This window comes from Odocoileus virginianus, chromosome 11 (genome assembly GCF_023699985.2).
Source record: "Odocoileus virginianus isolate 20LAN1187 ecotype Illinois chromosome 11, Ovbor_1.2, whole genome shotgun sequence".
Classification (NCBI taxonomy): Eukaryota; Metazoa; Chordata; class Mammalia; order Artiodactyla; family Cervidae; genus Odocoileus; species Odocoileus virginianus.
This window is the reverse complement of record NC_069684.1, coordinates 54,239,395-54,361,290: the sequence shown is the minus strand read 5'-3', so window position 1 is coordinate 54,361,290 and position 121,896 is coordinate 54,239,395. Positions and strand designations below refer to the sequence as shown.

The 121,896-nt window shown below is 43.8% G+C and overlaps 3 protein-coding genes and 1 pseudogene across 5 annotated transcripts in view; all 4 read left to right on the top strand.

Moving 5' to 3' along the window:
- The first annotated feature begins 1,313 nt into the window (after nucleotides 1-1,313).
- Nucleotides 1,314-38,088, top strand: MTARC2 (mitochondrial amidoxime reducing component 2). The gene is made up of 8 exons (XM_070474491.1): nucleotides 1,314-1,630; nucleotides 9,719-9,892; nucleotides 17,422-17,584; nucleotides 18,785-18,925; nucleotides 27,811-27,872; nucleotides 27,961-28,032; nucleotides 29,145-29,283; nucleotides 37,232-38,088. Exons 1-7 carry the CDS (start codon nucleotides 1,359-1,361, stop codon nucleotides 29,269-29,271), a joined length of 1,011 nt encoding a protein of 336 aa, XP_070330592.1. The 5' UTR covers nucleotides 1,314-1,358; the 3' UTR covers nucleotides 29,272-29,283; nucleotides 37,232-38,088.
- Nucleotides 38,089-38,644: 556 nt separating this feature from the next.
- Nucleotides 38,645-61,608, top strand: MTARC1 (mitochondrial amidoxime reducing component 1). 3 transcript variants are annotated; one of them, XM_070474489.1, is made up of 7 exons: nucleotides 38,657-39,629; nucleotides 43,043-43,216; nucleotides 48,198-48,360; nucleotides 49,264-49,404; nucleotides 51,057-51,118; nucleotides 51,206-51,277; nucleotides 60,066-61,608. In XM_070474489.1, exons 1-7 carry the CDS (start codon nucleotides 39,181-39,183, stop codon nucleotides 60,193-60,195), a joined length of 1,191 nt encoding a protein of 396 aa, XP_070330590.1. In that variant the 5' UTR covers nucleotides 38,657-39,180; the 3' UTR covers nucleotides 60,196-61,608. The 3 variants fall into 3 exon arrangements, 2 of the variants coding, with proteins under 2 accessions (XP_070330590.1, XP_020748192.2); XM_020892533.2 differs by having other exon boundaries at nucleotides 39,373-39,742; XR_011490407.1 differs by lacking the exons at nucleotides 51,057-51,118; nucleotides 51,206-51,277; nucleotides 60,066-61,608 and adding an exon at nucleotides 48,492-48,660 and having other exon boundaries at nucleotides 38,645-39,629; nucleotides 49,264-49,351.
- Nucleotides 61,609-72,958: 11,350 nt separating this feature from the next.
- On the top strand, nucleotides 72,959-73,074 carry LOC139037600 (U6atac minor spliceosomal RNA; annotated as a pseudogene).
- A 46,114-nt stretch (nucleotides 73,075-119,188) lies between these two features.
- The window catches only part of HLX (H2.0 like homeobox), a 5,656-nt gene continuing 2,948 nt past the window's right edge, over nucleotides 119,189-121,896 (top strand). The window contains exons 1-2 of the mRNA XM_020881861.2: nucleotides 119,189-120,260; nucleotides 121,051-121,230. Of these exons, the coding sequence (XP_020737520.2) occupies nucleotides 119,669-120,260; nucleotides 121,051-121,230 (772 nt within the window). The 5' untranslated portion in view covers nucleotides 119,189-119,668. The remainder of the gene's footprint in view (nucleotides 120,261-121,050; nucleotides 121,231-121,896) is intronic.

Here is a 121,896-nt window from a genome sequence, read left to right as displayed (position 1 = left end):
TGGTGAAGCCTTTTGAGTAAGGGCTCTGAAAGTGAGACAGGTTGTGACCTGGGACCTTTGCTGCAATGCTTGCTCCTGGACAAAGGTCTCCTGCAGCAACAAAATACAAAGAAACTACAAGGGACTAAAAATAGTTGTGTGCATGTGCAGTGGGGCAAAATTAGGAACAAGAAGATACAAAAAGACCCCAAACCCAGCAAAAGCAGGGGTCTACTTTTGCACCCTGCTTTTGCACTGTTCATGCGCCCTGCACCTAGGACCACCGAAGGGTGGGCAACCCACTTAAGCTACCCCTCCAGCTCTACCCCTGGATCCACCCCTGCCCTCACCCCACATAAGGAGTCAGCAGTCCCCCACTCCCCACCCCCTCAGGGAGCAAGGGAGGGAATCTGTTTCTTGTTTTTGCTTCCTGGTGCTGCAGTTCAAGTTCCAGCATAGCCTTGCCTGAATTTCTTGTCTCCCCGCTGCCTCTACTGGTTTCTACTGATTAAGGAGGCCCAGAGCAAAAGTCTGTAAACAAGGAAAGGAGGTGGGGATCCAGGGGCCAGTCCTCAGATATTGGCAGGAACAGAACACTGAAACCTCTTGGCAGCAGTGAGTTTTCTCAAGTAGGCATTTGAACTAGAAGCTGGGGTCATCCTCGGGGCTCAGCCTTATGCAGCAAGAAGCCATGGTGGAGTTTATCCACAGCATAGACGTTTCCACGGAACGGGTTATGGGCCCAAAGTTCAGCAGTTCTCAGAGCCATCTGCCAGTAGGAGCTTCTAAACGTTTATGTATTTTTTTTTTTCATTTATTTTTATTAGTTGGAGGCTAATTACTTCACAACATTGCAGTGGGTTTTGTCATACATTGACATGAATCAGCCATGGAGTTACAATGCTCCCTTCGACGTCCGCTTTCCCTGTTCGCTGGGCTCCAGTCACGCAGTTACGTGGGCAGTGCAGGAAGCCAAGAGGCCCTGGAGAGCGGGTGGAATGTGGGCGGGTGAGGGGTTGCGTCGCAGGCCACCAGGAAGACGGAGCAATAAAGCGACAGTGACCGGTCAGAGAGAGAGAGTGGGCAGCCAGGCCTCCGGCTTCGGTTTCCTGATCCCTGCTTCCCCCAGGGGCGTCTGAGCATCCCGGCCCGCTCTCTGTCTCCTGTCCCTCGGTTACCGCCGGGTCCTCGGCGCCGCAGTTAGGGGTCCCCTCCTTGCGCACAGCCAGTCCCGCCGCGTCGGCGCGCGAGAGTGCCAGGGCGGGTGACTGGACCAGCTCTGGCTCCGCCCTCTCGCCCGGAGCCCTGAGCGCCCGGCGCCCTCCTCACTCCAACGCTACCCCGTGTGTGCTCAGGCCGCCGCCCGCGATCGCTGGGTCATGGGCGCCGCCGGCTCCTCGGCTCTGGCCCGCCTGGGCCTCCCCGCGCCGCCCGGGCCCCGCTGGCTGGGGGTGGCCGCCCTGGGACTGGCCGCGGTGGCGCTGGGAGCCGTCGCCTGGCGCCGCGCGCGGCCCGGTCGGCGCCGGCGGCTGCAGCAGGTGGGCACGGTGAGCGAGCTGTGGATCTACCCGGTGAAGTCCTGCAAGGGGGTGTCGGTGGACGTGGCCGAGTGCACGGCCCTGGGGCTGCGCAGCGGCCACCTGCGGGACAGGTAGGGCCGGGCGCGGAAACAGCGCGGGACCTACCGGGGAGGGCCGGGGTGGGGGAGCTGGGGCTTGTCCCAGGGAAGGAGAACAGAGGTTTGCCGCGTGGCTTTCCTGGGCTGCTTGTTGGGTCATCTGCCTCTGATCTTGTAGCTGGAAAGGTCAAGTTCTTGTCTGGTTCAGATTTGGAAAGCTAGTGGAGGCAAGCTGTTAGCTGCGAGTTTCTGTGCCTGTAGGGCTCGGTGAGGCCAGACAACCCAAAAGGCTGGAGTTTGGAGCAGAGAAAACTTGATTGCAGGGCCATGCCAGGAGACTGGTGTCACAGACCTCCCCCAAACCTCTCCTGGAAAGGTTTTGACAAAGATTTTTTTTTTTAAATTTATCTTTATTTATTTGTTGGTCTGCACTGGGATCTCTGGCTGTGACCTGTGAACTACTAGTTGCAGCACGTGGGATTCAGCTCCCTGACCAGTGATCAGACCCCGGCCCCTGCACTGGGATCAGAGTCCCAGCCACTGAACCACCAGGGAAGTCCCCTGACAGAGCATTTTTAACGCCAGGTGAGGGGGTGTTGCAGGGTCAGAAATAAGATTCTGCACAATTCTCTAGACTGGCTTACAGTGAAGTATCATGGGAGGGTCACAGGAGTTAATGTTTTCATTCCTCAGGCTCCAGGAGGCCTGGAGCTGTGTACTCATGGTCATCTAGTAGTTAACATCTTCCATTTGGTGAGGGTTTTTATATCTGTAAAACAGCCCAGGAAATATGTATCAAATACTGTTATCTAGGTGTGCTGTAGTCCATGGATTTGCAAAGAGTTTGTACTTAGTCATTGAACAACAGGGTACTTCAGAGAGGACCTAAAGCAGAGATGGGGAGGGAGTGTCCTGGGAAAGCCCCACAAGGTCCTGCTTGCTTACAAAGTCTCTGTCCCTCCCTGGAGGAGAGGCTTTATAAAAACATGGGGTCTGATTGCTTATCTCCAAGGTTGCTGTTCTAAATTTTCTGATTCTTAGTATGAACACAATAGCAGAAAAATAAAATGTTCTTGGCACTCTTGGGTAGACGGGAGCAATGCTGAAACCAATGCTTGTTCAAGCACATTGGCCTTGCCAGGGCTGGTCCCTCACCATTTCCAATCCCCGGCGAAGGTTCCTGAGACATGCTGGAGGTTGGGGCCCTGAGCCATTGTAATACGTAATGAGCAGAGGTCAGTCTTCTGTTGGGGAGAGGAGATGGCAGGTGGACCGTGCGTGTAATACTTGCCACTAAAAGAATAGTGTGTCCCCTCCCCCAGAGGCAGAGTGGTCTTCAGTGAAGAACTTTAGGTAAAGTCCTTACCTACATAGGACCTGACACATCAGAATTTCATCCTCCTGCCTCAGAAAAGGTGCCCTGTCATTTTTCTCCCCCCAGAGATGAGCCTGCAGACATACTTGTGGACACAGAATGGTGCAGCTGAATAAGGGGAAGGCCATCTTGGCAGGTGTCAACTTAAAAAAAAAAATGCACAACATGAGTGTTAAGTTTTACCTGGGGCAAAATGAGGACTGCTGCCCAGGAGCCAGAACCTCAGATAGCTCTGAGAAACTGTTCCAAAGAGACAGGGAGGAAAGGTCAGTATGCATGTGATTTCAGGAAGAGGGAATACATGCAATCAAGCCCATCACCTTCAAGGATTTTAGTGGTTTTCCAAATATGAGGAGATACAAAAATCGGGCTCACAAAATTGGCTCCTGAAAACGCCTAACCATCTGAGGATCTGTCTTCTCAGTTTTTCCCAGAGCACCTCATTTCCGCTCTCCACCCTGAACTCCTTTCAGGAGGTGTTGAAGGTCAGCAGCTGCAGCAGCACATGCTTTAATCCTTGTAGAGGTAGATGGCCATTCCCTTGCCATGTGCCGATTGGTAGTTGAGACAGGGAAGGATTCCAAACCCTAGAAAGAGTGATCAAGGAAGAACAGAACCTTCTTTTTTGCTTCCTTAGGATGAAGATGCTTTGCTCTCTGGCTGGGATGGGTTAGCTGTGGTCCTGTGTCTAGAGGAGGGAGGTTTGCAGATTGGTCACTGTGGGAGCCTTCTAGCGGAGGATGTCTGCTGTCCTGAGTTCATTCCCGGGACGCATGTATTCTCTCTTTGCTGAAGATTGCTCTTCCCTTAAAGAAATGTGGGCTCCCACAGCATGGGAAAACTTCCGGTTGTTTTAGGAAAGTGTTGTGTGAAGTTCACAGGGGATTTTCCACCCCTTTCACCCCAGATTTCTAATCCTGGAGAGTTATTTATTTTTGGCTGTGCTGGGTCTTCATTCCTGCATGCGCTTTCTCTAGTTACGGTGAGCGGGGCTGCCCTTCCTTGCTGTATGTAGGGTTCTTGTTGCGATGCCTTCTCTTGAGGAGCGCAGGCTCTGGGTGTGCAGGCTCAGCAGTTGTGGCACACGGACTTTAGTTACTCCACATCCTGTGGAATCTTCCTGGACCAGGGCTGGAACGAACCCTTGGCCCCTGCACTGGCAGGTGGATTCCTATCCACTGTACCACCAGGGAAGTCCCTGGAGAGTTTTTTAAGACTGTAATATCCTGAGTTTCCCATCCCAGGCCTATGGAGTAGGAGTGAAACAAGCTTGTGTAGTGTGTGTCGACTTAAAAAATAGTCACAACCTACAAGTTGAGTTCTAAGTGGAGTTCTATTTGGCGGGAATTTTTAGGACCTCAAACCCAGGAGATAGCATCTCAAGTGACCCTGAGAGAACTGCTCTGAAGAGGCAGAAGAGAGGAGCCGGGTTATATAGGAGTTTTGCAACAGAGGGCAGGTAGTCAGTCTGATTGTCAAAAGTTTTTTGTAAATTAAAAAAAACTAGATATCCCAAGTTAAGGAATTTAGCGCTTTTCTGTTATGGGAAGATGCAAGAGTCTGAGCTCACTGAAATCATTCCTCTGACATGCACCATACCTATCTGGGGCCAGCATCCTATTTTCACACCCTGAGTTTCTCAGGGCTCACCAGCTTACAATGGAGGGCTGAAATTGCTGCTGGCTGATAAAGAACCTACCTGCCAATACAGGAGATGTAAGAGATACGGGTTCCATTCCTGGGTTGGGAAGATCCCCTAGAAAAGGGCAGACAACCCACTCCAGTATTCTTGGCTGGAGAATCCCATGGACAGAGGAGCCTGGTCTGCTAGAGTCCATAGGGTCACAAAGAGCTGGACACGATTGAAGCGACTTAGCACTCACGTGACATCCTTGTTTGCTGATATGGCAGGAAATACTCCACTTCTCAGGTGTGAAGGTCTCTCTAGGTGATTCTGATGCTATCTTTAGAGGGTTTTCTTTGGGACCATTAAGAAGAATCTGAGCTGATTCTAGTGTGAAGGGTTAGAAAAGCCTCCTGAAAAAAAAAAAGAAAAACCTCCTGATTGCTGGGTGGACTTGAGCCAGAGTGAAGACATAAACTCTCATGCTGCACATCCAGAGAAAAGGCACTGCTGCTCCCTTCTTCTTCACGTGAAGCACTGATGCTATTTCACAGAGATTCAGTGCTTGCCTGTGTGTCCGCTTTTCATCAGGAAGAACTATTGTTTCCCACTGCATGTTGCCACCACTTTGCTGTGACTGGCTTCCATGGAAAGAGAATATTTTTCCTTCGCTTTTCTGCCTCTGTGGACGTCTGAAAGTAGATGGAACTGTATCAGCGTTCCCTTGTTTTGAACAATATATGCTTGAGATGGGATAGCGTGGTGTGGAGACTGGGCTGAGGCAGGGGAAAGCAATGGAATACTTTTATTCGGTGGTTCATACTCAGCAGACACTGAACTAAGACCTTTCAACAGATAATATAATTTAAGCCTCATAGCAATCTTGTGGGCTAGATATTGGGTCCACTTTGCAAATAAAGAAATGGTATCAGAAAGGATGAGTATCTTACCTGAGATCACAGTGGTCTCGGTGAGGTGGCAGTAAAGTGAGATCTTAATTCCCTGCCCAGGAATTGAACCTGGGTAGCCTGAATGAGAATCAAGGATCTTAGCCACCAGGCCAGCAAGGGCTAGAGGCTAGAAGCTATTTTTCCCCTGGATCTTTGCCCCCAGTGAAAAACACACTTATCACAGAGGTAGAAATTACAAAGTTTATTATTAGCAATGTGGAGCAAAAGGGTGTAGGCAGCCCTCTTAATGAGCAGGAGCCCACCTATCTCTTCTCTCAGAAAATGCTAACAGTTTTAAGTATCCAGCCTGAAGCCCACTTCTTTGGGCCCCTGTGAAATGCAAACAGGAGGCCAGTTGTAACTATTTAACCTGGAGCCCATCTATCTCCTACAACAACAAGACCGCTATATGCTGGAGGGATTTGAACTCAGATCTCTGAGGGCAATATTCATGCCCTTGTTGTGAAACCAGTATGTGATTTACAAGGGCAAGGATCACACCAAGTCTCAGGAGACCTCCAGAGAAGTCACTTAACCTCTTCCAAGCCTGTTTTTCATTGGCTAAAGAGGTTGAATTTGATGATCTCCAAGTCCCTGTCTAATCTATATTTTATTTATTAGGCGATAACTGAAACTGGAAAAGAAACTGGAAAGAACTCTGCTATAACGCTATTATTCTCCCAACTTGAGATTTCCATCATGAAACTACAAAGAGTCTACGAAGGCAGGAAAAGGCCGCCTTGATTTATTTCCATTTTGAACTTGTGTCTTTGGAACTGTTCTCAGACACTGAGCGCTTCCTCTATAAGTGCTCTGGGCCTTCAATTTCTAGAGCTGTTCTAGTCAAAGCCTTTAATGTATCTGTGAGCGATGGGCCTGAGTGCCCTGAGCTTTGAGCTGGTTTCTAGACTGTCCAGCAAAACGCTGACACTGGCTGTTTGGCACAGATTCTGAGCTGTCCTCCTTCGCCGTATGTCTCTCCCATTGATAAATCCACTCCAGCCCTTTACAAAGCCAGCCCTTTATTTCTTCTGCACAGACTATCCCCTCTTGTGGTGGGGCTCCTGTTTTCCTACCTTTGCTGGCTCAGCCCTTCCCGCTTCCCAGGCCAGTCTGTCCATTTAGAAATGACACTTTCCATCTGTCTTGCGCTCTGCTCCCTGAACACTGCTGTGGGTCATTCAGGGCATCGCTGTTCCTTTGGAGACTTAGTTCTGGGCTCTGCAATGCTCTTCATGCTACACACTCGTGTTTTCTGTGTAAAACGAAGGTGCTGGCTTTCAGGGTTGCAGGTGAGGAGAAGTGGGTCATGATCAAATCCACACTGCAGACAGATCCTTTCTTGCCCGTCTGGCAGAGCAGAGGTCATTATTCACTCCTGGGCATCATTTGTGTGCCAGAGGTGAAAACTAACATCACTCCGGCTGCAGGGTAACGGGGTGGCTGATGTGTGTTGTCGACAGCACTTGGCATCCTCTGTTGTGATCGTCCTGCCCCAGTGTCAGGCTGCTTGCAAGTTGCCTCTTGCTCCATCCTTTGCAAGTTAGCACAGAACTTCCAGCCACCAGGGAAGTGTTGTTGTTCAGCTGCTAAATGGTGCCCGACTCTTTGCAACCACATGGACTGTAGCACGCCAGGCTTCCCTGTCCTTCACCATCCCCTGGAGTTTGCTCAAACTCATGTCCATTGAGTCATTGATGCCATCCAGTCAGTTCGGTCTCTGTCGCCCCCTTCTCCTCCTGCTCTCAATCTTTCCCAGCATCACAGGGCTGTGACAAGGTAGGCAGGAAAGCCCTGGGTCACAGAACCCACTCTCACCCCGCAGGTGAATGGGCTAGGGAACCCTGAAAGCCAAAGATGCCTGGGGAAAAAAAGGAGGCCTCCTCAGAGGGTTGGGGACCTAGTACTGCCCAGCATCCTCAGCTCCCGGGAGAGTAGCCACAGCAATTCCCAAAATGCCTTTGCTCTGTCACCATCGCCACTGCCACCGCTGTATCCTCGAAGCAGCACGCATGCCAGGGAGCTGGCTCAGGACCCAGCCCAGGTCTGCCGGCTTGGAGGCAGGTTCTCCAGCACTTGGACAGGGATAGGCTGTCTGAAGGGGAGGTTCAAGAGAGGAGACTCCCTGCCAGAGGCAGAGAGGGCAGAGACCTGGCTCACCAGGTTATCTCACCATTCCATCTGGCTCCAGGCATATTTTGAAATGTCTCCCTCATTCCAGCAGGGGCTGTCCTTTTTATCCTGCTCACGTGTGGGAGGCCTCAGCTTTCAGTGGTGGTTCACTCATCAGACTCTGCAGAGATCCTCACCCACTGCTCTTGTTCTGTCTAAAACAGTGACGTTGAAACTCATTTTCCCTAGGGGCGGCACACTTAGTAATCAAATCATATATGTGGTATAACCCAAAATATCAGTATATGCATTCCTATAGATAAGAGCATAACCGGCCTAACATTCCATTCTTCAGCTCACTCTGCACCCCACTCTCTCCCTGGATGTGATACACAGAGTGTGAAAGCTGAGCCCAGAACTGAGGGTGGGGTGGAGGGTGGGGACTGTCTAGAAGGTGAGTTCTTATCTAACACGTGATTTGGGTAAGTCATTTTTTTTCTCCAGCTTTACTGAGATAACTGAAATATAACATTGAGTAAGTTTCAGGTGTCCAATGTGATGATTAGATACACACATATATTGTGAAATGATTGCTGTAATAAGGCTAATGAATACATCCTTCACTGCACATAATTTGCATTTTGTTGCTGTTGTTATCATGAGAGGATTTGAAATTTTCTCTCTTCACAGTTTTCAAGTGTAAATACTGTATTATTAACTGTAGATGTCATAATGTACATTACAGACATCTTTTCCCCTTAGAGCTCAAAGTTTGTAACCTTTGACCACCTGAAGGTGGTCACATATTTCTCCCACCCCCAACCCATGGCAGCCACCAATCTCCTCTCCGTTACTTTCTTTTTAAAATATTTACTTATTTGGCTGCACCAGGTCTTAGCTGCGGCATGTGGGATCTGGTTCCCCTACCAGTGAGCAAACCTGGGCCCCTCACATTGGGAACGTGGAGTCTTAGCCACTGGACTGTCAGGGAAATGCCCTACTTTCTGTTTCGAGCAATTCCCAGCTTATTAGTTTTCACTTACAAGTGAGATTATACAGTATTTATCTTTCTCTGTCTGACTTACTTCACTTACTATTAATACCCTCAAATTTCATAGATGTTGTCAAAAATTGCAGAATTTCTTTCTTTTTATGGCTAAATAATATTCTACCATATAGACATACCACATTTTCTTTCTTTTTAAAAATGGTCCATGGGGGTCTCAAAGAATTGGACACAACTGAGTGACTGAGTACACATGTACAGACACGGCATTGGTTTACAGCGTTATGTAAGTTTTAATGCGTGCATGAAGAAGAAAGGCTGTTTACGGGTTTCCTGATCAAGGTCCACATGTCCCAGCAAGGTAAACCCAGCAGAGGCTGGTTTGCATCCACTGGAGTCACACACATTTAAGACCTTTGTCTAGAGCTTCAGTCCACCTGGACCAGTCGTCATTTGGTCACTGCCCTCTTGTTCCACAGCAGAAAGTCCTGGAAGACCTTTTGCTTTAACCAGGGAAGTCTCTGACCAAAACAAAGTTCCAAAGTGAGCAATGTATGAGCTCTAGTATAGAGGAGGGTCCTACACCAGCCTCACCAGGATTTTGGGGACTGGGGATTTTCATACATTGGCCAGATGCTCTTTTCCAGGGTTCCTTGTACCAAACAAACTCCTTTTGGGGTCAGAGGTAGCACCATCTCTTGGACCGGAAGAATTTGGCTAGACTTGGATATTGTCTAGAAATTGTTGGGTTCTGAGTGGGGGCAGAGGGAGTTTTGTTTTGTTTTTAATGTTCATTTGGTTGCTCCGAGTCTTAGTTGCAGCACCTGGGATCTTTAGTCGCTGCATGCGAACTCTTAGTTGCAGTGTGTGCGATCTAGTTCCCTGACTAGGGATCGAACCCAGGTCTTTTGCATTAGGAGCTTGAAGTCTCAGCCTCTGGACCACCAGGGAAGTCCCAGAGAGGGAGGGTTTCGATGAAATAGAAGGCTAGAGGGGAGCTTTGGAGTGGGTGGCAAAGGCTTTTCTGAGTGTGTCCTTGTTGGTTCCTTGGCAGGTTTTGGCTGGTGATAAAGGAAGACGGACACATGGTGACTGCCCGGCAGGAGCCTCGCCTTGTGTTGGTCTCCATCACCTCTGAGGACGACCGCCTGATCCTCAGGGCTCCAGGCATGGACCAGCTGGTTTTGCCGACCAAGCTGCATTCTTCAAACAAGGTCCATGACTGCAGGTACTCTGCTCTGGGGCTCCGGGGACCTGTGCCAGGACTCATTTCCATCTAGGCTCTCCCTGTGCTCCACCTTGCTGCACTTTGTCCAGTAGATGATGAGACTGGTACAGACATATTTAAGAGAAGTCTAGTCCATTTTGGGATCAAGCCAGTGGTCAAGTGTGAGTGGGTGAAATACAATACTGCATTAAGGATATTTAGATTTGTTTTCATCAGATATGGCAAGACATGCAGACACAGAAATGACTGTCATGAAGAAAGAAGTGTTTTTTTTTTTTAATATTCACACATGCTTAGAAACCAGAGGCCACATAGAAACCATGCAGGACCACATGGGGAAATACCGGAGTCTGCCAGGAGGCAGAGGGGGCAGGGGAACCTCCAAGAGTCTTTATTCTGCTTTCTGCACGATCTGGGAAAATTAGCCCTGCGGCACAGAGGCTGCCCTTTGTTGTCTGGTATCTGACCCTGGTGATTAGAGCAGGGGACTGTGGCCAGAGTGTAAAATGCAATGGGGGAGGTGGTTGGAGTGAGGACTTTGGATTGGCTGGTTTGCATCTGAAAGCCCAGTGTTTTACTATCTCTCTGAATTGGTTAGCCCTGGAAGGGGGCATTCCTTCAGCATCACCAAGTCCCAAGATATCAAAGCATTAAAAATAGAAAAAGTAATACAAATATAGAGAGGATACAGAGAGCCAGTCTTTAGGGTTTGTCTCCTTTTGTTCGCGTAGGACGGACTTCTATTCAGAATTGCCAGGCAGACAAGGGCGTTCATTAGTGGAGATGTTCCCGCCTGTATCTCTGGGTTGAATGATATGGATGCCAAGGCTTTTCCTGCTGACTCCGTGGCCCCTGAGACTGAGACTTAGGCACCTCATCGGGAGGTATGAGATTTGACCTCTGGCCAGACATGCACCTCAAGCCCCGGCTTCCTTTCAGTCTGTGGGACCCTTGCAGGGCCATCCAGTTGCATGACTTTTCAAGGTCTTGGCCTGTGCTAGCAGGGCGTCCTAGAGGCTTAGACACTTGTCATGGGTGCTCCCTTTGTGACCACCTGAGAATTCTCAGCCTGTGGAAATTGGAGAGCCTCAGAATGCCTGCTGTACCCTCATGGTGTGCTTTTATTAGCAGTGTCTGAACTGAAACCCATCACTCCAGGTTCTACAGTTTTGAAATCCTGAAGCAATCATTCACTGACTATAGTATTTCAGTTAATTATCTCAGTAAGTTTATGAGGCAGATATCATTACACTTTACAAATGAGGAGACCAAGCTCAGAAAAAGTGAAGGAGGTTCCTTAACACAGCCATAGAGACAGGGATGCAGTGTCATGGATTTGATTAACTTTCATTGTTACTTTCTTTAACCAGCTTTCCCTATTCACCCCGTGTGGTGTTATTTTATTTTTTAAGAGCGATTGTAGAGCAGTAGGGTTTCTTAATTATCATAAGGATTTATGAACGATTGATGTCTAAAAAGTCTAAATGTATTTTCAGGTAGGAGAAAGAAATGACTTCAAACCTGGACAGTCCAACAGAAGTTTTTTTTTCTTTATAACTGAAGTAATAGTTTCCTTTGAAGAAGAAATTTCTCTAGCTGGGTTTCATTCCGTTATGAGATATATCGACTACTGACAATATGATATAATTAAATATTTGATATGTGAGGAATCTACATAAAGTATGAAAATGAAAGTCGCTCAGTTGTGTCTGACTCTTTGCGACCCCATGGACTATACAGTCCGTGGAATTCTCCAGGCCTGAATGCTGGAGTGGGTAGCCTATCCCTTCTCCAGTGGATCTTCCCGACCCAGAAATCGAACCAGGGTCTCCTCCCTGCATTGCAGGCAGATTCTTCACCAACAGAGCTATCAGGGAAGCCCTACATAAAGCATATGTAAGTTATAAAACACGACATTGAAACAGACACCTGTAGCACCATACCCAACTTAGGAAATACAACATGAATAGATTTATTTCATGTACCTTCATGATGTCCTGCCCCTCAGAGAAACCAGGGTCCCCAATTTCTTTTTTTCCTGGTTCCTGCTACTCTTCTCTTTATATATGGATGTGCTCCTAGATAATATATGGTTAAGTTTTGCTTCAAGTTTATAAAATGTCATTACACAATATGTATTTTTCTGTAGCTGCCTGTTCTTTTCATCGTTGTAAGATTCATCTGTGCCTTGTGGCTGGAAGCTGTAGATGAGTTTTTTCACTGCTGTATAGTTTCCACTATATGACTTTGCTACAACTTCTTTATGTTCTTCTCCATTAACTCATGTCATTTTGCAGTTTTTTTCTAATATGAAAAATGTCCTAAGAACGTTTTTGTACATATCTTTAATTCTTTAGAGCATGAGTTTAGGAATAGAATTACTGAGTCATTGGGTATCTGCATGTTAATTTTGATAAGGAAATGCCTAATTGGTTCCCAAAATTGTACCAATTTACACCTCACCAGAGTAAGGGTTCATTGCCTTGTGTTCTCATCAATTAGATTTGTTACCAGTCCTCATCATCTGGCTTTTCTTATATTTTTAATTCTGCAGGTATCTTTAAAATGAATTAGATGGTAGCTCTTTGTAGTTTTAATTTGCATTCCTAGGCATTTCACTGAAATCTGGAGGCTAAATATTTTTTCTTTATAGTTATTGGTTCCTTGTATTCTTTTAGTCTATGAAATTATTTTTTATGTTTCATGCCCAAGTTTGCCCTATTGATGGGGAGTTCTTTAGGTTGGGTCAGATCTTTGATCAATTATAAGAGATGCAAAATCCTGCTTTGTGATTTATTTTTTTAATCTTTTTTATGGTATCTTCTGAAAAATAGACATTTTACATTTTATGATATTCAAATTAATTAATCTTTTGGGGGGGAATTAGCCCTTTTTTTGTGTCTTAATAAATATACTCCATTCCAAAGTTATAAAAAATTCTCCTACTATTCTTTTTCTAAAACTATTGAAGTTTTGCCTTTTCCACTTATGTTTCTGCATCTAGAGTTTATTTACTTATTTTTTACAGTTTATTTTTGATAGTGATTTGAGGTGGAAATTCAGTTTGATTTTCTTATACGATTATCAAGTGTTCCAATATTTTACTGAACAATCCATTTGTTTCCCAGTGATACATAATGCCACCTGCATCGTGGCATCTTAAGATCTTTGTTGTTGTTGTCCAGGTGCAAAGTAATGTCCAATTCTTGCAACACCATGGACTGCAGCCCGCCAGGCTCCTTTGTCCGTGGGATTTCCCAGGCAAGAATACTGGAGTGGGTTGCCATTTCCATGTCCAGGGGATCTTCCTGACCCAGGGATTGAACCTGCATCTCCTGCTTCTTTACCACTGAGCCACTTGCTTCTTTAGGAAGTATCAGTTATTTTCTGAGCTCTCTGTCCTTTGTATCCATTCTGTATCCATTCCTGATCCTATCCATCACTGTCTTAATTTCTTTAACTTTATGTCTTGATATCGAGTAAGATGAGTCTCCTCATTATTTTATCTTTCAAGTGTCTTGACTATCTTTGGACTTCACATTTTATTTTATTTTTTAATCAATGGGACATTGTTATTGTTTTTATTTTATCTTTTGGGCCTCACTGTGTGGCAGGCAGGATCTTGGTTCTCCAACCAGGGATCAAACCCATTACCACTGCAGTGAAAGTGCAGAGTCCTAACCACTGGACTGCCAAGGAATTTCTTCCTACAAATTTTAGAATCAGCTTGTCAAATTCCATGTAAAATCCTTTTGGGATTTGGATCAGAATTGCATTGAATTTGAGGCTCCATTTAGAGAAAATTGAAATGAATTTATGTATTTATTTAAAGAGTTCCTGATTCATAGCAGGCCCTTAAATAAATGATAGGTCTCACATAGTTATCATCTTTATTGTCGATAGCCTCCCTATCCATGAATGTGTTATCTTTTCTCCCTTATTTGTGTCTTATTTTATTTCTTTAACAAAATTTCATAATTTTCTCTATAATAGAATTGTACATCTCTTGTTAGATTGAGTCCCAGACATCTTATCTCTTTGTCCTATTTTAAATGACAATTAAATTTTTTTCTATTTATATTTGATAGTTTTTATTCTTTGATCATTAGTGAAACTTTCCTGTTAAACTGCCTAGATTTTCTTTGTAAAAGTCCGTTCAAGGTTTTATGTCTCCTCATTTAGTGAGTTGTTTTGCTTTGTGAATTAGTAGATCACTAACTTTGTTGTTGTTCAGTCCCTCGGTCGTGTCTGACTCTTTGTGACCCCATGGACTGCAGCACACCAGGCTTCCCTGTCTTTCACTACCTCCCAGAGTTTGCTCAAACTCATGTCCATTGAGTCGAGGATGCCATCCAACCATCTCATCCTCTGTCGTCCCCTTCTCCTCCTGCCTTCAGTCTTTCCCAGCATCAGGGTCTTTTCCAATGAGTTGGCTCTTTGTATCAACTGACCAAAGTATTGGGGCTTCAGCTTCAGCATCAGTCCTTCCGATGAATATTCAGAGTTGATTTCCTTCAACCCTGAACTAAATTAGATTTCTAACTAATGTAGTTCTGTTATGCTCACTCAGGGAGATGCGGTTCTTTCCTGTGGGGTGTTGATGATAGAACATTTCGTGTAGAAATATGGAAGAAAGTGAACTTTTCATAAAATTTGGAGAGAACTGCAGGAGGTGGAATGACAGAAGGGTAGAGTCTGCAGTAGGGAGGGGAGGGAGGAAGGATTAGTGGAGGAGTAACTTTCAGGGGCACTGGATAATTAGTTTTCCCCTGCCCCACTGGGTGCTCTCTGCTTCTCAAAGAGCCTGCACTAAGCTGACCTGAGTGGGTGGAAGTGTGTGCACTTAAACAGGAGGGCTGTCCTGAAGGGCTTGAAGGAAGCGCTCAGCCCAGGGAGCAGATCTGTATGGAGTAGCAGACTGGTGGAGGAGATTTTAGGGGAAAGGCTGAAAAAAGGCAGTGAGGGAGAGGACCATGAGAGGACCACGGGGTTGGAGCCAGGGATTAGTCAGAGGCTGAACAGTGGCTCCAAGAAGAGGGTTTAGAGAGAAGGCAAAGGGCCAAGAAACTTCAGAACTGCATGGAGATTTGCCAGGAGGTGGGGTGAGTGTAGCCGTCAGACAAGGTCTGTGGGTCTCAGAGAGCATCTCATGGTCCACCTCGGATTCCCTCACATACATCACCCCAGGGGCTTCAGATTGGAGGAGGCACTCACAGGGAAATGCAAACACCTCCCGTGGTAACTGAGGGCTGGGATCCCTTTAAGGGAATCAGTTTCCAGATCCTTGAATCTTATAGGTTCTCTCTCCAGCTGTGATGCTACCTGCAGGGGGCAGGTTCTCTTCTCCACCTCTCCTTGGTACAGATGAAAGGCTTGCCCATCCCTTGTCTTAGTAGAGAGCACTGCCCTGGGAGGGAAAACCCTGCTGGTATTGATACAGGAGAATGTTTCTAATGACGGGGGCAAAGTCATTCTACAAGATGGCGGTTCAAAGTCTGTCTTACACTAAAATGAAAGCACCTCTAGTCAAATTGTTGCTGATAAATTATTAAAAACACTTTTAATGAAAGATTACTAAGTGCCAAAGATCACAGAAGGATTCAAAGGATGAGTGGAATTATTATAAATCGACTTCTTTCATTCCATCTGTGAAGACAGTGAATCCTAAGAGTTCTCAACATAAGAAAAAAGGAACTTAAAAAAATATGAGATGAGGACTGCTAGCTAAACTTGTAATCATTTCACAATACATGTGAGTCAAGTCGTTATGCTTTATACCCTGAACTTAGGCAGTGCTGTGTGTCAATTATGTCTCAATAAAACTAAGAAAACATTTTTTTCCCTCTGGCTGCCCCAGGTGTGAAACTTCCTTAACCAGGGTTGGAACCCATGCCTCCTACAGCAGAAGCATGGCATCTTAACTACTGGACCACTGGGGCAGTCTTAGATTGGAAAAAATTTGAAAATAATTTTTAAAATGTGGGCCATAAAAGAAGTCCCTAACCATGTATTATTAAAAATAGTTTTAAAAAATAGCTATCAAACTACCCTGACATTTGAATTCCATTGCATGCTTTTAAAAGCATAATTTATATGCATTTATAATATTAAGGTATAACACATAAATTATGATATAATTTTACTTTAAATGTTAATATTTACAATCCAATGGAAATTTAATCTTTCATAACAAATTAAACTTATAAAAAATACAGATGGACCTAGAGAAAATCATACTAAATAAAGTCAGACAGTTCAGTTCAGTCGCTCAGTTGTGCCCGACTCTGTGACCCCATGAACCGAAGACAGAGGAAGACAAATATCATATGCTATCACATATATGTGAAATCTAAAAAATGATACAAATGAATCTATATACAAAACAGAAACAGAATCACAGACATAGAAAACAAACTTCTTATTTCCCAAGGGGAAAGTGAGGGAGAGAGGGAAAAATTAAGGGTATGAGAGGAACAGATGTGAACTACAATACATAAAATAGATAAACAGCAAGGATTTGCTGCATAAAATAGGGACACGCACAGTGCATGCCTGCTCAGGCATGTCTGACTCTTTGTGACCCACTGGGCTGTGGCCTGTCAGGCTTCTCTGTCTGTGGGCTTATCCAGATGGCAATATTGAATTGGGTTGCCATTTTCTCCTCCAGGGGATCTTTCTTACCCAGGAATTGAACCCAACTCTCTCTGCATTGGCAGGTGGATTCCTTATGGCTACTTGGGAAGCCCATAAAACAGGGAACTATATTCAATATCTTGTATAACTTGTAGTGGAAAATAACCTGAAAAAGTATATCTGTAACTCAATCACTTATATCTGAAACTAACACAATATTGTTAATCAACTATATTTCAGTTAAAAAAAAAAGAAGAAATCACATGTCAACTTGCAGTTCTGTGAGGGGTACATAGCTTTTTTGGGGGGGTATATAGCTTTTATCTTTTGAGATCACTCAAACACAAAATCCTCAAAGACCACTTCATTATCTGGTGGAGCCTGTGTCCACCTTGTGAAGCAGGTAATATATTACTATTTCCAATTTGTAACTGAGACAGAAGGTCAGAGGAGTTTAATGATTTGCTAAACGTCATAAGATTAGAGATGGCAGAGTTCCAGCTTGAACCAGGTCTACCAGAATCCAAGTTCAGGGTGCCTCTACCACACCATGGTCCCTCTCCCTTTCTGAAGCATCCTAAGTCCCTGCAACTCAGTGTGGTCCGTGGACCAGCAGCCTAGGCATCCCCAAGCTTGTTAGGAATGCAGAGCACCAGGCTTCAGCCCTGCCTCTTGAAACACAATCGGTATTTCAGCTTGTAACTGCATGAGTTATGAGCATCTGCCTAGTTCTTCCCTGCTCCCTCCCGCTCTGCCTCTGCCCAGTTTTGGCCCACGGACCACTCACTGGTCCCCCAGGACAGTCAGACCCCAGCAGCCCAGCTCTTCCACCTTGGCCCCACCACTCTGTGTGTTGATGTATGAATGTAACCCTCTGCTCTCCGTGACCTCTCCAGGGTGTTTGGTCTTGACACCCAGGGCAGGGACTGTGGCGACGAGGCTGCTCAGTGGTTCACCAACTTCTTGAAAACAGATGCTTTCAGGCTGGTTCAGTTTGAAAAGAACATGAAGGGAAGAGCGGCAAATGAAATGTTGCCTTCTTTGGACCAGAATTACCAGGTGAGCTTGCAGGTACCTGCCCTTCCCTTCCGGCTTCCTTCTGGGCCCACAAAGAGCCTCCCTTGGGGCCCCAGTTAGGAAGGACTGATGCTGAAGTTGAAGCTCCAATCCTTTGGCCACCTGATTCGAAGAACTGACTCACTGGAAAAGACCCTGATGCTGGGAAAGATTGAAGGCAGAAGGTGAAGGGGGATGACAAAGGATGAGATGGTTGGATGGCATCACCAACTCGATGGACATGAGTTTGAGCAAGCTCCATGCGTTGGTGATGGACATTGAAGCCTGCCGTGCTGCAGTCCATGGGGTTGCAAGGAGTTGGATACGACTGAGCAACTGAACTGAACAGAACTGAGGGATGACCCAGGGGGTACTGAGGGCGCTACCTGGACAGGTGTCGAGGACAGAGATGATGAGCTGGCAGGCCAAAGTGAGGTTTATGTACTTATGTGCTCAGTCATTCAGTCACGTCCGACTCTTTGTGACCCAATGGACTGTAGCCCATCAGGCTCCTCTGTCCATGAAGTTTTCTAAATCCAAGTCTTCTAAAATCACAGAAGCAGAGTTTATCCAAGTTCACCCTTCCCAACCAGTGGGGTGTGATCATTTCTGGTGTTTAAAAGGCACCTCACCTCCCCTGAGTCAGCTACAGCCCCCAAACCAGAGGTTTTGATTCTGCAGTGAGATGAGGCTCAAAATCCATCTCGGGGTGTCTCTCCCCATGACCTCTGAACTACAAGCTCCCTGAATGCAGGGGGTTTTATCTGCTGTTTTCATGCTATTTCCCCTCCTAGAACAGTGTCTGATGCATAGGTGGTGCTTATTAAATGCACGGGAGTGAATGGCGCAGCTAAAGGAAATCAGGGCTAGAGCAGAGCTGATTGGCAGCAGACCCTTCCCCTGTCTGGTGATGGCGGTGGGGATGCGGCAGGGGACTCACTGCTGGGCGGGCGTGAGGAACGAGAGATGGGGCTGCAGGGTAGCCTTGGCCCCGCTGCTTTCTGTGTGCACAGGGAGCCCCATCTGCGCCCCGGGGTGGGGGCAGGAACTCTCCTCGGGCGCTGACCTGGCCGTTTCCAAGCCCGCGGAGTCACCTCTCCCGCCTGGACACAGCTGTCCCCTTCTGCACTCAGGCGGGCTGGCTGCTGGGCCGAGCCCGTTCCCCGGGCGGCGAGAACTGACGGTGCCGTGTCCCTGGCGCAGGTGGCGTACCCGGACTGCAGCCCGGTCCTGATCCTGTCGGAAGCCTCCCTGGCCGATCTGAATACCAGGATGGAGAAGAAAGTGAAAATGAACAATTTCAGGCCAAATATCGTGGTGACAGGCTGCAATGCTTTTGAGGAGGTAAGCGTCTCTCTGCTTTTATCCATGATGTCTGGATGTGCTCCCGAGTCAGCGCCAAGTCGGACCCTCTGAGGCTGGCCAGGTTGGTGGTTTGAGAGACTCGCCCGCGTCTTGCGTGCAGAGGTTCACTTATTGCTGCCACTATCTCCTCGCTGGCCTCAGGGGGGCGCTGCTCACCCTTTACTGCTCTGGCCCCCGAGCCAGCAATCGGAACTCCCAAATTGTAGCAAGCCTGGGTCTAGACTGGGACATTCCTGGTGGGTCAGCGATAAAGAATTCGCCTGCAACGCAGGAGAGGCAGGGTTCATCTCTGGGTGGGGAAGATCCCCTGGAGAAAAAATTTGCAACTCTCTCTAGTACTCTTGCCTGGGAAATTACTTGGACAGAGAAGACTTGTGGGCTACAGTCCATGGGGTTGCAAAGAGTCAGATTGAGTAACAACAAGAATGGGACTAGGCTAGAGTGTATTTATAATCATAGCTCATAGATAGCTACAGGGAAGAAAAGATGAAGAGAACAGCCCATTTTTGTTCCTGTACCATCCAGGAGCGCTGGAAGATTTGAGACTTCTGAAAGCTCCAGACCCCAGAGTGGAGGCCAGGAGGATACAGGAGATGTACCTGTAAACCCAGACCTGGAAATGTGTCCCTCTGTGGCCTGAATTATCTCCCAGAGGACTCATATGCTCTGCTATGTGGTTGAAACTAGAAATTTTCACCCTCCAAAGACTCAGCTCCTTTTAGCCCTAAAAGGACAACCACATCAGCACCTTGTACCTGCTACCTGTATGTGAAATGTATATAGTTGTATGTTGCTCGGTAATAACAAGTACTAGGAATCTTAGTAAACATTGGGATTATATTATAAAGCTTAACTTAATAAGCACTGGAAATAACAGCAACCATTCATACATTGTTTACTGGGTGCCAGACACAGAATCAATGGATGGCTTCATGCAAATTACTCTATTTGTTCCTTAGAACAGTGCTGTGAAGTCTGTACTATTTTCTCCTTTTTATAAGGGAACAGAAGCTTGCAGGTGTTACATAACTTGTTAGGCATGGAAGTAGTGGCTTTGGATTAGAACCCAGGGCTAATCATGATTCCAATCAAGAGATCCCAAGAAGCTAATTCTTAGAGGATCTAACATACCTTCTCAATTCTTTGCTCCCTTGGGTGACCCCTGCAATCCTTTTGTGTGAGTAAACTGTGGCCCATTTGCTGGTAAATGTTGTTCTTTAGGATAAACCTTTGCATGGAGGCTAGTATAAATCCTTGTATGTGAAGGTACTTCATTTTATTTGATAATGAAAGGAATAACTAGGGTATACAGATGTTATCTACTTGTTGATATTATCCTGTTGTTTGTTATCTAATGTCTTGAATCCCTTTCTACATTTGTTAAAAATTTTTTAAATTGATTTTAATTAAATTTTTTAATTAAAAATGATTTTTAAAAATTGATCATCTATTACAGACTGGCACTGTGGCCCATAATAAGAATCCTGGATACAGAGATGAAAAGATACAGACCCTGCCCTTCAGAATTTCCTGATAGGAGAGGGATGGCCGGGAGGCAATGGCAGGCCAGCATGAGGAGAGCTTTAATGCACATACTTATCAGGGGCCAAGGATGCTTAAAAGTAGAAGTACCTACACCTACTGGAGAGGAGCATGGGGCAGAGAGGGGTCAGATCAAGCTACCCAGGAACTGTGCTGTGAAGTGTGTTGTTATGTGTGCTGGTGAGGGGCATGAGGGTCACGGTGGGTAAAGGAGGCCACCAGTTAGAAGCCCTAAAAGCAGCACAGGCTGTTACATTAAGGGTGTCTGGGATCATTTCAGAATCACAGGGACGCTTCTGGTAAAGGAGAAGCGGCATGAGGTAGCTGGACCTGGAGCTGGTTAGAGGCCACCATGCCGAGGAGGTTGGATTTTGCTTTTTATAAATTAAAAACTCTTTTTTTTTTGGCAGCACTAGATCTTCATTGCGGCAAAGGGCTTTCTCTAGTTGTAGCACACAGGCTTAGTTGCCCTGTAGCATGTGGGTCTTAGTTCCCAGAACCAGAGATTGAACCTGTGTCCTCTGCATCACAAGGTGGACTGTTAACCGCTGGGCTACCAGGGAAGTCCCAGGAGTTTAGATTTTTATATTGTGGATAAGGAAGAGTTGGTAATGATTTTAAATGAAGAAGTAATTATTATTTTCATGCATCCAACAAATATACCAAACTGCATGATACTGCAAGCTGCATGATTTTACCCTGGCAGCTCTCTAGAAAGTGCTTGGAAAGTTAGGGAAACTGAGGCAGAAACTCCGTGCCGTGCTTCGTCCCCAGAGGGAGATCAGCTCGCCTTACCTGAAACTTGTGTCAGAATTACGATCAGGCCTGTGACTATGTTGGCAGCAATACCCTAGGGGACTCTTGTGCAAACAGTGCCCAGGAAAGTGCTGATTTAGGAGGGGTGAAGGGCAAGGGTGACAGAGGGGGTGGAGACATAGGAATTCCTGACGTTCTCTGGGCATCGGCTGCCTGCTGGAAGAGACTTGTTTTTCTCCCCAGGAATAACCCAGATTTGGTGTGACCTGAAGTGGATACACTTTGAGGGGGCTCTTTAAGAGAAGAAAATAACAAAATCAAGATTAAGTGCAAGGCCTCAAAAGGGTCCAGAGCTTGAGGCTCAAGCCTCAGAGACATTTCCCGTAAACCCACCTATTTCTCCCCTGTTCTGATTTTCTGTATTGATGAATAGAGTGTGCAGAAGTTCAGAGTCATTAGTTAGTTGTTAAGCACAGAATGAAATGAGACTCAGTATTAATAATGCTGAAGACTGATCAGAAAGTCCATGAAGCAAAAATTCTTGCACAGGACTCCTGTAAAACTTTGCTGAGACACTTTCTTTTAGGGAATACAATTTTTCTTGATTTGTCTCCACTAAAGATATTAATTTTAGTTTAAGATCTTGAACCAGAGGAAGAAGAAGAAAAGATACTCCCATTCCTGGCTAAAAAATTTTTGCTTTTCTGTAACTTGCCAACTAAGAATTTTTGGCTCACCTCTAACTTGTCAAACTGAACCCACAGCTGATGTAAGCCTAACTATATTTGCTTAGGCAATTTGAGTGGGTGGAGCCTTGTTTTTTCAATTTAACAGATGTTAAGTGACCTTGTACTCCCAAGTCCATTTGTTGTTTTTTTCCTGCATTGTGATAGGCTTACAGAAATAGTACATATGGTATTCTTATTTGAATAGAAGAGTCCTTTGGAAATGCATATTAAAAAAAATCTTTACTATAAAATGATGCTAATGGGGCTGATTTAGTCTCCTTTAAATTAAGAAGCCTAAATATTTCATAGACCAACTAATAATAAACATATGGCAAACCTAAGCATAGTGCAAAAATTCAGGCTGTTATTTATTGCAAAATCGTAGAGCAATAGGAGGATGTATTGCGCAACATTTACTCTTTGGGACCCAAAGCACTTTGTACTTTTTCCGTGTAATTCAGACTATTAAGCAGATTTTTTTTAAGTGGTTTCCTTTGGGCCTGTGTGGTATGCTTGAACTCTGGGAATGTGGAGTGATGAAGTTTAAAAAATAATAAAATTGGGACTTCTCTGGTGATCCAGTGGTTAGGAATCCACCTTGCAATGCAGGCTTGGATCCCTAGTTGGGGAACTAAGATCCTTACATGCCCTGGAACAACTGAGCCCGTATGCCACAACTAGAGCGTCTGTGAGCCGCAACGAAAGATCTCCCACGATACAAAGATCTTGAGTGCTGCAGCTGGGACCCTACACAGTCAAATAAATAAATAAACAAATAAATATTAAAACAAAATGATAAAATTGACCAATGCTTCTTATCTCAGTGACCATTTCCCATCTACTCCTAGCCCCCATATGTAGCCTCCCCTGGTATCAGTATCACTCGCCTGGCATTTTTTAATCAAGGATGAATCTGTACTGACATCATAATCACCCAAAGTCCATAGCTGGCCTTAGGGTTCACTCTTGGTGTTGTATGCATATGGTCGACTATAGGGGCTCCCCTCCTCCCTTTATGACATGCCTTTCAAATAGGGGTCCCTGTTCTCCTCCAGGGAGCTTTTACGACATCCCCACTTTGCTAGGGGACCTCAAAGGACCTCAGGGAAATTAGTCCTGATTTAGAAAGGCCAACATGATGCGCACACGGGAGACGGGAGTTCTGTTTGGAGGGAGCCGTCAGACATTCATATTCCCCAAGAAGCTGTCGATGGTGTCGCTGCCTTTACTCAAGGAGATCTCCCTATACCTTTGCTTTTTTGATTGCATCTCGGCAACTTGACATATTTGCCACAGAGACTTTCAGGGGCTGAGAAAGAGGGGCAGAAGTATGTGAAGCTGGAGCCTCGAGAGCTTCAGCTCCTCGTTTGCTGCGGTGTAGTTACTCAGTCGTGTCCAGTTCTTTGCGACCCCATGGACTGTGGCCCGCCGGGCTCCTCTGTCCATGGGATTTCCCCAGGCGAGCATACTGGAGTGGGTTGCCGTTTCTTTCTCCAGGGGATCTTCCGCATCCAGGGACTAAACCCCTGTCTCCTGTGTCTCTTTACCACTGAGTCACCTGGGAAGCCGGTTAGGAGCAGATTAAATGTCTTGTAAACTAGGAAATCTAACTGAACTTTTCAGGCTTCTCGCTTTATATGATAGTCACGAGGCCGGCTTTACACAGCTATGTGGCTTTGATATATGAAATTCATCAGCACGTGTGAAAAGAAATGGAACGGAGAGGTGCTTGGGAAGCTGAGCGGAGAGCCGGCAGGGTTCTGCCCTGGCTGCCCGATGGGCTGGCATGCCTGTGCCCGCAGCGCCCTCGTGTGGCCAAATGTGTCTAGTCTTGTTAGCTCCTTCCAGGCCCGGGCGCCGGGGACCCGTCACTTCCAGATACGGGAGCTGTATTATTGGTCACACCCCCCTGGGAGGTCACGGTTCTAAAGGGGGCCAGCCAGGCGCTCTGACCGTCTTGCAGTGTTGCACTTGAACATGGCTCATCAAAAGTCCTGGCTAGAATCTAGAGATTCCATTTTACATGACTTGACTTAGAGACTGAACAACAACAAAGGATTTTATATGATGTGGCCTTGCCTTTTACAGGAGTTATTACAAAGTTCATCCCTCAATTAGTTGTTTGAAACTCAGAGTTTATTTCCACTGTTGACTTAAAAAATAGTCACAACCTAGAAGCAGAGAATTATGTTTTATTCGGTGGGAATTTTTAGGACTTCAGACCCTAGAGTCAGCATCTCAAGTGACCCTGAAAGAACTGCTCCTAGGAGGCAGGGGCGGAGGTGTGGGTGGGAGGGGTGTATTCAGGTTGTATAGAAGTTTTCAATAAATGTCAGGTAGTCTGAACATCGAAAAATTACTTTAATTAAGGAAGACTACGTATCTCAGGTGGCCCTAGTGGTAAAGCACCCACCAGCCAGTGCAGGGGACATAAGTGACGTGGGTTTGATCCCTGGGTCGGAAAGATCCCCTGCAGGAGGAAGTGGCAACCCACTCCAGTGTTCTTACCTGGAGAATCCCATGGACGGAGGAACTTGGTGGGCTACAGTCCATGGGGTCGCAAAGAGTCAGACATGACTGAGCGACTAACCACACATACACACACACACACACAGATATCTCGAGTTGAATTTCGTCCTTTTGTGCATATGGGAAGATGCAAGATCTGGGCTCACTGAAATCATTCCTTTCATATGCATCTCAGCTCTCCAGGGTCAGTATCCTGCATTTTTCACCCCCCAGTCTCCTGCCCCAAACCCCTCCCGCTCTCCCCGCCCTCACCTGACTCTTCCCAGCTCCTTAGTGCTGACTGTGGGGAGTGGCTGATGGCTGCCTGATAGCAGGTATTGTTTCTCCTGGGCGCCCTCTGGGCTCAGGAATTCACATTCGGAGGGCTGATGGCTGTGACATCCTTGTTCATTGATATGGCAACTTCCCTTCTTAAATCACAGAGTTTCATAAATGACAGTTGGGAACCCAAGGCATCCACAGAGACCCCCTTACCTCAGTCATATCCCACAGAGATTTCTGAGTTGGGAAGATCCAGTTAGGCACTGGACTTCCTTTAGTGCATTTGCTAAGTTGGCCTGGGGTGGGGCAGGGGTGGTCTAGTGTACCCTGAAAAGAGGTCCCTAGCAGGATCGCAGCCTGGTCATCAACAGGGGAGGGGGGATGTTAGTTGTGAGGTCCCATTCCCCCCTCTGCCCTGCCTCCTTCAGGGATGGACTGGTCTCCTCTCCTGTCCCCAGGGCAGTGAGCCACCAGCTGAGGACTGGATGTCCCACTGCCTCACTGGGAGGCTGATTTCTCACCAAATCCTCAGACCCATGGTCTCCAAAAGCTCACTTGGGTTGAAATCAGGAAACAAATTTTCAAGGCACATTGCACATGGCTCACAGTCTCTCGGGTATTATGGTGAGGGGATTAGTTTCGGGTTATCTTTAGCCAATCATTCTGACTCAGAGTCCTTCCTGGTGGTGCAGCCTTGTTCAGCCAAGATGGATGCCAGTGAGAAGGATTCTGGGAGGTGGTCGGACACGTGGTGTCTCGTTTTGACCTTTTCCCGAGTCTTCCGGTTGGTGGTGGCTTATTAGTTATGTGTTCCTTACCAGGACCTCCTGTTGTAAAACAACTCATGCAAATGATTACTGTGGTGCCTGACCAGGGCGGGCAGTTTCAATCAGCCCCTAACACACCTAGTTATAGAGAAACTGTTGGTGTATGGAGCCTCGAGTGAGGACCTATCCCCTGATGCCTCCCATGTCTCCCTCGGGACCTGAACAAAGGATTGGCTTGTGAAATTCAGGCTTAGAAGATGGCTTTCCTATTAGCAAGAGAGGCCTATAACATATCCTCCTCATGTGTGTGTGTGTGTGTATTGCATATTTGTATGTGTGTGTATATATGTATATATATGTTTATGGGCTTGCCTTGTGGCTCAACTGGTAAAGAATCCGCCTGTAATGCAGGAAACCTGGGTTCGATCCCTGGGTTGGGAAGATTCCCCTGGAGAAGGGAAAGGCTACTCACTCCAGGATTCTGGCCTGGAGAATTCCATGGACTGTTTACAGTCCATGGGGTTGCAAATAGTCAGACACAACTGAGCAACTTTCACTTTCATATATGTATATATACTGTATTAATACAACCTCCATATTTATGTATTTATATGTATGTATGTATACTTGTGTACATGTGTACAGATAGATATATACATGTGTGTGCGTGCCCAGTCGTGTCTGATTCTGAGATCCTATGATCTGTAGTCCGCCAGGCTCCTCTGTCCACGGAAAATTCTCCATGCAGGAATACTGGAGTGGCTAACCATTTTCTACTCTAGGCGGTATCAGTTCAGTTCAGTCGCTCAGTTGTGTCTGACTCTCTGTGACCCCATGAACTGCAGCATGCCAGGCCTCCCTGTCCATCACCAACCCCCAAATATGAATGGCCCAAGGAAAGATACATGCAAAAGAAAAAAAGAAACACAAGCTGACTCCTGTCATAATCATTCCACTCAGTGTGAATCTTCAGTTCAGCTCAGTCACTAAGCTGTGTTCAACTCTTTGCGACCCCATGGACTGCAGCACCCCAGGCTTCCCTGTCCATCACCAATTCCCAGAGTTAACTCAAACTCATGTCCACTGAGTCAGTGATGCCATCCAGCCATCTCATCCGTGGTCGTCCCCTTCTCCTCTGGCCTTCAATCTTTCCCAGCATCAGGGTCTTTTCCAATGAGTCAATTCTTTGCATCAGATGGCCAAAGTATTGGAGTTTCAGCTTCAGCATCAGTCCTTCCAATGAATATTCAGGACTGATTTCCTTTAGGATGGACTGGTTGGATCTCCTAGCAGTCCAAGGGACTCTCAAGAGTCTTCTCCAACACCACAGTTCAAACGCACCAATTTTTCGGTGCTCAGCTTAGTCCATAGTCCATAGTCCCCATAGTCCAACTCTCCCATCCATGCATGACTATGGGAAAAACCATAGCTTTGGCTAGACAGACCTATACCAGGTGGTATAGACATGGGGATAGTTAAAAGCTGGGTGGTTAAAAGCCCTGCTTCAGAATCAGAAAAGTTTTCAAACCTAGCTGCTGTGACCCTGAAAATATTTTGTAAACCTTCTCTGCCTCTTATCTTTGTGTAAACATGGGACCATATTAATTCCTCCCCTAGTCATGAGGTTTGAAGGAAATCCCAAGGCAGACATTGGCCGGACCTACCATGGTTTAAGATCGGGAAAACAAGGCAGGCGGTTGGCTATGGCTGGTCAGGACCAGCGGCGGTGCTGAATGGGTGATTCTTAGAACTTACTTCTCTTGGGCCATGTCCCACTCATCAAAGAACCGTCAGATTGTAACTTGGCTTCCATTGCAGCTTAGCAAAAGGAAAGAGTGGGCAGTCTTGCAAGCTTTCCACTTCTCATTATATATCATTAACTTGACCTGGAATTGCCTGATGGTTCTCATGGCAAACTGGCCCCTGGAGAAGATGTATTTTGTTGTGCTGACAGAGGAAGGCTTCTGAGGCCCAGTCAAGAACTGCGTCCTGGAACTTCCTTGTTGGTCCAGTGGTTAACACCCCAAGCTTCCCGTGCAGGGAGCGAGGGCTTGATCCCTGGTTGGGGAACTAAGATTTTATGTGCTGCGTGATGCAGCCAAAAAAACCCACAAAACTCCGCATCCCACACCCTCCTTCCTTTGAGTCCTTTCTGGGGTACTTTGTGGCATCCGCTTGTACTTTATTCTTCTGCTAGCTTCATAGGACCAGCCGAAGAATAAACTGGAATAAGGATGGATGGAGCCTTAATTTAAAAGATATCTTCTCCTTTTCTCCCTAGGACACTTGGGATGAACTTCTCATTGGCAATGTAGAAATGAAAAAGGTTTTGGCTTGCCCCAGGTAAGGATTCTTGCGAGACTGGACCTCTGGGGCGTGGCAGGGTCACCGGTTCTTAACTGTCCCCTGACTCTTCGTTATTGTGTGACAGGTGCATTATGACCACGGTGGACCCAGATACTGGAGTGATTGACAGGAAGGAGCCGCTCGAAACCCTGAAGAGGTAGAATGTGTCTGGTGTATTTTTATATCATCCCCAGCCTCTAGCCACTTGTGGCTCTAGGTGCTCTGTCTAGGCACCTTTGTACCTTCTGGTTCTGTGTGTTATTAATGTCAGTGAGTATTTGTTGCCTCCTTTTTTGTTTTTTTCTTTCTTTCTAGATGACTCTTGTAGAGTTTTGGACAAATTTTCAATTGTATGATTCCACAGTTTGAAATTTTCATCTCTCTGACTTCAATTTTTAATAAACTTTACACACCTATTTCCAAATTAAGACCTTGTTTGCAACTCTCATTTACTTTTTAGGATCAGTATCAGGAGGATGAGAATAATTGAGTTGTATAATGAAATAGTTGAAAACGGGAATGAAACGAGTTGTCTGAGTTTGTTTATTCAAGAACTTCTTTTGTGTTAGGGTGTTTTGTTACTTAAAGAATTTTGCCCAACTTTCGTTCTCAATATAGAATGTGTTTTTAAACTTAAATTAACTTTTTCTGGAAGTTGTTTTCTGTTCTGTTTCCCTTTCATCTGTTTTTTGTTTGTTTCTAATGGATTTAAGTTCCAGAGGAGATTATTTCTTAAAGCCTTCAGATTTGCAATTCTATTTTGTTTTTTATTTTTAAGAAGTGAAGTGATTATTTTTTCTTTAGACAAGCCTTTAAAAAAAATTAACCTCAGTAACAGTCCAGTCCACCTGCCAACAGCATCTCTGTGTTCAGTTTTGTTTATCAAAGATCCCAGGTTTGGACTTATAACCGTGGAGGGGCAGAAAGTCTGGCATTCAGGGCAGGTCCATTGTGAGACTGTTTGAGCACTTATTTCCCATGTTTGTGAAACTGAAGGTAAGCACGGGAACAAAGTATTTTAAGTGACACATACAAGTTTTTCATTGGGACTTCAAATCAAAGCCACAGAAAAATTGTTTAGACTCTCAGGATATTCTAGAAAAACCAGGTTTATTTGCAGTTTGACTACTTACCCAGACTTCTCTGTCCACATTTTAGAAAAGGTTTGCAGGTTATTTATAGAGAAGCTGAGCATGGAAGCTGAATTCCATTGAGAGCACCTAGATTATTCCCTTCTTATGCCTGAGGGTGAATTTTTGCTTCTTTCAGTTACCGCCTGTGTGATCCTTCTGAGAAGTCAACTTACAAGTCGGCTCCACTGTTTGGAATCTATTATTTGGTGGAAAAAATCGGAAGCCTGAAAGTTGGTGACCCCGTGTACCAGATGGTGCAGTGACAGAACCACCAGGTAACGGGCAGTTTTCCTGGAGTGCAGTGCCTTGAAGCCAGAGCCACATTTTCTTGTATGGAGATGTTTTTCTGTTCTGCTGCTGTAATTCCTGGGAGAATGAGCAGTTTCTGTTCTTATCTTTGGAGGTGGAAAATGTCCTTTATTTATTTGTTTTGAACAACTTTCTTTTTAAAATTATTTATTTATTTATTTATTTGGCTGTACCAGATCTTAGCTGCAGCATTCAGGATCTTCAATCTTTGTTGCAGCTTGCAGGATCTTTAGTTGTGGCATGTGGGATCTAGTTCCCTGACCAGGGATTGAACGCCCGCCCCCTGCACTGGGAGTGTGGAGTCTTAACCACTGGGCCACCAGGGAGGCCCCTGACCTTTATTTTTATTCCCTTCAGCAATCAGTGTTCCTCCTCCCTCCCACTTCCCCAGACAGTTATACAATGTGCATGCAGGAGCCCTGGCAGAAAGACAGGTTTGGGTCCTGGTTTGTTCAGGAATATCATGAAGGAATAAGTAAGTGAACGATTCTCCAGAGTTCTATATTTGTTTTTTCTGTCTCCGATAGAAAAGTGAAGGGGAAATATATAGACTATTCAAAGTCAACTTGGGGGATTTATGTTAAATCAAATGCTTTTTATCATATGTAGTTTAAAAATATGATTTAAAGTTTGAAAAAAGTCAGTGCAACAGGGTAGGGTGCCTGGATTCTGAATCTCAAGGAATAAAATACTGTTCTCACCTTGAGTTCATCAGGTCAAATAAAATTCAGACTCCTGGAGTGAAATGCCTACCCCCTAAATTATAGGAATGGGGAAGTCAGTCGGAAGACCTCAAGTTGAAGTTTATAAGTAAATCTCCTCATAATATCCAGAACCCTGATTTTCAAGTCATTTCATCTCCAAAACTCTTGAGGATCTTTCTAATTCTGGCCTGGCTTTCTCACCTTCTGGCCTGCCTACACTTCAGGACCCATGGCACAGTGGTTTAGACCATCTAGACTGAGCCTTAAATAGATTTGGATGTGTAACCCTAGTAGCCCCCTTTCCCACCTTGGTTGAATTGTTTAAAGCCTCTTAGCCTCAGTGCCCTTATCTGTAAAGTGGGAATAATAATAGTACTCTCGAAAACAACCAATAAAGGTTATTTTTGAGAGTTAATTCGTATGAAATTGCAGCATTGCCTGAAAAGTGGTCCATAAATAAGAGCTATGATCGTTCTTGTCATCATTGCAACAAGTCCTCCATGTAAGGCCAGGTGTCAGATGCCATAGTGAATGTAAAGATGCGATAGGCTGGACAAAAAAGAAACTTCTACTGGTGATGGCCAGGCATGTACATAACCATATTGCATCTTTCATATGACATTATACATACATGTAACATATTTCTTCAGTTCTACAATGCCTGTTTTCCCCACATTTTAAAACCTCTGAGATCATAAAACTTCTTATAACATTTTAAAGTCTTTTATTTTTTTAATATAAAAATTTTATTTGATTGTGCTGGGTCTTAGTTGTGGCATGAGGGATCTTCAATTTTTGTTGTAGCATGCAAACTCTTAGTTATGATATATGTGATCTAATTCCCTAACCAGGGATTGAACCTGGGCCCCCTGCATTGGGAGCTTGGAGTCTTAGCCACTGGATAGCCAGGGAAGATGTCTTTTAGAAAAACCTTAATGTGCACAAAATAATGGTGTTATTTTAGGACTGACGTATTTTGGATTTGATCAATTACAGTAAATACTACAGAAAAACTTGTGAAATTCCCAAGTACCTACCATTTCTAAAAGCATCTGGGAAAAGTGGACTCAAGCCTGAGTCATCTAACTTGACCTGATTCTGTATTCCTGCTGGTCAGGCTACCATTGACTGGACCCGGATTGATGCCTAAGCCATCTTTCACAAGTTGTCTGCATTTGAAGGAACCAGTAGTCTCAGAGGTACCTTAGCAATTAGGGGTCCACTGTGTTCAGTTCAGTCACTTCGTCATGTCCAATTCTTTGCTACCTTGTGGACTGCAGCACCCCAGGCTTCCCTGTCCATCACAAACACTTGGACTTTGCACAAACTCATGCCCATTGAGTCGGTGATGCCATCCAACCATCTCATCCTCTGTTGTCCCCTTCTCCTGCCTTCAGTCTTTCCCAGCATCAGGGTCTTTTCCAATGAGTCAGTTCTTTGCATCAGGTGGCCAAATTATTGGAGTTTCAGCTTCAACATCAGTCCTTCCAATGAATATTCAGGACTGATTTCCTTTAGGATGGACTGGTTGGATCTCCTTGCAGTCCAAGGGACTCTCAAGAGTCTTCTCCAACACCACAGTTCAAAAGCACCAATTCTTTGGCACTCAGCTTTCTTTATAGTCCAACTCTCACCTCCATACATGACTACTGGAAAAAACATACCTTTGACTAGATGGACCTTTGTTGTCTGCTTTTTAATATGCTATCTAGGTTGGTCATAGCTTTTCTTCCAAGGATCAGGCATCTTTAAATTTCATGACTGCAGTCACCATCTGCAGTGATTTTGGAGCCCAAGAAAATAAAGTCTGTCACTATTTTCATTGTTTCCCTATCTATTTGCCATGAAGTGATGGGACCAGATGCCATGATCTTACTTTTTTGAATGTTGAGTTTTAAGCCAGCTTTTTCACTCTCCTCTTTCACTTTCATCAAGAGGCTTTTTTTTAAGCTCGTCTTTCTTCTGCCCTAAGGATGGCATCAACTGCATATCTGGGGTTATTGATATTTCTCCTAGCAATCTTGATTCCAGCTTGGGCTTCATCCAGTCCAGCATTTGGCATGATGTACTCTGCATATAATTTAAATAAGCAAGGTGAAAATACACAGCCTTGACATACTCCTTTCCCAATTTGGAGCCAGTCTGTTGTTCCATGTCTGGTTCTAACTGTTGCTTCTTGACCTGCATACAGATTTCTCAGGAGGCACATAAGATGGTCTGCTATTCCCATCTCTTGAAGAATTTTCCACAGTTTGTTGTGATCCACACAGTCAAAGGCTTTGTCATAGTCAATAAAGCAGAAGTAGATGTTTTTTGGAATTCTCTTGTTTGTTCTATGATCCAATGGATGTTGGCCATTTAATCTCTGGTTCCTCTGCCTTTTCTAAATTCAGCTTGAACATGTGAAAGTTCTCAGTTCACGTACTGTTGAAGCCTGGCTTGGAGAATTTTGAGTATTTGCTAGCGTGTGAGGTGAGTGCAATTGTGTGGTAGTTTGAACATTCTTTGGCATTGCCTTACTTTGAGATTGAAATGAAAACTGACCTTTTCCAATCCTGTGGCCAGGGCTGAGTTTTCCAAATTTGCTGGCATATTAGTGCAGCACTTTCACAGCATCATCTTTTAGGGTTTGCAATAGCTCAGCTAGAATTCCATTACCTCCACTAGCTTTGTTCTTAGTGATGCTTCCTAAGGCCCAGTTGACTTCACACTGCAGGATGTCTGGCTCTAGCTGAGTGATCACACCATCATGGTTATCTAGGTCATTAAAATCTGTTTTGTTCTTCTGTGTATTTAGTTCTTCTGTGTATTCTTGCTACCTCTTCTTAATATGTGACTTCGCTAGTGGCTCAGACAGTAAAGAGTCTGCCTACAATGTGGAAGACCTGGGTTTGATCCCTGGGTTGGGAAGATCCCCTGGAGGTGGAAATGGCAACCCTTTCCAGTATTCTTGCCTGGAGAATCCCATGGATAGAGGAACCTGGCAGGCTGCAGTGCATGGGATTGCAAAGAGTTTTGGACATGACTGAGCAACTTACTGAAAAGTAAGCACTGCATATTTCATAGTATCTTCTGCTTCTGTTAGGTCCATACTGTTTCTGTCCTTTATTGTGCCCACCTTTGCATGAAATGATCCCTTGGTGTCTCTAATTTTCTTGAAGATATCTCTAGTCTTTCCCATTCTATTGTTTTCCTCTGTTTCTTTGCGTTGGTCACTGTGGAAGGCTTTCTTATCTCTCCTTGCTTTTCTTTGGAACTCTGCATTCAAATGGGAATATCTTTCCTTTTCTCCTTTGCGTTTCACTTCTCTTCTTTTCTCAGCTATTTGTAAGCCCTCCTCAGACAACCATTTTGCCTTTTTGCATTTCTTCTTGGGGATGGTTTTGATCACTGCTTCCTATACAATATTATGAACCTCTGTCCATAGTTCTTCAGACATTCTATCAACTCTAATCCCTTGAATCTATTTCTCATTTCCACTGTATAATCGTAAAGGATTTGATTTAGGTCATACCTGAATGGTCTAGTGGTTTTCCGTACTTTCTTCAATTTAAGTCTGCCTTTGGCAATAAGGAGCTCATGATCTGAGCCACAGTCAGCTCTTGGTCTTATTTTTGCTGACTATATAGAGCTTTTCCATCTGTGGCTGCAAAGAATATCATCAATCTGATTTCAGTATTGACCATCTGGTGATGTCCATGTGTAGAGTCTTCTCTTGTGTTGTTGGAAGAGGGTGCTTGCTATGACCAGTGTGTTCTTTTGGCAAAACTCTATTAACCTTTGCCCTGCTTCATCTGTACTCCAAGGCCAAATTTGACTGTTACTCCAGGTGTTTCTTGACTTCCTACTTTTCCAGTCCCCTGTGATGAAAAGTTCATCTTTTTTTTGGTGTTAGTCTAGAACTTGTAGGTCTAGAACAGAACCATTGTAGGTCTGAAGATCTTCACAGAACCATTCAACTTCAGCTTTTTCAGCATTAGTGGTTGGGGTATAGACTTGGATTACTATTGAATGGTTTGCCTTGGAAACAAACAGAGATCATTCTTTCGTTTTTGAGATTGCATCCAAGTACTGCATTTCAGACTCTTTTGTTGGCTGTGAGGGCTACTCCATTTCTTCTAAGGAATTCTTGCCCACAGTAGTAGATATAATGATCATCTGAATTAAATTCGCCCATTCCAGTCCATTTTAGTTCACTGATTCCTAAAATGTCGATGTTCACTCTTGCCATCTCTTGTTTGACCACTTCCAATTTACCTTGATTCATGGACCTAACATTCCAGGTTCCTATGCAATATTGTTCTTTACGGCATCAGACTTCACTTCCATCACGAGTCACATCCACAACTGGGCGTTGTTTCTTCTTTGGCTCAGCTTCTTCATTCTTTATGAATTTATTTCTCTACTGATCTCCAGTAGCATATTGGGCACCTACCGACCAGGGGAGTTCATCTTTCAGTATCCTATCTTTTTGCCTTTTCATACTGTTCATGGGGTTCTCAAGGCAAGAATACTGAAGTGGTTTGCCATTCCGTTCTCCAGTGGACCATGTTTTGTCAGAACTCTACATGGCATGGCTCATAGTTTCTTTGAGTTAGACAAGGCTGTGATCCAACTGGTCAGTTCGGTTAGTTTTCTGTAATTGTGGTTTCCATTCTATCTGCCCTCTGATGAATACTCCACTGTATTGCTCAGTCTCAAATCCCCTCAAAATCAGATCCTTTTTTGTTGCAGTGGTTGGAAGCAAGGAACACCTGTGTTTTGCTCACACCCAGCTGTTTCCAGTTGTCTCCACTCCCAGGAGACCTTGTGTTAGAGAGCCTAAGATAACATGTTGCCTTTTCCAGTTCTTGTAGGGTCTCCATGAGGTAGATGTGATAATCAGCATTTCAAAGGGCAATAAACAAAGACTCTGGTCAACTAAGAGGACCTGTGAAGCCTGTTAAAGGTGCTTAAGGGAATTCCCTGGTGGTCCAGTGGTTAAACATCTGCTGTGCAATGCAGGGGACTCGAGTTCTAACCCTGGTCAGGGAACTAAGATCCCACAAGCTGCAGAGCTGAACTGAGCCCATGTGCCGCAACTATAGACTCCGTGAGCCACAGTGAAAGATCCTGCCTGCTGCAACTAAGACCCGACAACCAAATAAATAATATGTTAAAAAAACAGGGCTTTTGGAAGGTCTTTCTGAGAGCTGTGTGTGGGACGGACTGGAGGCAGGAAAGAGATGAAAGGTCAGGCAGGTGTGACAGCATGTGACTTAAGTGGGGTGGAGGTCACAGGTGCAGAGAGTCAGTGTGGGGAGCCCAGACTGTCAGCATGCCACAGGTGCCATTTGACCTTTGGTCCTAAGTTCCCTTTTAGCTTTTTCATCACCGCTCCCCTGCACAGACCCCGAGTGCTTCCTGATGGCTGTCTCCTGCTTCTTTGCTCTGAACATGCTTCCACTTCATGAGGGTCAAGTGTCAGCCCCTCAGAGTCCCACCTGGGGGACATGGCATCTAGTCATCCCTACTGCCTGCCCCTCAGTGGCACCAGGGGCTTCCTCTCTGGTGGGCATTTCTGTTGGGCTTTAAAAACAATAACCTTGCCCTTTACTTTAATGGTGATCCTACTATGCTTTCTGATTCTGGAGGGTCTCCTTTTTCCAACAGGTTGATTAAAGTCAGTAAAAAAAAATAGCTGTTACTACTTGCACAAGGTTACTTGAGTTGGTTTTTTTGGTCCTTTTAAAATACAATTATATGGAAGCTTGTATGTTCCATTATAAATGCAACTCATGATCATCACAGCAAATGTTGAAGACACCAGAAATGTAGAAGAAAAAATCGCCCATTGTTACTGTTTGTAAATTTTATTTTGGTTGTTTTTTGTTTGTTTGTTTAAGGTAGCCATGATCTATATGATATATCATAATCTGTATGATAGAGTCATATATGTCATATATAATGCAAGTATTTATTGTATATAATTTATATATACAAATATGGATCTGTTGACTAAAGAAAAATGCACAGCCTAAAAGTTGTGAGTGAAGTCTTATTGGAGGATCTTACTGAGGACTATAGCCTAGGAGACAGCCTCTCAGGTAGCTCTGAGGAACTGCTCCAAAGAGGTAAGGGAGGAGTCTGACCCTTGTAGTAGAACATCCAAGGATTACTGGTAATCACAAAGAATAGAAATCTCAAGTTAATGATTGTAGTACTTTTCCGTGTTTGAGAAGATGCAGGAATCTGAGCTCACTGAAATGATTCCTTAGATGTGCCCCTTAACTATCTAGGGCCAGTGTCTAAAGCACAGAATACTCTTTTTCTCCATCCTGAATTGCCCTCAGGGCACACCTTCCTTGGGCAGCTGCAGGGACTGATGGCTTGATTCTTGTAAAACTGGGTTGGTGGGCAACATTTTTTGTTTACTGAAAGGGCAGGCAGCATTTCCTGTCCACATACCATATGTCACACATATACATGTATATCTATGAACTATGAGCTTATAAATATGTATTTAGGAATTGTAAACCATGTATCATAAGCCCTTTCATAGTCCTCCAGCCTGTTCAAAGGTCATTTTTGATGGCTTCCTAACATTACATGACACTTTGTAAAGACCACTTTATACTATTTGACACTCAGGCTATAATCCAATTTTGTTACCAGTAAAATTCTAGTAGACACAGTTGTGGCTTCCCAGGTAGTTCAGTGGTAAAGAATCCACCTGCCAATGCAGGAGACATGGAGATGCAGTTTCAATCCCTGGGTTGGGAAGATCCCCTGGAGAAGGAAATAGCAACCCACTCCAGTATTCTTGTCTGGAGAATCCCATGGACAGAGAAGCCTGGTAGGCTACCGTCCCTGGGGTAGCAAAGAGTCAGATAGGACTGAGTGACTGAGCACATACACATTGTTGTATGCAGAGCATTGTAAGATTGTTTTTCTATAAGTTAGATTTCTAATGTGGAATTATTGACTTGTGGGGTATAGGCATTTTTTCAGCATTTTGACCAATTGCTTTCAAAACGATTCTTCCCACCCGCCCCCAACTTGTTATGTGAGAAAGATCCTTGGCTCTGGCCTTTGCCAGGGTCATTTGGTGCAGGACATATTTTACATCTCCTGCATTTTAACCTTAATAAGTGACTGGTTTGTGCATGTTTGAATTACTTATGACTAGTAAGAGAAAAAAAATAATCAGAGATTCTTACAATTTATTCAGATTTCAGCATCTGAGAGGCACTGATCAGCACTTTTATGACCGCAGCAGCACCACTATCTGGGCAAATCCTTATTACCCAGCCGGTAATTTCATCCTGGAAATGAACCTCTTTTTGGAGTTACAAATGTTCTGAGTTAATACAAGGAAAGTATTAAAGGTGATTTGGGAATAAGAACGCACATAGATTTTAGGTAATGAAGACTTTTAAAATAAATACAATTGTCCATAAAATTATTTGGAATGTGATGGTAGCTATTACACTTCTTCAGTCCCTGACGTTAATACTGATGAGTAAAGAAAGTTGAAAGAATCAACTGATAAGCTACAATTTTCTTCTGAATGTTTATATTTTATTATGTATTGTTGTGTATTTTAGGAAAAATGGGAAACAAAAGATTTCCAGTGTGCCTTAACACGTTAACACACAAATCCCTCTTATTGGGTTTAACGTTGCCACTGAGTCCTGTTGAGTTTTGCTCGTGTGCTTTTGCCCCCATCTTATGGAACTGTGCTGTATTTGAAATGGAAATTATTCTGCAGACTTTGTTTCTTGATTTGATTATGCCTCTGTTAAGCCGTGTAAAAGTAGTTGTAACTGACAGGGACAAACAGTGCAAATTCCAAGTATGATAAAGAAGAGAATGGGGTTTGAAAGCAAAAGGAATTTTGAGAATAACAATAGGAGGAAGGAATCATGAACCTGTTTTTTTTTTAGATGCAAGTAATTTTTGAACTATTCTGGTATAACTAAACAAGAATTCTCACTGATGTAACCTGTGAATAAATGAACTCACCTATAATTTTGTGGTTTCTTGAATATCATTGAATATATTGAATAAATGTGATTCTCAATTGTACTTTTTCTTTGGTATTTCTTTTTAAAAATATTTATCTATTTATTTATTTTTGGCTGCGTTGGGTCTTAGTTTCAGCATACAGGCTCTTCACTGCAATGTGTGGAGTTCTCTGTAGCTGCAGCGCCTGGGCTTAGTTGCCCCTGCTGCATGTGGGATCTTAGTTCCCCTACCATCATCAAACCCATATCCCCTGCACCAGCAGGTGGATTCTCAACCACTGAGCCACCAGGAAAGTCCAAAACATGGCCTGATTTTGTGACAAGAGCCTGACCTCAGTGCCTTACAAGGATTTGTTGTTATTGTTCAGTTGCCAAGTCATGTCCCACTCTTTGTGACCCCATGGACTGCAGCACGCCAGGCATCCTCATCCTTCACCATCTCCCTGAGTTTGCTCAAATTCATGTCCATTGAGTGAGTGATGCCATCCAACCATCTCATCCTCTGCGGCCCCTTCTCCTGCCTTAAATCTTTCCCAGTGAGTCAGCTCTTCCGCATCAGGTGGCCAAAGTATTGGAGCTTCAGCTTCAGCATCAGTCCTTCCAATGAATATTCAGGGTCGATTTCCTTTGGGATTGACTGGCTCGTTCTTGCTGTCCAAGGGACTCTCAAGAGTCTTCGGCACCACAATTCGAAAGGGTTGCCCAGGACATTCCCTGCTGCCTTGAAGAAGCCTCGGGACCTTGTGCTCGTAGCCAGAGTTGCTGGCAAATGCAGCTGCGTCTCTGAGGCTTTGTGTCTGGAGGAGCCAGCCAAGTGTGCAGTCCTATAGAGGGCAGTCTCTGCTCGGCTTTGCTGTTCGGAGCTGCCGGCTGCGGCCCTGAATACCTGGGCTTGCAGGTCCTGAGACCCTAGTCTCGAGTCTCGCCCTCAGATTCCCACCCGCCCAAAGCTCTCCGGCCCCAGCAGCCCGCAGATGAGGAGAGTGGCTGAAGGCAGCCAGGCACCCTGCGAAGGCCACCGGGTGCCCGTTGCTCCTTATTCCCAAGAGAGGGATCTGCCGGCTGCCTGATGCGTCCTGCGAACTCTTAAAAAAATTTTAGGTTAAATAAACAACCCACAAATACGTAAATAAAATGGTCACACTTAGAGATCATGGGGGAGGGTACTTCGCTTTGCAGCCGTAGGCGGCGGAAGTGGAGGAGGCGCTGGGAGGTGCTCCCCCCTCCCACCCGCAGCTCCCCCGGGCCACCCCTCGGGGGAAGGACTCGACCTTCTGATCGGCCGGAAAGGGGTTCAGAAGTCGTCCTTCCTTTGGATTCCTGGCCGAGGGCCGCACCTCCCCCAGCAGCCCCGGGCGGCGGGCGCGCTCCCGTCCGGCTCAGGTTGGCGCGTCCTTGGTGGGCCTCGCCGGAGGCCCCTCCGCCGCCCGCCATCGCTGGGTCATGGGCGCCGCCGGCTCCTCGGCTCTGGCCCGCCCGGGCCTCCCCGCGCCGCCCGGGCCCCGCTGGCTGGGGGTGGCCGCCCTGGGACTGGCCGCGGTGGCGCTGGGAGCCGTCACCTGGCGCCGCGCGCGGTCCAGGCGGCGCGGGCGGCTGCAGCAGGTGGGCACGGTGAGCGAGCTGTGGATCTACCCGGTGAAGTCCTGCAAGGGGGTGTCGGTGGACGCGGCCGAGTGCACGGCCCTGGGGCTGCGCAGCGGCCACCTGCGGGACAGGTAGGGCCGGGCGCGGGAACAGCGCGGGATGCGCTCAGAACGCCAGCGGGAGCGGCGGAGGCCTGCAGGATCCTTCCCTTACAAAATGGGATCTGGCGAGGGGAGGTGGGTGACGGGGGGAGGCAAGGAAAAAGAGAAAAGGGGGCCATCAGCTGCCAACGGCAGACCCAGGGTCCCGACCCGCCTTGGGGATATGGCTGTATTTCCACCTCCCACCGGCTCTCTTACGGCTTGCGCTCCAGAGTAAGTGCGGCACCTTCCCATTTGTCCCCAGGTGTCTGCCGGTGCGCGACCGAACTTCAACTTAGTCTAGCGGGAAACGCGAGCTTCACAGGCTTAGTCCCGGCCACTCTAGTTTTAGCAATTATCTCTTGAGAACTTGGGGACACAAGGAGCTTTGGAGCCCAGCCTTCAAGGAGCACACCAAGGTGGAGCACATAATCGTAATCATAGCAGTTAAAGCTTAAGCTTCTTGCAGCTTAAAAAGTGCTGTTGCTTATGTTATTTTCTCTAATTTTCTCATGCACTCTTTTATGGGTAAAAAAAAAAAAACCAAAAAACCCTGAGGTTGAGAGCCACCCCGTCGTGACTGGAGTCATGGTTCTTGTTTCCTTTAGCATGCTGGTGCTTTGTAAACCCTGGTTTTACTCTACCTGGGTGGTCATGACCTGTGTGAATTCCTGGGGTTCAGCAAAGATTACCAGGGCCCAGAGCAAGGAGCTTTGTCTTCTTCTGGGTCTGGCTTCAGCCTCACTGTAAGGCTGCTCTTCAGACTCCCTCCCAGCCCAGTCCTCAGTTTCTGCAGGGAACAGTTACAGGCAGGTCTGATGCAGGCTGTAAATTTCCCTCTCCTGGCTGCCCAGAGGGTAATTCACGAGGCAGTGGAAAGGTGAGCTGTTTTTGTTATCATCCCATCAGAAAACGTGATAAAGAGAAGCAAACACAGGCTTGCAGTCCTAGATGATAATTGACTCAATGTGACTAGTGCCCGGGAAGCCAGAGGAAGGAGCGGGTGGAAGGACTTCCTAGTTGGCACTGAAAATGTGGTCTGTACACACTGGACTATTATTTACCCAGGAATGAAGTTCTGATCCATGCTACAGCATAGACCTTGAAAACATTATGTTAAGTGAAATAAGCCAGAGGCAAAAGGACAAACACTGTATCATTCCAGTTATATGAAATATCTAGAATAGGCAAATTCATAGAGAGGGAAAGTGAGAGATAGCCAGGGGCAGGGGCCAGATGGGAATGAAATAGGTAATTATTGCTTCATGGATACTGAGTGTCTGTTTGGGATGATGAAAAGGTTCTGGAAATAGATAGTGGTGATGGTTACACAACATTGTGAAATTATTTAATGCCACTGAATTGTGTGCTTAAATATGGTTCAGATCCTATTTTTTTCATGTCCATTCTCTGTTGGAGATTTGCATTGTTTTTGTTTTTGGCATCATGAATAATGCTGCAGTGAACGTTGGTGCGCAAGTACCTATTTGAGTTCCTGCTTTTAGTTCTTCTGGGTATATGCCTAAGAATATGTTGGATATTTTATGCTGTGTGTATCTTACCACAGTGAAAAAATTGAAAAGGAAAAGAAAGGCTGGCATATGTGAGATCACGGATGGTGAGAATGACTGGGAGGGCAGCTGGATTGTAAAGGGTCTTGCAGAAGAGTTAGGGTTTTATTTTAAAAATTTAACTATGGGGGAACTTTGCATGAGGGTGACATGATTAGATTTGTATTTTAGAAATATCAGACTACCACTATTACAAGGAAGAATTAGCAGAAAGAATACTCAAGTGCTGGTACCAGGGATCTGACCCAGGATAGAACTGTGTCTAGGATGAAGAACCAACAAGAGGAAGTTCCTTTAGCACAGGACTTACACTAAGTTTGTTTTTTAGCAGGGCTGAGCAACTCAGCCACCTGCTGGAGGTGGTGATCCTAATTGTCTGCCATATTTTTTACTTATGTCTGTGGATCTCTGGGGAGGGAGAGAGTGGGCCACATGGAGAAAGTAGCATCAATGTATATACACTATCCGGCGTAAGACGGATAGCTGGTGAGAAGTTGCTGTGTAGCATGGGCAGCCCAGTCTGGCGCTCTGTGATGAACTGGAGGGATGGGATGGCGGGAGGGGAGGGAGGCTCTGCAGGGATGGGATGTGTGTATAATTACAGCTGATTTGCATTGTTGTATGACAGAAACCAGCACAACATTATAAAAATTAAGAAAATGAAAAATAAAAAAAAATATGAATGGCCAAAAAAAAGATACACGCAAAAGAAAAAAAGAAACACAAGCTGACTCTTGTCATAATCATTCCACTCAGTTGAATCTTCAGTTCAGTTCAGTCACTCAGTCGTGTCTGACTCTTTGTGACCCCATGGACTGCAGCACACCAGGCCTCCCTGTCCATCCCCAACTCCTGGAGTTGACTCAAACTCATGTCCATTGAGTCGGTGATGCCATCCAACTATCTCATTCTCTGTTGTCCCCTTCTCCTCCTGCCTTCAATCTTTCCCAGCATCAGGGTCTTTCTGTTTAGTATGAATGGAAATGACCAAAATGTTAGTGTGTCTAGCTTCCTGGGTAGCTGAAGCTCCCTCTATGCAAATGCATCATTTTTTTTTTTTTTTTTCCTGGAAACAGTTCAATCTATTGCTCTTCTTTCTCGATTTCTCTTTGTTCTGGGAAGTACCTCTAGACTCTGAGTATTGAGCCAGAAAAGAATATTGTCCACATTAACAATAGCCCTTTTGACAAATTGCAGAAGTCACAGCTCTGATTACTGAAACATTAACTTTTTTGAAAGGTGGGAGTGGATTTGGCGAAGTGTAAGTGGCATTGATTGTTGTTCAGCTCGACTCCACAGTCTGTGGACAATACAGCAGTGTCTTGTTTCCACCAGCAGGAATGCCTCCTGGTGCCAGGCACAAGGCTTCCTTGTCTTTCTCTGAGATATCATCTACTTAGGGCAACTGAGATGAAGATACAACTTCTTTGATTTTTGTGCCATCAAGGAGCTCAGAATGTTTTGCAGATATTTTGTTTGACACATGAGTGATTATTAAACACTGTGAAATGAACTGACAGATTCAGTCTTGCTGGACTGATGAACTGATGTTTAGGACAGACAGACAGACACACACACACACACACACACACACACACACACACAGAAACACCAGGCTTACAGCGAGGAAATCAAAGATGACAGTGCACCCCTGAAGCTCCCCCAGAGACTGGCTCTCTGCCATGGTGGCCATGCATATCTTGTGTTTTGAAAATGGCAGGTTTTGGCTTGTGATCAACAAAGAGGGGAACATGGTCACAGCGCGACAGGAGCCCCGCCTGGTCCTGATCTCCCTGACCTGTGAGGGTGACACGCTGACCCTCAGTGCGGCCTACACCAAGGACCTGCAGCTGCCCATCAAGACGCCCACCACAAATGTGGTGCACAAGTGCAGGTGAGGGAAGGCTAGACCTTAATCTTGACGTGAATATTTCTTCGTACAGTTTTGGCAAGCTGTGGGCTGTGGAGGGAATTCAGAGAAATGTTATCAATAATTAACTATTGATTGCAGATGTACCATATGTAGGGTCAAGTTCTCAACGTGGTGATGATCTAAAAGAAGGTGGGAAAGGGGGCAACTTCAGAAAAAATACGCGCCGATGTGGAGCAGAGAAAGAAAAGTCTTTTGCAGTAAACTATGGGAACAAAGGTATATTGACATAACATCACCAGTGGATAAAGGATGCAAATTGGGGCAGAAGGAGTGGAGAGAGAATCCTAGAAGAGGTGAGGTTAGATCCATGTATTACCTTGGAATCATCTCTGTGTTGCTAGGAAAGACTGGGAACTTTCCAAATCTGAGTTTTGGAAGGAGTCATAAATGGCTATATGACCCATGGTATTTAGTCCTAATGAACTTCCAGAATAGACAAGAATGTCTGCAATCAGAAGAGTGACCTGACCTGCAGATGCCCAGGGAGGAGGCTGCTCTGTACAGAGGCTCTTTCCTTAACATCAGAAGGACAAGGGGGCAATTATTCCAGGAAAAGTGGCTGTGTCTTAAGAAATCATGTCTAGAGTTGGGTTTTTTAGAATCTTTTACGGGAAAGTCAAGATGTGATCTAATTATACTGTTGTAATAATGACTGCCTTTTGAATTAAAATGCAACGTGACTGCTAAATTAGTCCACAGCCTATTATAGAAAATAATATCACATCAAAAAATGTAGCTACTTGATTGGGAAAAAAATGAAGTTACCTAAAAAGCCTAAAGACACCCCAACACTCATAAAATGCAAAATTAATATAATTTCCATAATATCAGAATTGTAAATACAATGTTTTAATTTTAATTTGGGGCTTCCCTTGTGGCTCAGCAGTAAAGAATCTGCCTGCTAATACAGGAGACTCGAGTTCAATCCTTGGGTCAGGAAGATCCTCTGGAGTAGAAAATGCAACCCACTCCAGTATTCTTGCCTGGAAAATCCCATGGATAGAATGAGGCTGGTGGGCTACAATCCATGGGATCGCAAAGAGTCCGACACGACTTAGCGACTTAACAATATTTGCTGGTTTTTCTGATTATAAAAGTTATACATATTCATTGTTTAAAATTGGAAAATACCAAAAACAAAACAAAACAAAACCCTTCTGAGACATCTATAATTCGTATTTTGACATATCTTCTTTCTGTCTCTAATTGCTAATACTTTAAAAACCATTGAAATACTACAGAAGACTGTCTTGAATATGATTCACATACTTAGGTGGACATGTTGAGTATTTTTCAGATTGTTAAAAAAGTCTTCAAACATACCATTTTCATGTTGGTGTGATATTTCATCCCATGAATGTCTTTGAATGCCTTTTGACATGTCCCCAAGATTAAACATTTGGATTGTTTTCAGTTTTTTTCTAGGTATGAAGAAGAATGTGATGAATAACTTGGCATAAATCTCTGTTCATATTGTTTATTATTTCCTTAGGGAAAAAATTTTAGCAGTGGCTTCACCAACAAGAGTATGACTCCTGTAGACTTTTATTTATTTATTTGGCTGTGCTAGGTCTTCGTTGCATGGACTTTATCTAATTACAGCGAGCAGGGCCTACTCTAGTTGTGGTGCGTGGGCTTTTCATTGCGGTGGCTTCTACTGTTGCTGCGCATGGGCTCTAGGGCATGCGGACTTCCGTAGCTGCAGCTCCCAAGCTCTAGAGGGCTAACTCATGGACTTAGTTGCTCCACAGTATATAGGATCTTCCCCGATCTGTGTCTCCTGCATCGTCAGGTGGATTCTTTACCGTTGGGTCACCAGGGAAGCCCTCCTGTAGACATTTGATAAGATATAGCTATATACTATATAGATATATATACATGCATATATATGTATATAGTGCTAAATCATTTTGCAGAGTGGTTATTATACCAGGTGTATATTTACCAGCAGGTTATGTGTCTCATTTCTTTTTGACCATTATATTCAAAAATCTTTTGCCATTTTTGTGAGAAAAAACGGTAATTTCTTACTGATTTAATTTGTATTTTTGATTGCCTGAGGCAGACTTTTCAATATGCTTATTGCAATATGTATTTCATGTTTCTCCATATTCTGGTTCCTGCTTGCCTGCCAGGGTGAGACATTTACCCATAATTTCTTGTGGTTAACAATTTTTCATTTAACTATTGGTTCACTTGGAATTATGTGGAAGCTTTTCCCGGTCCTGTACAGGCTTTTGGTTTATTCCCCCAAAGACGACACAAGGGCATGTTGGGAAATTGCAAAATAAGGAGGCTTAGACATACTATAGATAAAAGATGCCAAAAATCCTTTGAACTTAGATTTCCTTTAGCAACCCAGGCTATTCTCTTGTGAAGGAGCTGTAACTTCAGCTCACTTTCCTAAAGATTTTTGATGCATTTGGAGGGCCAAAACTTTCAAAAGTTCATGATCATAGCCACTACACTTGTTTCACAGCTTTCAGATAGATGTTTTCAGAAGATTTTATGAGCCCAAATTCTCATATCTTCTCATACCTAAAAAAATCAATGAAATCTGCCCCTTGTTTCTTGCAGCAACCTTCTACTAAGATGTGTGCTTGATCGCACAAATGCTCCGTCACCAAAATCACATATGAATAGACCTCCCCCCACCTCTATGGAGCATTTCCTCAGAGCTATCTGAGAGGCTGTCTCCTGGGCCATAGTCCTCAGTAAGTCCCCAAATTAAACTGAACTTGCAGCCCTCATGTTGTGCATTTTTTCAATTGACACCCCCAATTGGCTCCATAGGTACCCCCAACTCTTAGCATGCCTCACCCACATCACCGCCAACTCTGGCTGGCTCCCGGTATGCATTTCCGACAAACTTTGGCAGACAGCACATACAGTGAGCACGTACAGGAAGGTAGCTTAAATCTGCAGGGCCAGGAAAGACCACAAACTTAAGCTTTAGTGCCACTTTTGAAGGGAGAAAGGGAATCTGACAGCCTTTGGCCTGATGGGTTTCAGGATTGAGAGAAAGCAAACAAGCGTAAGAATTCTGCCATTTAAGAGAGCAAGAAGCACAGGGTAGGTGTATCCAGAGAAGGCCTGAGAAAGCCTCAGAATCCCCACCAGGACTGACGCAAGGTGTTTTTCTCTGGAAAACAGTTGGTAAAGACTGGAGGAGGTGAGTGCTACTTCAGATGCAAAGCCAGCACCACAAAACTCTAAGGAATGCAAAAAAATCATGAAAACATTATATCACCAAAGAATCAATAATTTTTCACTAATCTATTTCAAAGACATGGAGATCTGTGATGTGCCCAATTAACTGAAAATAGCTGTTTTAAAGACACTCAGTGATATATAAGAAAACATAGAAAGATAATTTGATTAAATCACGAAAATGATAAGTGGACAAAATGAGAAGTTAAAGAGGTAGAAATCATTAAAAAAAAAAAAAAAAAAGAACCAAACAGAAATTCTGGAGGGGAAGAATAAAATGAATGAAATTAAAAATGCAGTGGAGTGCATCAACAGCTGAATGGATCAAGCGAAGGAAAGAATCTATGAGAATAAACACAGGATCTTTGAAATTATCTAGTCAGAAAAGAACAACAAAAAAGAGTGAATAAAACCTTTGTGGTCTATGGGATATCATTAAAAGAAACAGTTTGTGAATTATTGGAGTTCCTGAAGGAGAAGAGAAATAGAAGGTGGCAGAAAGATTATTTGAAGCTAAGAAATTCCCAAATCTGGGAGAGATTTGCTATCAACCAATGTGATGAAAGGGCTTCCCTGGTTGGCAGAGATTTTTTAGATATGAGAAACACAAACAAGAAAAGCAAAAATAAATAAGTGGGACTCCATCAAACTAAAAAACTTCTGTACAACAAAGAAAACTATCAGTAAAATGAGAAAAAATATTTGTAAAACATGTATCTGGTAAGGGGTTAATAACAGGATAAAAACTCAAACAGTCCAATTAAAAAATGGGCAGAGGAACTAAGTGGACATTTCATATAGAAGACATAGGTCCCTTGACTCTGTCCTCTTTCCCAAACTTCAGCATTTTCAAAACATGATCATGATTTGTGTTGAATTATAAACCACTTACTTACTTACTTGATGTTTTTCTTTAAATTGATTCAACTTTTAAAAAACCTGAAATATGGAAGGAAGGAAGTGTTAGTTGCTCAGTAGTGTCCGACTCCGCGATCCCATGGTCTGTACCCCTCCAGGCTCCTCTGTCCACGAGATTCTCCAGGCAAGAATATTGGAGTGGGTTGTCATTCTTTTCTCCAGGGGATCTTCCCGACCCAGGGATCCAGCCCAGGTCTCCTGCATCTCCTGCATTGGCAGGTGGATTCTTTACCACTGAGCCACCTAGGAAGCCCCTATTACCATTATACCAGCCTTTTAATAAAGATTTCTGTCCAACTGGGTGAACCATATTCTTGCAGCAATTTTATTTTATACTAATACATTAGGGTTCTTCTGGAGAACTCCCTCTCTTTTCAAACACATGATTTCATTTTATTCTGCCTGCATTCCTTTCAGGCAAGGCATCGCAAGGCTGCATCTGCATCTCTGGTTTATAAAATAGATAAGCAACGAGGATTTACTCTATAGCACAGGGAATTACATCCAACATCTTACAATAACCTATAATGGAGTATAATCTGCAAAAAAGCTGAGTCACTAGATTGTGCACCTGAAATTAACCCAATATGGTAAATCAACTATAAAAAAAGCGGAGAAAGGAGGGATTGAAATTCTGTCTTTATTTGGGTTTCCACATGGTTCAGAGTCAGGGCCAGGCTAAAATGACGTCTCCTGGTAATGAAGGAACTGCAGCGATGTCACAGCGAGGTGCAGACTTTCGGATCTGTGCGGGACGTGGCAGGGTGTCCAGGTTGTCAAAGTCATGCCTGTCCTTTGTCCCCACCCCTCACAGAGTGCACGGCTTGGAGATTGAGGGCAGAGACTGTGGCGAGGCCGCGGCCCAGTGGATAACAAACTTCCTGAAGACGCAGCCCTACCGCCTGGTGCACTTTGAACCCCACATGCAACCGAGAAATTCTCACCAAGTGGAAGACGCATTCCGACCCACGGACCAGGTCAGAGGATCGCCCCTTGGTTTTTGGCCTTCACTGTGTGTCCTGTGGAAGGCAGGCTTCCTTGGAAGGGGAGAGCATGGCACATGTCTGCTGAGCTCAGATCTCATCTTTTATCTTTTGTGATCTCTTAGGACAAAAGCTGTTACTTTTGTCACAAGCTATTGGTAAAAAAATAAAGCCCTTCCCTTGGGAGCATCATCTGTGTTTCTTGATTTGGAGGACTCTTGCATTTTTGCCCGAGAGCAAAAATTCCTACTTATAGAAGCTTCTGGTGCCAACATGGCTTCAAAACTCTTCTAGGTCAGTATCTTTCCCAGTCCCTCTGTAATTGCATGAGAAGTCCAGCCTTTTTACACTGGGATTGCCATGTTGTGTCAGATCTCAGTTGGGCAAATGGGTATAGGCATGGAGATCCACAGATTTAAAATGACCAGGCTGGCCCTCAAAGGAATAAGGCTTTAAAAATTCATCCTAAGAGTGAAACATACAATGGTTTGTGGCACCGTTGCCACAGCCATTTTGAATGTTGATTTGCATGTTTCATGAAAAATACATAGCCATGGAATCAGTGACTATTTTTTATCATACCTAATGAGGTCATCAAATCCAACCACCTTATTAAGATCAATCTGTGAGAGTTTGGAGGGTGAGAAAGGGGCAGCTCTAGGATTCTGAGACCCCATTTTCTTCACTCCACCATGCAGTTCCTGTTATCTGCAAGGCTATTGAAAGCTTCTGAATCGCTGTGACTTTGCTATAAAAAGAAATAGAGAAATACTTAGAAAGATTGCGTGGGGAGGTGGGGTGAGGGAGGGGTGGAAGGTTCCAGGAACCAGACCCATGTGACCTCTGAGAAATGCCTTTGTGTGTGTCACGCTCTAACAATTTTTCTTTCCTCATCAGATCCCGTACTCAGATGCCAGTCCCTTCTTGATCCTTTCCGAGGCATCGTTGGCAGATCTCAACTCCAGGCTAGAGAAGAAAGTTAAAACAGCTAACTTCAGGCCCAATATCGTAATTTCAGGCTGTGGTGTCTATGCAGAGGTAACGTTATGCCTCCCTTGCTCCTTTCCTTGGACTTAACTGTTTTTTATTTTTATTTTTTAAGGTGTGAGGGTCTTTGATGCTTGATTACTGAAGGATGCATATTTTTGGGGGGGACCACAGTGCCTCCTGGTGGAGAAATGTACACAGAACAGGCTGGTGCACTCTAACCTGAGGTGCCCAACATTTTGGACTGTTGTGAAACATGTAAGAGACTCATTTTATGATTAAAAAGCAAAAACAAAACTCTGCAGTACACATATGAAGAATAACACACACTATTAGAGTTAAAATTCTGGGTCTGGAACTTTCTCTCTGGCTTGTGATCAATAAAGGACTGGGCCGGTTTAACTCTGGATTCTTATCTTCAGCCCCTTTGTGAGGTGGTCAGGACCACAATCAGATGTCCTTCCTTCTTATTATTGCCTTGCATCCCTCACCCTTTTTTTGTATCTCTCAAAGTTTCCACCCTGGAAGACTCAATTCAGATCCCACCTTTTCCTTAAAACCTCCCTGACCAGAGCAGGGCAGCCTGAAAATCTCTTCTCTACACCACCAGCACCAAGCTTGCTTGCACAGATCAATCAGCACAAGGGTGCTGTCTTACAATGCTTTCTCTCTGTTTTTCTGGACCTTTTAAAAGGAATGCTGATCATTCACGTTTCTTATGTGTATGTGCTGTCTCCCCTGCTGGATTTGAGAGGCACAGTCCATTGATTTGATTTGTCCTTAGAGTAGGCACCAGTGACCCAGGCCATAGACAGATGCCCGAGGACCTTCCTGGGCTGGAGAGCTTTGTATTCATAAATGCTCCTCTGGAGATGCCAAGGGAAGTGAGGTTACCGGCCTGCTCTAGATTTGTTCCTATCCATTCAGGGGAGATACAAGATAAATAGATGCAATGATTAAGGATCTTAATCCATTTTAGGCGAGCAGGAAAGGATATTCTGCAACCTAGAGTAATCCCCCCTCTCCGTTGCTTCCTGCATCAGCCCCTATCCTTGCCTTCCCCACTGCCTCCAGTCAGACAGGGTCAGTCAGGGAGGCTTCCTAGGAGATGAATTTCTTTTTTATTTTTATTTTTAAATTTTTCTTGGAGTATAGTTGCTTTACAATGTTGTGTGAGTTTCTGCTAATTGAATCAGCTATATTTGTACCTATATGACCTCTTTTGGATTTCCTTCCGATATAGGACCATTGAGTAGAGTTCCCTGTATAGGTTCTCATTAGCTATCTATCCTATACGTGGTATCAATAGCGTATATGTGTCTGCCTCCATCTCCCATTTCCTTTCACCCTCTCGTCCCCCTTGGTATCCATGTGTGTTCTCTATGTCAGCATCTCTCTGCTTTGCAATTACGTTTGTACCATTTTTCTAGATTCCACATATGAGTGATACCATCCAGTATTTATTCTTCAGAGATGAGTTTCAATTCTGGTTTTAGAAGTGAGAGGAAGGGGAGCGTTTCATTTCAGGGGAAAGAATTGACAGATCAAAGAAGGAGGGTGGAAACAGGAAGGCATGATGTGAAGTCAGCCATCACTGATGGAAATGACTGCTGAGCTGTCGAACCCCATGACATCCCCCCCACAGGGGTGAGTCAGGGCTGGGGCTCCCAGGTGCTCACCGGACTTCTGTGCTTTGGCCCCAGGACTCATGGAATGGGCTTCTTATTGGTGACGTGGAACTGAAAAGGGTGATGGCTTGCTCCAGGTGAGACGCCCGCGCTGCTGCTCGAGAACGGGAGGAGAAGGGGACTGTCTGCTTTGTCCAGTGTATGATGCCTGTGTGTGTGTCCAGGTGCATTTTAACCACAGTGGACCCGGATACCGGCGTCATGAGCAGGAAGGAGCCACTGGAGACTCTGAAGAGGTAGGACCATGCGATTTAATATCTCTTCGAAGAAGCAGGGAGAAGGGGGTACTAGTGACTGGGTAATTTAGGAACTATTCCTGGGTGCTTTGATCTCGGAATGCCTACTTGCACAACTAATTTTACTTTTCATTTAGAATTCGTGATCCGAGCACACCAGTTAAAAAGCAACAACACATGGTTTAGATATTTTGACCAGCTTTACCATGGACTTCCCATTAGGTGACCTCACAAACTCATTAGGTGTGATAAGGGCTTTCTAGTGCTTTAAGAAATGCCCAACTGTTTTGGAGGAACATGTTGAAGTATGCAGGAGTGAAGTGAGGTGATACCTGGAGTGTGCTGAAATTTTGGCCAAAGCACAGATGGAAAAATATGTCAGTCTTGATAAATAGAATCTGGGTGACAATTGGGTGGGGATTCACTGCACTATTTTTTCTACTTTTTTGTTTATGTTAAAATTTTCGCAGTAAAAATTTTTTAATGAAAGTGACAGGTAAGTTTAAATTGTATAGATCAATATTTATGATAATGTTCATTTTAAAAAGCTGATTACAAAATTGCATATATAGTACTGACTTTTTTGTTATTTTATTTTCCTTTTTAAAATATATAAATTCCCCTGAGTAGCTAAAAGGCTGGAAGTCTATAAACTGAAACATTAATGAAGGTGTTCTTTTGGTAATGGAATTATGGGGAAAATATATATTCTGATAGGTAGCCTCTAAACTTTCTCTAAGCAACCTGCAGTACATTTGCTAAAACAATTCATGATCCATGCCCTTCTGTTTTCTGCAAATCTGGAGCCAGGACATGGTGGAAACCCTCAGAGTGACACTCATCTTCCCTGGTCTTCTGTTTTGAATGCAGGATCACAGGTGGGCTGTCAGGTCTCGTTTCTTCAGCCCCTGAGGCCTTTGGCTTGGGCCCTGACATGCATCCTTGGATGTTACTTGCAGAGGAGGAGAGGGAAGATAGGGGGCGGGGTTTGGTAACTCCTGCTTTAGGCAAAGCCCCAGAAGACTTGAGGAAGGAATGCAGTGGAAGTTTGGCCATCTGACATAAAAGGCATCGTGAAGAGCACATTAAGAGGAGGTTATACTGGGACTTGTGTGACCAAACTTGTTCCCCTGGAATGGGAATCTGTTTCGTTCCATCTTTCATCAAGTTCGTTGGTCCAAGCTCTTTGGACCACCAGTCTCCTTCAATCAGCACTCATCCCTCTCTTGGGCTTCCCTAGTGGCGCAGATGGTGAAGAATCCGCCTGCAATGCAGGAGACCTGGGTTCGACCCCTGGGTCAGGAAGATCACCTGGAGAAGGGAATGGCTACCCACTCCAGTATTCTTGCCTGGCGAATCCTATGGACAGAGGAGCCTGGTTGGCTTCAGCCCGTGGGGTTGCAAAGAGTCAGACACAGCTGAGCATGTACACATACATCGCTCTCTGCTGATCCTGCTATCCCAGAAGCTACTGTCTGGCCCCTCCCTGGCAGGCTGAAGCCTGGGCTGGGGGCTCTGTCCCGGACAGCACATTGCCCCCAGGCATGAAGCCAGCACCTGTGCTCCAAGGAGACCAGCGTCCTGCATCAAGACCAGGCTATAGTGAGGTGGACAGTTGGCATTCCAAGGCCAGGCCACATGGCAGAGAGAGGGAGGTCGGGAGCAGAGTCAAACAAAGTGGGTTGGAGAGAGGTTGGGAGGGGAGATTCTGAATTACTGAGGTGAAGGTCAAATGGCTGCTTTTTCTCTGGATCCCCACCACTGAGTGCGAATTTGCAGAAACATTCAAAGAGGAGGCTACACCTGGATGGGAGGGGAGTGTAGGGGAGAAATCCTGCACGTGTATGTATGGCTGAGTCCCTCTGCTGTACGCCTGAAACTATCACAACATTGTTAATCAGCTGTGTGTGTGGGTGTGTCCCTGTGTGTGTGTGTCTCTGTGTGTGTGTGTATTTCTTTGTGTGTGTCTATGTGTGTGTGTGTGTCTGTGTGTGTGTGTCTGTGTGTGTGTGTCCCTGTGTGTGTGTGTGTCTGTGTGTGTATCTCTGTGTGTGTCCCTGTGTGTGTGTCTCTGTGTGTGTGTGTCTGTGTGTGTGTGTGTCTGTGTGTGTGTGTGTGTCTGTGTCTGTGTGTGTGTCTGTCTGTGTGTCTGTCTGTGTGTGTGTGTGTGTGTGTGTGTGTGTCTGTGTCTGTGTGTGTGTGTGTGTGTCTGTGTCTGTGTGTGTGTGTCTCTGTGTGTGTGTGTGTGTGTGTGTATCTCTGTGTGTGTCTGCCTGTGTCTGTGTGTGTCTGTCTGTGTGTGTGTCCCTGTGTATGTGTCTGTGTGTGTGTCTGTGTGTGTCTCTGTGTGTGTGTGTGTGTGTGTCTGTGTGTGTCTGTGTCTGTGCTGTGTGTGTGTGTCTGTGTGTGTGTCCCTGTGTGTGTCCCTGTGTGTGTCTCTGTGTGTGTGTCTCTGTGTGTGTCTGTGTGTGTGTGTCTCTGTGTGTGTCTGTGTGTGTGTGTGGCTTAGTCGCTCAGTCGTGTCTGACTCTTTGCAGCCCTATGGACTGTAGCCTGCAAGGCTGCTCTGTCCATGGAACTCTTCAGTCAAGAATACTGGACTGTTTTGCATTCCCTTCTCCAGGGGAATCTTCCTGACTCAGGGATCAAACCCGAGTCTCTCGTGTCTCCTGCTTTGCAGGCGGATTCTTTACCCTCTGAGCCACCAGAGAAGTCCCATTAATTGGCTATATTCCAATACAAAATAAAAAGTTTAAAAAAATAGGCTACGAGGATATATTGTACAACATAGGGAGCATAGCCAATATTTTATAATAACTATAAATGGAGTATTATCTTTAAAAATCATGAATCACTTCACTTGTAACATATAATATTGTACATCAACTATGCTTCAATAAAAAAAAGAGAAAAGAAGGAAAAAAAGAGTCGGACAAGACTTAGCAACTGAGCAACCACCAAAAGTTAATAGGTATAGCACTTAAGATTTATACATTTCACTCCTTGTAAATTTTATCACCCCTCAAAAATAGTTATGAAATGTTAACCCTAGGAAATGATATTCCAGATGAACTGTTTCAAGGTGAAATTTGCTGACATCTGTCACTTAATTGGAAATGGAAAAAAATGATGATGGATTGACGGATGGATAAATATATCTGATAGAGGAAATACAATAAAATGTTATGTGTAGGGTCCAAATGACTGGCAATTGAATGTTCTCTGTAAAATTCTTTTAACTCATCTGCCTGTTTGATGATGAAAGTGTTGGTCACTCAGTAGTGTCCGACTCTTTGCAACCCCATGGACTGTAGCTCACCAGGCTTCTCTGTCCATGGAATTCTCCAGGCAAGAATACTGGAGTGGGCAGCCATTCCCTCCTCCAGGGTATCTTCCTGACTTGGGTTGAACCCGGGTCCCTTGCATTGCAGGTGGATTCTTTACCATCCAAGCCACCAGGGAAGCCCAGGAGAGGGATGGGTGCTGATCAAAGGAGACTGGTGGTCTCAAGAGCTTGGACTAACGAGCTTGGTGAAAGATGGAACGAAACAGACTCCCTTTCCTGCATTGCAGACAGATTCTTTACCGTCCAAGCCGCCAGGGAAGCCCCATTTGTTTGAGGATGGTCGTGATGAAATGTTGGAGAAGACTTTATTAGCTGTGACCGGACACTCTGGAGGGGAGCGAGTCTGAGAAGCTGCAGCGAAGGACTGGTGGTTCCTCCAAATGTGCTGGCTCACTCACAATTAGCACAGACTGGAAGTTCCTCCATCTTCCCACTTTCCTGTGGTTGCCGAGGAGCTCTGTGGAGGAGGAAGGCAGGGCAGGTGGGGGACAGCACCCCGCCATGGTGTTAGTAGTCCTGGTTTTGCCAGGTGATCAGCAGGCTCCTCTCTAGCTCAGGCTCTTCCTCCCTGTGAAGTCAGTGGAACAGGACAGACCTCCGTTGGTTCTGTATACAAGCCAGCCAGATGATCTGGAGAATTGACTGCCATCCATTTGTATACATCATCTTGTTCTCTCCTCCCGACAGAGCTTGGTGCCTGGTACCTTTCCTTCTGGATTCAGAAAGTGTCTGTCTTGGGCCAGTCCTCTGAATCTTTGGGGCCCCTCCTTCCCTTGGGATCTTGTGTTTATAGAAGGAGGAAAATTGACCCCTGGGAGCAGCCCAGCCCTCTGAATCTCCTGCTGCCCCTCAGCAGCCCAGCCATTCCACCCTAATTGCTCTTAATACCCCAGGAGACGGGGCAGCCAGCCTAGGTGTCTTCTGTATCTTACTGAGATTTAAATTGCCATAGATGCCATGATTTATGTCCCTCCCAGGACAGATGGCCATAAATCAGGAAGAGAAAGGCCTGGGCTGCCTGACATAAATCACAGAAGCAAAGCAAAGTGGTTTTGGGGGCCTCCCCTCTGCTCCCCGGCTATCCTCCTGGGCAGGGTACCTGGGCACACTGCCTTCCCTCTTCATGGGTCCCCTGTGCCCCAGGGCTATGCTGATCCAGGAAGGCAGGTTCTCAGCCGGGAGACCAGTGCTGAATGGCTGCTGATCGCAGGCCCAGAGGAACCTTTGTGAAGTACTCACAGTGGAGGCCGGTCTGCTGGCAGGAAAATATGAAGAAGGAATGACTCTTTTCTTTCTGGAGGGAGAGTGACTCCCACCCTGATCCCACAGGAGCCGTGCGGGTCTGTCATTGTTCCTTTCAATAGGAAGAATCAGCTCGTTTGTTCTGTCAATACACGTGTTTTGTTAAATGCAGGAGGACTTGGACAGTGACATTTGCTGCTCTCCGCCTGTGTCAGGCTGTGCTGTGCTGAGGTAAAGACAGAAGGATTGGGTGTGGGTGATACTATGGAAGGAGACAGCTGCCTCCCACCTGACCAGGCTCTGTCATCTCCTGCCCCTGTAACTGTGTGACATTGGCAAGTCAGATACATGCTTGATGTTGCAGTTTATTTGCAAAAACTGACCTAATAAGAGGAAGTGGCTTAGTGGTAAGGAATCCACCTGCCAGTGCAGGGCACACGTGAAACCAGGGTTCAGTCCCTGGGTCAGGAAGATCCCCTGGAGGAGGGCATGGCTGCCCACTCCAGTATTCTTGCCTGGAGAATTCCATGGACAGAGAAGCCTGGTGAGCTACAGTCCATGGGGTTGCAAAGAGTCGGACACAGCTGAGAGTGAGCACACACGCATGGACTCATAACACCTCTCCTGGTTTACTCTCCCCCTTGGTTAGAATAAAGCAATAAGTACTACTTTTAAAAATAGATGATAAAATACATAATGACCATGTAGACTGTGGTTATTGATAGGCTCAGCTTATGAGCTTGGCACATTCTGAGAGAAGGAAAATCCTGGAGACACTTCTTTCCATTTTCTGAGGCTGCATTAAAGGCAAGGCAGCCCAACCTGCTTGGCCTTCAGGCCCTCCTGTCTTCACAGTGCTGTTTTATTCCTGACCTGATCATACACATAACCGGTTGGGAGTCCCCAGAAGTGGCCTGTGCCCTCGGTGGGGACCCAGCGGTGATCAGAGACCCTGCCTGCAAACCATGGTCTGGGCATTGATCAATAAGTGAGTAAAGCAAGCAGCTCTCACCAGTCCACAGCACTTTATAGGTAACAGTTTCCACTCACACCACACCCTTAAGGATGGAGACCTCTGTTTAAGTGAAACAAAACGTGTGTCTCCCATTAAAGTGGTAGTGTGTTTCATATTCACTGGAAGAGAAGATTCACTGAGAAAGGCGATTTTATGTATTTTTTGGCTGTGCTGGGTCTTCATTGCTCTGAGGGCTTTATTATGGTGAGCGGGGGCTACCCTTTAGTTGCGGTGCTGGGCTGGCCACTGAGGTGGCTGCTCTTGTCGCAGGGCACAGGCTCCAGGGCGTGCGGGCTTCAGTAGTTGCAGCTCTCGGGCTCTAGAGCACTGGCTCAGTAGTTGTGGTGCATGGGCTTAATTGCTGTGCGGCATGTGGAATCTTCACGGACCAGGGATCAAACCCACGTCTCCTGCATTGGCAGGTGGATTCTTTACCACTGAGCACCAGGGAAGCCCAAGAAAGGTGATTTTTACATGTATTTGTAATTTATTAATCCCACCATCAGGGTTTCCCTGGTGGCTCAGATGGTAAAGAATCTGCCTGCTCTATAGAAGACCTGGTTCCATCCCTGGGTTGGAAAGATCCCCTGGAGAAGGGAATGGCTACCCTCTCCAGTATTCTTGCCTGTAGAATCCCATGGGTAGAGGAGCTTGGTGGGCTGCAGTCCATGGGGTCACAGCACCACAATCCTATCATCAGCCGCAAAAGCAAAATTTGTATATTTGGGAAAAAGAAAATCAAAGAAGATCCATGTATGAGATCATGCCTTGTTTTCAGTCTCTTGAACAAAAAGCTTGGTGTGGATGTGAATTTACAGTGGACAATATTGCCTCAGTCCCACAAGGGGTCACTGTTGATCTCATTTGTCCAGTCTCCCTGCAGCCCAGTGGTAACAATGTCAGCAGGAGCCTAAGTGGGACCCAGCTGGGGGCTTTGGGCAGTGCCGCGCCTACAAACCAGCTCCTTGGCCCAACCCTTGGCAGAGTCCTTCCTTCCTAAGTTACCTGGAGGCGGAGTACCTGTGTGCATGAGTAGTGATGGCAATGGGCAGGGAAACCCGTGCGTGGCTGAACGTTTGTGCAGAATAAATATTAGCCCCCTGACCTCTTCTCATGTGTGCGTGTGTAGTATCCAGGAGGTACAAAGATGACCGGGATCACATCCCTGGTGGGAAAAGTCCCGACTCTGAAATGAGCCAGACCTCAGTTCTGGCCCCAGCCTGACCACTTAGATCCTGGGCAAGTCTGTTACTCCTCTGAGACCTCCCTGTGAAGTGGGGACGATACATATTCCCACATTGGCATGTTTCAGGGATTAACAGATAATCTGTGTGATGTTCTTTGTAAACTGTCAGTGTTTGCACAGAACTGGCTCTCAATCCCCTCACTGAGATAATCAGAGCCTCAGGCTACCCAGCTTGTAAGAAGCAGAAATCCCGAGTCATAAAGTGCCCGATCTGCCTCCATCCTGAAGAAGTCACCCTCCAACAGACACATCTCCAAATGTCCCTGGTATTGCAGGCTGAGAGCGAAGAGGCAGGCTGGGAGACGTGCCTGGTTCCCAGGGTCCAGCGTCATTGCAGAGACCTGACTACAGAGCAGGGGAATGTTGTTGGCCAGGCAGGATCAGCTGGATCAGTGGCTCATGGTTCCCATCCGCTTGTTGATTTATTCGTTGGCTCAACCAACCTCATTCTGAGTGGCTTCAATGTACCAGGTGCTGTACCAGGCTGTTGGCATACAACAATGACCAGAACAGACATAGTGCCTGCAAATGCAGGGAGAGGCTAGAGGTTTTGCCCTCCCCATTTTCTCATTAGCCACCTCTGATTCGCAGAACAAAATTAGGTCTGAGTTGTTGCAATAGTTTTTTTTCTCAGAACACAGTAGAATGAAAAAGTGCTTTCCATCAAAATGATATAAAAATGATTAAATGAGAGACAGAAGGAAAACTTTTTCCTGGTGGAGGTGGAGGACAGGAGAATCTTGCCATGTTATTCACGCACATCCCGTGTACACTTTTCCTGGGGATTCTTGTTTTTTGCCTGACAAAGATGTGAATTTGTTGTTGTTTAGTTGCTCATTCGTGTCTGACTCTTTTGCGACCCCATGGGCTGTAGCCTGCCAGGCTCCTCTGGCCATGGGATTTCCCAGGCAAGAATGCTGGAGGGGGTTGCCATTTCCTCCTCCAGGGGATCTTCCCCACCCAGGGATCCAACCCGAGTCTCCTGCCTTGCAGGCAGATTCTTTGCAGTTGAGCCGCTGCAGAAGCTCCAAAGATAGGAATACTGCTCCTAACAGAGGGTGGGTTTTACTAACACGTTCATTTGTTGAACAAATGTTTGTGGGTCACTGGTGACATATAGGGTCCAGCCTTGGTGTGAGTGATACAAGGGAGTTAGTCACATTTCCTGCTCTCCACAGACTCTCTGTCTTGTAGAACAGACAGACGTGCTCTAATAGTGCAGAACACAGCACGTGTGTGTTCAAGGGGCAGCAGAGATAATCCAGGATGGGGAGACCACTCCTAGCCGGGGGATCCTGAGTTTCTTTCCCAGGACATGTGGCTTTGGAGTTCGGCCTTGAAGAAAAGGTAGAATTCTAGTGCTTGGGGAACTGGGGGAGGGGAGTCCACAGAGGAACCACCAAACCATGGGGGGAAGAAAGAGTTATTAGAGTTGTCTGAGGATGCATGAAGTGAGATTGTGATAGTGGAAGAAAAAGTGAGAAAATTCAAAAGGCGTGGTACATGAAAAACCTCAGGACCTGGCAGCTATGAACACACTGGAAAGTGAGGGAGCCGGTGTAAAGGATGACTCCTGGCCTCTCAGCCTGACGGACTGCTCAGCTGTGGTTCTGATCACTGCTGTGGAGTCAGGAGGAGAGATGCCAAGGGAAGTGATAAAGTAAAGTCTGAGCATATTGAGTCCCTAATTCCTTAATGCCAAAACAGGGAACATTCCAAAGAGAAAAGAGGTGGCCATTGGTTGTACTTTTGTAGTTTGTGCACTGGATACAACTCCAGGAGGCACTATTCTGAACTCTCGAAGGGAACGGCGCTCGCTGGAGCAGGGCAGCATGGAGGCCCTGTGTGGGGTGGACCGTCAGCCGAGAAGAAATCATGTCCGGTTTGAGCTCTTCCTTCTGATTGCCTGTGACTCATTATGGTCTTTTTCCTGTTGCAGTTATCGCCTGTGTGACCCTTCTGAACGAAAGTTATATGGAAAATCACCTCTCTTTGGACAGTATTTTGTTCTGGAAAACCCAGGGACCATCCACGTGGGAGACCCTGTGTACCTGCTCGGCCAGGAATAGGAATCATATGTCCTGGAATAGCAGATGCCTTTCAAAAATGTCTTCAAAACTGATAACACTTGAAACACAGTATTTTGGAATGGGCATTTGACTCCTCAGCGTTTTCTTTAGAACTGTAGTCTCCAAGTTTTCCATCTTTCTCTGGATTTCTTCCTCATGTCCCAGTGCTTCCAGCATCCCAGGGTACAAAGCAAAGGTTTGATAACTTAATAGGACTTCAGTAAGTCACCTAAATGACAAGGCAGGATTCTAAAAATTGCTTTATGTTTAACTATGATTGTGGAATAACTCTTTCTCCTTCTTCTCCATTCACCTACTCATAACCTCCATCATGTCACTGCTATGCCTTAGGGAAAAGGAGAGAAGAGAAAGGGTGGGAGATTGAGAAGAATGTTCTGGAATATTTTCTTACCCCATGCCTCAGCATGCAATGGAAATTAAATAGCACTCCAAATAAGGCTGGACTGTCACTTCACTTTCCCCCCTCAAGTCCTAGACAGGCTTTTAAAAGGGTATAAAGAGCCTGACCTTCAGTAAACACTTAGACGTGCGTCTTCCCTAGATCATTTTGGATCTGGTACTATTACCTCCTCGTGTCCATGGGCATTTGATGGATCCTTCATGGCACATTGTGCCTTGGTTGGCAGGACAGCAGAGATGTCAGGGAAGAAAATCAACTCATGAGAGCAGCACTGCTGTCAGACTCTGATATGGAATAGGAGAAACGGAAGACAAACAAAATCTTCCTTGCCATGAAACAGAGTATCAACTGTATCCCGTTGGTGAGACCAGACTTTTCCCAGTATACAAGAGAGAGCAGTCATGCTAAGTAGGCGAGGCACCCTTGTCTCCTGTTGTCTGGGATGCTATTGGGGTTGCCCTGGGAAACGATGCCCAAAGAAATGGTCAGGAGAGGACAGGATGCCACCTAGTGGCATTGTCACAGCTCAGCCATGCTGTTGAAAAGATGGAAACGTATGGATGGGTTTTAGTTTTCTGTCCTAGAAAAATTTTTTGAAAGAAACTGAGTAAACTCTAGGTATTCTCTGCTTCTCTGCTGTGGGAATTTGGTCCTAAAAGCGTGGCTGTGCTGCCACGGGGTCCTTCTGGATCTTGTTGGTCCCATCAACTCAAGGCTGGTTGCTTCTCCTCAAAACCAGGATGAAAAAGTTGTGAGATCCATGGATGAGAAGAAATGTGATTGTGTGATTTGAAATAAACCACAAAGGAGAAAAGGAAAACATATGTCAATTCACTTAACAACCAGTATCTAATTTTTCTCCTGATCAAATTATATAACTCTAGTATCTGACGATGTTTATCTTTCATTGCCATTTTGCTCTTTGTATTAGGAAGCTAAGTCATGAAAAATGTGTTTCAAAACTAAGTAAATGGAAGCTGCTTTGACTAGTTTCAGGTTGTACTCACTTCTTGGCAAGAAGTCAGACTTTGAAGCTGACAGATGTGAATGGGCAAAACCAATCATTCTGTCACCTCACACACACACACACACACACACACACACACACACACACACAACATCCTCAGGCATGCTTTCGTCTTTGAAGGGCTGTCACGTAAACATACTTTTTAACTTAAAGCCATGTATGTTTCACTTTGGTTTTATAAAAGCCGTTAGTAATGGTTGGAACCTAGCCTAGCTCTGAGGTTAAGTTATAAGGTAACAGGTGCACGTATATATGTTTTCTGGGTGGTGAATTATTGCAATTTGTTTTCCCCACACTTGAAGTGAAGTGGAATTAGAATAATTGATCAGTCATCCTTGGCCCATCACCTTCCCCAATAAATTCACTTTATGTTGAAACTAAAGATAAATTAAAAATACTGGATTGGCCAATACAGTGGAAAAACCCAAGCGAACTTTCTGGCCAACCCAATAAGTGTTCAGCAAGTAGCATTACTAATTGGACCTTGGAAATCCATGGCAGAACGCACACAGGATTTAGGAAACCATATGATTATCAGTTCTGTTGAGAGCAGCCAATACTTAGACAGTGATGAGAAACTCAAGGTTGGTTTGGTGGCTGGCCCTAGATAGTATTCAGAGGCAAGGTGAATGCCTTAGACTGGAACTTCTAACCCCTTGTCAATAGTAACAGCCACTCCCAAGGGACTCAGTCTGTGTCAAAGGCCACACTTATGCAGGCCCTGTCCTGTGCATTGCAGGGCAGCCTTCCAATCGAAGGGGTACCTAACCCCCTCCTCATTTGTGCAGAGTCTCCTGCTCCTCAGAGTGTGAGGAAGATTCCAGTTTTAAGACAGAGGTTCCAGTGACCTCTAGAATCTCAGAGTTGTTGCCAAGCTTTCTGTCAGTGAGATTTAAAAACCATTTACTTGTGTTTATTTTATATTTAATGAGTTGGTTAATGCCAAAGGCAGGACTGAAGTCTGGTTTATTTTGGAGACTGAACCTTTGCACACAATTGCACGTGAAGTAGAGGGTCAGGAATAGAGACCGTCGCAGACCCTCAGCGAGGTCTCTGTAAAGCTGTGGATGATGACTTTGATGGTCAGACAAAAACGGCCACTGTCAGTGTGTGTTTCATTCTGGGTGGCAATGTCTTCTGCAGCCACAGCACAGAATTACAGACCCACAGCTGGAGACCCTGCAAAGGACGATGTGGGAAAAAGCCTAGGCAGGCTGCTTAAAGGGCCGCGTCGCCAGCTATTCCCCAGGAAAGGTCAGATCATCACAAATAGGAGCGAGAAAAAAGAACTTACACACAAGGGCAGAAAGAAATCAGGGTGGGCCTGATGGAAATGAGGCCGGACAATGGGAGAAACTCCTCGTCTCCTGCCTATAGTGGTACAGGGTGAGGAGATGCCTTTGGGGGAGGGCTGCGAGTTTGCTAGAACCGTGTGAAAAGATCAGGCGAGCTTGACTTAGCCAAGTGTGACTTTGGAAAACCATCTGTGAGGCTGTCACCAGCAGTGGTGGTAGGCAGGTACCCCCCAGAACTCTGTGACAAATCAAAGCAATCCATGGCGGCCAAGAACGGACACTGTGGAGTCACTCAAAGATGCCAGAGTGACTCTCAGATCTGTTGATGCCTTAACACCGCACATCACTAAGTTTGCCTGGGTCCGGGATGTTCTGAAAGTTTGCTTGCAGTCTTAGTCACTCAGTTGTGTCCAACTCTCCCATGGACTGCAGCCCTCTAGGCTCCTCTGTCCATGGGATTCTCCAGGCCAGAATACCGGAGTTGGTAGCCATTCACTTCTCCAGGGGATCTTACCGACTCAGAGATCGAACCCAGGCCTCTTGCATTGCAAGCGGATTCTTTACTGTCTGACCTAGCAGGGAAGCTACTAAAAAATGAATTCCCTGGACTAATAACTTTGGGAAGTCTGGCATGCCTCACTCCTCTTCCAAAGGCCCAGCAGCCAGTACAGGGCGCCAGAGAGAACTGCAGTGAAGAATTTTGTTTGGGTTTAACACTGCCCTCCCCAGAGGCCTATTTCTGGTCACCTTTTGGGAAGCTCTGCACTGATCTCTAGAGGGAGAACCAGCCAGAAATGAGCTCCGTGCTGAGCCAGAGAGATTGTTCATGGAAAGAGGGAAGACAATAAAGGCCCCTGCCACATGGAAGAGGCCTCTCTCACTGGACCAGAAGGATAGGACTGGACTAAAAGGTTAAAGGGAGGTGTGGAGAGGGTGTCTTAGGCCAGCTCTCCTGCCAAAGGCCTTAGGAGAAGCAGTTCCTTTCTTTGGGCTCATTTTCCAGACCTGTTTTCGTGGTTAGATGGAGTGGATCAGAGTGAGGGGTGGAAACCCAGGCTCTTCAGTCCCGGTCTTACAGTGGTATGTAACAAGGGCTCCAGCAAGCTTCACGGGCCGGGGAGGCCCCATCCCCTGTCTGCCAGCTACACCTTTCTATGGCAACTTCGCTCAACCAGAGTTGCCTCCCACCACATTAAGCAGAATTACCCCGGGGGCGCTAGTGCCCCCGACGCTACGTACACATTCACTTTATACTATGATCTCATACCAGCAAGAACAGACATTATTTGCTTCTACCGCTTTCTTAGAAATGGACGAGTGAGTTATGATAGCATCTCAAGTTACCCAGTTTCAAGAAAGGGGAAGGATCTGGCACAGTACCACGATGTTCTTAGAATTGGGATAATAAAAATGTACCTGAGGCATTCGTTTGTCTGCATGGACTGCACTGTCTTCAGAGGAGAAGGCTCACGCCACCGCCTTGACTCTGATCCTGCTCTCCCTCAAAACACTGACAGGGAATCGAGGGGCCATGTGGTCTCACGCTCCGCGGTCTAGCTCAGAAAGAGGAGTTGCCTTAATCACATTATTAGTCTTCCTGGACAGACAGTTGGCTGTATTAAGGAAGAAAGGGACCTGAGAAGTGACTTCTCATTTGACTTCTTCCAAGGCTGGTTTTATTAGATGGGTCAAGTTCATTCATATTTGATTATTGATAAGTCTCATCTCTTCACCCTTGGTGGTCCTCTGTCATGCTCCTTTACCTTTAGAGAGCATTTTATTTTATTGTATTTACTTTTAATATTGTACTAGCTTTTAAAATTTTTGTGTTTAATTTAAAAAAATTATTTATTTGGCCACCCTTTGCAACACATGGGATCTTAGTTCCCTGACCGGGGCTCGAACCCATACTCCCTGCAGTGGAAGTGTGGTGTCTTAACCAGTGGATCACCGGGGAAGCCCCCTCCTAGAGCATTTTAAATGGTTCTTCCCTCTGCCTCCCTCATGAGGCCCACAGCCCCTGATTCTTCTTCATCCTTGGAAGCCCCTCTTCTCCCTGCCTGTGTCTTCAATGGTCAAGGTTCTAGTCCATATGGAGCTTGGTGGGATCTAAGTCAAGTTCAAACCCCTATGTGCTTTGCTGGGAGTATTGTAAATAAGGTATTGTTGTCATAATTATTTCTGATTAATATTTTTACACGTAATAAAGTCTCAAAGAGATGGCGTGCACTTGGTCTAGGGGAGGACCATCTTCCAGATGACTTGCCAGCAATTAAAGTGGCTTGTTAGTCGGAGGCCTAGGACGACCGAGGACAGCTGGAGAGCTCTTCTTTGCAAGCAGCTCTGGTTAACATCAACCGGGAAAGCTCTTTGTAAACACATGAATAATTGATCGTCCCGCGCTCACATAGCTACCGAGGATCTGAGCCCGTATGACTCATTTGCGAGCCATTCCTGTCGTCTGGATGCCATAACATTGGAGGAATGATGATCGTTTCTTGGAGATTCTTCTGTGGCCAGAGTTGCCAAGACCAAGGCTGTAATGGTTTGTTATGATGACCTTTGTTATTCCATTAGGCTCAATTGCTTTAAAAAATGATGTGTGCATACTTTCAGAACGTTTTTACCCTTTACGTTGACCTGACATCATAGTTTATATTACAGAATGTATTAATGACAGAGGAGTGTTTTCATGTCCCAAGGACAAATTTTAACAACCATAATCTGCCCTCAGTCATCATAAATATAAATGTATTGGTCAAACAGATCTCGTTAATGTGGCCAAGATAAATGCAAGCCTATATTTTAAGGCAGTTGAAGTTCTAGAGAATATATTTGGGGCCTTTTGTGGGACTCAGAGATCTTGTATACGTGCTATCAGAAGGTTGAGAAAATTAACATGTTTCCCCCTTGGGTTTGGCGTTGGACAGATATTAACGTCTTGGGGATGTCGAATAAGATTGTTCACATAGTTTCTGGACACCATTAATGCCTGGTGGGGTGAATCTTAGTTCTTAAAGCTGTATTCTCATTATGCTCCCGGGGCTTTTAAAAAGAAAGGAGATACAGATCTAAAGTCTCAGTCATGCATTGCTCAACCTTATTTCCCTGTATCAGATTGTTTTAAAGTTTTAATTGTATTAATCTCACTTGCCCCAACATCTTGCTTCCTGTGGGAGGAGGTGCTTTCCCACAGATGCGTGTCTGACGTTTTGCATCATCTCAGTTGGCAACATGTATGTTGGCAGATAATGTTCTGGATGTGAGCTGTCAGAAGGGTCGAATACTTTTCCTCTTTGTTACGCTATGCTCAGAAGTGTGGGTCTTTATTGGTAATATCCACATTTCAAGCTTCTCAGGCAGAAAACAAATACTTATTCTAAGAAGCCCTTTCTCATCATGTTTTTATACTGAACCATGAAAATGTGCTTAAGGCGGTAATGTCTCACATGCTACTCCCTAGAGAGCAGACTGTTTATAGGGGTGAGTTCATCTCCCCCAGATACGGTAAACATGGTGCCATCATTAACCTCTTTGTGGATTACAGTCACCTGGCAATGATTGATGAGCACCTCAAATAAAACCATTTACCCTTCTTCCTTTAAAGGAGTCCTTTGAGAAGAATCTTTCCTTCTCAATTTGCTATAGCCTTTGGCAAAACACACATGGGGCACTTTTTAAAAAATAATTTTTATTGTAGTATAGTTGTTTACCAGGTGGCACTAGTGGTAAAGAAACCACCTGCCACACAGAAGACCTAAGAGACTCGGGTTCAATTCCTGGGTTGGGAAGATCCCCTGGAGGAGGTCATGGCAACCCACTCCAGTATTCCAACCTGGAGAATCCTATGGGCAGAGGAGTGTGGTAGGCTACAGTCCATGGGGTTGCAAAGAGTCGGACACGACTAAAGCGACTTAGCATGCACACACACAGTTGCTTTACAATGTTGTGCTAGCTTCTTCTGCAGAGTAGAATGAATCAGTCATACATATACATATATACATTCCATCCCTTTTGGATTTCCTTCCCATTTAGAACACCCCAGTGCATTGAGTAGAGTTCCCTGTGCTAAACAGAAGTTTCCCATCAATTGTTTATTAGTATAGTATCTATCAGTAGTGTATATGTGTCCATCCAACAACAGAAACTGAGGCAAGTACACCCAAGTTCATAGCAGTAAAGAGTGGAAAACAAATGAAGTGTCCATCGACAGATGTGGATAAACAAATTGTATCCATACAATGGGTATCCATATAATGGAAGGTGATTCAGCCTCAAAAAGGAAAAAAAATCTGACATGTGCTACAACATGGATGAACCTTAAGGACGTTAAGCTAAGTGAAAAAGGCCGGTCACAAAATGACAAATGCTGTATGATTCTACTCTTATGAGGTATCTGGTATAATCAAACGTATAGAAACAGAAGAGTTGTGATTGTCAGGGGCTGGAGGAGAGAGAATGATGGTTATTGTTTAATGGGTGTGGGGCTTCAGGTTTGCAAGATGACAAGAGTTCTAGAGAGGGATGGTGGTGATGGTTACACAACAGTGTGAAAGTACATACTACTACTGAGCTGTACACTTGAAAATGGTTAAGAGTGTAAATTTTATGTGTATTCTACCACAAATAAAAAATAATAATATTAAAGAAAAAAAAAGACACAACAGAGGCTTAGAGTTGAATTAATCCAAACTCTAAGGCCCCTTACTGGAAAGCCAGCTCAGGCTACAGCTGTTGTCAGAGCCCCAACCATTCTCCTCCCCACACCCCAGGACATCAAGAACTTTTCTTTAACTTCAGCTAAAGAGAATAAAAATTTGACATGTAATGTCTTTGAACTTGACTGAGAGTGGGATAATTTAATTTCAGGCTTTAACTTCTTTGGATCTTGTAAGAGGATTAAGTTTTGGTCTTGGGACTCCCTGGCAACTTGATACTGGGAAGGGTAAGTGTAGAGCATCTTATTGTTGGGATACTTTTATGGTGTAAATTAAGATATCTTGGTTTTACTGTGTAACTTCTGAGGGGCTATGTTGGTCAATCTAGCTGGAAATAATTTGAGATAGAAAACTGAAGAACTACATTTTTCATCTTGACTATTGAAAGGCCTTGAGAAACACAATGTACTTTACCTACCCTTCTCAGAAACTTATGGGGGAAAAATCCACACTGCCTGCCCGGGGAAGGTCTCTAGTGGAGCAGTGGCTGGTTTGGTGGTGGTGGTGGGGAGCTGATTCCCTCTCTGTAGGTGCAGTGCCCCTTTTGGTTGACCATTCGTTGTTGTTGTTTAGCACCTAAGTTATGTCTGACTCTTTCATGACCCCATGGATTTTTAAACCCCCTGGATTTTGTGACCCCCTGTAGCCCACCAGGCTCCTCTGTCCATGGGGTTTCCCAGGCAAGAATACTCGAGTGGGTTGCCATTTCCTCCTCCAGGGGATCTTCCTGACCCAGGGATCGAACCAGGATTTCCTGCACTGGCAGGCAGGAATTTGGGGACAGATATAGTAATTTCCCTCAGGCTGCTTGAGTATTCATATTTATTTCTTATGTATCCAATGAAGAGACATTAGTTAGTCTTGGCCCCTCCCCATTTCCTCTCATCCTTATTCTTAAGAGAAAAATGACTGGTAAACTTGGGAGTAGCAACTGAACTCTGCTCCTCCTCCTTCCTCTTTCTTCCTGGGCTCAGCCCACCTTCAAACTGCTGGGAAGTCTCCTTGGTCCAAGTGGTAAACTTGGCAGGAAAACCTTGCCCTAAATGGGAGAGGCCTGTAGTTGTCCAGTGCTTCCTGAGGCTTGGTGGATAAATTTTCTACTGAGATTCTCTATTAGAAATTGTTGTCTACTTACTTCTATATTATATTCCTCAAGCACATCCTCCAGCCTAGCTTTGTTTTTTTTTTTTTTTTTCAGTAATAAAGCAGATATTTGTGGTTCAGTCTCTCATTTGTGTACAACTCTTTTCGACCGCATAGGCTACAGCATGCCAGGCTTCCCTGTCCCTCACTATCTCCTGGAGTTTTCTCAAACTCATGTCCATTGAGTGGATGATGCCATCCAACCATCTCAACATCTGTCACCCCCCTTTTCCCCTGCCCTCAATGTTTTCCAGCATCAGGGTCTTTTCCAGTGAGTCAGGTGGCCAAAGTACTGGAACTTCAGCTTCAGCATCAGTCCTTTCAATGAATATTCAGGGTTGATTCCCTTTAGGATGGACTGATTTATTTGACCTGAAAAAAATCAGATGTTTGATCTAAAACTAAGTCCACACACTAATTGTGCTCTGCCTTTGTCAGGTGCCATGAAGTCTGCAGAACAAGTTCATCCACTGCATGCCACTTGATCCTCCTGATGCTCCAGTGAGGTGGATGGATGGGAAAGCCTTCCGTAAGCCATTTCAGTATTATAATCACACTTGCCCTTAGTTGCATAACTCACGTCAGGGAGGTTTGAAAAGGTTAAGTAACTTGCCCACGTTATAGGTGATGGGCTAGAACAGAACTCAAGGCTTTTGACTTCTGGCAACTTGCTGCTAAAAATCTGTTGGCAGTGTATGTGTATAACTGATTCACTTTGCTATATCCCTGAAACTAACACAACATTGTAAATCAACTATACTCCAATAAAAATTTAAAAAATCTGTTGGCAAGAATTCAAAGTATCTTCAAGTGGAATCTGGTTTAATTCTACATTTGAAACATTCACTTGTGACTTAATGAAGGGAACTTTAAGACTATTGTGCATGGACTGCAGTGTGTTTGTGAATCACCTAACCATTTTTTATCAAAGTGGCTATTCCTGTATCTAACGCCCTGATATCCCCATGTGGTGGGTCTGCAGTAGGACCTAGGAATCCTCCTTTTTAGGAAGGCCTCAAACTGTTCTAAACTCTTACCTCATTCCCTGCAGACTGAGTCCTCTTTCTCCCCACTCTAATGTTGGCATTTTCTCTAATGGTGTGTAAAGAAATGTTAGCTTTCTTTGAGAAATGGAACTCACTAGCATACATTGTGGTTAAACACAGATATGTCCACGTTGGGTGACCGGTTCATGCTGATCCAAACATGCATCTCCCAGCTCTCTGAGGACCCTAGCACCCACATCTGGAGGCAGTAGGAGATCACCTGTGTCCTGAAACAGAGCAGAGCTCTGAAGGCAAAACTTGGACGGACCTCCAGGTAGCTGAGTTAACTCCCATATCATTAACTCACCCTAATCAATTGGGCAGGAAGGGGCAATGCTTGGGGCTGAACAGTTGTGCACAAATTGTGTAACAAATGCCTGTGTGAGAATGTATGCATGAAGAAATAATGAGAAAGAGTGCTTTGTAAGAATATTTGCTTCTTTTTATTTTGCTTATTTTAAATTTATTTTTAATTGAAAGGTAGTTGTGTGGGCCTTAGAGTCAGAATAAAGTAGCAGTGAAAGTGATAGTTGCTCAGTCATGTCCAGCTCTTAGCGACCCCATGGACTATAGCCTGCCAGGCTCCTCTGTCCATTCAATTCTCCAGGCAGGAATACTGGAGCAGGTAGTCATTCCCTTCTCCTGAGGATCTTCCCATCCCAGGAATCAAACCCCGGTCTCCTGCATTGCAGGGAGATTCTTTACTGTCTGAGCCACCAGGAAAGCCCAAATATTGTGGATTAATACATATATTAATACATACATGAAATCTAGAAAAATAGTACTGATGAACCTATTTGCAGAGAAGGAATGGAGAAGCAGACATAGAGAATGGACTTTCAGACTCTGTGGGTGAAGGAGAGGGTAGGATGTTTTGAGAGGGTAGCATTTGCTTCTTTTTTAAAATCAGTTGGTGGGACTTCCCTGGTGGTACAGTGGTTAAGACTCTGCATTTCCACTACAGTTGGCCTAAGTTTGATCCCTGGTCAGGGAACTAAGATCCTACAAGCTGTGTGAACAAAACAAATCAAAGCAAAAATCAGTTGGTGCCTTTTAATGAATCAACAAGTAAGAGGAAGTCCAAAATACAGCATTAACAATATAAAGAACATGGGGGCCATTGGTATGGTTTTTCTGTGTGTTTGTTCACTTTGTATTTATTTTATTTTTCCAGACAAGGTAAGGATTAGGGATGCTGGTGAGAAATTGCTACATTCTCTAAAAGCCCACAGGAGATTCTGTCTGTCAACTGGTTTTCCTCTCTTTCTACCTCCCAGCCAAGCTTCAGAGGAAACTCTTTTCATGTGAACTGGAAAAGATGAATTTCAAGCTTCATTGAGAGCTTGAAAACCTTAAATCCTCCCTGAAAAAAAACTTGCCTCTCCAGAATCTTTGGTCCCAAAGAATTAGAAAGCTTTTTTCTTGGGCTGTGGAATGGTTGCATTATTAACTATGATAACTTAAGTTACTGAATAGAAGGATGTAATAAATCTGAAGGTATTTGTTCTGGTTTGTGACTAAGCAAAATTGTATAATATTAAATCAGATGTTGTTATAAACATATGAAATGGCATGTTTTTTTCCCCAGCTTGGGGCATTGTGGCATGAAGCTTCTGGGAATCTAAAGAAAAAAAAAAATTTTTATATTCTTGCATACCGAGTCTGGTTTCTGCTAGGTTTTCTTCTTTCTGAGCATGAATGCTAAATAAAAGTGCTTATGTTTAGATCTTTGTGTTTTCCCAGTAAGTTAGCAAGGCTGACTAGTGATGTTCTTACCCCTTTGCAGGCTGTTCTATGGGGTAGAAGGAAAGGCCTGGGATCTATGTACGTATGTGTGTGTTTGTGTGTCTGTTGAATGGAAGGGATAACTGGCATCCTACTACCCTGGCATGTCTGGATTGGAGGGATTCTTAGACATGAGCTAGTTCACCAACCTCCTCATGACCCTGGAGAGAGTGGCACAATTGCCTCTGATAAGTGATTATGTTGGCCTTGAGCTTCTACTCCAAAGGGGTGGTAATGCTGCTGTGTGGTGCACAGAACAATGAGAAACAAACTACAAAGAAATCATGACATACAGAGTGCCAAAGAGCGATTATAGTTTTTCTTGTGTTGGTGCTCAGGGGTGATTTTTCTTTCCCTAATTTCCAGGTGTATTATTTTTCATAATGGAGAAAATAAATTGATATTCAAAACATAACTATAGCCTTAAAAAGTTTGAGCATTTAACAATCATCTTTAAGAAAGATGATTTGGGATTTTGATAGCATTCTACAAATTGTTTAGAGCCACATTGTCCAACATGGTAGCCATTAGCCACGTGGGGTTCCTGAAATATGGCTGATCCCCCCCCCCCCCCGAGACGTACAATATGTGAGCGATACACACCCAATTTAAAATACATGGTGCAAATAAAACAGTGCAAGATAGATCAGCAATCATTTTTATAATGATGATGCATTGAAATGGTAAGAAATTGGAAATATTGGATTAAATTAACTATCTTTTAAAATTTATTTTATTGAAGTATAGGTGTTTTATAATGTGTTAATTTCTGCTGTATAGAAAAGTGATTCAATTATACATGTATATGTATACATATATAATCTTTTTCATATGCTAAGTGGCTTATTATGATTATTACAGGATATCGAGAGGCGTTTCCTATTCTATACAGTACGACCTATTGTTTATCCATCTGTATATAGTAGTTTGCATTTGCTAATTCCAAACTCACAAGTCATCCTTCCCCACCCTCTCCCTTTGGCAACCACAAGTCTGTTCTGTATGTCTGTGAGTCTGTTTGTATTTCATAGATACGTTCTTTTGTGTCATATTTTAGATTCTACATATAAGTGATATCATATGATATTATTCTTTCTCTTTCTGACTTACTTCACTTAGTATGATCATCTCTAGGTTCATCCATGTTTCTACAAACAGAAACAACCTAAATGTCCATCAACAGATGAATGGATTAAGAAGATGTATACAATGGACTACTACTCAGCCATAAAAATGGATTAGCTATTAATAAATTAGTATAATTATTTTCACTTTTTTTTTTTACCTTTGTGACACGGCTACCAGAAAATTTAAAATGATGTATATGGATCTTGTATGAAGAGAGAAGATTAGCATTCTTTTTGTCAAGAGTTCAGAGGCCTGGACAACACACATAGAGTTAAGGCATTGCTACCTATTTGGTAACATCTGAACATGGTTTTGAGAAAGAAGAGTGACAGCTTAATAAGTGTGAGGTGTCATTTTAGGATGATACAAAGGTTCTGGATCCAGATAGTGGTGATGGCTGCACAATATTGAGAATGTACTAAATATCACTAATGGTAAATTTTATGTCATGTATTTTATCACACACACATGCACACAATTACATATGTGGTTTATATTATGTATCTGTTTTCATGTACTTAAAGAGGTAGGGGGTATGGCTTTGCTTAAAATAGTGTCTCTAGAAATACAGAGGGCTTCCCTGGTGGCTCAGTGGTAAAGAATCCACTTGCCAATGCCAGAGACATGGGTTGGATCCCTGGCTTGGGAAGATCCCCAGGAGAAGGAAATGGCAACTGACTCTGGTTATCTTGCCTGGGAAATCCCACGACAGGGGGAGCCTGGTGGGCTACAGTCAGTGGGGTTGCAAAGAGTCAGAAATGACTTTGTGACTGAACAACAACAATAAATACAGAAAAAAGTGGAAAGAGGCAAGGATGGACTGAAGATGGTTGGGAGAGTTTAGAACTCTTTTCTCTCTCCCTTTGGTGAAAATGTTAACACTTTTCATGAAGCCCCTGGAGGCCTTGGCTTCACGCAGTCCCTATCTCTTCGCAACGCCTTCGCATCGCAACTTGTCTCATTCCACTTTTCCTTCACACTTGGCATGCTGCCTACTGCAGGGCTTCTCACTAAAGATAACTCCTTCCCTAAAATTCCTCACAGTTATGTGGTGTTAAGGAATTAGGGATCTTGACAGTTGAAAATAAAATAGAACACTCAGATCAGGCTCCACATGCCTCCTGCCTCCCAGATACTGTTGACTGAGAAAAATGAAAGTCTTATCTCTGCATCTCTGGAGTCCAGCTTCTTCAGCGTACACCTCAGGAGGCAAAATGGATCTGCGGTGTCAGGAGTCAGGACAGTGGTCCTGGAGGCTGGAAGTGAGAGGAGGTGGCAGTGCCCAGGTTGGGGCATCGGGAAGGGCTTGTGAGTGTGGCCAATGTTCTCATCTGGGTGCTCCTTCCCTGAGTAAGTGCATGTGGTGAAACCATCGACTTGGCGACCCCATGTGCATTCTTCATCAATACAAAGTTTATGGGAGGTGGATACTTCTTTGAGTGTTGAGCAACCAGCTTAATGAGTGAACGCGGTGTAGTTGGTGCATACCCACTTCCGGTGGGACCTGGATTGACAAGGCCAGTCCAGGAGGAAGAGGTGGAGACTTCCAGAGGCTCCGCCCCAAGACCCTCCGCCTGGAGCTTTGTGAGTGAGCCAAGTCACCTCAGGCGATTCACCTTTGTACTTTCCCTCCTGTCTCTGCATTTGGGGCCCCCCCACACTTGGAGGTCAGGGAAAGAGGGGTGTGAGCATGAGTGACTCTTACCAAGAGGCGGGCTCAGCCACTGGTGTAGGTGAGACCCCCCCTCTCAGGACAGTCACATTCTTGGGAGAGATTGGAATTCTTCCCCTGCTGTAAATAGACCCCCGTGAGGGGAGGGGGGACTGCTCCGGAGCTACCAGGCCCTGCGGTTATCACCTACGGAAATCCTGTGTGGTGGTAAATACAGCCTCAGCAAAGCCTGGAGAAGAGATTACACCGGGCAGCCAAGGGGGCTGCTGAGGAGGCTGCAGTGGGAGGTTGTTAACCAGATAGGGGCGGGAAACCAGAGGCTAGGGGATTTGGGTTGGAGGAACACAGGAGGAAATGAGGGAGGAAAAATAAACAACTGAGATTAGCAAGCTCACTTGCTTCCTCCCCTCCGCCCTATTGTTTTGTGCCTGGAGGAGGTCGCCCCTGAAATCTCCCCTGCTGCAGACAACAGCCTGGAGGCTGGTTTTGTAAACGGGGCCTGGCTCCTGCCTCCTCCCCTCATAGCCAGCTTCTCCCAGTGACCTTGCCCCCCAAAACCAGCCTGCCGCAGGGTTCCTACACGCTACCGCCACCCCCGCCCCCACCTCTGTAAGTTCAAAGTGACCAAGGAGATGTGTCCAGCTGGATCACCAGGGGCACCAAATGCCGTGTCCCTGTCAGGGAGCTGGTTCAGGGGAGGTTCATGACAATGTTGTTGACCCTCGGAGAGGTTTTCCTTTCTTTAGATCACAGCCAGAAATGATCGGATGTGGCCCTACACTCAAGTGCTAACGTTCAGGTCCGCCAGCCTGCTGGAAGTCAACTGGTTCCCTTGGAAAGACTTCAGCCCCATAAGACAGGCGAGAGGGAACGGAAGGTGACCAGAAAAACCGCCTGTCAAGACCTCAGCTCTGGCTGTGCTGGTTCGGTGACCCGAGGCCAGGCTTCCTAACCTCTGTGGGTCTTCATTTAAACAGCCATAAAATAGGAATGAGGATGCTAATGCACCATCCATCATATGATACTACTGAGGCCTCACGTATACACGAGGATCTGATAACAGGTGTGTGAAAGTACTTTGTGAACTGCAGAGCGCCTCCCTGGGAACTTCCTGGCAGGGGTTATCAGAGTGGTGTGCTAGGGTGTGTGGGCAGAAAATTGTTACAGAGAATGCACAGAACTCCTGTTTGTAAATGTTTTACTTTTACTTAGAGAATCTTTAAGGAGAATCAATAGCCTGATAAAATTAGCTAACCCTTAATGCTTGTTACTTAAGAGGAAAGCTGCTTGAGACTTTCCTGGCAATCCAGTGCTTAAGAGTCTATGCTTCCACGGCAGTGGCCATGGGTTTGATCCCTGGCCTCGGAACTAAGATCCAAAATCCTGTGGGGCCATGGCCAATAAATAAATAAATAAATGCGAGATGGGATGGCATTTTGGGGTCACATCTGAAATCACTTTGCTCTCAGTCCACCCCTGGGGCCTTCCTCTCCTGTTCAGACACATTGTCTGCACCAGGGAGCAGATTCCCACCCTCAACTCACCTCTTGCACAGCAGTCAATGCCTTTATAAGTTCTTTTTTTCTTTCTTTTAAAATTAATTTTTATTGGAGTACAGTTGCTTTACAATGTTGTGTTAGTTTCTGCTGCATAGCAAAATGATTCAGCTGTATGTAGATGTTCTTCTTGCATTGTTTGTTTAAGCCCAGTCCAGCCAGCTCCCTGTCTGTGAGGCCTGTCTCTCTAAGCAGTTTGAAAATGTGAAGTGCCAGGGTAGTTATCTGGAGAGAGGGCAGGCTGGGAGCAGTTTATTGAAAGCCTTTCTCCTGCTTAGCTGCCCCCTGAATAGACTCTCTAAAGATGATGAGGTGTTAGAGGCTGGGGAGGGGTCTTTTTTTAAAAAAATTTGGACCATTACATTTTTTTTAAAATTGGAGGATAATTGCTTTATAGTATTGTTTCTGCCATACAACACCATGAATTAGTCATAAGTCTACATATGTCCCCTCCCTCTTGAACCTCCTTCCCACCTCCCACCTCATCCCACCCCTCTAGGTTGTCCCAGACCACTGGGTTGAGCTTCCTGTGGTATACAGTAACTTCCCACTAGCTATCTGTTTTACAGATGATCATGTATATGTTTCAGGGCTACTCTCTCAATTCGTCCCACCCTCTCCACAAGGCTGCTCTCTATGTTTGCGTCTCTATTCTTACCCTGCAAATAGGTTCATCAATACAATTTTTCTAGATTCCATATATATGTGTAAATATATGATATTTGTTTTTCTCTTTCTGACTTACTTCACTTTGTAACAACAGGATCTAGGTTCATCCACCTCACTAGAACTGACTCAAATTCATTCCTTTTATGGGTGAGTAATATTTCATTGTATATATGTACCAGAATTTCTTTATTCAGTCATCTGTCAAAGGACCTCTAGGTTGCGTCTATGTTCTGACTCCTGTAAATAGTGCTGCAATAAACATTGAGGTACAGGTGTCTTTTTTTTTTCCATTTATTTTTATTAGTTGGAGGCTAATTACTTTACAGTATTGTAGTGGTTTTTGCCATACATTGACATGAATCAGCCATGGATTTACATGTGTTCCCCATCCTGATCCCCCCTCCCACCTCCCTCCCCATCTCACATGTGTCTTTTTGTATTTTGGTTTCCTCAGGGTATATGCCCAGTAGTGGGACTGCTGACCCATGTGGTAGTTTTAGTCCTAGTTTTTTACTGTTTTCAATAGTGGTTGCATCAATTTACTGATGTGGACTATTTTAAAGTCTATTGAATTTTTTACAATATTGCTTTTTTTTTTTTCCAATGTTCTGGTTTATTGGCCATGAGGCCTGTGGAACCTTAGCTCCTTGACCAGGGATGGAACACTTACCCCTGCACTGAAAGGTGAAGTCTTAACCACTGGACCACCAGGGAAGTCCCATGGGAGACATCGTAAAGATGTTTATAAAATGCTTATTGAGTGCCTACTATGGGCTCCACACAGTTAGTCATCAGGAAAACAGACACAGCACTGTAGTCATCAATGGAGCTTCCGCTACAGTGGGAAAGCCTGGCATGAAACAGCTAATGACACAAATAACTAATTACAAGCATGACGAACATTACCAAGGGGAAGTTCAGGTCCCAAGAGAACATTTCAGCCTAGCCCTAAACGATAACCGCCTCATGCAATGCAGGGTGTGGTGATGGTTAGGATTAGATGTGGGGAGACACTTTGCCAGCAAAGGGAACCTACGTATGAACATGTTCTTCCCTGGGAAAGACAGGGAAAGACAGCCACAGTTATATGAAAAGACTATTAAAATAATTTCCTCTTTTCTGATTTCATCTATGTGTGTCTATTTTCTTCATATACTTCAATGAAAACAGTATACCACTGTAGACTGAATATAAAAATGAACACCAGCTGTCTTCTGTTAAGCTAAACATAAAGATATTTGCAGAAATATAAAATAATGCCACTTATCACTAAAATTTTGGAGGGGAGATATAATCATTTTTAAAAATATGGTATTCATGCTAACATGTAGTGAGCTGATTATTGCCTTTTAAAAGACTTACTAAATGTATTTTTTAATTTCTCAAAAGAAATCTGCTTTTTCAGGAGGGAAACTGGAGGCATGGTCTCCTTGTCTTCAGCCATCCCCTTGGTGGAGCGCCCACCTTGAGTATCAGGAAGGATTGCCTCCCCTCAGGCCAGCCTGCTCTCTCCAGCTTCACATGCTGCACTTTTGAGAGCCCCTGGAACTCCAGAAATCCTTCCCTGGTTCCCTCGGGTACACCTGCTGTTCCCCACACTGATCTCCAGTTCTGTGGATGTCCAGACTCAGAATGTGAGAGCAGATGTCTGGGTGAGGTGCACAGGTCCACACAGTATGACCAGTGGGGAACATGGCCACCTCAAGGCTTGTGCTCAGTAGGAAAATAGAGGTTCTACCCACCGCCAACCAGCCAGCCATTCTGGAATGAGTGCGAAGTGTTATCAGATATTCTGCTGATTTTTGAAAAGAAGTCAGACATCCATATTTTAAAGCCCAGTGTGGTTCAAGTTTCTAAAAATCACGACATGGGCTAAAACAAAAGTCCGGGTCAGATTTACCTGTGGCTGCTTTGCTACCTGTGTGTGTAGGCAAAGTAGTGGATTCTTTGTATCCTCTACATTTACAAAACCGGAAATACTTATCTATGCATTCATTCATTTGATAATTCTCTTCATCTCTCCTGAGCTGGTACTACACAGGGAGTTAGGTAAAGCAGATAACTAAGATGCAATATATCCGTGCGTAAGGAATGTCAGTGTGACGTGATCTGTGCCCAGCTGGATCAACCTCTCCCCTGATCCCATAGTACCTGTGCACTGAACACATTGGCTGGAAACTCACATTTTGCTGGGCTGTGTCTTCCTAGCTCTGTGACATCCTACTTACCTGCTACCTGAACCATAACTTCAGTTCTGTACCCCCAGCTTCTAACCTGACAGAGGACTTAACACATTGTAGTGGTTTGGGGAAAGCGTAAGGACTGACAGTGAGTAAGCAGCCCACTAATTACATGTTATTCAGGGCAGTGAACACAAAGCAGGGTCTCCCTGTGTCCAACTTCTATTCCCATCTTCAACCCCAGCTTTTGAAACTCTTTTGTCGAGAAAAAAGCAAATGCTAATTGTTCCAAAATAGGCCATAATAAGGGCTTCCCAGGTGGCACTAGTGGCCAAGAACTTGCCTGCTAATCCAGGAGACGCAAGAGCTGTGGTTTCGATCCCTGGGTTGGGAAGATCCCCTGGAAAAGGAAATGGCAACCCACTCCAGTATTCTTGCCTGGACAATCCCATGGGCAGAGGAGCCTGGCAGGCTACAGTCCGTAGGGTCGAAAGCAGTCAGACGCGACTAAGCACACACACAGGCTAAAATAATGTAAAGAAGCAAAAGCATAGAAATCAATAAGAACAAAAGTATTATCTCTGAGAGTTAAAGTCATTCATTCATTCAAAAAATGTCAAGGTGAGTACCATACTCCATTGAAGAGATGAGACCATCAAAGAAAACAGATTTTAAAAATCAGTATTCAGGTGAAGTCTCAGTGTCATGGGAAAACCATTGATTCAGGAGTCAGATCATTTGGCTTCTTGTTCACCTTTCCCACTGCAAGATCTGGAGCAACCTATTGACTGCATCCGAGCCTGTTTCACCCTCCTGTAAATTGAGAGGTGTATTGAAAGAGAGTATTTCCAGTGTGACTTTTGGCTTTCATACAATCTGTGATTCCTGGCAGCCAATTGCCTCTTCTGAGATCACCTAGCCTGGCAGTTAAAAAAAAAAAATAAAGAAATCTGTGAGTCAGCCTATGTCTGCCTCCCTCTCCAAAAGTGATCAGAGCCTTGCTCCCCACAGGACAGAAAAATTAATAATAGTACAGTGGAATTCTCACGTCCTTCCCTCTTCCTTGAGAACTAACGGACTGGCTCAAAAATACTGAGAAATAAACAGACCACTCCAGAGCCTTTCTCGAGGTTTTAACAGCACTTGGATGCTTGGCATATTTATCTGGATTTCAGTATTTGAAGGCTGAAACTCTGCACCTCTCCACTGACCCTGCAGCATTCTCTAACTGGGGCTTTGGAGATATCCATTAAGAAAAAGCTGAAGAATGCTTCCTCGGGGGAAGGGGAAATCAGGCACCATCAAGAATATTCAGTCTATAATATCATTTTCCTCTGGGATTCAAAGTTCGCTTAATGTACTATATTTATCATGCAGTGAGTCTCATTAACTGTCTTATTCAGAACTTCCACTTCCTATAGTTGACTTCTTTTGGCCCATAACTTGTCATATTTCTTATACGGCTAATATATTGAATTTCAACCATTAGCACTTGTTTATTAAAAACAAAACACAAAATTGCAAACAATCAAACAAAACCTGGTAAATAGCAAGCCCATGTTTTCCTCTTAAATTTCTTTAAGATTAGAGAAATGTTTAAAAAAAAGTTGCTAAGGAGATTTCCATATTTTTTAAAGAAATATCTTGGAAGAATCCTAAAATTTGGAATTGCCTAAATAAGTTGACTCTTTTTAAATAATACTTTGGAAGCTTTCCTTTCCACAAAAGATGATCAACTAGTAAAGGGTTCTAGCTTCCATCTAGAGGTCAATCTTAGAGAAGTGAGAGGAAGTTGATGGATGTCAGAAGCTAAGAGAGAAACTGTAGGACAAACAGGATGTGATGACTAATTTTTTGTGTCAACTTGGCAAGCCATGCAGTACCCAGAAATGTGGTCAAACATTATCCTGAATATATCTGTGATGATGTCTCTGAATTAGGTTAGTGTTTGAATTGGTAGACTGAGTAGCAGATTACCCACCCTAATGTGGGTGAGCCGCGTCCAGTTAAAGACCTGAATAGAACAAAAAGGCCAAAAAAGAATTCCTTCTGCCTGACTGCTGAACTGGGACATCAGCCTTTTCCATACTGAAACTGAAACATTAGCTCTTTTGGGGTCTTGAGCCTGCCAGCTTTTGGACTGGGACTTAGACTATTGGTTCTCCAGGTCCTTGGGCCTTTGGGCTTGGGCTAGAACTTAGGTGTAAGTATGAAAAATCTAGTAGTAAAAATAAAGAATTCAGCAGTTGGATTAAAAGTACCTTTTCTCTCTTAATTTAAAATATATATGGGGATTATAAGGTGTAGACTTGTAATATGTATGAAATAATAGCATAAAGGTTGAAGGGGAGTGGATGAATGGAACTATTCTGTTGCAAGAATGTGTTTTTTTATATTTCATGCAATGTTAATTCTAAGTAACTAGTTAAGAATTCCTAAAACAACTACTAAACAAAAACAAAAGCAAAAAAAAAAAGTGCAAGGAGGTAAAGCCAGTAGAAGAATAGAATGGTAAAAAATATTCAATTAACCAAAAGAAGGGCGAGCACAGAGAAATAAACAAATGGGAGATATACATAATGGACTATTACTCAGCTATAAAAAGAACACATTTGAGTCAGTTCTAATGAGGTAGATGAAACTGGAGCCTATTATACTGAGTGAAGTAAGTCAGAAAGAGAAACACCAATATAGTATATTAATACATATATATGGAGTTTAGAAAGACAGTAATGATGACCCAATATGCAAGACAGGAAAGATGACACAGATGTAAAGAGACACAGATGTAAAGAACAGACTCTTGGACTATGTGGGAGAAGGTGAGGTTGGGATGATTTGAGACAATAGCATTGAAATATATGTATTACCATATGTAAAACAGATGACCAGTGCAAGTTCAATGCATGAAGCAGGACACTTAAAGCTGGAGCTCTGGGACAACCCAGAGGGATGGGGTGGGAAGGGAGATGGGAGGGAGGTCCAGGATGGGGGAACACATGTACACCTGTGGCTGATTCATGTTGATATATGGCAAAAAAACACCACAGTATTGTAAAATAATTAGCCTCCAATTAAATAAAGTGAAAGTGAAGTCGCTCAGTCGTGTCCAACTCTTTGCAACCCCGTCGACGGTAGCCCACCAGGCTCCTCTGTCCATGGGATTCTCCAGGCAAGAATACTGGAGTGGGTTGCCATTTCCTTCTTCAGGGGATCTTCCCAATCCGGGGATCAAACCAAGGTCTCCCGCATTGCAGGCAGACGCTTTAACCTCTGAGCCACCAGGGAAGCCCGAAATTGGAAAAAAATACAACAAATGGGAGAAACAGAAAGCAAAGAGCAAATGGTAGACCTCAATCCTACACAACAATAATTAAACTGAATGTAAATAGGCCAACTAAATAGGGAAAATTTGTAAGAGTGGATAAAAAAGCAAGACCAAAAGTATCTGTTATCTTCAAGAGAGGTACCTCAAGTATGAGAAAATAGATGGATTGAAAGTTAAAGAATGGACAATGACATATGAGGCAAACGAAAGTATAAGGAAGTTTGAATGGCTATATTAAAATTAGGCAACATAAACTTCAAAGCAAGACATAGTGTCGGAGATAAGAGAGGCACTTCATAACAATAAAATGGCAAAAGATTTATCAATTTTGTTTATCTTTGCCAAAACCCAGTTTTTTATTTCACTGATCTTTTATAGTTTTTAAAAATTTTCTATTTATTTCCTCTCTGATCTTTATTATTTCTTTCCTTCTATTGACTTTGAACTTTGTGTTTTTTTTTTAAACTACTTTAGATGGTAGATAAGATTGTTTATTGAGGTCGGCCTGTATCACTAAACTTCCTTTTTAGAACTGCTTTTGTTGTCTTCCATAGAGTTGGGGTGCTGTGTTTTCAGTTTTCACTTGTCTTGAGGTATTTTATGATATTCTTTTTGATTTATTTTTTGACCATTGACTTTTTAGTAGATAAATTTAGTGATAGATGGGCTTGATCATATCTGTAACTTACTCTTAAATGATCAAAAAAAGTACACTTATAGATATAGATAAATTGGTAATGAGAAAGCAAATGGGACAAAATGTAATTAGTTGGTAAATTTGGGTAGACTGATGGGAGTTCTGTGCACTATTCTTTTAACCTTTCTTTGTTTCAAATTATATTAAAATTATAAGTTATCAACAAAATAAATGGGAAAATGATTGATTATTACTAAGAGTGATTAAAATCGTGGGGGTTAAAGGCAATCATATATCCATTACTAAGAGAATGGATAAGTGTAAGATGATATACAAAAATAATGGTATATAATGCAGCAGTCAGAATAAAAAACATGTATATACGTATGTGTAGATCTTTAAAAGATACTGTTGCATGACAAGAGTAAGAAATATAATGAGATAACACAGCTAATACTATGTGTAAATTAAACACACACAATAATATCATGATATTTATAAATATGCACATAACGAAGAACATAAATTAGATACTCTGGGGTGGGTGCTTATGGCAGAGAGAAAAATGGGATTCAGGCTGAAGGAACAGAGGAAAGAAAGAATAATAAAGTAGAAGTAAAATAAGAGAGGAGACTTGCGAAGACTGATGATGATGGTGCGCCACGGACAGAGAAATAGGATCAAATATCTGCTACTAGTGTCCAAAACAAAACAAGGGGTTGATGGAGGAAATGCTGAGTCCCTTTCAAGATGCCTCTTAGACTCAGGTTTTTATTCATTGATTCATTCATGCAGCACATAATGACTGAGTATGAAGCACCTTGTTAGATGCTTGGTAAGCAGTTTGAATAAGATAGGGACCTTTCTTGTACTCACTTTACAGTTCAGGACCTGACCTAGAAGAGTGAGTCTTAATCATATGCCACTGGAGAAGGCCATGGGTGGTGTTTGAGATGGAGAAAAGTCCAGAATAACCATTTTTGCTGAGTTTGCGCTATACCTTCTGCTTCTATGAATGGATCACAATAAGCCACTTTATTATCTCCTCTCAATTTATACTTCCTTGCCATTTTCAGTATTCCCTCCTAATTCCTGGTGTCCATAGTGCATTATCAGTTTTGTATTGATTAACTTGATATGTTAAATAGCCCTTTGTAGTGTTAAGCATGGAAATGTGAGGCCTGAACTGGGAATTCAAGTCTAAAATTCACTTGAACTTTACACTCACTGTCCATCCCATTTATCAGGCCCTTGTTACTGTAGTGTCTGGTAGACACGTCAGGCCCTTCTTATGAGAATGAAAGCTCTTTCCACGGTCTTTACCTCTACAGTAATACTACACAATCACATTGAATTAATATTAAGCAAAAATGTGGTAATATTGAATCTGGATAATCTAGTTGCACCATCCTGATCCTTAGCTTCTACTGATGCCCACAATGAGGTCTAATCAATGCTATGGTACACAATTAGAAGCATACTTCTAATTCTTTAAAAAAGAATTTCAAGTATTTTCACAAACTTTAGCATGAATTACTGTGTAGTCATTTTCGCAGTTGTCAGCAGCTCTGGCTCCAACTAAAGAGAAATATATTTTCTCACAGACAATCTAGGATGCAAAACACATTGTTCAAAGTTTTTTTTTTTTTAAGCAAATAATTAAAATAAGATATTGTGAGAGCTTTGAAGTGCCTGGGGCACAATGACAGGTTCCTTTGTTGAACAGCTGAGTTTCCTAATGCCAGTCAGCTAGATCCTTATCACACGTTTCTGAGCAGGAGACAATGAAAAGGGCCCAGCATGAATAAAAGAACAGATGAGAAATGTTCTGTGATAAAGGCTGAAAAGGAGGCCTGGCAAGTGCCCGGATCCTCATAGAAGACAAATAGTGAGGTGGGGAGAGAGGTACGCTTTATCTTCAGCATTCTTTTTATAGCTCGGATCCAGAATTGTTTTCCCTGGAAAATGAATGGAGTGCCGGGGGAAGCTGCTTGGCCCTGTTCTCTGGCCTTTTCATTGCACCCTGCAGCCATTTTAATGAGTTATTTCTCACAGTCGCCCTACCAGTCAGGTCGTCATCAATATCCCTGCTTTAGAGGCACAGCTTAAGTGAGGCTAGAGCTGAGGGGTGACTCAGTAATGGGCTTTAACTATGTGAGGGTCACGTGGCTGAGGATGGGGAACAGCTGTCCTCCGGACCCTCTCCTGAGCTCAGAGTGGAGACTGTGGGCAGAACTTCAGCAAGGAGAGACGGATATTAGAATGAGAGAGAGCTCCCAGTCTAGGGGGATAGTGCATTAGTACTTATTGTACTCCCCAGGGATCGAGCCCCATCTCTTACGTCTCCTGCATTGGCGGGCAGACTCTTTACCACTAGTGCCACTTGCAAAGCCCAGGGGGAGAGTATCAGCTGCCAGATCGGGAAGCTTTTCTGAGAGAAGGAATCTGTCTTCTACTTCTTGACTTGTACCACTGTATCTTCCCTGGTGGCTCAGATGGTAAAGAATCCGCCTGCAGTGTGGGAGACCTGTGTTCGATCCCTGGGTTGGGAAGATCCCCTGGAGGAGGGCATGGCAACCCATTCCAGTATTCTTGCCTGGAAAATCCCCATGGACAGAGGGGCCTGGTGGGCTACAGTCCACGGGGTCACAAAGAGTCAGATACAGCTGAGTGTCTGAGCACCCAGCATCTACTCGATACACACATTCCCAGAAAATTAATGTTCGAGTGATTAGTTAATGAATGATATGGCCAACTCTTTACATAGAGATCTTTCCACCAAAGCTTGAGACATGTTCATCTTGGCTGACTTGATCTCCCAAGCAGGAGGGACCAAATGAGCCTACAAGGTCACTACTTTGCTTGGGTTCTATAATTAGCTCTTATCTAGTATTGGCTCCGTCCAAGTCAATTGAAAATTTGGTCAAGTTAGTACTTTTTAAAAGATTTTTTTGATGTGGACCATTTTTAAAGTCTTTATTGAATTTGTAACAATATTGCTTCTGTTTTATGTTTGTTTTTCTGGCCATGAGGCATGTGGGATCTTAGTTTCCCGACCAGGGATTGAACCCACACTTCTGCATTGAAAGGTGAAGTTTTAACCACCAGAGAAGTCCCAAGTCAATACTTCTTGACCATCTACTATTTGGAAGGCAATAGGCAAGGCTTTGAGTGGCTTACAGAGATGAATTAGTCATGGCTTCTGTCCCCAGAAAGCAAAAGGTAGATTGGGAGAGAAAGAAATACATACAACTTCTTACAATACCCATATCTGAGAATATGAGAAGTGCTATCTTAGAAATCCAATCAAAGCTCATGAGACCATGGAGAAGGAAGTGATGCATTCCAGTTTGGTAAGTGGAAGAGGAATGATAATGAAAAACACTAACATTACTGTGTACCATGCAGGTGATAAGTGGTTTGTTTAGGGATTATTTTATTTATATCCTTACAATAATGTATCCAATAATTACTAATGCTATTTTTGTTTTATTCATGATAACGTGGAAGCAGAGTAAAGTTAAGTACTTGCTAGCAGGCAGCAGAGGCAAAATCAAAGCTAGCTTTCTGGTAGATCTTAAGCTAAGTCTTAAAGAAAATGGACGTATTTAGCACATGCTAGAGTCCAATCTCTGGGCCAAGTGTTTCATATAGGTAATTCATTTACTTCTCATGAAAACTCTGGAAGTTATATTATCATTCCCATTTTAGAAATCTGAGACTCAAAAAAGTGTAAATGTAAATGACTTGATTGAGTTACCTGGCTTAAAACATGTCAAGAGAGGCACTCAAACCCAGGCTAGTATGGTCTCAAAATATGTTATTTTCCCCCAGTGTCCATGATGTTGCCTTAAGAAAAAGAAATGGCCAGTGAATGGTCCCTTAGGGCCTCTGGAACTGCAGGAAGGCAGGCATATCCAACTGAGGGTACTGGGAGATCTCAGGCATGTATCCTGACAAGCCTCCAGACCATTGTAGGGACACACGTATAGATGACCTGCCTGTAGCATTGTTGCCTGTAGCAATAGGGATGTCAGGTAGAGTGTCCAGCATTTCAAAACTGGTCAAGCTGTCTGCAGAGCTTTTGTGTTAGTCATCTATGCTTTCATAGAAAATTACTACAAATTTAGTGGCTTAAACCAACACCATCCCGATCTCACAGTTTTTGTGTGTCAGGAGCTTGGATACAGCTTAGCTGTGTTCTCTGCCCAGGCTTTCACAAGGCCACAATCAGACCGTCAGCCTGCTGCATTCTCCTGTGGAGCTGAAGACACACTTCCAGTCTCATTCAGACTGTTGGGAACATTCGACTCCATGCAGGTGCAGGGCTCCTCAGTGCCTGGACACTGCCCCTCACCACTGGAGCTCACACCAGAGCTTTTTGCTGCTTCAAGGCCAGCAAGAGAATGTCTCCTGGGCAAGGACCCAATCCCCCTTGTAAGTCAGATCCACTCAAGATAATCTCTCTTTCCCTCATAGCTCAGTTGGTGAAGAATCCGCCTGCAATGCAGGAGACCCTGGTTTGATTCCTGGGTCGGGACGATCCTCTGGAGAAGGGATAGGCTACCCACTCCAGTTTTCTTGGGTTTCCCTTGTGGCTCAGCTGGTAAAGAATCTGCCTAGAATGCGGGAGACCTGAGTTTGATCCCTGGAAGATCCCATGGAGAAGGGAAAGGCTACTCACTCCAGTATTCTGGCCTGGAGAATTCCATGGACTCTATAGTCCATGGGGTTGCAAAAAGTCGGACATGACTGAGCGACTTTCACTTTCGCCTGACTTGAGGTCTCAATTACAACAGCAAAGTCTCTCATCTTTTCTATATAAGGGACACTAGTCAAAGAGTGACATCCCACCCCGTTTACAGGTTCTGTCCTTACTCAAGGGGAGGGGATTGCATAGGACATACACACTTGGGGACTGGAATTTGGGGATCGTCTTAGAATTCTACCTGCTGCTTGAAACTCGTTGCTGGTGCCCATGGGTGCACCCACCTCCCTCAGGTGAAATCAAGACCCCGTTGTCTAGGCAGGGCCAGAACTTACTGGCTGCGTGTACTTTGAAATTTTTCTCTCCAGTTCTCCCTCGTGAAGGGCCCATCTGTCACCCCCTCAGTCAGTTTTGGCCATGGGTCAGCATTTCTGATGAAAGACTTCATGGGAAAGGGGTGACATTTACACCAGAAGTTGACTTGGTGATCAGCTTTGGTGAGTATTTTTTAATTAGCTCTGCTTCCCCTCTCTCCCATTGTTGATGGTCAAGATGTTGTTGGACATATTATTTATTAAATGAGTTGAAGAGGAAAAGGTCAAGGTTAAGGCCAAATACTTGAAAGGAAGCAACGTGTCTGAGGACATCTAAATGTCATTTGATGGAATCAGCTCCTAGACTTGAAGATTTTATCTTTAAGCTGTCTTGGGAAGCTGCATTTTAACTCAACCAAGGAACTCTTATAAATGGAGTTGAATTGCTTTTTGAAGAATTGTCTGTTGAAACCCCACCTTAGGTTTTTTTTCCTTTCTTTTGTTTTGTTCTGTTTACGATTTTCACGCACACACACAGCCCCAAAAAGAATTGGACCATCAAAGAAAGCGAAGTGTGTGACACTAAGCAAATTTGTAAGAAAGAAGTTTAGGGATTTCAATCTCATTTAAAAATGTCCAACCTTTAATATCGTTAGACAGTTCACGGCACAGTACTGCCAAAACAGAGACAATTTTTTCTCCAAATTCGACTCTGATGGTGAGCTAGTTTTTTGAGAATGGAAACAAAAATAAAGCCAAACAAAACTCCCTACCATTGTGATCAAAGGTTGATTTTTACAATGTTCTCAAGACTAAAGAGGCATTTATTTCTACTGTCTTCTACTGCTTCAGTGATTAAGTCTGCTCAGAACACAAGCAGTTCAGAAAGGCTCATCTCCTACAGCTGTTGGGTGTGAAAAGTTTTGGCTAGATAGGAGGGCGTTGAGATATTTGGGGGGTCCACATCTGGGGCCAGACTGGGACCAGAGTGAGACTGGAATATTCTTTCAGTTTCCATCTTCTCCTCAGCACCCACCCGTTTCAAATGGCTTCAGCCTTGAAGGCCTTGATGACTTTAAATATCTTCCTGGGTCTGTAATGAAAATGCTTATAAATATTACAAGAGATTTACCACTTCAGTGTGAAATTCTCCGATACCGGCAGGGAGTTTTTAAACACAACTGGGAACAAGAAGCATATGGTCAGAGATTCAAGTTACTGCTTTTTTTTTTTTTTTTTTTATTGTTGTCTGCCAAGGACAATATATTTTTTTCCCTTCTTCAAAATAAACACTGTGTAGGAATGTGCCTCAGCAAATGGCTGGGGTTCTATTATATTTCATGCAGCTTTCTAAACAATTTCCAACCCTGGGCTGGCCTGGTGTCAAACAGAAGGCAACCAACAATAGCAAAATCCCATTAAAGCTGAGAAGGTTCCTTCCTGAGGTGAGCCTGGCCAGAAATAGTCATCTTGGCTCCTTCTCCGGTTTGGCACCAGGGACTAATAATGCACGGTCTTCTAATGGAAATTATCTAATTTCATCCAAGACTCCTCCAGAGAGAGCCGGGCTGACGCACTAACAGTCAATATAACAACATTCTTCTTGAAGTGCTGAACAATGGGTCTTTGGAGAGACTGTGATAAACCACGTCAGACTCCGGACAAACACGAGTGTAAAAATAGGCATCAGAGGCACTGACACAGCCACCTAACTTCTCAGGAGGGGGGCCCACAGAGGAGGGACTGTGCAGAGTGCTTGCTGGGAAGAATTCTTCAGACCTGGCGGGAGAAGGATAGTGGGGTGGGAGAGAGAAAAAGACAGAACAAGATTCAGAAAGGACAGGGGCAGGGTGGGGGAGGGATTAAGAGTGCTAAATGAAAGGGAGAAGCCTTAATTCTCCATCTGTGGCACAAAATATTCAGCAACTGTACATGATTGATTAACATAAATCGTGCTTTGGGTGTGAGTCCCATTACGATCAGGGGACTGTTTTTCAAACACTATGTGTAAGAAATGGCCAGCGGGAAATAATGCTCTATTTAAAGATACAAATGCTCCATGTAAAAATAGTGGTTCTATTTAAAATATAAAGTGCTAATCCCATTTCTTAAATGTTCTTCATTAAAATAAATATATAATATATATATATTTAATATATATAATAAAATATATATAAAATATATATAATAAAATAATATATAAAAATATATAAAAAATAAATCCCCAGTATTAATAAATATTGAAATATATACAAGAAAAAGAAAATTTGAATTTCATATAAGAAAAAAAGATATATCAGAGTTCTGTGAAATAGACATATGTAGAAATAGGCACATATATGAGTTCTATAGCACTATAAATTATGTTATATTACTATATCTATGTCTGTTTCAAGGGCTTTCCTGGTGGTGCAGTGGTAAAGAATCTGCCTGCAGTGTAGGAGATGCAAATGATGTGAGTTTGATCCCTGGGTTGGGAAGATCCCCTGGAAGAAGGAAATGGCTACCTACTTCAATATTCTTGCCTGGAGAATCCTATGGACAGAGGAGCATGGCAGACTGCTGTCCATGGGATCACAAAGAGTTGGATACAACTGAGTGACTGAGCACGCATGCACATGTCTGTCTAGCTTTCTAGTTAGCTGGCTATTCTATAAACTATCCCAAGAGGGCTAAGACCAACAGGATCACCCTGAGGCATACACTTAGTTTTATGTTCTTCGTGTTGTTACTTGTTTCATAAGTATTTTTAGCGCCAGTTAAATTTTAAGCTCCCCAGGGTAAGAACTGGCTGTGTATCTAATGGTTATCCACATTAAGACAAATAAGCATCAACCAACACTGGTGATTGTACATTGTCACTGAGCAAAATAAACCGAAATTGGCTGCTATATTTTATATAATAATTTCTGCAAAAACCCATTCTTTTGGATACTAATATTTGACACGGTTAATTCTTATTAATTGTTGGAATTGTTTATTGTTAATAATGCAAATAGATAATTTTAATTATCCATAAGTAACATTTCACTATTAAAGGTTTGAAATGGATGATAAGCAAACCAATTTGAAATAAAATATGAAACATGTGCCATTGTATTCTAACACTATACACTTTCTTGACAGTTAAATTAAAAAAAATTTTTTTTTGTAGCATGTATTGTATATGTTTATAGTATATGTAGTAAATAAAAATATGGCCAAATGTTTGGCTTGGTGAAAAAAAAAAAGACAAATAAGCATCAGCCAACACTGGTGATTGATTGATCAATCAATTGATTGAATCATATTGTCTTAAAATGTCAGAAGATCTGCATGCATGGGTGTTTCAAGAAATAAAAATTGGGTCTTCCCTGGTGATTCAGTGTTAAGAATCCACCTGCCAGTGCAGGGCACACAGGTTCAATCCCTGGTCCGGGAAGACCCCGCATGCTGTGGGGCGACTAAGCCTGTGCACCACAACTACAGAAGCCCACGTGCTCTAGAGCCTGTGCTCTGCAACAAGAGCAAACACCACGATGAGAAGCTTGAGCGCTGCAACTAGAGAGAATCCCCTGCCAGCTGCAACTAGAGAAAGTCTGCATGTAGCAATGAAGACCCAATGTAGCCAAAAAAATTAAATAATTGAAAACTTCAAGACAGGTTAAATCAAGGCTCAAACCTATGGCAACACTTTTGCACCTGCCACCCTTTTCTCCCACCCGACCAACAAGTATTGAAGAAAATAGTCTAGGGCCAGCAATATGGAAGGGCTTCCCTAACCACAAGGCCCAAAATGAATAGATCACAATATATTCTCTTTGGGCCTCACATGAGGATTTGCAACTCTAGACTGATGCAGCAGAACATATTCTAGCTGCATTCCCCCCGTTAGAACAATATTCAGAGACTGAATCAAGATGGAAGCTGATGTCTCACCAGACTCTCCCCAGATACTGACTTACACTTAACACACTGATAACACTTGTGTCTGGGGAGGGAAATTCTGCAGCTGAGGAAAGTGAGTGAAAAGGCAACTTCTCTGAAAATGGTTTTTTTTTTTCTTTTCAAAGCTGGAATATATAACACTATTCAAAAATTTTGAATTAAATTTAAATAAGATAGTGTTAGAGTATTAGTATGAGACCAAAATGACATTCAGGGCCAAAAGTGTTAAAAAGAAAATGAGACATTAGCATCAACATCTAACAGCATCAAAATATACAAAAAAAAAAAAAATAAAAATTCAAGAAGAAACTGATATAGACAAAAAATTAAGAGGAAAAATATAAAATAAGTAATAATATAGTACCATTTTAAATTACACACATAGTTACTAGATCTCTGTAAAACTTGATATTCAATAGAGAACACATATTATTTTTAAGAATATTAAAAACAACTAGAACATATACTGAGTCCCAGAGAAAATAGAAACAAATTCCAAAGTGAATGAAATCATACCAGTTGCATTCTCTGTGTGCAATGCATTAAAAATAAAAATAATCGGAAATGATTGTCACATTCATGCACAGAAATCTCACTATTTGAAAAAGTTTAAATGTCCTTCTAAGTTCTTGAGTTTGAAAGAAAAGCAAACTTGTAAATAAACCTTAAGAAGGTCAGTTATCAAAACAAATGAGATATGACCAAAGCCCTGAGGGCTCAGTGGGTAAAGAATCCACCTGCAATGCAGGAGCTGCAGAAAATGCAGGTTCGATCCCTGGGTTGGGAAGATTCTCCTGGAGGAGGGCATGGCAACCCACTCTAGTATTCCTGCCTGGAGAATCCCATGGACAGAGAAGCCTGGTGGGCTACTGTTCAAAGGTTCACAAAGAGTTGGACATGACTGAATGACTAAGCAAGCATGCATACTCAGAGGAAATTTTGTAGTTTCAACTTGCATTTATTTTTCAGAAAATGAAAGATTAAAAAATAACCAAAGCATTCAATTCAGTGATAATAGCAATAACAAAAAAGCTAATCAATATAAAAAATAAAAAATAATAAACTAGAAAAATGTTAACGTGCATGCATATTCAACCACTTTAAAAAGAAACTATTGTCTTCTGGGGGGATTTCTTCTATAGAATACATTAAAATGGACATTGTCAAATATCTATTTAAAGAAAGTAGCAGTAAGAATGATTTCTGTTGTATTTTGCTCAAATTATTAGAATTAATGATATAACACAAGTAAAGGATTCAATGCAGAGCCTGGCACCAGAATAAATGTGTGTGGTCAGTTGCATCTGATTATTTGCTGCCCTATGGACAGTCACCCACCAGGCTCCTCTGTCCATGGGATTTCCCAGGCAAGAATACTGGAGTGGGTTACCATTTCATCCTCCAGGGGATCTTTCTGACCCAGGGATCAAACCCATGTCTCCAGGATTGGCAGGCAAATTCTTTACCACTGTGCCACCTGGGAAGCCTTCCAGAATACATACTATTTAGCAACTATTATTACCATTAATTTTATGTGTGCCTGACAGGGAAGTTGCAAAGAAGATCATTTGGAATTTTAAAAAATCTTTTTTTGATTTATTGAACTGAACTTTGCTTTGAGATAATGTTTCTCTCTGGATCTATTAATGACTGCCTCAACTCCCTGTCCCAGTTCCCCCAATCTCAAAACCTAGAATCAATCTACTCTCTTTTATACCAACACTTTTCCAAATATATGGCCAAATAAGACAGGCATCATGCCTGTGCATAGTCCTTGGTTCTCTTATTGGACTCAACATGGCAATTATTTATCTCTTCCTTACGTGAGACAGAATCCTATATTTTACCTTCTATGTTATTCCTTGAGCCCTCCTTTGTTTGCTGTTGCCTTTCTCTTTTTGTAGGAATCTATCTAATGGTTTGGTCAATGCACAGTGAGTTCAGAGAACTACACCTCCACTTAATATTGTAAATGCAATCAGTTTGTTTTGTTAACACTTTTATTTATCATTTCAGTAGCACTTTTGGCCCAGTAAGTCATTGAAAACCATTTACTGAAAAACTACTGTTTGTCAGTCCATGTGCTAGGAGTGGTGCATACAGAATGAATAAGATAGTCCCTGCTCAGAAGGGATCCTGAGCAAAGTGTGAGTGTATAAGGGCAATTGTAATGTGGGGGGACAGGGGCTGTGACCAAGGTAAATGCAAACTGCTTTGGGACTCCAGAGGAAAATCCCCAATATTCATCAAATAATGAATGGAAATGAGGTCAGGGAAGACTTTCAGGAAGAGTCATCTTGTAGGATGAGTTCTGGAGGACAAGCAGCAGTTCTCCAAGAACATGAAGTATGGGGTGGGGGTGAAGAATGTTTTAGAGAGAAAAATAGCATGTGTAAATGCAACAAATTGAGGGGAAACATCTTGTTTTCCAGGGTGTTAAGCAGTTAGCTCACAGAATTTCCTCATATAAACTTCTGCTAAAACAGATTGCCCTAATCTGTAGCTGTGCAAGTGGTTTTTAGAATGAATGCCCTGTCATTCACAAAATTGTGCAGTCATTACCACAATTAGGTTTCTTCCCTTCATTTTATGACTAAATAATACTTCATTGAATGGATATACCACATTTTGACTATCCATTCATCAACTGATGAACATTTGTGCTGTTTCCACTTTTTAGCTATTATGAATAATGTGCTGTGAACACTTATGTAAACCTTTTTGTGTGGGCATATGTTTTCAGTATTCTTGAGTAAATACCTAAGGGTGGAATTGCTAGGTCATATAACTGCTTATAACATTTTGATGACTGTTAAGTTGTTTTCCAAAGTGGCCTTCCCATTGCATAACCCATCAGCAACGTATGAAAGTTGCAATTTCTCCACATCCTCAACAATCCTTGTTATTGTATTTTTAAAAATTTTAGTCATTCTAGTAGATGTGAAGTGATAACTGTGGTTTTGATTTGCACTTCTGAAATGACTAATGATGTTGAATATTTTTTCATATGCTTATTGGCTATATGCTTATCTTAGGAGAAACATCTCATCAAATCCTTTGTTCATTTTAATTGGATTGTTTGTCTTTTATTGTTGATTGTAAGAGCTTTTTGTATATTCTTTTTAAAATGTTTATTTATTTACTTTTGGCTGTTCTGAGTCTTTGTTGCTATGTGGGCTTTTCTCTAGTTTACTCTCTAGTTGAGGTGCACAGATTTCTCAGGCTTATCTTGTGGAGCATGGGCTGTCGGGTGCACACACCAGTAATTGTGGCATGTGGGCTCAGTAATTTGGCTCCCAGGCTCTAGAGCACAGGCTCAATAGTTGTGGCACATGGAATTAGTTACTCCTTGACATGTGGATTCTTCCTGGATCAGGGATCAATCCCTGTCTACTGCATTGGCAGGTGTATTCTTTACCACTGAGCCCTTCATCTGACACATGGTTTGCAAATACGTTCTCCTATTCCACTGGTTGCTTTTACTTTATTGATGCTATCCTTTGAAGCACAATGTCTAAATTTTGATAAAGTCCACTGTGTCTATTATTTCTTCTGTTGAATATATTATGGTGTCACAATAGAAACCATTGCCCAACACAAGATCATCAAGATTTAGCCCGATGTTTTCTTCTAAGAATTTTGTAGTTTTATCTCTTACATTTAGATCTATTTTGAGTTAATTTTTGTATATAGTGTGTGTTAGCTTCATCCGTTCCAAATGATATCCAATTGTCCCACACCCTTTGTTGAAGACTATTCTTTCTCTATTAAATTGACTTGGTACTGTTGTCAAAATCTATTGACCTGTGTAAAGGTTTATTTCTGTACTCTCAGTTGTATTCCATTGGTCTACATGTCTGTCTTTGTGCTGGTGCCACATTGTCTTGATTACTATAGCTTTGTAGTAAGATTTAAAATTAACCTGAAGTGTGAGCCTTCCAAATTTACTCTTTTACAAGGCTATTTTGCCTATTGAGATAATCGCATGCTTTTTCCCTTTACTTTTACTAATGAAGTTTCATTTTTCATATGTTGCACCAACTTTGAATTCCTGAATTCCTCCTGGCCATAGCATTTGATTCTATTTATATGTTGCTGGATTATGTCTGTCAGTATTGTGTTGAGAATTTTTGCACCTATATTCATAAGGGAGATTGCTGTGTACTTTTCTTGAGATGTCTTAGTCCAATTTTGATATAATAAGGTAATATTGATCTCATAGAACAAGTTGAGAAGTGTCACCTCTTTTTTATGTCTTGGAAGAGTTTGTCAAGTGTTGATGTTAATTCTTTAATTTTTTGATAGAATTTATCAATAGCCAACGTCCTCTGGATCATCGAAAAAACAAGAGAGTTCCAGAAAAACATCTATTTCTGCTTTATTGACTATGCCAAAGCCTTTGACTGTGTGGATCACAAGAAACTGTGGAAAATTCTGAAAGAGATGGGAATACCAGACCACCTGACCTGCCTCTTGAGAAACCTGTATGCAGGTCAGGAAGCAACAGTTAGAACTGGACATGGAACAACAGACTGGTTCCAAATAGGAAAAGGAGTACGTCAAGGCTGTATATTGTCACCCTGTTTATTTAACTTATATGCAGAGTACATCATGAGAAATGCTGGGCTGGAAGAAACACAAACTGGAATCAAGATTGCCGGGAGAAATACAAATAACTTTAGATGTGCAGATGACACCACCCTTTTGGCAGAGAGTCGAGAGGAACTAAAGAGCCTCTTGATGAAAGTGAAAGAGGAGAGTGAAAAAGTTGGCTTAAAGCTCAACATTCAGAAAACTAAGATCATGGCATCTGGTCCCATCACCTCATGGGAAATAGATGGGGAAACAGTGGAAACATTGTCAGACTTTATTTTTTGGGCTCTAAAATCACTGCAGATGGTGACTGCAGCCATGAAATTAAAAGATGCTTACTCCTTAGAAGGAAGCTTATGACCAACCTAAATAGCATATTGAAAAGCAGAGACATTACTTTGCCAACAAAGTTCTGTCTAGTCAAGGCTATGGTTTTTCCAGTGGTCAGGTATGGATGTAAGAGTTGGACTGTGAAGAAAGCTGAGCGCCGAAAAATTGATGCTTTTGAACTGTGATGTTGTTGAAGACTCTTGAGAGTCCCTTGGACTGCAAGGAGATCCAACCAGTCCATCCTAAAGGAGATCAGTCCTGGGTGTTCATTGGAAGGACTGATGCTGAAGCTGAAACTCCAATACTTTGGCCACCTCATGCAAAGAGCTGACTCATTGGAAAAGACCCTGATGGTGGGAGGGATTGGGGGCAGGAGGAGAAGGGGACGACAGAGGATGAGATGGCTGGATGGCATCACCGACTTGATGGGCATGAGTTTGAGTAAACTCTGGGATTTGGTGATGGAAAGGGAGGCCTGGTGTGTGCTGTGATTCATAGGGTCGCAAAGGTTGGATACGACTGAGCGACTGAACTGAACTGATCAATTAACCCATCTAAGTCTTTTTGAAAAGTTTCCCTTTTTTTGTGGGAAGATTTTTTTTATTACTAACTCAATCTCTTAACTCATTATATATGTATTGAAAATTTCTGTTTCTTCTTGAGTCAGTTTTGGTAGTTATATCATTGTAGGATGCTAGTTATTTTATCTAATTTGTTGGCATATAATTGTTCATAATATTCCTTTGTATTTTTTATTTCTATAAGGTAAATAATAATGTCACTTATTTCATCCCTGATTTTAGTAATTTGAGACTTTTTTTTTCCTGGTCAGTCTAGCTGAAAGTTGGCAATTTTTATTAATCTTTTCAAAGAGCCAGCTTTTAGTTCAGTGATTTTCTTTATTATTTTCCTAGTCTTTATTTGATTTATTTCTGCTTTAATCTTTATTATTTTCTTCCTTCTGTTAACTTTGGATTTAGTTGTTCTTTTTTTCCTTATAATTAAAGTTTTTTGACTTGAGATCTTACTTTTTTTAAAGAATAGACATTTATAGCTATACATTATAGCTATCTTACTTTTTTTAAAGAATAGACATTTATAGCTATACATTATAGCTATACATTTCCCTCCCACTTTTGCTATACCTTATAAATTTTGGTGGGCTTCGCAGGTGACTCAATGGTAAAGAATCTGCCTCCCAGTGCAAAAGATGCAGGTTTGATCCTTGGTTCAGAAAGATCCCATGGAAGAGAAAATGGCAACTCACTCCATGGTTCTTGCCTGGAGAATCCCCTGGACTGAGGAGACTAGTGGGCTACAGTCCATGGGGCCTCAAAGAATCAAACACAGTTCAATGACTGAGCACGCACACATAAATTTTGATATGTTGTATTTCCATTTCATTTATCTCAAAATATTCTTTATTTTCCCTTGTGATTTATTTTTTAAAAAAATTCATTGGGTATTTAGGAGTGTATTGTTTAATTATCACATGTTAGTGAATCCCCCAAATTTCTTTCTGTCATTGATTTCTAGTTTCATGTGGTTTGAGAACATACTTTTTATGACTTATATCCTTTTAAATGTATTGAGACTTGTTTTATGGCCTATCATTATCTATCTTGGAGAATGTTCCATGTACACTTAAGAAGAATGTATATTCTTCTGTTGTTGGCTTGAGCGTTTTATAGATGTCTGTTAGGCCTGGTTGGTTTATAGTGTTATTCAAGTCTTTAGTTTTCTCAATGATCTTCTGTCTAGTTTTATCCATTGTTGAAAGTGGGTTTGAAGCCCCACCTATTACTGTTAAATTATTTATTTCTTCCTTCAATTCTGCCAGCTTTTGCTTCACATATTTTGGGGCTTTATTGTTAACTGCATATGTGATTATAATTATGTCTTGATAGAGTGATACTTTATCATTGTAAAAAGTCTTTCTTTAGCTCTAGTAATAACTTTTGCCTTAACATCTGTTTTGGCTGATAGGCATTCCATATCATTTTGGTGTTATTCAAATAATGTGTATATTTTTCAACTTTTAAACTTTCAACCTGTTTGTGTCTTTGAATCTTGAATGTGTCTTCTGTAGACAGCATGGGTAAATGATGTTTTTAAAAATCTGTTCTTCCAATTTCTGCCATGTTATTGGAGTATTTAATCCATTTCCATTTAATATAATTACTGTTAAGGCAAGATTTACATCTCCCTTTTGTTTTTGTTTTACGCATAAGTTTTTTCTGTTCGCTATTCCTCCACTGATGCAGTATTTTTCTTTCTTATTTTTTGTTAGACATTTTCTACTACACCATTTAATTCTCTTGTATATACATATGTTTCATATATTTATAGTTGTTCTTTTCTTACTGGTTACCTTCAGGATTACAATTAGCATCTTAATTTATAATAATCTAGTAACCTAATTTGAATTATTACAAACTTAACTTTCAATAATATACCTAAACTTTGATCTTAAATAGCTCTCCTTTGTGGTATCATTGTCATACAAATTACATCTTATACATTGTAAACCTGTAACATAGCTTTCTAATTATTGGTCTATGCAGTTATCTTTTAAATAAGTTAAAGGAAAAAGTTACAAACCGAAATTACACTTATACTGTCTTTTATATTTATTTATGTAGTTGCTTTTCAGAGAAGGCAATGGCAACCCACTCCAGTACTCTTGCCTGGAAAATCCCGTGGATGGAGGAGCCTGGTGGGCTGCAGTCCATGGGGTCGCTAAGAGTCGGACACAACTGAGCGACTTCACTTTCGCTTTTCATTTTCCTGCATTGGAGAAGGAAATGGCAACCCACTCCAGTGTTGTTGCCTGGAGAATCCCAGTGACAGGGGAGCCTGGTGGGCTGCCATCTATGGGGTCGCACAGAGTTGGACACGACTGAAGCGACTTAGCAGCAGCAGCAGCATGTAGTTGCTTTTACCATTGCTCTTTATTTCTTCATGTGCATTTTTAACATACATGAAAAAACTTTCATTTTATTGTGAAGGATCTCCATTAGTACTTTTTGTAAGGCATGATTGATAGCAATGATTCTTTCATGTTTTATGTATCTAGAAATAGCTTAATTTCTACTTAATTTTAAGTGATATTTTTGCTTGACACAGAGTTCTTTCTTGAAAATCTTTTTTGTTTCTACATGATGAATATGGCATCCTACTGGTTTCTGGCTTTCTGAATAAGATGAACCCAAGAGATATGCCAAGACACATTATAATTGAAATGGCAAAAGATAAGGATAAAGAGAGAAACCTAAAAGCAGTAAGAGAAAAAACAAGTGGTTACATATAGGAAAGATCCCATACAGCTATAGCAGATTTTTCAGCAGAAAATTTATATACCGGAAGAGAGAGGCATGACATATTCAAAGTGCTGTGAGGAGAAAGCTTCCAACCAATAATTCTCTACACATTAAGGTTGTTATTCAGAATCCATAAAGAAACTGAGAGTTTCCCAGATAAGCAAAAGCTAAAGGAGTGTACTAACATCAAAATAACCCTACAAGATATATTAAGGGATTTCCTTAACCTGAAAAGAAGTAGCACCAATTTATAATAAAAAATCAACATTTCACTGGATAAGGTAAATATGTAATAAAGATGTGGATCAATCACATTAACCAAATAAACTTAGATTTATATGCAGAACATTCTATCCAAAAAATGGCAGAATGCACATTCTTTTCAAGAGCACATGGAACATTCTCCAGAATAGATCACAAGTTAGGTCACAAAATAAGTCTCAATAAATTTAAGAAGACTGAAATTACATCAAACATCTTTTCCAGCCATGATGTTATGACTAGAAATCAACCACAAGGAAAAAAAGGGAAAACTCATAAAAACATGGAGATTAAACAACATGCTACTGAATAAACAATGTTCCTCAAAGAAACCTAAGGAGAAATCAAAGGCAAGTGAGACCAGAAACATGATGTACCAAAATGTATGGCAAAAGTGGTTCTGAGAGGAAAGTTCATAGCAAACAGCCACATCCCAAGGAGAAAGAAAAATCCCAAATAAGCAATCTAATTTTACACCTAAAAGAACTAGAAAAAACTCCGAGTCCAAAATTAGTAGAAGGAAGGAAATAATAAAGATCAAAGTAAAAAGAAAAAAAAAATCAATGACAGTTTAAAAAAATAGAAAAGATCAATGAAACTGAGTTGTTTTTTGAAAAGAGAAACAAAACTGATAAAAAAAAATAGCTAGGTTAACAAGAGAAAAAACTTGTTAGTAAAAAGCTCAAGTAATTAACATCAAAAGTGAAAGAGAGAAAATTACAACTGAATCCACAGAAATACAAGAAAATCATAAGAGACTAGTACAATTATATGCCAACAAATTGGACAACCTAGAAGAAATGGATAAATTTCTGGAAACATACAATCTCCCAAGACTGAATCATGAAGAAATAGAAAATCTGGATAGGAAACTGAAAATCTGGTTACTAAAGAGGCAATTGCTCATGCTCATTTGTGTCCAACTCTGTGACCTTATGGCCTGTAGTCTGCCAGGCTCCTCTGTCCATAGGATTTTCCAGGCAAGAATACTGGAGTGAATTGCCATTTCCTCCTCCAGGAATAAGAAGATGGGAGCACATCAAAAAACTACCAACAAACAAAAACCCAGGCCTAGATAGCTTCAGTGGCAAATTCTACAAGGCGTTCAAAGAAGATTAAATACCTTCCCTCTTGGCTCAGCTGGTAAAGAATCCACCCGCAGTGCGGGAGACCTGGGTTCGATCCCTGGTTTGGGAAGATCCCCTGGAGAAGGGAGAGGCTACCCACTCCTGTGTTCTGGACTAGAGAATTCCATGGACCATACAGTTCATGGGGTTGCAAAGAGTTGCACATGACTGAGCGACTTTCACCCTTCACTTCTCAAACATAAAAATGAATGAAATACTGCCATTTATGACTATATAGATAGACCTTGAGATTATTATGCTCTGTGAAACAAGTCCGGTGGAGAAAGTAAAATATCATATGATTTCACTCATATGTGGAATCTAAAAAAAAAAAACCCGCAAAGCCAATGAACAAATGAAATAAAACCAAAACATACTCATAGACACAGAAAGCAGATTAGTGGTTACCAGAAGGAAAGGGGGTTAGCGGGTTGACAAAGTGCGTGAAAGGGGTCAAATGTATGATGATAGATGTTAACTAGACTTGTAGTGGTGATCACTCTGTAGTGTATATAGATGAAGAACTATAGTGCTTTACACCTAAAACTTATATAATTTTTTTAAAAGAGAAAATATTAGGGAAAAAAAGATCAGTCCTGTGAGTGGCTGCTGTTGCTGCTAAGTTGCTTCAGTCATGTCTGACTCTGTGCGACCCCACAGACAGCAGTCCACCAGCCTCCCCCATCCCTAGGATTCTCCAGGCAAGAACACTGGAGTGGGTTGCCATTTCCTTCTCCAATGCATGAAAGTGAAAAGTGAAAGTGAAGTCGCTCAGTTGTGTCTGACTCTTAGCAACCCCATGGACCGCAGCCTACCAGGCTCCTCAGTCCACGGGATTTTCCAGGCAAGAGCACTGGAGCGGGGTGCCATTGCCTTCTCCACCTGTGAGTGGAGGTTTCCAGTAAACTGCCAGAGAGGTCAAATAGTGACATTTCTCTGGAGATAGGACTTTGGAGGAAGTCCAAAGTTATTTAACTTAGTCAAATGGCTGCTAGGCTGCTGGTTTTCATCGCAGTATGATTGCGAAGTTATTGGTTTTCATGGCTATTGCATCAATGGGGAGAAGGGGTTCAGAATATGGCAAGGTAAAGTGCCGCAAATCACACTAACAAGATTCAGCTATTTTTCTCAAATATTTCTCAAATTATTGCAAGGTTTTGGTTAATTTCTGAAAATTTTTATTGTGACCATTTTTGCCTGTATTCTTGCTGTTTTTCTAAGGGAGTGAATTTTCAGAGGTCTTATACCATTATTTTGCCCTTTTTTCGGTTTTCTGTTGGTTTTGTTCAATTTTCTTCCTAGTTGCACTGCACATTGATAAAGCTCCTTCTCTATCTCCTTCCAAATCATAGATAGCAGTATTGATCAGGACTGGGCCAGAAATAGTCCGAGGCGTATTCTTCAACCAACCTCTCTTTGTCTGTGTCAACGACTGTGTGGCAGGGTTGGTTGAAAACTTCAAGCAGGAGCATCACATCATTAATCCACACTTCACCATCTTGTCCTAAAATATATTGTTTGAATGTTTTGCTTTTATCAAAATGCAATTCTCCTGTTGGGAAAATCCCCTCGAGAAGGGAACGTCTACCCACTCTGGGTATTCTGGCCTGAAAAATTCCATGGACAGAGGAGCCTGGCAGGCTACAGTCCATGAGGTCGTAAAGACTGAGAAACTTTCACTTTCTTTTATGTTTCACCGCTTACCCAGCTTTATTTTTTTTTTCTCCACAGCATTTATCATCATTAATATATATGACATATCAATTTAGTTTTTACCTGGTACACCAGTAGAATGCATGCTTTTTTTTTTTTTTTGAATGCATGCCTTTTTAAGCAAGGATTTATCTGTTTTGTTCTGCTAGGTTGCCTAGAAGAGTTCCTGGTGTGTAATACCCGGCTCAATAAATATTTGTGAATGAAATGAATGAATTATTCTATCAAGTTAATAACTTTTTAGGGAAAAATGTTATGAGTTTGACATGACTTGTTCTTTTAAAAATCCATATTGTTTCATATGGAATCATGTTTTTCAAAATCAGACAAATTAGTGACTTACCTAGAGAACATCATCATCTTTACCAGTCTACCATTTAAAAATCTTTAAAATTTGGGCTAATTTTGTCTCTAGATTTTGGTACCTCTCCCATTCCTCACAAATTTCCAATGATATAGTTAGCAACTATTTAATATCATATCTGAATGCTTTTTAGCACTTTGTGATATAGTATTTCTAGGCTCAAGAACTGAACTAATTTAAGGTAACTACTTTTTTTAGTAGCTCCAAGGAAGAAGAGATCATAGAAGAGTATATTATATTGGAACTCCAACTTTACATTAGCTATTAAAATATTTGAAAATCATTCTCCCTGAAGATGTGAATAAAATGAGTTGAATAATTCTGATTTCTCTTTGTTATCAGCTGATATCACATGATTTTCACTGATGCCTGGTGCTTTTTCATCCTCTTTAGACACAGACTTAGAAGTCCTATTTTTTTTTTCTTTCTTTCTTAGAAATCTAATTTCACCATGGGCTCTAGCCATTCTGCAACTACATTTAGAAAGTTCCTACCACTCTTTTGGTCTTGATCTTGGTAACTTTAAGCTTTGGTACATGATGTTTTAAAAATTGAAACCTATTGAAGAGCATCCCTCCTCCCCATATACCCATGTTGGCATCTTCCTTTCCTTCACTGGGGTTATGTAAATACTATTGTTAAGTGTGGAGTTTGCTTTGAGAATCTTACATTCCTTTCTTCTGGGATATACTCCCCCTTTTACAGTCTCTGTTCATACGAGTGAAGTTACATTGTTTTCTGTGATATTTCCATAAAACCTACATTTTCTATAGTTATTAGATAATGTCTAAATTAGAAAAGTACTAAGACATTCCAGCTTCAAAGAAACAAGCAGCTCTCATAGTGAAACACTATTGAGAGCATTAAAAAGAATTACTTAAAAATTCAATATACACAAGAATAACATTGTGTTTATTTGTTAACCAATTATTTAATTTGTTAAACAATAATCAAATGTGTTAAACAATTGTACTAAACATATTTCAAGGCCATCTGTAATGAGTTGTGAGCACCAAACTCATCAAATGACTGGCCACAGATTTTTGGCTGGGGATAGATTAAGGGTCACTGTCCCCTCCCCTTGTTTCACATATTTGATGAGTTCAGTTCAGCCTTGAGAGGTTAACTGAGAATAGCTGAATCTGAAACTAAGAAGACTAAAGTCTCAGTCGCCAGGAAACTAGGGCTGCAAGTAGACATAGCAGGCTACTGCTATATACAGATGTAACCTTAGACTACAGGAGGCAGCACAGGAAATCAGACGTCACTGGACAAGTCTGATGAGGAGGAAGAGTGGTTCCCCAAGTGTAGGGAGTGCAGCAGAGGCTGTGAGGACCTTGGACAAGGACCCTTTGGACCCTGGGCTTGTATAGCAAGGTCCCAAGCTCTCATGGAGGTTAAGGGACAGGGATAAAGCAAATTAAGGCAAGCCATATAACTGGGATGAGGGACTATGACAAAAAAGTCATAAGGCATCCTCAATATATAAAAGTTCACAGCTACCAATAGAAAAACATTAAAATGTCATCAGGAAGAAATGAGTGAACATCAAGAAACAACAGTTTAGGTAAAGAAAATGGAAAACAACTGAAAACCATGTGAAAATGTCAAGTCCATGGAAGATCAATTACAGAATTAAAAGAGTGGCCTTGAGAACCTAGGTAGCCTAATAAGAGATGTTTTGTTTTAAACCAATAAATTGGTGGGAATTTGTGATGTCGTGTAGAAAACTAAAACATTGCAAATCAGAGCATTCAAAGCTATAAATACGCTGTTTTGATAGCTACATCTATATTTTCCTTTAAAACTACCTAGTATGTTTCAGCTCCTTGGAATATTTAGAGAAAGAGCACCCCTAGAAAATAGGATGTATAAGACATCTGAAAACGGCGAGGCATCTGAAAAGTGACACATGGGAAAGTGGTGAGGATGGAATCAGAGCTTCTGTAGATTTTTACAAAAGGGACATTGAACAGGTATCATCAGGAGGAACTCATCAAGATGATCTTCACAAGCAAGCTTAGTCTGAATTGTGAAAGAAATGGTGAGTGTAGATTTGGGAGGATGAACGTTTTTCAGTGGAGATGTTAGAATGAGCAAGATACTAAGGTGCACTCCGGTTATCAGTCAACCAACAAAAGTTGTTGAACATATATTATGTGCCTGGTGCATTTTATAAGAGAAACAATGGTGACCCGGCAGATAAAGGCTTATTCTCATGGAGCTTACAGTTGAGTGGAGACAGATAAACAATGAACATGTGTGAAAAACAGTAAAACAGTTCCAGTTGTTTATGAATGGAAAGAAATTTAAAAAAAGAAAAGAAAATAGGATAGTGTGATAGAGAGTAACAAGTGGGCTTCAGGGATGACCTTTTTTTTTTTTTTTTAATTTTTAGGCAACATGATATAGCATGTGGGATCTTAGTTCCCTGACCAGGGATTGAACCCACCCCCCTGCCTTGGAAGCATGGAGTCCTAACCACTGGACCATCAGGGAAATCACAAGGATGCTCTTTTATAAGATAACAGTTGAGTTCAGTTCTGAGCGGCACAAAATGCACAAGTCACGCAAAAGTCAAGGAAGAGTGTCCTAAGCAGAAAGAACAGGAAATGCAAAGTCACTGAGCTTAGCATGTTGTAGGGACAGAAATGGCAGTGAGGCTGAAGCATGGGGATGAAGGATGGTGAAAGGAGATGAAATCCGAGGGCCAGGCAGGAAAAGAGAACACACTTGATTTGGTGAAGGGAATCTGGCTGAATCAATGGAGATGGAGAATTTGAGATACGAAATGCAGGAAAAAGATTTTCTCTTTTTTTGAAACTTAAAACATTTCTATTTATTTATTTGGCTGCCTCGGTCTTAGCTGCAGCACAAGGGACCTTCACTGTGTCATGCGTGTGGACTCTAGTGGTGCACAGACTCTCTAGTTGTGGGACATGGGCTTATTTGCTCCATGACATATGGGATCTTAGTTTCCAAGCGATTAAACCCATGTCCCCTGCATTGGCAGGTGGATTCTTAGCCACTGGACCACCAGGGAAGTCCCCCTTGGAGAGGATTCTTGAGCAGGGGTCAATGGTGGCTGGGAGAGAAATTCCTGACTCATTATCTACAGAAAGAACAAGAAGAAGAAGAAAGTCTGGATAAGAGATGAGAATGGGCCGTAGTGGCCAAAAAGCAAGTTCAAACCCAGGGTACACTACTTTACCTGTGACCTTAGGGAAGTTACTTAAGCGTTTAAAACTCTGCTTCCCCAACACTCGGGACAGCTCCTTCCTGGGCTTGTTTTCTGAATCAAGTGAGAGAACGCCTGTAAGTGCTTGGTTCGTTGTTGGGCACTAGCTCTCACTACTTGTGTCCATCTGACCCAGGGCTGTTGGCAATAGGTTTTGGGCTTCCTGGTAGCTCAGTTGGTAAAGAATCTGCCTGCAATGCAGGAGATCCCGGTTAGATTCCTGGGTCGGGAAGATTCACTGGAGAAGGGACAGGCTACCCACTCCAGTATTCTTGGGCTTCTGTTGTGGCTCAGCTGGTTAAGAAGCCACTTGCAATGCGGAGACCTAGGTTCAATCCTAGGAAGATACTGTGGAGAATGGAAAGGCTACTCACTCCAGTATTCTGGCCTGGAGAATTCCATGGACTGTTGTAGTCCATGGGGTCACAAAGAGTTGGACAGGACTGAGTGGCATTCACTTTCACTTTGTATCATTTTGTGAGAAATTTCAGAAGATTCTCCATGACTTTGATGATTAAATTGGGTAGTTGATGGGAGAATAGAGAGAAGGGCAAAGGAAGAGAGAGGATAGCTGAAACCTTTTTAACTTTCCCACAGACTGGGGTAACTGTCCATGCCATGCCTGGATCGAAGCCTGAGGTTCACTGCCGTCTGAGATGCTGGCTTCTGGGCTCCTGCCGGAGAGTGTCTAAAAACCCACTCCCAGGCTTCCTGGGCTTCTGGGGTTGAACCCAGGTCTCCCGCATTGCAGGTGAATTCGTTATCAGCTGAACCTCCAAGGAAGCCTTTGATCACCTCAGATTGCACTTTTCCTGGGAATTCTCCATCACATGTGGCTGCTGGGAAGAGAAGGGTGGGGTGGAGGGAGGAGGGGTAGATGCTAGAGAGAGAGAGAGAGAGAGAGAGAGAGAGACATTTGAAGCAGAGAGGCATTCCCAGAGTCATCGAGGTGGAGTTGGGGCTCTGCCGGCCACCAAAATAGACTCCACTCTCAAGTTGCAGTGGAAAAAGGTGACCTGGATCTTCAGGCTGAGGGCAGGAGTGGAGGGTGAGATGGTTTGGATCAAGGCCTTCCTAGGCCTGTTTCCAAACCGTACCTAGTTGGTCAAATACTTTAAGTATTCAGGGCGATTCACTTTTAGTAGTGCACTGACACCTGAGTATAAACTGAGGGATTTCATTTCGCTTGTGAATCGGACACAGACTTTTGCCCTCATTGAATTCTGATCATGGGCAGCCTGATACTAAACACAGGAGGCAAGGAAAAGCATGTGCTCTGAATCCTGGAGAGAGAAAGAGGTTTCAGGCTAGTGTAAGGGCTTGTGGAGCTGGGATTCCTCTTGACAAGGGGATGTTGAAAATGGGGTGCTCAAAGAGTTATGTGTTTTTACCAGTTAGAGATGCAATTATTAAAGTTTGTGAACATCTATGGAAGAAGAGAATAGGAGAATTGGGCACCCTCGTGAGAAGTTGGGGTAATGTGAATTGAAATAATAATGAGATATCAATTCATATCTATCAGATCGGCAGAAGTTTAAAAGAACCAAAAATGTCTGTTACTGGCAGGGCTGTGGGGAAGAAAGATAATGTTATAATTAACAGTGGAAATGTGAATTGTTACAACTATTTTAGAAAGCAATCTGACAACATCTACTTAATATGTGTATATATATATTCAGATAAAAATATGTAACAGTATTTAATTATATAAATAACTAATTAAAACATAATTATACATTTATGTCCCCTTTGACCCAGCAAACTTTTTTTTGGGAATCTTTTTTAAAAAAATAGAAATAGAGTAATCAGTATATAAGGACTAACTCACAATGGTGCTTCTTGCAGAATTGATTGTGATCATAGTTGGAGAAACAACTAGAAACCTAGTCAATGCCCATCAATATAGGGATGATATATTGTCACACATTCACATTACAGAATGTTATCCAAATCAAAAGCAATAAAAAATGGAGGATAAATCAAATAAAACCCCATGATTTTCAACAGGAGCAACAAAACCCTGGAAATAGACAGCACGATAGTGTAGTTTGCAAAGGAAGGCCATGAATCCCACCCAGCAGCACACAGAACGTTAGATGCTGACATTCAAGCCTCTGTCTCTCAGTTTTTCTTGGGTTTTCTCTCAGATAGGTTTTATTCTCCTAATGGCAAGCTGGGCATCCAGACATGTATTTTTCTCTGAACTGGTAATTCTGGGGAAAGGGAGAGATCCTGTTTTTCATCATCTCCATCCATCTTGGTAAAGGACTCTGATCGGTCCCACTCTCATAAACTTGTCACACACTTGTCCCGTGCAGGGTCCCATAATTTACAACTCAAACTCTGGGGAAAAAGTTGGGTTGTTTCCAAAAGGGAGCATGCTAGACTGATCAGAAAAGTAACAGATGGGGACTTCCCTGGTGGTTCTGTGTCTAAGACTCTGAGTTCCCATGCAGGGGGTCTGGGTTCGATCCCAGGTCAGGAAGCTAGATTCCACATGCTGCAACAAAGATCCTGTGTGCCACAACTGAGATCTGGTGCGGCCAAACAAGCAAATAAATAAAATTAACAAATAAAAAGATAACAGATATTCATTGTGATACCCACCTATCTTTTCTCTATGCATATGCATGTATTAGTAGAGTTCAGCTCATAATGCTAATAAAAATACTTGAACATGTAGTGCATTTTCCTATACTACTGAAAACTTTTCATAACCTTCAATTTTCTATGAAACTGATTGCAAAGAGAGAAAGGGACTTACTTAACCTCTTGCCTTTCATATTTCTGCAGTCTATTGGTACTGCTGTATAAAGCCAAATATCTTGGGTAAGTGGAAGACCCACGTGTGAGGAAACAGACTCTCCCACTGAGTCAACAGCCCCGTTCAGCAGTAAGAACAAAGGAAAGTGTCAAGTTATGAGTAAAACGAGTGAAGGGAGCATTGCTTCCCACCTCTCTGTCTATTGACTTTGTTTCATACATTGAAAGGGAACAAAGTCAAGAGAATCGGTGGGCGGCAGTAGATGGGAGAGAGTAAGATGAATCAATTGAGATATGGAATCAAGGAGCCAACTCATTATTTCAACCATAAACTTGTCCACAAATGTTTCTTGAACACCTAATATGTATCTGGCACTTTGTTAGGTACATAAACATAGGTCCTGTCCTTGGAGGAGAAGCAGAGGACAGGTGGAAAACAAATGATTAAAAATGTGATGAGGATGGGGAATACGTGTAAATCCATGGCTGATTCATGTCAATGTATGACAAAAACCACTACAATATAAAAAAAAAATGTGATGAGGACCACTTCCAAGAGGTACTTAGACCTATAGGCTGGACCAAAGGAGGAGCAGACCTAATTTAGCTGGGAAATCAGGGGAGGCTTCCTTGAGGAAGCGTCCTTTGTATGGACAGCTGAAAGGTAAATGAGTGGGCTACACAGAGGTTTAGTGAGGAAAATGTCCTGCAAAGACCCCACAGCAGAAAAGGCGTGGTGTGCTCACAGGACCTAGAGAAGGCTAACTCAGCTTCATCCAGAAGGTGAAGATGGTGGAACCAGATGGGGCTGGGCCAGTGACTAGGGCTGTAATCATGCAGAGCATTGGAGGAGATGTGCAAGATTAGAGACTGTATGCCAAGGGCAGCGGAAAGCCACTGTTGGGCTTTGGATAGAGGAGGGATATGGTTAAAAATGAGTAGTTAATAGATCCCTTGTTTTGTGGAATAGACAGCAGACTGAAGGGGGGAGGCTGCAGGAAGGCCAGTAGGAGGCTCCGTGATAGTTTAGGGGAGGATGGATGGTGGCTGGACTGAGGTGGGGGTCAGGGTACAGAGAGAAGTGGAAGGCTTTTTGATATCCTCGAGAGCTGGAAGACTGGTTAAATGTGACGAATGAGCAAAAAAGAGTCCAGGGTGACTATCAGATTTGGATTAAAAAAACAAACAGAGGCTGTGGTGCCTTTACCAAGAACCTCGGAGGCGAAAGAGTTTGTGAAGATAAATAATGAGCTCAGTTTGGGACAGGTCCGGTGTGAGGTACAAGTGCGACAAACAAGTAGAGGGTTTGAGCAGGGGGCTCCATATACACAGAAGAGTCAGAGAATTATTCATGTGAACTCAACGCCAAGCCAATGTTTTAGGAGAGCTTGCACCTGAATTAGGTGGAGAATTGTCAGCCATTCACCCTCTTCCACGTGGGAAGGAAGAGTCAACCCGTGTGTGTCACCTGTGGGGGCCAGCTTCATCTTTGTGTTCATTTTCTGCTTACACGGTTTCCCATTTAGTGATATCGGGGAGCATCTGAAATGTTCGTACTCTTTTCTTTTAAGGAATTAAACAATATTTCTTTATGGTTGCGCTGGGTTTTCATTGCTGCATGAAGCCTTTCTCGAGTTGCAGCCAGCAGGGCTCCTCTCTGTTGTGGGGCGTGGGCTTAGTTGCCCCAGGGCACGTGAGATCTTCCCGGAGCAGGGATCCAACCGACATTCTCTGCGTTGGCAGGCGGATTTTCAACCACTGGACCACCAAAGAGGTCTAAATGTTAGTATTCTTGAAATAAAACTTCTTTCCTTTGTGGATCCTGAAAAAGCACAATGAACAAATAACACAATGGGGCCCATCAAGAGAACTCATGCTCTAAAGTGGCAGTTGGTTCTGTAATGGTTTCTTCTCCATCACCAAGAGACCTCATATATTCTGAGTGTTGGGATTTCTCACTTTACTGGTAAAGCACTGTTAAGGCTAACAACTAAATAATAAGATAAACCTCCTGAAGATTAAATCCTTGGTGGTGGTGGACAGGGAGCACGCAGTTGTGTTCAACTCTTTGCTGCCCCCATAGACTGTGGCCCACCAGGCTCCTCTGACCATGGGATTTTCCAAGCGAGTATACTGGAGTGACTTGCCATGCCTTCCTCCAGGGGATCTTCCCGACCGAGGGATCGAACCCACATCTCCTGCATCTCCTGCATTGGTAGGCAGATTCTTTACCATTGAGCCACCTGGGAAGTCAATATTAATTGTATTCTATTCTCTACAAAATGAGGGTACTGAAATACAATTATGTTACAAACCTTGCCTTCCCCAACAGGCTCATGGCCACCCCAAATTATCAAATTGGGCTTTTGTAAATACTTCTGTTTTGAACCTACCAGCTTATTTATCTGAGTCTGATTACAAACAGAACAGTGAGCCCTGAGTTCAAGAGTATAAATTCAAACACAACTGATCACTTGAAAGAAACATGAAAATTTTGTCAGTGTCTCCCAAGGGAGGAAGCAGCCACACACAAAAAAACAAACCATAAAGCTGAGTGTTAAATTCTCATCAAGCACCCCATCTACGAATTTGTGATTGAATGTGGTTATATCCATGTTCTAATACAGTATGTGCTCCAACAGGGACGGTTTAAATGACATCACTGTCTACTGTCCTGTCTACTCTATCTTCTAAACTTTTTCAATTCATCCTCTCTCCTCAGCTTTCCCTCCATCTACACTTCAGGCCACCCCTATTTCTCTCAGGAACAAAGTTTCTGTAAACAGGCTGAGGTAGGTGGATACTGGTTAGCAGGAAGATCCCATTTCCATTGGGGTCTTTGTGACCCTAGACTTGCCTTTTTACTTCTTTATGATTCTGATTCTCTTTTAAGGCCCATGAAAAGAGTATTCTAGTCACTTTTTAATACCCACGATTCATATAAAAGAACATGAAATAACTAGAATACACCTATACTGCTCTATCTCTGGGATTTAGAAGTGAAAGTTTATCTTTTTTGTGTGTATTTCACTTGGGCATTGAAATCCTGTAGAACTATTTGATGCTGATGGGGGAAAATGAATGGCAGAGCTCTGGGGTTTGAAGTACCCATCTTTGCTTCTTTCTCACTATTTGGAGAACTTGTAGACAGAGGACAGACCCTAGGAGAACTCTAAAATGCCATTTGTAGAGATGTGGATGGACCTAGAGTCTGTCACACAGAGTGAAGCAAGTCAGAAAGAGAAAAGCAGATCTCTAATATTAATGCATATATGTGGGATCTAGAAAACCGGTATAGATGAACCAATTTCTACGGCAAGAATAGAGATGCAGACATAGAGAAAGGACATGTAGACACAGGGGGAGAAGGGAAGGGTGAGATGAATTGAGAGATTAGGGCTGACATATATACACTGCCCTGTGTAAAATAGCTAGCTAGTGGGAAGGTGCTGCAAATCTCATAGTACCATAGCTCAGCCTGGTACTCTGTGATGTCCTAGAAGGGGTGGGATGGGGTGGGGTGTATACATGTATACATGTAGCTGGTTTACTTCATTGTACAGCAGAAACTACACAAAATTGTAAAGCAATTATATGCCAACAAAAATTAAACAGAAATCCATTCTGCAATTTCCTTCTTTAGTTTCCTGCAAGGAGCCCCTGCCCAATGCTCTCACGCTCTTCCCTCTGCTCCACTAAAGCCTGGGCTCTTGTCTGCTTGTCATGTTCACAGTCTCCTTCTCCCCCCCCCCCCCCCACCTCCTGCCCCAGCAAAGGTTCTTTGCCTTCAGATTGGTGCACAATGAAAAGGATCAGATACATGAATTTATAGTACGATGTCTCATCTCCAAAGAGGAAAATTCTCCAAGAGTAGAATTTCAGCTACCTTGAGGAGAAGGGGAGAGAAACAATATGAACCCAGGGTCTTTCAAATACCTGTAATCATAATTTAGTGATGTGATCACCAGTCTTCCTGTTTAACAGTGTTCCTGTGACACCTCCCGTGTTAGACACAATTATACACTATAGGCCCTTTCCTGAAACTGATGCACATTCAGATGGAGGGCAGAGACTTTTTCCTCTGAATTAAACATTTCCCCTAAAGAAATTGGCCAAGGGGCATAGCTCTGGCTGATGAGTCAGAAAATGTAGCCTTTGCTCCCTGCAACACCATTTCCTAACCATGTAACCTTAGACAAGCCACTTAACCTCTCTGAGGAGCAACTTCCTAAACTCACATCAGGATAATAATACCTCCTCTTCATTCTTACAATGGGTTATTTTAGAAAATAAGTAAGATAATAAATGTGAGCTGGCCTTGAGATCTGTAAAATATAAGGTATTAGAACTGAAGGCTGACAACTTCCCTCACCCCGTCTGGTGATTTCAAAGACATCCTACAAGATATTTCCATATTGTCGGCAATATGGAAGGAAGCAGCTGCTGGTCCAAGCCAATTTTAGAAACCTGCATTTTTGCAAAAGGAAGAGTCAGCTCTCATCACAGCAATGTTGCTGGCACAGGACGGGCGCTGCAAGACAACAATGCAGGGATGGCCCAGCAGGTGTCAGTAGAGAACCAACTTTTGGTATGAAGCAGGCTCATTGAGGGATGAGGTGATGCAGGGACTTGAGCTCCAACAGGACTGGCAGAATTCCGCCCTTAAATTCAGAGCTGTCTCAATTCTGGAAGCGCAGAACTGGCACCACTGACATGGGGACAACCCTTGGGCTCTATCTATATTAAACTGAGAATCTTCTCCCTTCAGAGGATTCCTTCTGACTCCCACCTCTTAATCTGGGAGTAATTAAGTCCCTCCTCTGTTCTTAGAACCCATGGTCTAACTTGGGAATATTATCTCAAAGGAAAGGAAAGCTTTGTTTGTCTAGATAAACATTCTTCTGGGAATGCCTTTTCTCTCTCCCTCTCAACAGCAGAGTTGTTTTTTAACATACAATTTTCACCCACACCTGCTTCTCCTACCTTAACATTCAACTCACTCCCTAGAAGTCAAATCTCAGCTATTCAGATTTAATAACTCAAGCAACCAATCCAGCTTCTACAAGGCAAGTGACTAATACGTGGAGGAGAAGTGAGAGTGGTTTCGGCTACCACACAGAAACCTGTTGAATGAAGTACTAAATTGCTTCCATGTTAAGATGGTCTCTCGTAACTTACTCTTACGAGGACATGACTTCACTGCACATATATGTGAATCTATCTTATAAATGCCACATGGAAATGGGTTCTATCATTATGCCTCATGAGGTCTGAGGTCTTTCTTGGCTGAGTGTGGAGAGATGACTTGGAGAGACAGAGATACAGCTTTTTACATCAGCAGAAAACTCCAAACTGCCTGGAGAAAACCTCAAACTGCCTGTGCTGCCCTTCTCCCCAATCTCTAAGATCCTCAGTGATTGGGGTGTGTGTGTGTGTGTGTGTGTGTGTGTGTGTGTGTGTGTAAGAAAGAGAGAGGGAGAGAGAGAGAAAGAGGGAGAGAAGAAGTACATGTATGTGAAGTGGTATATCCTATTCATGGGATAAAAGAAATATGTGAGAAACTCTGTGAGAAGAAAGGCTAAGTGAGACCAGACCCAAAAGGCTGTCTGCAGCTCCAAAACCAGTCCTGTTGCCAAGAGGTCAAGGGCAGAGCTATGGCCACATAAAGAGATGGCCACCTGTGAGTCTGCCTCACCTGGGAAATGAGAAAAGGAATAAATCAAGTGGCTATGGACTTTGTGGTCCCACCACATTGTTATTCACCTTTCCTAACCCCTATCAAAGTCTAACTGTTTTTAAAAACTCAGGAACTATATTAACTTCTGGAATATTAAGGTCTCCAGAACAAGGGCATTATGGCCTATTTAGAATAATCCAAGGGATGTGTGTGTGTTCTCTAGAGTCCTAAACTCTAGTACATAGCCTCCACAAGGAACAGAAGGCCCGCACCCAGTACTAAATGCAAGCACTGGCCCAGCAGTCTGTAAATCTTGGGCTGGCAGAATGACAGGCAGAATATACTCAGATTCCTACCTTGCTGCAAACCTCTCACATCCTGAGAGCTGGGTAAGCTAAGTTTTCTTCTCATTTTGACTGTGAATATTTAATTATGTCCATCCTTTCCTTTGTTTGAAAAAGTATTTAAAATTAAGATTGTGTGTAAGGGGGTCCCAAATCCACAGAGCAATTAACTTGTGTGTTATTCTGCTCAGAGTCCAAAAGCAGGAACAAAAGCAGAAAACACAACTGGACAGCTGAAGCCCTTGAAGAGTTATGTTATGTAAATAAGCAAAGCTCAACATTTACTCTCCTTGAGTTTTTATGCTCAGTGGGTGTGTATCTGTGTCCCCAAGTTTAGGACAAGAATTTGCATTGGTGGTTTAAGGATGGAGACTTGGAATACAGTACAACCGGAGGGCAATAGGGCCCATCTCTTGCTTCAGTCAATGCATAAACCTCTGATTTAGAAGGGAAGGGTCGTATGCATTAAAGAACTGATCCGATGCCATTGTGGCATCTCCGCCTCTAGCGTCCCTCCTCCCCGTCCCCCACCGCCCAAAGTTGTTAAACCTTTTAGTATAAACCACTACCTCTGTTGCTCTATTGTCAATTGTAATTTGCCCGTGTAGCTATGCAAACGTCTTTTCATCTCAGCTTCCTCAAAAGACAGCGCTGCCAAATTTAAGCTCAAGTTAATTTGGCTCAGTCTGGCCCTCTTCACTTCTGCTAGAACCCGGTATCCGCGGCTACCAGGCCCCCGGAGCCCTCGCCTCTGCCCTCAGGTCCTCGGCCTGTCTCAATTGCTCTGGACCGGTTCATTTCGCCACAGCCCGGAGCCGCTCGGAAAGCAAAGATTAAAGGGGAAAGTCGCAGCTGTATATTTATATTTTCATTGCTAGAAGGGAATTGATTTCCGCGCATTTATTTTGGTAGTTGTAATACACAAGGGCGGATTTGCGTCACCCGAGCAACTTGTCGGTGGAGATAAAGTTGCACAAATATTGAAAGGGGAAGTGCTAGGAGTCATTATAGAGTTTTTCTCCGGAAGAAATAAGGATTTCTGCAGTATCCTAAAATACTAAGGCCGCTTCTATTTTGAGCCCAATCTCGCAGGCACATCCGCTCATTTAGCCGGAGTTTGAGCCCATCAAAAAACAGGAGATGACCTGAACTCCGGCGAGTCCAGGGTTTCCTGCTGCTTTCTTGGTTCTGAGGGGGTGGAGGGAGTAGGGAGGAGGAGGAGATTCTGAGCACTCAAAAGAGGGCGAGGGGCTCGCAGAGTTGGAGCCTGGGCCAAAGGCTTGTGGAGGGGAGGCAGAAGGTGGTCCCAAAGGCTTCCTTTTTCGCGTTTCCCTCCGGGAGCTCCGAGGGGGTCTGAGAGGCGCTGATGCGGTTGCAATGAAATCGAGAGCAAGGACGGGCACGCTAGTCCGGTTGCAACTTACAATCAGGCCGTGCGGGCTTGGCGGGCAGAGAGGAGCGGGCGGCAGGGTTAGGAGTTTTCGGGGGAAAATGCGCCCTGGGGCCCCATCCTTGCCCCTGCTACTCCGGGCCTTGAAATGCTGCAGATGCGGGTAGAGGGCGCCGCTGGAAACCCGCAGAGCCGACGTTCCGCCCCGCATGCATCCCGCGCCGGTTCCCGAGGGTCGCGTCTTGTTTACGGGCGGGCTGCCTGGGGTGAGGCCTAAATGCGCCTCTTTTGGAACTGTGAGTTTGTGCTTAGGCCGTGGCTTCAGTGCTCGCAGCGGAATTGGAAGTGACACCAGAAAAAAAGAGAGGAAGAGAGGGCTTCAGGCCGCCCCTACACTCACTGGCGCTAGTGTCTTTCCCCGAGGGCAGCGAAGTTATACAGAGGCCGCGCCCTCCCACTAGAGTCTCCCTGGAATCCTCAGCGTATTCCTTGCAAAGCCTGCACTGGAGCCTTTTAAGGAGGGTCCAACACCTCAAGTGGCTTTATACTCATCTACCTCTTTGTCTCTGGCTAGAAACAAAAGGGCTGGTCTTCCTGCCTTTCTCTTGCCCCAGGTGCCCATGACCTTAGCAGATCACCCCACCCCTACCCCCTTTCAATCCCTGGACAGAACATCTCTTTCCCGGCTCCACTGAGCAGGGCAAGAAACCTCTTGAGTAAGAGAAGGAGGGAGAGACAGAGGACTGGGGTGGGGCGGTGTTGTTCTCAAAGCTGACTGGTCACAAATAATTGATTAGTGATTGTTACTTTCCTGGAGAAAGCCAAAAGCTTAAAATGACAGCATCTGCAATCAGTGACCAGAAACCGCTAGCCCAAACCCCGAACTCGAGATAGGCATGACAAATTCAGTTGTCTTCCTGGATTTCTTTGGTAAAGACCAAAGTTTCACTTTAAAATGCCACAGAAGCTTTATGGCAATGGTACTGAAAGTTTGGGGAGGAAAATGCCACAGAAGCACGGAAGTTCTATTAGCAGATGCTTATTAGCACAATCGAAAACAAAAGATTTCGTGGCTTCATTATTAGTATCATTTTATTTTCTTCCTGAAAATGTGCAAGAAGAACTCATCTGGGTGGCCTGTGGTTTGTTTGGGAGAGGGGTGGGGAAATCCATTCTGACTCTAATTTAAAAGAGAACGAATTCTTAAAATAGAGACATTGATGTTGCAGAAACCCCCCACTACACCGACTCTGTGCTGCAAAGACCCCAATTGCGAATAGTCCGCCCACTGCAGCTTTCCCTGCGACCAGGCCTAAGGGGTTCCCTGGGGAAACAGTCGCAGCAAATGAAAGCAGCATTTAACCCCAAGGAAATCGACTCTTGTGGGCACTTGCAAAACAACGGACGCCACGTGATCGGGGATGTGGCGGAGGAGGGAGGGTGACATTTCCTACAAGGTGCAGCGGAGGAGGGGACGCGCGTGCCGCGCTCCCGGTTTCGGGACGGCGGCCTGTTTGGTTGTCCCTGAGGCTCGGGGCGGAGGGGGCGGGTGGAGTGGGGAGAAGGTTTGGCTGCGTCCAAGAGAGGCGTTCGGAGACATCCGTCTTATTTTGTTTGAAAAGTTACTCGTTCAAGTTGTCAGTGTGTGACAGCTCAGAATAAAGCTCATTTGCGACCGCCCCTCCTCTCTTCCCTGAGGATCTCCGCGGCCGGGAAGCAGAAGAGGCGCTCAGTTGCGGGGGGCGAGGTGGGGGGGGTGGGGCTTAGTGTCGCTGCACTGGCGCGCGACAGCCCAGGGCAGGGCCGCTCGGGGGCCGGGACCCAAGAAAGACTGAGCTTGGTAGAGGACACCTACTCTCGGGGATAGAGGCCGACTGGAGAAAAATCGGGCCCGAGAGAAGTAAAGAGAGGAGGGAAACCTTGGGCGCCGTCAGCGTTCTAGGAGGCCGGCTTTGTACCCTCGAAAATAGGCAGGAGCACCAGTTTCCTTGAAAGAGCGCTCCAGGAGCGCTGTGGCCAACTCTCCGCGCCTGGTGCCGATTCGGAGCCGTAGAAGTTAGTGGGAGGTTAGGACTCCCTGGAACAGCGGTTCGGGCCCCTGCTCTTTGCAGAGTGCGCGCCTAACGCAGCTCAGCCCACGCGGCAGCAGCAAACAGTTTGGCGTGGCCGGGGCGTGGCCGAGGGGGGCAGGCCACGCCCCCTTTCCCAGTTCCCCTCCGTTTCCCACTCCCCATTGGTCGCCAGCGTGGCCAATGAGCGCTCGGATCGAGGTCCTACCCTGGGTCTGACTCGAAAGCTCCTGCCAAAACTTTGGGAGTTTTTAGAGAGGAGTTTTTTTTTTTCCCCTCTCTTATTTTTTTTTTTTTTCCAAACTAACGGATTATTATTGTTGTTATTTTAAATTTAGCTCTTAAGGCTTAGCTGTTTGGGTGTTTCTTTCGGTGCCCGATTCCCGTCTACCCGGCTTCCCTGGCGTTCGTGCAGCCGCGGCCCCCGCCCGCCTAGCCGCTCCAGCGCCCCTGGTTCGCCTTCCAGCCCGCGGGGAGCGCGGGCGCCGCGCCGCCTTTAAAGTGAGGCCAGGGGCCGAGGCTGTGGCCGGCCGGCCTGGATCCGGCCCTAGCCTCCTCCCTCGGTGGCGCTAGGGCTCCCTGGCCTGTCTGCAGTTCGGACGGAGACGAATAAGCGGAGCGTCCCCAGCGGGGCTGCCGCCTCCTCCTGGACTTAGCTCCTCTCCCCGCGCACCCACCCATCCACCCGGCCGAGCCAGGCCGCGGCGGCCTCTCGGCGCACCCCGCCAGGATGTTCGCCGCCGGGCTGGCTCCCTTCTACGCGTCCAACTTCAGCCTCTGGTCGGCCGCCTACTGCTCCTCTGCTGGCCCCGGCGGCTGCTCCTTTCCTCTGGACCCCGCCGCCGTCAAGAAACCCTCCTTCTGCATCGCGGACATCCTGCACGCGGGTGTTGGGGAGCCCGGGGCGACCCCTGAGGGTCTGGCGGGGGCCTCGGCTGCTGCCCTCACCGCGCACTTGGGATCGGCTCACCCGCACGCCTCTTTCCAAGCTGCCGCCAGATCCCCGCTTCGACCCACCCCGGTGGTGGCGCCCTCCGAAGTCCCTGCTGGCTTCCCTCAGCGACTGTCCCCGCTCTCAGCCGCTTACCACCACCATCACCCACAGCAACAACAGCAGCAGCAACAACCGCAGCAGCAACAGCCTCCGCCTCTACCCCGGGCTGGCGCCTTGCAGCCCCCGGCCTCCGGGTCGCGGGTGGTCCCTAATCCCCACCAGAGCGGCTCCGCCCCGGCCCCCTCCAGCAAGGACCTCAAGTTTGGAATTGACCGCATTTTGTCTGCAGAATTTGACCCTAAAGTCAAGGAAGGCAACACACTGAGAGGTAGGTCTTGGGAGAGAGGCTGCAGGCCTCTGATCAGGGAACTGACGCACTCGCCGATCCCTGGGGCGGTTTGGGATGCCTTTGAGTGTTTTTAGGATTAAGAACAAGTTGGTAAAATGAGGGAAAAGGAAATGAGTTGTAAGGAGACTGTGAAGCATTAGGTTTAGAACTCACTTGCTCTACGTTAGAAACAAAAAACACCCAGAAGAATCCAGGGATGCTTTAAAAACACACAGTCACAGAATCAATATTCATAAAAATGATCGGTGTAAATATTTGCTCAAAGGACTATCATCTGTGTGTCTCTTTAATCACATATCTGGAGAGAGAACTATATTATTGGACAGGAAAAGCCCTTTTGGGGAACATTTTCGCCTCCTTTGGTCTGATTTCTGGTGCGATTCCACCGAAGGACTATAGATGAACAATACTGACTGAACTCCCAAGAGGAGAGAGCAGAGTGAGGGCTTCTTTGGGGGAGACGGTTTAGTTCTATGGAATTCTTGGAAGACACCTGAATGTGTCTTGTTTAGGCCTCTTTGCCAAAAGCCCTTCCTAGTTATACGCATGGATGTGGACCTACAGGGCACACACAGGAACATTTCCTGCACTGCCCTTTGGCCAGTGTCCGGAGAGAGGCGTCTTGGGGGCTGGAGACAGAGATCTCTCACGACTTCGCTCCAGGAAAGCGGAATGGAGGGGGTGTTGGGCGGCAGAGAGAAACAAATCCCAGAGAGTGCGAGTGTGGGTCTGTGGAGGGATAACACCTCTTCTTTTCCCTTGTCCCCAGATCTCACGTCGCTGCTCACCGGCGGGCGGCCCACGGGGGTGCATCTTCCCGGCCTGCAGCCCTCCGCCGGCCAGTTCTTCACGTCTCTAGATCCCATTAATGAGGCCTCTGCCATCCTGAGTCCCTTAAGCTCGAACCCGAGAAATTCAGTTCAACATCAGTTTCAAGACACGTTTCCAGGTACGGAAACCCTCCCAAGCGCCCGCTTCACGCTTAGGTCGACCGCCAGCACATCTATTGGAGTTTCACGTGCAAGCCGCGGTTTAGCAATCCTAGAGTTGATGCTGGACGCTGCCGCTTCCAGAGAGAAAGTGAAAGATTTCCCAGGAAGCTAGATCAGTCTTTTGTAGCCTGGGGGATGGGGGAGTTTGGGGAGTCAAGAAAGTGTGTGGGGGGCAGGTGGGGGTGATGGGGAGGGGCCTTTCCCTAGTCATTTCTCCCTAAAGGGTGGTTTGAAAATGCAGCAAATGATGTTGCTTGTTAACGTAGGCACATTTTGGAGTGACCTCAGACACTTTTCCGCACCTGGGCACGGATGTGAGTGCACACACACACACACACACAGACACACACGAGTAGAGAATCGAGGCTGTCATCTTTGGATCCTTTAGGCCCGAGGGTTATTTTCGCCCACTCTGAGAATGACTGATGGCCACGCTTCGGTTTATGTCTTTCCTTTGGAATTAACCGACGAAATCCCGGGCTTGTCCACTCCACACTCCTGTTAGGCCTTCCGCCTATGGTCTTAAGAGTCCTAAGTTTCCTCTTTAGAGAGGCCATTCCGTGCCTGCCTGAAAGGGCTTTCAGCGCCGAGCCGATTGTTCAGGCAAAACAATTTTAAGCATC

Bases quoted from the DNA above. Each gene is read 5' to 3' on its own strand.
- MTARC1 (XM_070474489.1), top strand. From the start codon at position 39,181: ATGGGGGAGGGTACTTCGCTTTGCAGCCGTAGGCGGCGGAAGTGGAGG. The intron at 51,119-51,205 runs GTGAGACGCCCG...GTGTGTGTCCAG, and splicing joins AGGGTGATGGCTTGCTCCAG to GTGCATTTTAACCACAGTGG. The intron at 51,278-60,065 runs GTAGGACCATGC...TTCCTGTTGCAG, and splicing joins CCACTGGAGACTCTGAAGAG to TTATCGCCTGTGTGACCCTT.
- MTARC2 (XM_070474491.1), top strand. From the start codon at position 1,359: ATGGGCGCCGCCGGCTCCTCGGCTCTGGCCCGCCTGGGCCTCCCCGCG. The intron at 1,631-9,718 runs GTAGGGCCGGGC...GTTCCTTGGCAG, and splicing joins AGCGGCCACCTGCGGGACAG to GTTTTGGCTGGTGATAAAGG. The intron at 17,585-18,784 runs GTGAGCTTGCAG...TCCCTGGCGCAG, and splicing joins CTTTGGACCAGAATTACCAG to GTGGCGTACCCGGACTGCAG.